This window comes from Medicago truncatula, chromosome 5, assembly GCF_003473485.1.
Source record: "Medicago truncatula cultivar Jemalong A17 chromosome 5, MtrunA17r5.0-ANR, whole genome shotgun sequence".
NCBI classification, from domain to species: Eukaryota; Viridiplantae; Streptophyta; class Magnoliopsida; order Fabales; family Fabaceae; genus Medicago; species Medicago truncatula.
Window position 1 is genome coordinate 4,063,651 of NC_053046.1, and position 143,040 is coordinate 4,206,690.

The window sequence follows — 143,040 nt, forward strand, 5'->3', positions numbered from 1 at the left end:
CTCCTAACACGTACACCAAACACGACACTAAAACATGTTGATGTTAAATAGGATTGTTCAATTTAAGTAACGATCTTATTTTACATGCAGATCGGGATTCGGAGACATGCAGAATCGAAGAACGTCCTTTAATTCTCCGAGGAATCGATGTGAATCGGTTACCTTCAGGTGCTGATTGTGAAGAAGAAGCAGGAGTTTCATCACCAAACAGCACCGTTTCAAGTGTGAGTGGTAAAAGAAGCGAAAGAGAAGTTACCGGTGAAGATCTTGACATGGAAAGAGATTGTTCAAGAGGAATCAGTGATGAAGAAGACGCTGAAACTTCAAGGAAAAAACTTAGACTCACCAAAGACCAATCAATCATTCTCGAAGAGAGTTTCAAAGAACACAACACTCTTAATCCCGTAAGTATTAATTAAGTGTAGTTAAGCTTTTTTAAATCTTGTTTTGTTTTTGTTTTTTAGGTGATTAACTCTTTTTGATTTGTTTTGTTTGTAGAAACAAAAATTGGCACTTGCAAAACAATTGGGACTTCGTGCTAGACAAGTTGAAGTTTGGTTTCAAAATCGTAGAGCAAGGTTAGTTCATTTGACTAGTCGACAATATTTAAAAAATCGAAACACATATTCAATGCATGTTTAGTATCACAGTTTCATTGTGATTTCGACAAATTCACCACACGTATACGAGATACATGCTTTCATGTTGGATTTGACTGAGATCCATTAACTTAATTTTATTTTTAAAACATGAGTCTCATTTATCAATATTTGATTATTTATGTTTGTTAAATTGTGATTTCAGGACTAAGTTGAAGCAAACAGAGGTAGATTGTGAATTTTTGAAAAGATGTTGTGAGAATCTAACGGATGAAAATAGACGGTTGCAAAAAGAAGTGCAAGAGTTAAGAGCATTGAAACTTTCCCCACAATTCTACATGCAAATGACACCACCAACAACACTTACCATGTGCCCCTCTTGTGAGCGTGTCGCTGTTCCATCATCTGCCGTTGATGCTGCCACGCGTCGTCATCCTATGGCTTCAAATCACCCTCGTACGTTTTCCGTGGGACCATGGGCCACAGCTGCTCCAATCCAACATAGGACCTTTGATACACTCCGTCCTAGATCTTAACGTGTATGGATGAGCAAAAACACAATTTTAATGAAACAAAAGAAACAAAATGGTTGTAACAGCGTTCCATGAATTATGTGTTCAATGCACTGTTTAAGATATGGTTGTTAGAAGAAATGATTTTGTGGGTCTCTAATGTTTTTTGTTTTAGTTTATTTGACCCCATTGTCTTCTTTTGGTTTGGGGCATGGCCTATTCTAGTCCTAGTTCTAGTTTAGTTAGAAATTTTAGTTTTTTTTTTTTTTTTAATACTTATTTCTTTCTTTCTTTCTAGTTCTCATGATTAATCAGAGACTTATGTAAAGTGATCTAATTAATTTAAGTATAGTTTCATATGTTAGCAGATTTTGTTTATGAACGTAAAAGTCAAATTTATATTTTGGCTTAATTGCTTTAGGATTGGAATTTGGAAATGTATGGTTACGTAAAAGATCCATCCTTTTATGACTTTGAAGATACGGGAATTGCTGGGACTAATTATGGGTTGGGTGAGAATTTTTAGGTGGAAGAAAATGGAAAATTGAACATTAATAAAGGAGTTTGTCCCAAATGTCCAAACATTAGTTCAAGAATTTAGGGGCCTTATGGGTCCCCATTGATTTAGCCTTCCAATTATAGAACTAGAAGAAGGGAAGAGAATCTTATTTCTCCATAAATTAGTATGTATATGTAATTCATTGACCATAACAACCATATGATCCCTTCAATAATTGTCAAAGGACAATTTAGTCCACATACCTACTTTGAATCATTCGATGTTAGTATCCACAAAGAACATAATTTTTCATTGAAGGACTTTTTTTGGTTAAATTCATTCAAGGACCCTATTCTCTATCATACTTATTTTTGTTGTCCTAATCAATAAAGAGGAAAGAAAAGTGGTTTGAGGTCACAAACTTCTCCATTACTCTCTAATCGTAATGTGCCTTATAATATGAGTGCTATAAGTTCTTCTACTCATGAAAAAAAGAGGTTATCCCTCCTTACAATTTTGTTGTCCCAATCAATAAAGTATATTTCTTTAAGGGTTAATAGAGCTTTACCCCCTCTAATATAGAGTACTCTTGGTTTTGCCCCTTGTAAATTTTTTTTTTTAGATTCCGTCCTTGTAATCTTTTATGTGGCGCTGATGTGGATATTTTTTATTTTTTTTTTCATTGGCCATATGTATAATTCATTTAACACATCATATTTAATTAAAAAAATTAAAAACCCAAAAAATAAAATATAATTAAAAAATCTGAAAAATAATTTTCAAAATAAAAAGTTCATATTTTTTTCCTCAAAAAAATAAAAAAATCTGGAACTCAATTTTCAAAATAAATAGTGAAGACATTAATGATTCATTGGTATTGTAAAACGACATACAATTTGGGACAAAAAAAATTTCCAAAGTGACATACAATTTGGGACGGAGGGAGTATTTTTTTAGAAAAAAATTATTTCAAAAAAAAATATTTATTTACCAGAATATATAATTTTTTTACAAAAATAAAAATAATTTTATTTTTGTAAATCAAATGATTCACTATAGAATTCTGGAAAAACCCTAAAATAATTTTATTTTTGTAAAAAAATTATATATTCCGGTAAATAAATATATTTTTTTATTTTTTCTAAAAAAATAAAAATCTGGAAAATAATATATATTTTTATGAAAATAAAAATTAAAAAAGAAAAAATCTGGAAAAAAAATTATTTTGAAAAACGTTGTTTAGACTTTTTATATTGAAAAGAAATCTGAACTTTTTTAATTTAAAATATATATATATTTTTTTTTATTTTGAAAATTAATTTCCAGATTTTTTTATTTTTTTGAGAAAAAAAATCTGAACTAATTTTTTTTAAAATTTTCAAAAATTAATTTTCAGATTTTTTTAATTATATTTTATTTTTTGGCTTTTTTATTTTTTTAATTAAATATGATATGTTAAATGAATTATACATGTGGCCAATGAAAAATAAAAAGAAATATCCACATCAGTGTCACGTAAGAGATTTTGCTGAGTCATAAGGGTCAGGGGACAATCCTGAAGAATCTTTATTTTACAAGGACGAAATCTAAATTTTTTTTTTACAGGAGGTAAAGCTCTATTAACCATTTTTTTAACAATGCAAACACGCACACACCAATTTTTAATAGACAATGTTTGTTTATGTATTGTGTTAATTGTCTAATCTTCTTTGATTTGCGATGCTGATTCCCTATTATGGGTTAAGTTTCATTTGGGGTGACTTTGATCAAATAGGATCTTACAATATCTGTCAAGTACTATTCGTGGTTTTTTCAAGTTTATCAAGAGCTAAATTTAGACTATATTTGTCTTAAATTCTTTTTTTTTTTTGGTACATGTCTTAAATTCTATTCTAATAATTTTTGTAATATATTCCGGCAACCAATGGACGTGAGGATTGGAAGACCGCGTAGGCCAACAATGTAGATTAATAATAGAATTAGGGTATGGTAATAGATAGTACTAGTATGCAAACCCGTGCTTCCCGTGCCAAGTACGGGCTAGAATTTCGTGATATTTAAAATATTAAGTAAAGATTTGATATCATTCTCATTTGTCTGGTTGTTCTCTGTGCAATGGGTCAATCCATGCCAGTGTTGGCTCCCTCGTAAGGCCCAACAATGGTATCATAGCTTAGATTGACTCTGTGGAGAAGCAGAATTGGTTTATGGTGGTAGATCTCATGTGCAGAGAGTCTCGTACTTGAGGGAGAAATGTTAATGTGTCAAGTGCGAGTTAAAGTCACATTGGATGTAAGAGTAGATGTTGAGTAACATATAAGTGTTATGATCCATATACCTAATTTCATAAGGTTTGGGGTGAAGATGTGTTGTCAAACTCACGTGTATTGTTCTCTTTGTTTAATGCGATTATCAAACTCGATGCAGAATCTCCCAAAAGTCACAAATAAATTGTCTTTTAATTTTTTGATGTCGTTTGTTTGTATTTTTTATCTTAAAATTTAGTTTTTAAATGTCATTGTTTTTCATCTGAATTTTTTCATTCAACCTCTATTAATTTAAATTCATCAACTTTTGGACTTTGGCGGCAAGTGGCAATAGAAAATTGCAGATGTGTTATGCTGAGTTCAGAAAATACATGTTTATTAGAGATTTAAAATTATGTGGCATTTCTTAATTGAATCAATTTTTTTAGTAAAGTAATTACCCAAAAATCTCCAACTCCTTTAACAAACTCATAAAATCACCGATAATTCACACTACTCTCTATACTTTCACGAACATAACGCACAATAATTATTTTTTCCCTTATCTTCTCTCATGTTCAAATTCCTTTTTCAAATCCGTTATTTTTCCTTCTAATTTCTTTTTTGTCTTCACATAAAGAAAAGAATATAAAACTCTCTTCATGAAACAATCACCAACCAACCTTCTGGAACATGGTGTTCCTCCGCTTGACCTTATTTTACTATGTAACGTGATTACGAACACGAATAGTTGGTCACTTGGTTAAAAAATATTAGTGTGTCTCGTGTGAGTCAAAGTTCTATGTTAGGATGGGATATATGGTCAATTTTAAACAACATATAAGTGAGATGATCCATATTAATGTCTCATATGTAATTAAAGCTTCACATTGGATAAAAAAAGTAGATGATGAGAAAAATATAAGTGAAATGACCCATATACCTAATGCCTTTAGATTTTGAATAAAAATATGGTGTGAATCTCACTTTTATGGTTGACTTTACCCTATTGTGATTATACAACCCTGTTTCAACTCCCCCGGGAGTCTAAACATTATGATGGGTGGTTTTGTTAGTTTTGGATATCTTTTATTTATTTATTTTTTGGATGTCATTTGTTTTGATGCTATTTTTTTATTCAACATCTATTATTTTAAATTACTTAACTTTTGATCTTTGGTGGGATCTGACAATGGAAAATTGTAGATTTGCTATGCTGAATTGACAAAATACATGTCCATTACACATTTTAAGTTAATATGTAGTGTCGCTCTCACTTGTGTGATTACTCTTAACCTAATATGATGATTCAACTTAGTGTAAACATCCTCTGTGGTCCCAACAATATAAAGAATAATTTTATTAATGTTTGAATGTCATTTTTTTTTTTATATTGAAATTTAGTTTTTGGATCTCATTCTCTTTCATGCTGTTTTTTTATTCAATCTTTATTATTTGAAAATGTGTTATGCTAAGTTGACAAAATACATGTTTATTATACATTTAAAGTGATGTGATATTTTTATAATTAAGTCTAAATTTTTGGTAATGTAGTTACCCAAAAATCTTCAAATCCTTCAACAAACTCATATAATTACCGACAACCCATCCTATTCCATTTACTCTCATGGTCAAAACACGCTACATATATTTCCCTTATCGTTTCTCTCATGTTCAAATTCCTTTTCATATTCATTCTTTTTCTTCTATTTTCATTTCTCTCTTCCCATCAAAGAAATGAACTTAAATCTCCATTCATGAAACCACTTAAACTAACCTATTTAACATGTTGTGATTCTATTTAACCTGATTTGACTATATCACATAATTACAGACACAAATAGTCACACACTTGATTAAGAGTTGTCAAGTGTGAGTTACCACTCTACATTGGATGGATGAGTATATTTTGAAAAAACATATAAGTGAGATGACTCATATGTCTAATGCCTTAAGGTTTTATCTAAAGATGCGGTGTCAATCTCACTTGTATAGTTGATATTGGCCTAATATATGATTATCCAGCTCAATCTAGGCCCACTCAGGAGTCCTAGAATTATCCCAACATTATGATAAACTATTGACTATTATTTTTCCCACCCTATGACCTTCTCCCGCGCCCTGTAATTTTTCCAAAAATGCCCTTGTGCATTCCGGATTTTAAAATCCGGATTCATGTTTACTATTTTGGATTTTATAATCCGGACAATTCTTATGTATAATCAGTCATCAGACTCTCTCACATTTTAACAGTTTTGAGTTTTGCTTTTTAAAAACAACAAAAAAACTAAGTAAAAAATGCTTAAAACCTGTCAAATAAAATCATAAAAATAGCACCAAAAAAATTCTAAAAATCAAATAAAACTAATGCAATTTTTTTTGGATTTTTCTAAGAATATGAAAAATGGGTCTAGACGATTGAATTTTGGATTTCTGATTTTCTGGGGAAGTTTCGGAGCAATCCAATCAAGTAGCCCGAAAATTCGATTTTTGACTAAGAACAGGTAACAATGACCCAAAAATAGAAGGATGATAGTTAGGAAGATTAACATTGTCCCTAAAATGACTATCCATGTTACAAACATGTTTAGAATTTGTGCTGATAAAGTTCGGATTATATAATTCGAACTGTTTTACCTTGAAAAAGGGTGTTTAGGGGGTTTCCGGATTATGTAATCCGGAAACATCATCTAACACGCCCTATTTTTTAAAGTTTCCGGATTACATAATCCGGAAAAACCCGTAACTCCATTTTTCACCCTATAACAAAGGAAAACACCATTCCGGATTATGAAATCCGGAAACTCAAGGGCATTTTTGGAAGAAAAAAAATAGGGCGCGCGAGGAAACCCACTGGGTGGGAAAAGTAATAGTCTAAACTATTTTGTTAGTTTGTGGATATCATTTGTTTAAATTTTTCATCTTAAATTTTAGTTATTGGATTTCATTTATCAACCAAGACCACGTCAAGTGAAAATGGGAGGACGTCACTTTTGAGATTATAAACATATCAGAGTATAACAATATGAACTACCAATCTCCATGATTATCGTACATGATTAATTAAATAGATCAAAATATTTTTAGGGATTTAAAGAGATCAAATTAGTTGTTGCAATAGCAAGCATGAAAAATGTAACAAATAGAGAAAATATAGGTTTAACGAAACTTTTGAAAATAAGAACGTTGAATTGAAAGTGGTGTGGAAATTTTGAGAGTATCAAATTAAGCTCCTTGATTATATCTTCATCATTCCTACGTTAAGCCATTAGATCTGAAGAGTATCAAAAAGTAAATTTGTGAATTTGGGCAACATATAATGGTGATAAAAAAAACAGTGAATTAGAAAATGGGAAAAAAAGTGAATAATAAAATTGTTTCAATAAAACAGAAGACAAATTTTAAGAAGAATTTCGAAGTTTTCATATAAATTCCAAAATGGCATGAAAATATTGAGACTAAAAACAATATTTATAACAAAAAGAAGCAAGTAGTCAAATCAATTACCCTTAATTTAATAGTGTAATTGCATTAGATTAAATGGTAAAAATGAAGATCTATTTTGGTCCTGACAAAAATGTGTAGGGATCAAATTAGTCATACCCAAATAAAAAGACTGATTTAATATGTCTTACAAAATCTAATAGAGATAATATAGTCATTGAATCAATTTTCATAGTTGAATCTTTCACGTATATTGTTAATTTAACTAAGTGGCGTTAAAAGTGTTAGTTAAGTGCTCCCTTTAAATTTTGCCTTGCAAAATTTGTTAAATGCATTTTTGTTGTTATTATTTTAAGTTCATCAGCGAAGTTTCTTCCAAAATCAATGTTCAGCAGGTAAATTATTACATCGATCATACATTTATATCGATGAGAAGTTTACTTATATCTATGGGTTTTGTGATATCGTTCGGTTATAAGGAAAACACTTATTTGATCTAAAATTTGAAATACTGACAGTTCGATTCGGTTAAGATGATTCATTTAAGGAAATCTGAAGAGATTCACTTTCATGCAGTTTAAATACGACCGTTTTTTGGTCGATCCCATTTATAATTGAAAAAATTATATTATACCAAATTAATAATTTATAACTCCATGGTTGACTAATACGAATTTGATGAAAAATTAAAAAGGCTCAACTCACAGCTAATGTGCAAGTCAATAACATTTGTAAAACAAATTCATGGTTACAATGTAGTTATATCTCGTGATTCTCTGTAACGTACTCATCAGACCGTAAAGCCAAAAGTTACACTATTTATAGTGGAAAATTACAAACCAATATTGCTAATGTACATTGCACCACTACATTTTAATAATTTGATTAACAAATTAGAGGAATAATTGATGGATGATAGTTAATGAGTTGCATATATATTAAAAAAATATTTGCACAAATTTTGTTATGCAGCATAGAAATATTTCAGAATGCAATAAAAGAAATAAATGTTGAGATTTTAAAATTGAAAGACTCATTAAAATTATTGATCATCATATTTGATTGTTTGTTAATTGAAGTTTTTTTTATCAATTACAATGATTGGAAATAAATGTCTTTGACCAACAAATTAACATGAGATGGGGGCAAAAATCATGGACCGTTAACACTTAAAACCTACTTTATCGAGCAAGTAATGATTCTTTTTTTTAAGGCTTATGTTTTTTTTTGAAGGCTCATTTCATTTTACTAATACAAATACTATCTCTGTTACATGTACCATTTAATGCATGTGAGTAAATTTTAAATAGATTAAATAGATAAATAAATATATTCAATATAAAATTCCAAGTAGCAATGAAATAGACAAATTAAATAATAAACTCTTCCTTACACCAAAAAAATAAATAAAAAATAAACTCTTCCGTTTTTTCCTCCAAGAATAAAATAGACCAATTTTTTTGACAGAAACGTTCCTAATAAAATGAAGGCCTATAATTATCGAATAATCTCGTTTAAAGAATACAACATGTTTTTTTAGATAGATGTGATGACAATGGTCATTAGAAACTCAAACATGTATTTGGAGGAGTCAGAGTTTAAACCATGTCACATTACCTAATAATTTTAACATTTTGTCAGTTGAGTTAAAACTTGTAGACTATACAGTGGGTTTTTTATTTGACAAAAGAAATATAACTTTTTGAAAGAAAAAAAAAAACATGTTTTCTTGATGTACAAAATAAAAACATATGCATACATGATACATACATCCTTGAGAAATTAATGATCATTAAAAAATGGTACCAATGCAAGAAATAATTAAAGGGCTAACATCATTTTTTTTTTCTTTAGTGAAAATGAAAATGGGAGAAGATTTGCATAGGATCTTTGGTGCACTCTTGTTGAGATTAAATTACTAACTAAAAGGATTTGAAAAATGTACATATTATTATTTGGATCTTTTTGTTAAGTCTTATTTGGACGGTTATTTTTCATATAAATTCATTTATGAATTTTTATTGTCATTTAATCCTTCCTTTAATTTAATTATACATTTTATTTGATGATATAAGATTTTCATTCCAAGCAAGAGAAGTCAAACACGTTGATTGATTAATTTTTTTACATTAATGGTTGATTCATACTTAGAAACGACAGAAATGGAACATGTGCATAAAAATAGAATTTGAATTGTTGATTTAATTTATATCTTTATTCCAAAATAACTTCATCAATAATATACTGCTATAAAAATCAAATCAAATCAATTAAGATCATTTTCCTAGAAATGTATAAAAAAAAAAACCAATCGAGTATTCATTATTATGTTTGGTTTGAGTCAGTCAATTCACCTACTAACTGAAGATTATAACAATGAGTCCCCGTGAGCTTAGCTCAGTTGGTAGGGACAATGCATATTTTATGCAGGGGGCGAGGTTCGAACCCCGGACACCCCACTTCTCCACATTTAATTGTGTGAGCTCCAACCACTACGCTACTTGACAAAAAAATAAAAAATAACAATGAAGTTTGGATGACAAATTTCTAAGTCCAAAGTTTTACCAAACTTCATCAACATGACCATGTCGAAAAAGAGTGTCAATCATTTTGGAATAACATTATTTTTATATTTGAATATTTTTGAAAAAAAATTAGAAAGCAATCTCCCAAAAAAAGAACAATGTCATTGTTTAATGATTGAATAGTAAAAACGAAATAGAATAATGTGATAAGGATTGATTAAATTGATATTCAACAAGAACATGAAAAGCGTGATCATAAAAATTGAAATGCCATCAAATATCATCAAAGTCTTAATCAATCATCATTAATGCCTAAAAAAAAAATCAATCTCTTATTGTACAAATTAAATTGTCATTTATTATTTAATATGTAACTTTTTATTTAAAGAAAAAACATCTATTTTTAAAATTTAAAATGTGTATAAAATATAAAAAATTATACCACTATTAAAACATTATTATTTTTTCATATTGAACACTTTTTTTATTTTTTAAAAATATTCTTGAAAAATATGATAGAGTAGGGATCTTTTTTCTAAAAAAATAGTCATTTAAAAAATAATGGGTTAAATGAAATGCTAATTATTGATTGTTTTATTGTAAATGAGTATGATTCAGAATAAAATCAATCTTCCTACACGATAAAAACACAATTTTTCACATTGATATGATATAATTATTTTTCTTCATAAAAAAATATCAAAAAAGAGCTTGAAATTAATTATAACTATATTTTTTTAGTATAAATGTGTTTTCTTATAATTGCATTTTGTTCATGTAAATATATAGTTCAAAATATTTGCAGTTAATTACTAAATTTTTCATCATGATTCATACACTCAGCATGGACTACTTTTTATTTATCATTTTTTTACCATTCCAACATATTTACTAATATCAGCAACACAATTTCGCGAAGAACTCAGCAACAAAATGATTATACATATTATAACTTGAATATTTACGATGGACTCCCAAATTCCTCTAAAAAAATAATTAAAAAGCATCATGTTAAACAAAAAAAAAGAAAAAAGAAAACATCTTCCATATTAAGATCGATGCTTTAGAAAAAAATGTGAACATAAAACCAAACTCAATAATCTTGAATCATCAGAAAATAAAAATTAGGTTAAAACGGAAACACAGACAACGAAATAAGACGATTTATAGAATACAACAAATTTAATACAAAAATAAAATTACAAAATATTCATTTCCTCGTAAAAAATATCGTGTGTGGTCATAGATTTTATCAAAAAATTTGGCCCCCATAATGGTTTGAGTACGGGAGGTTAATAAAATAAAAGTGAGAGAATGAGAGATTGAAGAGGAGAAAAAAATGAGAAAGTGAGAGAGTGAGTCAAAAAGGAGAAAATGAGTGGATTAGAGAGATGAGGGAGACACATATTTGGAATGAACAGAAAGCTCTTCTATTTTATTTTGATTTAAAAGAAAAATATTGAAAGAATTCAAAAGAGGAGGAGTAACCTAACCACGATTGTTGCTCAAATAAGAAGAATGAGTTGATTGTTCTTTATGTGAGAAATGATATGCATGATTTGTTTTTAACAACAATCAATGTGCTGATGTGGATTAATGTAAATGTGGTAGAAACCAATCATGATCAATTGTGAAAACAATTGTGTATTTGTGTAAGAGCAATTAATGAGGTTAAGCAAGATTGAGTGACAAGTATACTTTTAAAAAAAAATAGCGCAAATATATATAATAAAGATGAGAGAAAATGGAGAGCTAGAAAATCGAAGTTTTTGTTTTTTCAGAAAGCTTCACTTTTTTTACTTTTTTCAAAAAAATAGGTGAAGCTTTGTGAATGATATGTTTGCAAATTAAAGATTAAGGTGTGCGACATCAACATAATTTTTTTTTATTTTTTTTTTTATAAAATCAAAGTTTAAAGATTCATTTTTTTTCTTTCTAAATTAATATTGAGCCAAAAGAAGAAAAAAATTGTGAGTATGTAAAAAAATATTGAGCCCTTTTTATATCCTATGACAATACACAGTAGACTAGATAAATCCCAATCATATTCTAAATTAGAGCCTAAGAAAAAAGATTTTATCGTTCTCAAGTCTCTTACCTTTTGAAGCTTCGAGATTTTGTAACTATGATTATTTCGTGTAAGTTTTGGATTTGCAAATTCTTTGTCAGTGCTGAAATAATTTAAAGAATTTAAAATGAAATAGAGATTAATGTGTGTGTTCCCTCAAAAAAAGATTAATGTGTGTAATAAAAAAAAACGACAAATTTATAGAAAATAACACGATGATAAAAGAAAAAAAAAATTCTATATGCAAAGAACCAAATATTAAGTATGCTGATAAAACAGGTTAACCCTCTCTTTCCTTTCTCTCGTGTAAGCCGTCACAAAAAACTCTAGTTTCTTCTCTTCATCCACCAAAAAGGGGTGATTTAGGGTCATTTTTGACCCAAAATCACCCCTCTGACTCGTTTTTCTATTTCCTTTTTATTGAAATAAGTGATTTTCACATTTATTTCGTTTTATTTTGTGATTTCGTCGTATTCGTGCGACGTTGGTTGTTCGTCGTCTTTGTGCGACGTTGTTTGTTTTTCTTGTTTCTCTCAGGTATTTGATCGTTTCAGATTGTCAGATCAGCTTCGATCTAGTGCAGATCCAATCAATGACTTTGGCGTCATCCACGTTGCAGATCCGGAAACATGGTTATTCCGGAGATTTAAATATAGTCATATGTGTAGGTATTTGTACTTTGCGTTTTATGCTATTAACATGGATGCTGTGAGCCTCTTCATAGATTTATCCTTTTTATTTTTAGCGAATTTGCATTATATCGATGTACTCTTTCAATTTGAATGAATGAATATCTTTTATTTTATTTTATTTTAAAAAAAAAAAATGCTGATAAGTCTATTACGACCAAATATTTATAAAATATTATAATCAGTCAACCGTCTCACTTTATAATTTTTTTTTTGAGGGAACACTTTATAAAATATATGAAAGCACATACCAATGGGTTCAAATAAAATATTGAAAGACTTACGGAGGATTGCTCTTTAGATGCCCACCTAACAACTGTGTACATGTATTTAAAAAAATATTATGATAGTAAACTACCGTTTGTTGTTAAAAAGAAGTTAATTATCTTTAACACTTTATAAATCAGTTAAATCATTTTTTAAATTGGTTTAATTAATTTAAAAAGCGTTCGAACTGTAATTCCCTACTAATGGAGTATGGTGAACAATTGCTAGGTCTCTAGAGCAATCTCCAAAAATCATTGCTTTATCTCATAATGATTTTAAATACGTATAAAATATTGAAGTTCAATCTGAAGAATATAAAAAATCATTAGAGATGCTCTATAGATATTTTTCTTCTTCTTAAAGAACCTTAATTATTAACAAATATTAATGATTTTTCTGAAAAAAATGCAAAAAGAATAATATTCAAACAATTATTGGAACATCATTTTCTTAATTTAAATAAAATACTCAGAGTATTCAGGACGGTCTTTGATACATTCAGGACGGTCCTTGCATGGTATACACTACACAGGTGACAGTGATCAATCTATATGTATATTAATGTCGTGGCTGGAGCTACATATACGATTCTTCCTCCACTGTGTGACATTACTCCATCTTGTTGATATGAATAAATCTTTGATTAAATCCACGCATCCTCCGAAAGCCAGCCTTAGTGGTGCTATCATTTCTTGACGTTTTGCCGTTCAAATATGGCACTACATGTTTCTTCATATCCGCCTCGGATATCCCTAGATGCTTTCCAGGAACGCTAATGAAATGGACACGGCCAGCTTCGTCTAAAGTTTTTAAGCCAATCCAGTCTTCAGTGTAGAGTTTTGTCTGCAAAGCAGATTAAGGGGAGTTATGTACGTAAAAATACAATTGGCCTACTACAAGAAACTTGAAACTTAATGCTCTGTAGAACTATTAGTTGTTTTTTTCAGTTGAGCTGAATCTGTGGTTTGCTTGATCATTGCATCACAGTGCAGTGACATGAAGCTATCAAATAACAGCTAGCCTAATAATGCCAGGAATTTCAAATAAGTATTTCAGACATCTCTGTCTAAAATGGCTATTTCAAGAAAAAGAATTGAAACCTACAAACTTTTTATGTTGAAATGCCAATGGCATTTAAATAGGTAATAAGCTTAAGGAAGCAACTCTACTGATATATCATTTAATAGATGGGATACAAATTCCCAATTATAGTACCAAGCATCACAGAAAATATCAAGACAAGTCAAATAAAAAACGATACCTCTTGTGGTGGTAGAACTGGCTTGAAGAAGCCATCTGGATAATAACCAAACCAGGATGTTTCTCTCGGTATTAAAACTGTGTCTTGCTCAAACTGTTACAGTATAACATAAAACGACAAATAAACACATTTTATCATGAAGTCAGCTTGAAATATTCTTAACATATTAAAGAAAGATTTCTTTAGATCGAGGACTTACCATGATAAGTACCAAATTCTCTAAGCTACTGAATCTTTCCTTGTAAGTGGAATTCCTCTGACCGGGTTTTTCATTATTAAGCTTAGGGAGGTACCTACAGTTCTCCAAATATTTAGGTATGGCCTGAAATCAAAATTGGTTTTAATCAGAAGGTTCGGAACAAATTTTATGCAAACAAACTACTATGATAAATAGGTATGATTTATACTTGAGTAGAAAAAAAACAGGCTCAGCAGTGACATTTTATTACTAAATTTATACTTGTTAGAGAAATAAGTCATCAGTTATGATTTTCTAATCAATTACTAAATTGATACTCACATTTGGTAATTTTAGATATCCGCTAGGAGCCAAGTGTTCCTACAATTTTTTGAATTGAGGTATGTTAGAGACTGTAAGGTGCGAGCAGTAACTAATGAGCGACGAAGTAATGCGATAATTAATTCTGAACAAAGCAAATATCTTATACAAGAAAAGAAAACAAGAAAATTACAGATCAGACAGAAGAGAAAATAAACAAAAGAGAGATGAATACTTGAATATAGTTACTGTACACCTCTCCCTTGATGAGATTGTCTGCAAGGACACAAAAGATACCTGTCTGTAGAAACAAAAAATCATTTAACAACAGAAGAAGGCAGAATAAAATTTTGATGTAGATTCTTATTATCTGTCTATTTGTGGACATTAGTTACTTATGACAAATAATTTTCAGGGACGCCACATTACATTACATGCTGCAATATTTTGCAAATAACCATAACATGTGGCATTACCTAAATAGTGAATCAAAACACTCTTTATGAGGTAGGAGTGCACCAAAAAGGAGATAAAGAGAGGAATATATATGGGTAGGATAACAATAAAAATTTACAAAACGATTTCACTCTATTCCACAGTATATATAGAAATTTAAGGAAAGAAAATATGCTTGATTTTCGGTCCCCTCTATTTCAACTGAAAAATAAAAAGTCATGTTAGGTTAAAAAAAAAATCCCCTTCGACTACCTACCACTACTCTCTACCGTCAAGGCCAAAATTAATTGAGCTATGATGAATATTTCACTATTCCGTGCTATAAGATGAATAAGGATGACTGAGGTCTACTTTAAAGAAACGAAGGGGGTACAGTAGGGGATTGGGATATCACGCAAAGGTTGGACGTGTGACCTCGTTTAATGCTTAGTTGCAAACATGGCAGCAACAGAGTGCTGGAAGACAGAGGGAAACAAACCGCGAGAGGGGAAAGAACTAGGCCTCTCTAATTGCCAGGGTCTTATTGTCTTTAATTTCTTGAGAGTTCAAATTCATCCTTATATGAAGTTATCGCTGCTGTTATACTATCCCACTGCAGTAACTGAAGTTTAGCATCAGATTCCAGTGGGTATCATTAGCGTTAAGTCTATATATCTGTTCAGACCGTCTTATTAAATAATCAAAGTGGTCACTAAAACAATTAAAGAATACTGTATTTCCAAAATCAATACCATCATTCAGAAATAATAAAGGCATCATGCTGGAAAGTAACGATGATACTCACACCACAGAGGGGAACCGAAGCAGTACCAGCATGAGGGCCTGCTAAAGAGATGAAGTTCTTAACCTGCCCAACATTAATAAAGAATCATGAATAAGTTGACAAGGGTAAGGATCTAGAAATGCAAAAATGCACGGAATATTGAAAAGAGAAAAATGAATACATAGAAGAAAGAAGGATAAGCAGAACAAGAAGGATCTATATCAACATTTATTCAAAGCACATGAATAAAATTCCCATTTCTCACAGTATAATGAGAAACTATGGAAGACAACTAGATAGTTAAAAAACAAAATGCTATTCTACACCCTATTGTTGTAAAACATAATAAACTAGAAAGGTGAAACAAAGATAACAATTTAGAATTCGGCTGATTAGTGGAAAATGTATGCACATGAATATGAAACTATGGATTTATCATAATCAACCCCTATAATTATCCATTATAGACACAAGAGTTCTCATTAATATTTTATGGAAAACATTATTCTTCAGCATTGTTCGCCATGTAACGTAATATGTAGAAAAATAGACAACAGAATAAGTTGAACTATTATAGAAAAAATTGCACTTGTAAAACTATAGATTCTTACGGGAGGTCCTCCTTCACAAAACTCGACCACACCTCGACCAATTAAATTTCCCTGTAGGACAAAAAAATTCAAGAATGAACAACAAAAATAAGCATTTGTGAGATGAATTATGCAAGAAATTAGTTTAACATTCCTTGCAATGAATGAAAAAGGAAAGAAAAGAAAGAGTTATGCACAGACATGAACCACTTCAAAATTGGCGCCAAACCGTGCATATATCATGCACGGGCGTTCTTAACAAATACATGGTCGGGTGCACGGGCGTTAAAGTGTTGGTAGGTCAGCTGCCCCTTTTCAGTAAAATAAGTTACTACATGAAAGGTATGGAATTTACAATTAAGTGTCACAACTTGCTGGAAAACATGCTTAATTAAGGGAAAAGTGAAGATGTAAAATTATGAAGTGCAACGTGTCATAGAGGGGTGATAGATCACAGTCCAGTTTATATGGCCGAAGTTTGGCCATCCGCCATTGAGAACATTGATCAAGCATGTAATGTAACAACTACAAGGGCTTGAAGGATTGCAGCCTTTAAGAGGCAGAGAAGGAATACTAGTAGTAACTTAGTATTCACCACAAGGACGAGATCATTGATGACGCTGAAAGATGAGTCTGAAATTCGAAAAAACTTAAAACCCTTTAACCACGTATGGACATAATTTTACTTTTACCTACTCTGTTGTTGCTATCTAAGAATGATTTAAAACCTTTGTAAAATCAACTTCTTTCTAATAGAGAAATGATCAGCATCCATTGACACTCAACAGAAAGAAAGAAAAAACAGGAAAAAAAAAACATCTTAATTCTCATGTTTTACCTGGGAGAGGCCAACAATGTTGTATCCTCCCTTCAACTCTTTCATTTTCTTCACCTGTATATGGTGGAAAAAAGAGTAAAAAGATTAATTCAAAAGCACAATAAGAAAAGAAATGTTACCACAATAATGCAGGAATCTCTTTATCACCTTCTGGCAAACAACATCTGTCTGCAGACATATAAGACAACAAATTACTATTAGTCAATATTGTCATTAGGCAAATACCATAAAAACATCAAATCCTTCTGCCCTTATTACCTGTTCTTTCAAAGGCATAAACCATGAATCCCATGATCCATTGCCTACCTCTCTGTAGAAAATTAGAAAACTTCATTAGTAAAAAAAAAAAACTAAGGGTATGACTTACTTTCCTTTTTTCCCCTAAATTAAGGAAGCTATAAAAGAAATTAATTTTCATTCAATTTAGGTGTAAAAGTTTTTACATTGTTGACAAATCACAACCACTCATATGTGTGACTTTAAGAACTAGTTATGGCTAAAGTCAAATGCTTTCAATGATCTAACGATTATGATTGATTGATAGTGTAAAAAAAATTTACGTTGACCGTGTATATAATTAAATCATTTTAAAAAAAATCTAAAATATACATCAAAATATAGAATTAGACCTCGAAAATCTTGCATCCAACTAATACCATGAAAAACAATAGAAATATTAGAGAAATTAACACAAGAAAATTAGTTGATAAATGATGAGTAAAGTAAGCATACACGCAGAATCCCTTAACACCAGAGTATGTGATCAATTCTTGTGTGAATGATTTGACTCCACGGTTAGAACACTGATCTCCAATTCCTGCAATGCGTAGTTATGAATATGATGGTATGCTACTGAATTATTAGTATAAAGAAAAGAAAGAAGTAAAAATACCGTGAAGGACAATGAAGGGAATTGAGTGTGAAATGGGGAAGAAGAAGAAGAAGAAGAAGATGAAGAGAAAGGACAAGGGAGGAAGACGAAGTAGAAGCATCATCGTGAAACTGCTACAACTTGTTTGTTGCTGCCACGGAAGACAAGACAACAAACAAAGAAAGAAAGAGAGGTCGTTGGGAACTCTTAGCATTAAAATTAACTGCTTTTCAACTATTTATGGCTAGTATTTCATTCCTTTCATTCAAAAACATTTAATGCTAGTAGTTGGCTGAGTTTTTCTAGTAAATATCAATAAGGATACTTTAATAAATTTCATTTATGTTTTACATGAAATCTAAAAAATTAATTGCACTTAAATCACATTTCTTTAATTTTTGTCTAAAAGTAATATTTGTCTAATCACTTTTAATTAATTTTTTAATTGTATCATCTACTACTAATTAATATGTTATACATCACTTCCAACTTTTTATTTTACAATTTACATTTATGATGATAAAATATAAGCTTAAATGTTCTTTTGGTCCCTTAAGTATTTAATTGGTATTGTTTTGGTCTTTTAACTAAAAAAAGATTGTTTTAATAGTTTAAGTGTTTTTTTAGTCTCGTTTTGGTCCCTTCTGTTAGGTTTCCGTTAGGGTTAAAAAAAAGTTAACTTTTAGACACGTGTCACTTGTCATTGACTCTGAATTCTTTTTTACAAAAAAAAAATCCAAAGCCAATAACAAAGTGACACGTGACACCTTGTCATTGGTTCTGGGGTTTTTTTAAAATTTTTTTTTTTAAAAAAACAATATTAAAAATAATTTTTTTATAAAAAAAAAAAGAAAAATATTCTCAGAACTAATGACATGGTGACACGTGTCCACACTTAACGTTTTTTATTAAACCTAACGGAAACCTAACAGAAGGGATCAAAATGAGATTAAAAAAAACTTAAAGTACTCTAACAATCTTTTTTTTTAGTTAAGGGACCAAAGCGATACCAATTAAATATTTAGGGGACCAAAAGAGCATTTAAGCCTAAAATATATCAATAACTAATCTAATAAAATAATTAATTTTTATTATATTTTTTAATCTATATAAAATAGTCATGTCTATGGATATTGTAACAACGGTTATACATTTGTTTGATCATAAGTTTAAATAAAATTCATTTTTGACGCAGATAAATTAAAAATTAATATGAAAGATTTTTTTTTCAAAATAACTCTTTTTATAAGTGTGTACACTTGACTAATTTTGCTTTGGTTTTGGATAGCACTGCTAGATAGATAATTAATAATGGTAGATATGGTTCATAAATTAATAGATGAAGACCAAATGATACGTGGACAGCTGGACTGTTCGGAGTAAAGTGACACATCAAGATGGATGTTAATAGTATCCTTTATATCTAATCCTAGCAAACATGCTTATCCTAATTGCCAAACCCTAATCCTTATTTTTTGGCTCCAAATCGTTATGGCCGTTAGATGAATTATCCATCTGTTTCCAATAAACAATTTCTTTCAATTTTAAGTCACAAGTTCATTGGTAACTACACTTCACACCAATATTCTCCTCTACTTTCCAATATTCACCTACCACTACCGAACTCTCTCTCCATTGCCTCCCTCCGTCGTCTCATCTTCCACTACCGAAGGCACATCTCCTCCCTCCTCTTGGCCCACCACCGAAGACAACTCCCTGTCTTCAGCCTAATTTCTTATTTCCTTCCTGTTTACCACAATTTTCTCACTCACGTAAGCTCTCTCTGTACCGCTTTCTCTCTCCCCCATAACTCTATCCTCCATTGTTGTATCTTTCTCTTTGTTGCCCTCATCTCTCCAATCGTATTGATGGTGTTGTTTGATTTGCTCGGTAATGGTGGCTTTTAGAGGTTTTCTGCAACACAAAGCGGCGGAGGTCGGAGCTGGTTGTGATGGACGGTCTCGCAATTTAAAAGTTGTGTACCCATTTGATTAATTCATTCTCCAAGTTTCAATTTATCATTCTTATTTAATCTTAAACTAATTTTTTCTTTCTTCTTTTTGTTTTTGTTAGGTTATCCACCTTCCTCTAATCCCCCAATCATGAAAGTCATCTCCCCCCTTTATAGTTATCCTATTAATTTCAATTTTCATTTTTTTTTTCCATCTTCTGCTTATATTTTTTAGGATCTGAGGGTATCTGTCATTGGCATTTTATTTTAAGCATTGGGTTTTTATTTCATTCTAATTTCTTGCTCTTATACCCAACGCCTCTTTCTTTGTAGTGCTTTTATTTCATTCTAATTTCTTGCACTTATAGATTATTTTGTGAATATTTCCACCAAGTTTTTTCATGTGCTCAATGCTAATTGCCCAATCTTTCTATATGGCAGTTCCAAGGATGATTGCATAACCTTTCATCTTTACATCACACTCCATTTTTCACATGTTAGTTACATAATTTTTCTCAATTTTATCTAAATTTTTTCTCAATTTTATCTAAATGGGTGATTTGTTTCGACGTTTATGTTTCTTTTGTATCTAAATGAGTGATTTGTATCTGTATGATTGTATAGATACATTGTGTCGTCTATAAAAACTTTTAACAAGGTTTGCTCTAACTTTGGATAAAATAGTAGAGTTTGAGTTAGAAGCTAACATATTGTGTAGTATAATGTAAATTTGATATTTTCAAACTTGGCGGTGTTGTATTCATATTTTTTAAACTGATGGTGTTTTGGTCTGGAAGAAAGTAATTTTGGTATGTTTTGTGTTGCTTTTGTATCTGCTGCTATAGAGTTATAAATTGATGGTTTGTCGGTTTTGTGTCTTGGTGTTTTGTTAATGTCTATTATGTTATTTTCCCATTGAGTCCTGCTGTTTTTTCAGTATATGGCTGTTAAGGTTTGTCTTTTTGCCGGTTGTTGCTAATGTAATCTATTTTCAATTGTGTATCTTTTCCTGTTAGTGCAGAGGTGTTGTAATTTCTATCCCAAATCCGGTTATGCCTTCATGATTGCATTTTTTAACTACAATTTTAGTGTTATTTTAGATTAAATTGTTTCTGTTTGTTTTTTTATTCTTTTCAATCAACCAATTATATTGATAAACTACACATCTAGGCACAAGGTATAACCAGAATGCACAAGAAGATTACATTAAAACTACCAATGCACTGACGTAGGAAAACAGGAAAAAAAAATAGCAAAAGCTTGCTGAAAATATCAAATTAAAATTTGCACTAAAACTGAACATACCAACTGCAGGCAAAAATGCCTAAAAAACCATATGCAAGTACAAAAGAAAATTGCTTTGAACTGCATACCCGACAGTAAAAACAATGCAGAATTTGGACGTTCCTCTTCAAATAATTGTTGGAGATTGGTTTGTTTGTTTTTCAATTTAGGATTTGCATATTGGTGATTTCACAAATCAAGGTAATTGTTCACATAAATAATCGTCCGAAGGCATAACCGGATTGAATGCATGGAAGCTTTTTTTCTTCATATTTATGGTTTTAGGATAAATATGTTTAAATGTCTTTGTGTATATCTACTTTGCTTTCAACTGATTCTTTCTATCTGATTTCCATTCATGGCTTAGGTGATTTTTGCTTTTGGTTGCTTTTGCTTTAGGTGACTTATGATTCTTCTATTGTCTCTTATGTTGCTGCCTATTGAGCAAAATCAAACCCTCCTTTCAAGTGAGCCTTGAAATAATCCATATCCTCGAAATAATCCATATCCTCAACAAAAAATTGCTTCTTTATTATTTTTTTATTTTTGCTGATGTATAAGTTTTACTCTGTTTCCTTACATACACTAATATAACTTATTTCAGTACTAATGTAGGTAACATGTGCCTTAACATTGTTGAAAACGGAATAATGGATTAACAAATTAGGTTATAGCGATGAAGAAGTTTCTAAAATGATAAATATTCTTTGCATTAAGGTTGTCTAGAACCATTGTTATGTCATGCTGCCATATGTCATTCAATAGCAGCAAACTAAATGGAGAATCAACTGCAATCAAATTTACTTTTAAAAACAATCATTTAGGTAGTTAATCAAAGTGATTTTATATTATGCTACTGGAACTCTTCTTCTGAATTAATAGATTTAATTGAAGATATGAACTGTGGTCATGAATTTACTAATCATTTCGACAAATAGTTAATATGTAGCTATGTTCAATTTGCTAATAATGTTCTTTATCTTCTCATATTCATATTCCGCTTGAGTCTTTTTGCTCTTTTTTTTACAATTTCTACTACCATTCCTATTATTGTTTATCTTTTTTTGACATCTCAGTTATTTTTTTCCTTTCTCGAGGGGTTATTAAATTGGCAATTGTCAGTTTTTTTTCCTTTCAATGTGAAGACAAGGCTTTTTTTAGTTGACTCTTTTGTATCCCTTTGTTAGTTTATAGTTTTTTATGCAATACTTAGATGTACATGTGGTATGCCTTTTAATTATCTAGGTGAGAAGCATTCCTTGGCCTGATATGAGTTTATTAATATGCTTTTGTTGTCCTTAGGGAAGCCAATCTTCTGCATGTCCTTATAATTTGTTTTTTGCTTTTATATATTCGAGATTGGATATGGACAATGAAAGGTTGACTTGAGTCATGCCTTTTGGTGTGTTGATAAATCAAGTGGTGCGGCCTTCTTGAGCAGTGCAAGACATTTTTTCTGTCATTACAGAAATTTCATCTTGGTTTTCTACTTGATGATGCTTCAATAATACGGGTTTCTACTTAATTAGTAGAGTTGATTTGGTTTGTATTGTTCCAAGTTTGTTTTTTGTTTTTGATTTGTTTAGTGAGGAGTCTAGAACCGGCATGGTCTTGGTTGTTTTGTGTATTTACATAGTTGCTCTTTTGTATACAGGACTCTGTATCTGTTTTTCAAATATATCATGTATTAAGATGTGTTCTTCATAAACATATATTAAATAAGCAAGCTATAATACTACTTATGTGCGTCACACGGGTTAAAAGGATTCAGAGGTGAATGTGATAATGGATTCAGATCACATGGCCATGTTCTCTAAACTAAAAAAGCTCACCTCACATACTAAAGATTGGTCACAAATATTAGATACGCTTTCATTGGTTTTTTTTTTTTTTGAAGGATTCATTGGTTTTTTTTTTTATCAACGGTTAAGACATTCGTGGTTCATGCTTATTAGTTTGTGATTTTATAGACCCAGTGTATTATTTTTTAAAATAAATGGAGAATGGTGAAATTATTTTTAACGAAATTGACACTTGATCATTTTAATAAAAACCATTGAAGAGATTTGAATATTTAAGATTATAACGTTAAACTCTTGCTATTGAGCTGATATGATTTAGGTTCATTTATGTGTATACTAATTCACTTACGTTCCAAATAAAGAATGCTCATCACTTTTCATACTTAGAGAGAAAAAAAATGTAAAGTTATATGCAATTGATTTATTGAGTCTATGTTTTGGAGCATGAAACTACAGAATTCATACATGTGAGTTACGGTGTGTCTATATATATATATATATATATATATATATATATATCACGTTGGAGTGCCATCATAACAGTTTGCATAGATAATCAATTTTTTTTTGTCAGAACTTGCGTATATATGAAGAGTGTTCAACTCAAAAACTTACTTCATTATGTAAAAGAATTAATTAAGTTAAAATGCTAAAATATTGTTCAAATATAATTATATATATATATATATATATATATATATATATATATATATATATCTTATAAACCAATTTATATAGTTGAGTTAGAGACTAATAAAATACAAATATCATCTTTCTTTTGAGTTTCGAGTGGTGATCATTTTCAATTTTGTATCAATGATTTGGTAGGCTAAATATTTGAACGTTGGATATACGAAATATGGATGTAACCACAATCTTTGGATGTTCAAAGAATTCTTAGGCTCATGAGTTAACTTGCAAAGTGTGTAAGTCGATGTCAATTGGGCAACAATTAAGTTGTTGTCAACTGCAGTGGATTATCCAAGATCCTAAGTCAGGGGTGTAAAAATAATAACTTCATTAAAAAAAAATGATATCTTTTTTTTTTTTGAAGGAGGATATTTATCATTAGGAACTAGAAAGAATAATTGTATTATAATAAAATGCCAATAATGTTTTTAACTATATATGACCCGTGCGGCAGCACGGGTGGACGATCTAGTGATTCTTAAATGAAGACCAAATAATTGTTAAGATGGCCTTCTATGCTTTGCTGATTGTCATGATTTGAGAGGGAAAACCTTTCATATATACAGCTACAAATTAATACATCATTCGGTCACTATTATAAATAAAAATTCATATTTTAGACTCATTCAATCAATAATATATGTGATCTACATTATTAACCATATACATCATTTATTGAATAAATCTAAAATGTGAATTTTTGTTTATAATAGTGGTCAGAAGATGTACTTACTTAGATATCCACACAAGAAATGAAAATAATTCAGGTTATGAGATAAGGAAGGATTAAGGAATATGGGAGGACTTAATAGGATTATAATATATATATATATATATGGTGGATTCTAGGGTGAGGGAGCTATTAAGTCCCTCATCGGTGGACAACAACCATTAAGAGGCGTCAGATTAATCAAGTACACACATCATATTGTACATTATCTACATTGGATCACAAATATCTTTTTCTCTCACCGGTAAAACCCTGGCTCTATGGTGAGGTTATTTCCATATACTGTTGCATGGGTTAAAAACACAATCCTTGGTTTTGCAAGCAAACAAAGATTAAAATGAAATTCAGTCACCGTATCAATTTAAAAACTTTAATTCTTTTGCCTAAAAAAAAATCCCTCTGCAGTGTTCAATTTTTTAATTTATTTTACAAGTGAAATTAAGAACCATAAAAGGGTATAAGTTTCCCGTAAAATAAATAAAGGTATGACTTATAAATCAGATCTTTCTAGCATGATTGAGTTATAGAACAACACCCTTTATGGGACATTTGAGGGTGAACGATACATTTAATTTTTGAAAGATAATTCATAAATTTAAAGGAAATGTATTATTGAGGAATAATTGGAATAATTGTGCATGATGGATTGAACGGAAATGAGATTTGAGAAGGAAGGCAGCAATACAACAAATGAAAGAGGAGGGAGAAGAAATAAAAGTGATCAAGTGCAGAAAGGTGTATGATAAAATCTGGGGACTCATTTAATTTAAAGGTTGTTAGACATGGTCCACCGATGAGGGACTTAATTGCTCCCTCACCCTAGTTTTTATGTGGGAGTGTTTTAACAAGCTACACTTTAAGGTGTATTTAACTACTTTTTAGTTATAACTTGTTAAAACACACCTTCTAAAAAATAAGTGGGTGTATCCTAGCAAATGCCTATAGGAGTTGCTAACGTACACCCACTTATATTTTAGAAGGTGTGTTTTAGCGACATTCACCTTAAGGTGTATTTAACAACTTTTTAGTTATATCTTTGCTAAAACACACCTTAATAAAAACTAGTGGGTGTATCCTAGCAAACCCATATATATATATATATATATATATAGGCATATCAAGTGAGAGGAGTCTTTATGGTGAGAGATGAGAGGAACTAATATTGACCATTTGATTAAAATGAATGGACCAGATTAAGCTGTGCACACTTTCCTTTGTTTTAGACTGCCAATATCTTCATCCCTACCCCTTCGTTTTCTCTCTCTGGAACGCTTTCGATTTTCTCAATTATAGACTCATAATTCTTCAAATCCAGATCCAACTAAAAATAACTTAGCCACTAGAAAGCCATGGATTTTTAATAGAGAAGCAATAACAATGAATGAACATAGTAATTTTTATGGTCTTCTTTGTCAAATTTTCACGCTTCATTACCCAAGAGTCCAACACCAATTTGTTGTAGCCACGATTAATATTTAACCTTTCAATTCTTTCACTTTTTGTCAATCAAATTTACAAAAGTTTTCATTTCATTATCGATGATGATTCAGGTTGGACTGAATTTTATTGGTTAATAAATTTGTAAATTTATTATCGATGATGATTCAGATTCAGGTTGGACTGATTTAATTACATACAGATTATTTAAGAAATGGATCTTCAAACATCATGTATTGGGAAGTTGATTTAATTAATACAGATTATTTAAGAAAATAATGGAAGGAATGGAACACAGAAACAGTACATGGGATTGGGAGGAAGAGAAATCACTGGTGAGAGAGAGAGAACGATGAAGTTGAGAAGAGGAAAGGTGTAGGAAGAATGTGACCCTTTTTAAAGAACAATTTAATCTGAGGCGTTTATTTTGATCCGACGGTCCACATTATTTCCTCTCACCCTCTCATTATAAAATGTCCTCTCACTTGATACACCCTATATATATATATATATATATATATATATATATATATATATATATATATATATATAGAGTCAGGATCCGTTGACACCTGGTGTCAACGAATTCGTTGACACCAAATCTCAACCATTCATTTTATTCAATTAAAGGTCTATAATCGCTGGTTCACCGAATAAAATTAAATTGAAAACACAGTATTATTGTACTATTTCTTTTCTTCTGCAAAATTTGACGTTCTTCCTCACACCAACCCAACAGTATACTTGTTTCGATCGCAGCTCCTCACCAAGATATTTCTTATTTATGTCAAATTTATTAAATTGATCGCAATAGGAGTATGATAGTGAATTTGGAGATATTTTGGATGAGTTTGTTTTTTACGGTGGAATTTCATGAGTGCAAATGGAGTTTCTAAAATGTCGGTTTGATGCGTTATTGAAATTGCATGATTTGAAAATTTTGACGAAGGGTGCAAGGTATATATGGATAAGGATACATATAATCAATCTAATTGTTTTGATAGATTGAAAACCACCCCTCTTTTTTGTGAATAGAATGAAAACCCTTTAAAATTAATTGAATTGGTAGTTTATTCTATGTGAACAACAAATCCAGAATTGATGTAAAAAAAAAAACTTTCAAACTTTATATATATACATTGATTGATTGGTCAATAGATCTTACAAGAAAAGCTCCCAAATATTGAATTTTAATGGAGTAATTATCTTAGTGGTTGAATACACGTTGGGGAATTTTAGTCACAAATATATATGTGTTGATACCAATGGATTATTAAGATGAAACGGAGGTAGGCACATGTATTTAGAAAAGCAAAATCAGCCCTATCTTGATTGATTTATGAATGAGTCAGGATCCGTTGATACCAGATATAAGTCAAAAGATTTACACTAAATCTGAACCGTTATAATAAATCAATCCTAAGGCTCGTAATACCGCAACAAAACAAAGATTGGAAGAGCAAAGTAGAGGATCACACGATCAGATGGAGATACCCAAATATTCATTGTTTTTGTGCTTCCCCTCGAAACCTTGAATTTTCAAGGATAAATTAATACTATTTTAAAAAAGAATAAATTTTTGAAGGAAAAAAGAATAAATTAATACCAATTGTTTGGAGATTTACATATTAGGAATTCTTATCACACTTCATTATACGGGGATTTGACCACACAATAATCCCATACTTAGGTTAAGGATAATCCCTATAATTATTCTTGGCATTATTTGGATCTTACTCCTAATATGTTGACTGGGTGAAGAAAAAGGATGATAAATAGCTTTTTAATGGATTATAGAAAGAGGATCACATTGGCCTTCATCATCAAAGTGAGCAGATGCAAAAGGTAGGAAGCGAGAAAAGGGGTTACACTTTTCCTATTGAATAGAAAATTAAAATTGATAAATGATTCAATTGAATATGCCATGACATGATGTCAACTAAGTTATTATTATTCGTTGTTGTTGTTGAAGAAGCAGCAGCGGGTACTTTGCAAATATGTTTTGTGTGATCACTAACGTACATGGAAAAAGGGAACAAGAGAACTCATGTACGGAATATCGTAAGCCATTAGATTGATCAACTAGAATGGTCTAGATTTGGGAGTTTAATTGTGGTGCATTACACAGTCAACCAATAACATTTAGCCACATCATCTTCTTTTTTATAAAAAAAAAATTGATATAAAATTTAATAATAATGACCTAAACTTCTACCGCACCATTGCCCTCTCATCCCAATTTGTTTATCGATGTGTAAACACCAACATCCTTCAAATTTCATCTTACAACACCTCTTGGCAGGGCGATGCTATGGGTGTTAAAACTAAAAAATGGATACGAGGATGTTGTGGTGTACAACCAAGTATATAATTTATATGTAAACATGCTCACCAATATAAAATAATAAAATAAATTTGGGAAAACAATATTCTTACGTCACGTTGTAAAGAAAAAAACACAAGGAAAATATATAGGGTTGCTTACGAGGGCCCTAACTTGTTAAGAATTTTAAAATAGAAATAATTGATACTCTTAAATTTTATGTAAAAAAAAATTACTTTATTAAGTTTCAATGTGTTAAATGCATCAATTTAAAAACACTATTTTTTTTTAGACTTTTTTTAACAAATGTCCTTAGACCATTTGTTAACATTTTTCAAATATTTATGAAAATCCTTTTATAACCTATTCGATTGAAGGAAAGAAAAAAGAATCAACACCTTAGCTAATTGTTGTTGTTGATTGAGTTTGCACAAACCGTAATCCTCCTCTTCAATCTTGCTAGAATTTAATAAACTGCTTTAATTAATTGATATAGTATTATTGTTATATCGGTGTTAAATTTGGGATCCCTTTGGAATTAAGCTCTTGGCTAAAGAAACTGGGTAAGTGGTTAGTTTCATTTTTGACTTTGCACATCGCTGTCGCAGAGGTTTCTGATTCATGATTAAATATAAAATAGTCGTCGGATATGTACTTCCATTATCAGTTTGGCCCTGAAGTTAAAAACTTCTGTTATCTGATGACGTGACAAATGTTTTGGACTAATAAGGTAAATGATGTGACACATGGATTAAAGTGAAAATAGATAACCGAATTGAAGGACAAAAATAGCTTTGAATCTCAAATCTCAAAAAAAGTACTCTCTTTGTTCCTTTTTAGATGACTTAGTTGACTCTGACACACATATCAATACATTTTTTTTTATCTTTAATTATCTATTTTAAAAAAAATGAAAATTTAATATTTTGAAATTATTCGTCGAGACGAATTCAACAACATCTCGTATGATATTATTTGTCTTTGTATATTATTATAAAAATACAGTCAAAGCATGTCAGGTCAAAAGTTTATACTGTCAAACATGTCATCTAATAAGAGGGACGAAGGGAGTAATTAATTTTGATGTCCAATGAGAGATCTCTAGCTCTATATAAGACCATCCACAATGGAGCAATCCATTTAGGTGCTTAAACGGGTCCCGACTGTTCACATCATTCGTTTTATAATTAATATTGAATAAGCACTCAATCTCTCCAATCAGCACTTCAAAATAATTATGAATTGGGTCCCAACAATAAATCTATATCATTAAGTTTTAACAATATTTATATACTCATTCATAATTATATAATTTTAAAATATTGAAGTAATTTAATTATAAATTATAAAAAAAGAAACATTTTTTTTAATTTTTATTAATAATTCAAGAAACTACTATTTGCAATTATTATATAATTTAACTATTATTTGCAACTATTATATATTTTATTTTTTAATATTAAACTAATACAATATTGAAATATATAGAAAAAATAGAATTAATTATACATATGGGACCCATGAATAATAGGAGAGAGAGGGTGCCTATAAAAGCACTCATCTTCATAAGCACCATATTTATCAATGTTACAATGAGGGTGCCTATTTAACATGGTGCTAAATAGGGAAAGGACCCCCATTGTAGATGGTCTAATAAATCTCCGGTTTCCAAGTTAATAATCATTCTTCAACCAATGATTGATACATTGAAAATACACTTCCTAGTTTCTTTCAAAGTGTTTTCTTGGATTTACTTTTAAGAGAGTTAAAAGTGAATATGAAGATTTAAATTTAGAGAAATGATATTTGTACATCCATTTTATAACAACTTTTGTGACAACTTTCTCTTTCATACTCACATTATATTTTTACTTTCTTTCTCTATTGCTTTGGTTTTCGTGCTAATACATACATTTCTTTGTAAAAATATGATTGTCACATAGGTTGTCAAAAAAATAGATGTTCAAATAACACAACTCTTAAATTTAATCTTGGATTCATTTTTGGAATTGATTTTTTTTCTTCCTAAGATTGATTCGAACTTCCAACTTTTGGCCTCAAGATGTGAAATTCAACTTTGAAGTTTATTCAATTCTTTTTTAAGTAAACATGCCAAAACATAAATCATTTAACCTTAAAATCAATTTTAACTAAAATAAAAAATTGATATAATTAAAGATCAATTTTCAGCACTATATTAAGTTTAAAAAAGGTAACTTATTCAAAAAAGTCCTTGACTGAAATCACAGATGAAATATGCACTAAAAGCAGCCTGAAATAGCATTTGTATTTTAAAAGAAACACCTTTTTGGATTAATGTAGTCGTGACTTTTGATTTGATGCCACACTTTGATGAATGAAGTTCAATATCTTGTAAAAAAATTAATTGTCTTCGTATTTCTCTTCAATATATAGATTGTAAACTTGTTCAAAGAAAATAAATGGATTGTAATTGCTTATACTATCTCGTATATGCAAATATATGGAGTATCGTAAAAAAAACTAGTTCATTTGAAGTACATTCAACTATTCTTTGCTAATCATTCTTACATCCTCTAACATCGCTTCAAGCGTTGAGGGTCGTTACACATCATATCCTACAACATATACTATACAAAAATTGTAAAATACCAAATTTGATAATGAAGAAGATTTTGTATCTGAAAACACTTCTATATTTTGATGTCCTTTACTGTGTCCTAGACATCTGCCACGCTATGCAACAAAGGTCCTTCTTTCTTATGGAAATTCCTCCTTGATAAATGAACCTTTATGCCTACAAGTGTTGCCACCACGAAAATACAGATGCCGACACCAAGAACTGCACATGTGTTGAATTATTATTGTTAACAAAATTTGTAACAACTATAGTTTTTACAATTTTCTCTACCAAACTTTGTTAATATTTTTCTTATAAATAAAAGACATGACAATACTTAATGATCAATAAAGAATAGTTTCCGAACCAACCCTACACGAAAGATAATGTACTATTATGAAATTGTTAGGTCAATTGACTCAAAAATCCAAACTACCAACCTAGTATATACTTCGTAATGATCTATAAAGAATAGTTTTCAATTCAAAAGATTCCTTCCCAATATATATATATATATATATATATAACAAAACTATACACGAAAGATATATTATTATTATTAATTTAAAGAAATTGTAATGTCAAAAGACTATAAACTACCCAACCTAGTATAAGTAAATTATGCTCATTTTAAGGTAATTAAAGAAAGAAATGGAGTTAAATTTACCTGTATAGCGTGCTATGTGAGAATCTCTAGTCTTGTTCCATTCTTTGCTTTCTTCAGATTCACGCAAGTCCCATGTTAATCTAAGACCAAGACTGTTGTCTGAAATATAAGGGCTATATTTGAAAGGAATAGCAATGGTTTTGACTTTTTTACATGAACTAGGCATAGGAAGTTCAGGGTCAACTGTGTAAACATGATAACTTGAATCACTTAAACATGGAACTTCAATGAATTTTGTTTGTGAAAGTCTTGTGGAGCAATTGAGGTATGTGAAGTTTTTAAGAACGTAGTAGTATTGGAACGGTGTGAGGGTGAGGTTAAGGTTGAGAAAGACTCTGTGGACACAGTTTTTGGGATCAAGAAGATCAATCTTTTTGGTGTCATAGGAAATGGACTTGACTACCAAATCACCATATGATGGAAAATGAATGGTGGTGATGTTGTCTTTGTGAAGAAGCTCAAAACCAGAAAGGGTGGTATCATACTCTTGTTGTTGTTGCTGTTGACCCTTTATGTGAAATGGATAGTGAATGCTAGGACCAGGAATATCATTGCAGTTAACAGAGGTTTGGAAGATGAAAGCCAAGAAGAGGGTGAGAAAGAAGAGTGAATTCATGACTTGGGAATGGAGAAAGATGTTATGAGGTGCTATTTTTTCAAGATGTTATACCAAGAATGAATAAGAAGTTATAGAAAATTCAGCCGTCTAGAATATATGTACTTTGCATAAAGAAATAGAAAAAGACTTCTTGGTTTCTTGTAGACTTTGTGAGGTTTGGTGGCAAAATGACCAATTCTGTAAAGGAGCAAAAATAAAACTACTTATATTTGATTACATGTAATGACAAGTGTCTAAACTTCAATGTTGATGACTATTATATTTTTCTATTGTGTTAAACTTATCCTTGTAAAATCGACTTTTAAGATGAAGGATGTCACTCGTTACAAACTCAGTTAAGGTTTTATTTTTATTTTTTTCCATTGACTCATGCATACCTTTGGAGTAGGGAACTTGCTAAGAAGTAAGAAGTCGTCTTCCTTCCACTGTCGTCGTAATGTAATTAATATATCTGGCTTATTTGCTTGACTTGGAATAGTCCTCCCTGGCAACTTCCTCGGATTTTCAGTTGTATATTTTAGAATAACTTGGTTGAAATCTTGTTCCTCCAGTGGATAGGAATTTAAAGAAATATATAATTATCCAAAATTTGGCTACCGTACATCCTATCATAATAATAATTAATAATAATAATAATAATAAAGAAAACGTATAGAAATTAGAATGGATAGAAAATTATAGTAAGAATTTGATGAAGACTACTCATATGAACAAGGATTTTCATTTCCATCAAGAGTTTATCTTTGGAAAAGTTGCCAGTACTAAAGCAAACTAGAGAAGAGAATCCACCTTTGCTTGACACTTCAACTTGATGCTAAAGACCAAAGTGCAAATGGAAGAATAGTTAATAAATTTGTTGTCACATTGCACGTGACTTAAAAACATTGTTGGCACTAGGTACTTGGGAGCAATAGTTAATAAGATTTATTATATAACATTATACCTGAACATTTTAATTTGTACTTTTACATGTACAGGGCATATACATATTATACAGCAGATTGTCCTCTTTGTTCTACGAACTACAAAGCATACATTTTGAGTCTTAAATAAGCTATCTGAGAAACTTGTTACACTCCAATCTAAGATTATAAATATGGTAGAAGCAAAGAGAACAATGAAAGAACGAGAAACAAAAGATACACCGGTAAAATTATAGGTGCTCTCGCGCCAGCCGAACTGGTTTTTCCTTTAAAAAGGCAACATCACCATTTGATGTATTTAGCAGACGGTGATTGGGCTCCTCTTCTTCGCTCTCAATAGACAGAGAAAGGCCATCAGAATCTGATCCATCATCATCATCTGCAAAGACAGAAACTTAGATCTTTCCTCTACTGGTTTTGTTAATATCTAAATGAGTATGCTATGTATCACAAAAGAAACTCTCACAAATATCATGAATGGTATGTTATATTTCTTTTCTTTCTAAAATGTTAGTAATAACAAAAAATACTAGAGTGACCAACTGTTTGCCCGGACCTCCACTAACAAAAAATTTCCGTTTTGTGCCCATTAACCCTAAGCCAACATTCCCACTCCAAAGCTAGTAAGTAGTAAGCATCCAAAGCTCTGAGAGTGGTGATTCTACTATTACCACGCAAAAATGTAAACACCGCCTAAGTTGATGCAGCCGAATAGCAAGACTGCAAAATATGATTTCTAAAACTTTACCATTCGAAAGAAAAATAAACATGCAACCACTTTGAAATTTCTTCAAAATCACTAAACCGATTATTGTATCTCACTGTAAGAGAGGGAGAGTATTGATAAGGCAAGAGAAGATAAAAAAGAACAAGAAATGATTGGGGACGGATAGGAGAGTAACAGAGGTTTTTTTCTCTGTCACATCATTGGTGAGTTGTTCACAAAATTAGCTTTGCGACATTTATCATTTCCATATCCAAATAGCGAGAAAGAAAGGCATGATTTAATTTTACAATGAATTATGCAGATATTTCTGAGACATTGCAACAGTTCAAAACAGAAAGTTCAACAATTAACCAAGGATCTTTGAAATTGGTATCAGACGTGCCTGTCTATATTTTAACAAGGGATTAAACTGTTGTGGAAAAATTGCACACGCCAAGGAATAAATATGGGAAACACAATACACAGGAAAGAAAGTGATAGAGCACACAAGAATTTTCGAAATCTCTTGCCTACATCCATTGAAAATCTCTAGCAAAATCTCTTGCCTATATTTTAACTTGAAAATCCATCATGTTGTGCATCACCCTACATTATAAGGAACGATAAACACCCAATCACAAGACAGTTTCACTGCAAGTGATTACCCACACTTGATCAGTATTCAATTGGATTTGGGATGCTTCCACTATTCACAAGACCTCTTTTTATAGTGTGGAGTGTGGCTTTTTACAACAGTGACTAAGTGAACATTCATTACTTCTCACATTTTTAATACCTTAATGAAAATCTCCATCACCTTCTTTCAATGAACAAGAGCTTCTCAATAATCAAAATAATAATTCCAAGAACATAGCAATTTACTATGCTTGGAAATTCGAATTATCTTTGGAAATTTGAATTGCTTTACCCAATAGAGATAAAGCTGTTTGCAACGGAGTGCATTTTTTTCTTTTAACCTTTTTAGTTAGTAATAGTATGTATGGTATTTTTGTATATAAAAAACATAACAGGTTTATCATATTCTATGAGGCCATTCATATTGGATATTGTTTTTCTTCGATAGCCAATAAAAATAACCCAAAAGGAAACATACAAGATTGTGAACAAATTGGCAAATATTCTAGTGTTTGTATCTTACCCGCAAAGGAAAGACGTTCGGGAACATGTCTAACTGCAGCAACCTGGATGCTTTCTGGCAGTAGACAATTGCAAAAAGAACCTAAAAAATCACAAAACACATGATCAGATGATAACAAAACTAATATGTGCAACCACCCGATTCACAAAATGAAGATCAATTGTAAGCATTTTTGCATCACTAATCCCATCAAACTCTTGTTAAATCTAGTTGATGCAAGTAGGGCTGCCTCTTATTAAACCAAAAACTAGAGAAGAATGGTAAGCAGCATACTAATGTAGATGACATACGTTCATAAAAAATATCAAATTATGACTTATGCAACAAGAACTAGTTATCAGAACGATTCTCACCTACACGAGCAAGTCGGTTTACCCATCCAGGAATAGGATTTCCTGTTAGTTGTTGGCAAACTTCATTGGTAAAATGGTTGCAATTTTTGGCAATTAGATGGTAAGTGTCTCCATGATATTTTGCAGAGATACGCTCCATAAAAGAACGAAATTCTGTGAGAGACATATCAGTGCTGCCTAACAATACCGATCGTCTGAAGACAAAGCCAGGGCAATTTTTAGGTTCCACCTCAAACACACCACTAGTTGGGTATTCATGTGCTCCAAAGCCATATTCCATACCATGTACTGTGCATGAAAAGAAAAGGAAATAAGTTACTGCAAGATGTTTTTACTTTACAAGGCAAACATGAACGAAGATGGCACATGTAGAATGCACATTTCATTGTGAAAATATCATTTATTGTATTGTATTGTATCAGTAACCCCACGAATAATGAATTTGGCATTGAAGGACATTACAAACATAAATAAACAACTAGTTAGTATATGAATATGATAACAAGCAGAGAGAGAGAGAGAGAGAGAGAAAACCTTCAATACCGGAATGAAAGATTCCAAAGCCAAAGAGATAAAGATAATTATTGATTGGAGTAAGATCATATACATTGAGATACACCATAGCACGAGAAGTATTCTGAGTGTTCCGGTGGTCCCTTTCGGAGCTTGTACTCAATTGAAACCACCGCATTGTCCAATTATGAATCACAGTTTCATTAATTATGTTATGCAGTGAGAAAAGAAGAAAGAAAGAAAGAAACTTTCCTATCTGCAAAATTGATAAAATGGATCTGAGAAACGAAACTTACGAGACAGACATACAGAGTGGAGGATCTGATATGAATTAATTGTGTCAAGTTCGTAAGTTGAAATCACACTGACTTTAGATTTTAGATTTCGATTTGGGTTCTGTCCTTTCGCCGTCATCATTATCTACCATCCACATTTAATTGCACGGGTTTCGTTCACTAACACAATTTTTAGGCAAATTCTATCGTACATCCAATAAATTTGGATATGTCGGTACATCAAATCGTAAAATTAATAATAAATGAGTTGTTTTTTTGAAGAAAGATAATTATTTTCTATCATTGGCAACTAAGATAATTAAATTTTATATACCAAAAGCTTTGACAAAATAAAATTTTATTTTTAAGAATTTTTATTACTCATAACAATGAATATTGATTATTTTTTATGACAAAATGTAAATTTTGTAATATGATCCTTATAAACAATGAAATGATGGTTTTTATTATGAAATGATGTTTTCTAAAATATAAATATTGACAAATACATTTTTATTTCATTAAAGTGGTCTTTAATTTATATAATTTGTGAAACAAGAGTACTGGTACACTCAAAATTGTGAGTGTACCATAGAAGTTCCTTTTTTTTTTTTTTATCATTTTTAAACAACTTTTAATATTTTAAAAGGGTGGATTCTAGGGTGAGGATCAATTAAGTCTCTCACCGGTGGACCATGAAAAAATTAGAGTTGGATTTATTGAATGGACCAGATTTGTTAGAAATAAAAATGAAAACTTATGCACCTTTCCACACACAATCTTGTCTCGCCTCTTCTCCTCTCCCTCCTGCCAGGTCCGATCACCCCACCCTTCAGCTTTATCTGATTTGTTTTCCTCTCAATCCAATTTGTTCTTCTAACTCAGAATTATAGTATTGAAATTCATGGCAAGGTTGAACCAATCACCCAACATTGTTACACTTATTAAAAAAGGCAAAACAATAGAATATAATCATGTTTTATTCAATTAATATAATTTATGATGCTTGATAGAGATCGGAAAGGTTTTGGTCAAAGTGAGATTTGTCCCCTTGAATCATACCTCAGCCAATAAATGTGACTGTTATTTTCTTCAAAAAAAAATTGTGATTGTTATTTCTTAAAAAAAAAAATTGTGGGTTTTATTGCTGATTTTCTTAGTTACGAGACTAAGGGTGCTTCAAAGATTGTACTTCTACAATGATCAATGAGTATACCAAGTGTTGTATGATTTATGAAGTTGTTTAGTAAATCGAATTCTGAGAAAAAATGAAGGGTGTAGCGGTGATGAAATGTATCAGAGGAAGGAGAGAGGAAGAGGTGAGATAGATTGTGTGTGAAAAAGTACAAATGCTCTCATATTTATTTTGAATGAATCCGGTCCCTTGATTAAATTCAACTGCATTTCATTCGTGGTCCATCGGTGAGGGATTTAATTGGACCCTCACCCTAAAATCCATCTTTTAAAAGATCAAATACACTGATTAAAAAATTACAAAATTATTAATAGAACGATTAGAATTAAAAAATTGAGGACCAAAGTTTCTTTTTATCACAACTTTATGTTGAGTTAAGGTTTAACATAAACTATTTCATTCTCTGTAAAAAAAATCTGGATTCTTATGGAGCACTACTTTTTTTTTTTTTTTACAAACATGATGATACATGTGATAATTATTGAAGAATTAATTTTTTTAAATAAAAAATTGTATTATTATTATTATTATACTAAAGCTATGTTTTTTAACAACTTTTTTTTACTTCAAAAAACATATATTAAAGAATTAGAAAAATTTAATAAATAATATAATATTGATATACTAAAGCTATGTTTTTTTTTTCCCTCAAAAAAAAAAGCTATGTTTTTTTTTGTTAACCATCCATTTTTTAGGAGAAGGGGACTTTTAATAACGTGAAGTTCATTTGTGAAGTAAGTATAACCAGTAAAATATTGCTTCACATATCGATCAAAGTTATGTTTTTTTTTATTGGTTTAATTGCACTTTTGGACCCCTATCTTTCTAAAAGTTGCGTTTATGGACCCCTAACTAATTTAAATACAAAACAGCCCCCTATGTTTTGATTCTTTGGCAGTTTTGGACCCCAGTCCATTGTTGACTCGGTCAACGCTGACGTGACACCCTAAGTGAGGTGCCACGTGTCAAATTATTATTATTATTTTTGTCTTGGGGTCCAAAACTGTCAAAGAATCAAAACATAGGGGGCTGTTTTGTATTTAAATTAGTTAGAGGTCCATAACCGCAACTTTTGAAAAGATAAAGGTCCAAAAGTGCAATTAAGCCTTTTTTATTTCACTGATAATTTTTTTTATTAAAATAATCAATTTTTTTTTTTGAGAGAATATTAAAATAATCAATACTTAGCCATCATTTCTTTTACTCAAGAAATCGAATAAAATTTGAATGTTATTTTAAAATTAATAAATTTATTAACCATAACATGTGATATGATATGTACCATTATGTAGAGTCAAATATATATATTTTTCTTGAACCAAAAAACCTCTTATGGTGTCTATTTTTTTTTTTAAGGATTCATCATCGTCTAGCAATTAATTTTCAGGTTACAAAATTTGATGCTCATCATTACAGGGTCACTAAACTAGTGGCTGAGGTCTGCTGATCTACAAAGTCATTAGGGATCTAGCTCAGTTTTCATTTAGTTTTTTTTTTTTTTTTTTTTTTTTTTTTTTAAATTCTTGCTCTTATCCTTCTTTGATAAAAAAAAAGTGTGAAACCAATTGTAATTCAAGTTGCATATATTTGACCATGATTAGAGAATCCTGAGACACTATAACTTAATTTGAGTGAAAGACCACATGAAGTTTAACTAATTCTAAACCTTGTTCAATTTGTAAAAATAAATCGAGATTAAGCTTGACCAAAAAAAAAAAAAATTCGAGATTAAGTGGGTTAGAAAATAATTGACCTTAATAATGATCTCTTAGGTTTTATGGAGCTCTGGATTCTCACATGACATTGTCTTTCTTTTGTAGGAGGAAGAATCCAATCCACTCCAAAATATTCGCTATATTGACCCTCTAATTAAATTATTCATTGAAAATTTAATGGTGAATGCAATGCGACATTAGAACATGATGTTACTTGCTTTAGGGAGGCAGAGACATGAGGCATCAACTCATTTAATTCAGTTCGAAGAAGATAATGTAAAATTGAAGAATCTATCCATTTCCAAAAGACTTATGATTCTGAATGTTGATACGAAAATGAGGTCACACCAATACACTATTGATTGGGTCAGTCCAAAGAAATAATTGGCCACATAAACCACTGAAATCTGGTGGAATGAAAAACGATGGTATCAACCATATGCTTAGTCATGAAAACTATTGTTCACTTACATTCTTATGATTCTCATTCTGTTATACATTTACTTACAATCCGTTTCCTTAAGCCAAATCCATTTGTATAAATTGGAAACACTGATCAATGAAAGGCAGAAGAAAATTAATCAGTAATATTTTAATCTTTTTTCTCTCTTTCTTTTTAACATATATTGGAGTTTGATCCTTACTCAAAAGAGTTCGTATCAAAAATTAAATACAAACTATCATACTATACAAGTTAAGTACATTCTTCATAAAACAGTGAACAAATTTATGAGAACCTAGCAATTTCGAAAATAGATTAATGATGTGAAAAAAAATACAAATTCTATATTATAACCTCAAATATCAGATGACGTGCCATATATATAAAAGGGTCTTGCTAATATGTTGATGACGTGCCATTATGTTTTTTTAAGACACTTGTTGAAGAATTTAAAAGTAAAATATTATGTTGAAAACAATATTCCCTCCGTTTCTTTTTAAGTATCACTTTTGGAGAAAATTTTTGTTTCAATTTAACTGTCACTTTTAAAGTTCAGTACAACATTAAATGTTGTTTTGCCAATATTATCCTTTGTTATTTATTGCGGAGAGAGAAATATATGAAATGAGATATTAAATGAATAAGGTCATTATAGTAAAGGTATAACTTATTGTATCAAAAGTAATATCAATTTTTGATTGTCTTGGTTTGTGTAAAATGTCAAAATGTGACAATTAAAAAGAAACGGAGATAGTAATTTTTAAATTTTCCTCAAATTGAAATACAACTTCCAATATGATATTTTTATGATAAATGATATTTGTACAACTATTTTGTGACAACTTTATCTCTCATATTCACGTCATATTTTACTTTATCTCTCAATTGTTTTGATTTTCGTATCAATATCTACTTTTTCTTTGTAAATTTATTATTGTCTAATAAGTTGTCAACAAAATGGTTGTTAAAATAACACAGCTCTATTTTTATATCAGAAATTATTAGTAAACACAAAAAGCCAAACACAATATAGACACCATATGCACCGTAGCTTAATGCATTTTTTTTTTTCATTTTTTTAATTCCTTTCCTTCTCTCTCTGCCTTTCCTTCTATCTCTTTAGCCACCGTTCTCATTTATCACTGTCATCATCATTGACGTCATCACCGTAACCTCCACTTCTCTCTCAGTCATGCTCTCTCTCAATCATCGGCGACCACCGTCGTTATCTTCATTGATAAAACTGATCGGGTGTCCGATGTGTTGGTGGTGGTGAGGACGAATCTAGACTCTTCATCTCTATCTCACCGGAGTTGTCTCTCGTCTGATCTCTCTCAGTAGTGATACACTGATGGTGAAAACGGGTCTTCGACGAGAGGGAGAAGAGGACTTCGTCAGCCACGCGTACAAATATGAACAAATTTCGTCGGTGGCGAGGACGATGGTGGAGGATGCGATGGTGATGACTACGGTAGGTGATAGACTTTTAGCAAGTGTACTAAAAATGCATCGAAGTAATAAAATAAGTTCGTATCCACGAGGACTGTGTTAATATCAATTTAGCAATAAAGTAAATATTTAGGATATATAAATTATTTTGTTTAGATTTGATTTGATTGCATAAAATTAAATAACATAAAATAAAGATTCGGTTAGAAAATATGAAGAAAGATGAGACTAGGTCTTTCGAATCATCTATGTTCCCCTAATTGGTATACTGCACCTATTCTTATGAATGATTTTCTAGTTGCACGATAGTTAGCAAAATAGTCATAATCAATCCCTTGACTTAAGACCCTCTTCTCAAACTACAGCCCCTAATTCTTTAGGTGGTCTAATAATATTTGAAGATTTAAGCACGTTAACCTAATATCACTAACAAACGATTATCCATTCCTAGACTAACCCTGTTTATTAGAACAATTCAATTATGTATAAGTAGAAAGCTATGGTCAGTAGTCATTCATTCTCACTAAATCATGTTTATATTTGATCAGGATATAAAAAGCATTAAGAACAATTGAATTGAATTGAATAAAAACTAGATTGTCATTCACAATAAATAGAGTTTCACAGCAACATGGTTCAATTAGGGTTACAAAGAATCATCTCAGACCTAATCTCTAAGAGATTTATCTACTCATAATCGAGTTTACAAATAGCATAATCAATAATGAAATCAAAACATACATGAACTGATAGAAGGTTGAAGAATTCGCCCTCCTAGCCGTCTTTAGGTCTCAAAATCGCATTTTGCTCTCTCCAATTCGTAATCCTTATTTTCAGAATAGTCTTCAGCTTAAATAGGCAAAAACTGCTCCTAAAATTGTGGCACGATTTAAGTAAATCGTGACACGTTTCTTCCTTGTGTAACAAACCACCAAAATTAGGGTTTGCATAATCGTGTCACGTTTTTGCCATCGTGACACGTTTTCACCAATGCCGAATGCATATTTCTTGAAAGCTCCAAATCGTGTCACGTTTTTGAGTAATCGTGACACGATCCCTTTTTTTTTCTTCAGTTTCTTCAGTTTTCCTTGCTTTTCTTGCTGCTTAATCTTGCCTGTGAACTCAAAAATATCATAAAAAGACTCTAAAATAGCGAATAACTGACTGTAAAATGCATCTTATGGCCCAAGCAATCGCAAAATCAAAAGGTCCCATCTCATGATAAAGAGACCATTTTCCTAACTCAAAATCCAAAATGTAGATTTGAAATGTTCTATAAAATGCATCATTATTCACTATGCAAGAAAGATGATTTCCCATCCTTATTTTAATGATGGGAGGTTCCAACTTTATTTTAATGATGATGACCATAATCTAATGTTAAGTCCACTTGCATGGCCTGCTCAATTTCGTTACAATTTTTACTATAGAATTGATGTTAATAACACTCTGCATCTTCAAGTTTAGTTTTTGATGAATCAGGAGATATTTATGTGGAAACAAATAATAATCGTACTACTACAATCAAACCTCAAGGTACACAATGGAAAAATTTAGATCTTGATCCTAAGTTGTATTATTATAGAGGAACACTTGATTATTATGGAGTTTTGACACAATATTATCATCCAAGGGACACTAAAGCAAAACAAGGATGGACTATTATGAGGTATGTTCCTGATAACATCTGCACTGCTATATTCAATGAAATGGGTAGTGGAACTTGTGGCTATAATAGCTATTGTTCCATGGAAAATCAGAGACCTACTTGTGGTTATCAATAGAGCTATTGTGTTGAACACAAACTTTCGGTTACACATTCTCGGACCGGCCTTCATCTTTATTTACCTCACTGTTTCCCTTATTATGCAAATTCTTCTCACTACGAGATGCTCTTGACATATTCTCCCCTTTAAGGTTGGGAATAGGCCAGGTCAGGCCAGGCTTTGATAGGCCTGAGTCTGACCTACGAAAAATTTTGCAGGCCTGAGCCTGACCTATGGCCTTTCATAGGCCTATTTTTTTTTGGATTGGTCTAGCCTATTTAAAAGCCTGGCCTGGCCTGAAAGCCTATTTACAAGCCTACTTACTATTAAAGTTACTAAACATTCCATTTTATCTACTTTTAAATAGGCTTAATAGGCCTCAAAACCTATTTCAATGTACGACTTGTCTATCACTACTATAAGGCCTTAAAAGCCTATTTCACTATAAAGCTTTAAAGTCTATTTAAAAAGTCCAATATGAAGCCTAACATGCATAAACAGGCCGGCCTATTAGGCTTCATAGGCTTTTTTGATAGCCTAAGTCTGACCTATTTACTTAAATAGGCTTTTTAAAAAACCTAAGCCTAACCTTTTTAATAAACAGGCCAGGCCATAGGCCCCTGTAGGTCGGCCTGGCCTATTCCCAACCCTACTCCCCTTTGCTGGACAGGATATCCAGTATCCACTAATAACTTTAGAATTTCAGTCTATTTCACGAAGACTTTATTGGAGAATGAATAGAATAGACTTTATGCTGAGGGTTTCCGGATTTTATAATCCGGAATGCATGAAGCTATTCCGGATTATAAAGTCCAAACTGCATCAGACCCTTTATTTGGATCGTTTTTGTTGTGAATGCCTTGGAAAAAAATGGAACAAAGATACATAACATAAATAGAAACAACATAAAACAAATAAACAGTTAAAAAAACCATAATAACAGAAATGATGAATCTTTTGGGAAGTTGTTTTCAAGAGGATTTCTTCGAGTAGTATATATTTTTGAAAGCATGTTGAGGAGGTTAACCATGTTGGCACATAGAGAGCAATCTATTTTGCGGCAGTATGACAAAGATCCTTAACACAATGACAAAAATTTATTAATTAACAAAATTGGCACTCCACAATTTATTAACCCTTTCCTCAAATGTATAATTTCTTAGATGAAGAAACAGATGGAGAGTATTTCACTGGTAGAAAGTTTTTATCAATTGGTTGGAAGGTTAAAAAAATAAATAATTGAAGCACAACGAAAGTACCTATGGAGACTTGGACAAAGTAATAAGAATAGAGGAAAATCTTGCAAGCCACTTGACATGTTTTTTTGGGTTAATTAACTAAATAATTCTTATAAATATTTAGAATTTTATTTATAGATCACTTTACAAAATAAAATCGTATTTTTTAGTCTTTATAAAAAAATTTGTCAATATTTCTTAATTTCTGTAAAATTTTCCATCATCATTTTTAAGTTCTATAAAATAAAATTTGTCTATATTTTTGATCCCTAAAAACCTAAAAAAAATGTTTGAGGTACTAAAAAGTGTGTTATTAATGCTCATAACTAAATTTTGTATATGCACAATACGGTAAACAACACTGGATTGGGTGTATGTTTTACGCTAGGGATAAGCAAAAATACACATAAAATTGATTTTAATATGTTTGAGTGATGTTGATTGAAATTGATTTGTGTAACATCCGAGGCTGATGAGGATGGGGAGTGATCGTCGATGCACAAGGCATGATAATATGCGGCTCCTCGCAGCTTCTAGGCAATCGAATCACATCTGAATGAGAGGGATTCTGATACCGTGCAGGTATGAGACTGTTGAAAGAATGCTTATAAGAATTGTTTGGTACTACATACACCACTTTTTTTCGGTAGCCCAAACCATAAGAACTTCACAGTTAAACGTGCTTGACTTGGAGCAATTTTGAGATGAGTGACCTTCTGAGAAGTTTTCAGAAACCATACGACGTAATTTTTACACTCACATTTACTATTAGATTTACTTTTACATGAATATATCCAGATATAAACTACTTACATTTTACTCGTATTTATTTGAAATCAAATTTTCAAAATTAATTAATTCAAGATCAATTTTTATCACTACATAAACAAACACGCTAAAACACAAACATGAGATTGACACCAATTTTATAACTTTTATTCTACTTTTTTTTTCCCTTCACATTATTATGGTTAGAGAGTCACCTTTCTCAGCATTTTGGTTAAGATCAAGTGTAGTATCTGTTCTTATCAGTTTAATATCTGATATGTGGCCCAATAGTCCACACGATATTAAATTGCTTTTTTTAGGGAGAGAGTCCGCCTAGTAGTTTGCTACTTGGGTTCTCAAATGTCGCCTTTGCGTTGCACTATTGTATGGGCTGGCGCATCCCACAAAAAAAAAAAGAAGAAAAAATATTATGGTTAGAGAAACGTAGAATAATTTATTTTTTTCTCTTGAGAGGAAACGTAGAAGATTTTTATTTTTTTATTTTATTTTATTTTATTTTATGATAAATATGCATATATTCGGTCTAAGCAATTAGTCAACAATATATAAATAGTGAATGGGAATTGGTTTAACAATAAGTCACAATATAGATAGAGAGAATTGTGATTAAGTGAATTGTTGAATAATTCACCACAATAATTTTCTTTTGTTAAAGATTCACAACAATAATGATACATAGATATTTTAATTTTTTCCAACACTCATTTAACACTTTATTTTTTTTTCTCCATATCTCTTTTCTATTAACAATAATATATCATGTTTATTACATGACTATCTTTATTTCTTTATTTCTTACTCTCTCGTGATATACGAAGTATTTAGGTGTGCACCAGACATTTTAAATTCTACTCCCCTAAAAAACATAGAGTAAATAGGTAATTATCCCTTTGAAGTTGTAAGTTTCATCAATTATCCCCTTGAAATTAACAAAACTTCAATTACCCTCTGAAATTTCACAACGTTAATCAATTTACCCCATCCGTCAATTTTTTCTGTTAGCGAACATGACGTTTTGCAAATACCCCCCCTGAAGTTTTGCACTTATGTGCAAAATGCCCCCAAACTTAAAAATTTATATTATTTTTTTCTTAAAGACAAACAATTAACGATTAAATATTAAAACTAACTATTAATTTTGGAGTTTGGAAAAACTACATGCATATATACATCAAAATAGGGAAAAATGTGTATTTTTAAAGTGACAATAATGGTTATTTCTAATAGACAAATTATTATTTTTAGGGGTTTATAGACAAATTAATAATCAGTTTTAAATTTATATTTTCTCCTTCACCATTTAGTCTTTTAACTCCTCCAATTCCTTCAACAATTTGCTCAAACCATTTAAACTACACAACCCCCAATATTTTCATATGATTTTTTCTTGTTTACACACTTTATAGAAAACTTCATTCTAACTTCTTGTTTGTGCTTCAGGCAGGGACAATCATTCATCGTATACAATCTATCTCACACCACAATACTATCAGACCGACATATCATATATAGCATATTAAGTAATATTCATGTAAAAAAGACACAAGTCATCAGCAAATGAAATATGTGATCGGTATGTATAGAGGAACACTTATTGAGAAATGTCAAACACTTAGACATATATTTCTTTACCTTTGAAATTAATCCACAAATCATCTCATTATTGTCACTTTAAAAAAACATATTTTCCCCATTTTGAAGCCTATTTTGATGTATATATGCATGTAGTTTTCCCAAATTTCAAAATTAATAGTTAGTTTTAATATTTAACTATTAATTGTTTGTTTTTAAGAAAAAAATAATATAAATTTTTAAGTTTGGAGGGCATCTTGCAGATAAGTGCAAAACTTCAGGGGGTATTTGTAAAACGTCATGTTCACTAACAGAAAAATTTGACGGAGGGCGTAAATTGATTAACGTTGTGAAATTTCAGGGGGTAATTGAAATTTTGTTAATTTCAGAAGGATAATTGACGAAACTTACAATTTCGAAGGGTAATTACATATTTACTCAAAAAAAACATATTTCCAATTCTCAATTTGCTGCTTTATTATATTCACCATCAATCAAACTCTTTGAATTTTAGTCATGGGTAGGTCTATCTGGAAAGTTACGCTGACTTTCCTCACCTGCATAAATTAATAAATAATAAGACACTATGAAGCACGGATACCGGACATGACACGGATACTGACACGCCGACATAACTAATAATTTGAAAAAAGATCACATAATTCAGTGTAATTACAAGTGTAGGTATCAGACTCGATATGTGTCTGATACTGGGACACGCCTAATCCGAGGAGTGTCCGTGCTTCGTAGACAAGACATAACATGTATACCTAGTCAATTACTTGCACCATTAACATACATAAACAAACACATATATAAGTATTCAATTACTTACCTCATTAGCATACATAAACAAACACATTTCACAAATTTCTAAAACCATCTAGCTATCATTTCCAAAAAATGGCGTCTTCCTCTACCCTTTACATAATTGCCATTCTTTTTCTTCAACTTATATTAGCCTTTGGAAACGTTTCTCCAAGTTCAAGACTCTCCACCACTAACAACAACAACAATCCATGGCTATCACCTTCTGGTGAATTCGCTTTCGGATTTCGGAATACCACAACAAACTTTTTCATGCTTGCAATATGGTACAACAACATACATGATCAAACCATTGTTTGGAGCGCCAAAGACATGAACAACAGCAACAACCTCGTACTAGCACCAACAGGATCACAGGTTCAGCTAACATCAGGTGGACTCACGTTGACAAATCCACAAAATGAATCCATTTGGACAGCACAACCAAACGATATTGTTTCCTATGGAACCATGCTTGATAATGGAAACTTTGTTCTTGTAAACAACAAATCTGCTATTGTTTGGGAAAGTTTTAAGTTTCCTACTGATACCCTTTTGCCTAATCAATCACTTGAGTTAGGTGCCACCTTAACTTCAAGATTCTCAGAGACCAATTTCACAAGTGGAAGGTTCCAACTTTATTTTAATGATGATGATCATAATCTAATGTTAAGTCCACTTGCATGGCCTACTCAATTTCGTTACAATTTTTACTATAGAATTGAAGTTAATAATAACTCTGCATCTTCAAGTTTAGTTTTTGATGAATCAGGAGATATTTATGTGGAAACAAATAAAAATGGTACTACTAGAATCAAACCTCAGGGTACACAATGGAAAAATTTAGATCTTGATCCTAAGTTGTATTATTATAGAGCAATACTTGATTATTATGGAGTTTTGACACAATATTCTCATCCAAGGGACACTAAAGCAAAACAAGGATGGACGATTATGAGGTATGTTCCTGATAACATTTGCATTGCAATATTCAATGAAATGGGTAGTGGAACTTGTGGCTATAATAGCTATTGTTCCATGGAAAATCAGAGACCTACTTGTAAATGTCCTTATGGTTATTCGTTGATAGATCCAAGTAATCAATTTGGCGGGTGTCAACTCAATTTCACACTTGGTTGTGGAGCTGATAATGGTGAAGGATTGAATGTGAAGCCAGAAGATTTGTATGAGTTTACTGTTCTTACAAATGTGAATTGGCCATTATCAGATTATGAACGGATGCAGCCTTATTCTCAACATGACTGTCAACAATCTTGTTTGCATGATTGTATGTGTTCTGTTGTTGTCTTCAGTAACCAAAATTGCTGGAAGAAAAGATCGCCTCTAGCTAATGGAAGAGAAGAAAGTGGTGGTAATTTAGTACTTATAAAAACAAGAGTTTCTCCTCTTGGTAAAATAGGTGCTAGTCCTTCCACTAATTTGAAGAAAGACAACCAAGTTAACCCGATTCTTCGAGGTCTACTAATTGGTTCAGCTGTCTTCAATAGCATACTCTTGGCTGCAGTTGTTTTGGTGACTTTGTTGAAGCCGAAAAGGGTTGTCGTAGGCACAACTCTCTTGGAAACAAATTTATGTTCGTTTAGTTATGACGCGTTAAAAGAAGCTACATGGGGTTTTATTGAAGAACTAGGTAGAGGTTCCTTTGGAATTGTTTTCAAAGGTGAATTGAAAGCAGCAACGTCTTGTAATGTTGTTGCTGTTAAGAGATTGGATCGGTTAGCCCAAGATCGTGAGAAGGAATTTAAGACTGAGTTGAGAGCCATTGGTAAAACCTGCCACAAAAACTTGGTCAAGTTGATTGGATACTGTGATGAGGGAATGCATAGAATGTTGGTATATGAGTTCATGAACAATGGCAGCCTTGCAAACATCTTGTTTGGACAAACAAAACCCACTTGGAATCAAAGGATTGGATTTGCTTTGGGGATTGCAAGAGGGTTGGTGTATTTACATGAAGAGTGTGACACTCCCATCATTCATTGTGACATAAAGCCTCAAAATATACTCATAGATGAGTACTTCACAGCAAAGATTTCTGACTTCGGATTGGCTAAATTGTTGTTGGCCGATCAAAGTAGAACAAAAACCATGATCCGAGGAACGCGAGGATATGTAGCTCCTGAATGGTTCAAGAATGTTCCAGTGACGGCTAAAGTGGATGTTTACAGCTTTGGTGCCATGTTGTTGGAAATTGTTTGCTGCAGAAAAAGTGTGGTGCTGATGGAGTCAGGGGAGGAAGAAAAAGCAATTTTGACAGATTGGGCCTGTGATTGTTATATGGAAGGGAGAATAGATGCTTTGGTGGAGAATGATCAAGAGGCCTTGGATGACATTGACAGGTTAGAAAAGTGGATAAAGATAGCAATTTGGTGCATTCAAGAACATCCTGAAATGAGGCCAACAATGAGGATGGTCATGCAAATGCTAGAAGGTGTGGTTCAAGTCCCTAACCCACCATCGCCTTTTTCCTTCAGTTTGATTCCTTGACTTCCAGGCAAAACTATCGAGCGTGCGAGAAGGTTGATCTCATATTTGTTCTAAATACCAACATCGACACTTTTATACAATCATACAATGTTTATGATTATTATCTGCTATAATGAAATACAAATTTATATGTTCTTTCTTGATGTCTTCGAGACCATGCAGATTCAGCAATCTTTATGGATACTAATCAAATTAAGTAATTATCAGTAATAAAAATTATTCTACAAACAGCCATACCACAACCCTCTCAACCAAATTGCATGAGTAATACAAGATAATCTATGTAATACACCTCTAAAGTTTCAGTAATTTTGTATTTCCTATGCTATAGTACTATTACGTTCATGGACAACCAATATGCCACAGCATTTAGGAAATGAGCGAAGTTTGTCACTGAGGAGAGATCTTTCCAACCTTATGAACCCATCTCTCAAGCCTAAGTTGCTTCAAAGCAGGCCCACAGTCAGGTTTACGTTTATGTGGGAATTGCCATTTCCCTGTAATCTCCATGACATTTGACTGTTGAAAATTGGTTGCTTCTGTCAGTGCCTTTCTTTTTGCAACACCATTTTCTTTCGCATGCCAATGGAACTGTTCCTATACTTGTTGAAGACTACAATAATGTATTTTCTGGTTTCTTCCAAGAATTTTCTTCGTCGTTGTAACAAAACCATCATTTTATTTATTTCTTGTACAAGTTGAACTTATTTCCAACAAACTTTTAGCAAAACTTGTGCTAATATCAGAGGCCTCTCAGCTTGGATTTCAGTTTTTGATATTGATCCTCTAGTATCATGCTATTGTACCAGCTTTGTAGGTCTCCTTGCACTTGTATCAGTATCAGTGTCCAATGATGTTAAGCGTGCTTCTTCATTACACACAGGACTTCCATGATTGCAATTCACTATCTTCTTATACTTGGTTGAATCATGAGTATGACGAAGTGCCTTATCTTGCATGCATGGCTGCAAAATCTTTTCCGGATTTAAAATATTGTCAATAGTTAAAATTTTCTTCATTCCAGCACTACCATCACCCTGCCATTGTCCACCACAGAAAAACAGTGAGCTCAAATTACTTCGGAACACATTCATGTATTTTTGAGTCATATATTAATCAAACTTTCTTCCGTTGAACTTTGGCGAAGAAAACAGTATCCATTCATGTCATTACTTAACTGAATGATCTATTTTTAGGTGCAAATGAGAGCATAAATGTTCACCTTTGAAGTTTGCCAAAGTAAACAATATCCATTCATAACTAACTAATGACCTACTTCAAGGTGCAATTGAGCATAAATGTTAATTGCCATATTACTAAGATGCATAATCAAAATTTAGGAACATTGATCATTATCCAATTCGCATTACTAATCAATTAATTCCATAACAGAGATTTTACAAGGGAAATCAGGAATTTTCACTTTACCTCCATGTTTTTATCAAAAGTGCTATTGTGTTGAACACAAACTTTCGGTTGCACATTCTCGGACCGGCCTTCATCTTTATTTAAGACTTCAAAATCAAGCCTCTCATCCACACACTTGTTCCCTTCAGAAACTTCTTCACTACTTACAAGACTACATGTATCAAATGTTGAAGACTCATACATGTAGCTTGACAACCAGTTTCTGATATCTGGAGGCTCTTAATTTAATAGACCAAAAAACACAATACCATAACTACTAGCTAGTTGAGATAATTGATAATTTCACATTTTGCAAAGAACTGGAGAGAATCCTTCACGGCAGCCAAATTTTGGATATTTTTAGCAAAAAAAAATTCTAATAGAAGCATGAAAAGTAAAAACCATAGAATTGTGGGCATGAGCTGCAAGAATCCAGATTCTGTTAGGAAAATTCAGACTTGATCATTTCATTTTAAGTTCCTTTGACTCATCTATATCCCTTAAATGTCCACCTTCAAAATTTTAAATACCATCTTTGCATAACATATTACATCATGGTGCAGATTTTTAATTTCTATGAAAAAGACAGCCGGTAGCAATTCATTGAACATTGACACGACAAGAACTTAAACACAGAACATCTCAATGGCTAGCAATCCATTGTCTTCAAATGAATAGGATTCAATGCTCTCAAGACACACTAGTGTCATATTTGACAAGGTAGTATACTGTCACATAGTTTACTTGTTCCGTACTTCACACAGAACAAAATGATCAAGCATTCACGCAGCTTAAATAATCATACTAATCTGCATAGTTTATGGCATAAAACACAAATAAGTAACACCTAATACACAAAGTAACTGAAAATAACAAACCAAAACTAAGCCTTTATCACATCATATATATGTGTAGTAAGTCCATGAGGTGTGAAATGACCATTAGTTAGAACTGGTGGTAGACTGATTGAAAAAAAGTTACACAGGGTTTTATTGAAGAACTAGGTAGAGGTTCATTTGGAATTGTTTACAAAGGTGAATCGAAAGAGCAACATCTTGTAATGTCATTGCTGTTAAGAGAATGGATCGGTAAAACCGGCCACAATCACTATTAGCTAGTTGAAATTGAAATAATTCAATATTTTACATTTTATAAAGAATTGTAGAGAAGTCTTCTTGGCAGCCAAGTTATAGATACTGTCAGCAAAACAAATTATGAAAGAAGCCTGGAAAGTACAAACCAGAGAATTGTCAGCATGAGCTGCAAGAATCCAGATTCTGTAAGGAAAATTACAAGCAACAAAAAATCAGAAATAAAAATTATAAAATCTCTATTTTTCTCTATAACCGAAGTAATTATTTAGAAAAACAAATTAAATTTAAGAATTCTTCAACTTATAGCTGAAACATTTTTGTGCTTCCCTTAAAATTTACTAGTACAGTTTCATCTCCTGCATGCTCTGTAATTTGGATGTTAAGTTTTTCATTTTTTAATTTCACATTTAAAATCATTTTTGTTTTTTATATGAACTTACTCGGGTTCAATTCCCCTCAAAATCTTCTTCATGCACCTTGTGTTTCATGAGTGACAACATTTTGATCTATGAAGCACCGACGCATACACGAACATCGGACAATTTGAAAAAAAATGATATAAATCAAATGTAATCACATGTGTCGGACACCGGACACGCATCAATCAAAAGTTTCGATGCTAACTTGAGTAGGATAAGTTAAATACTTCTATTATATACAATCTCTGCAAGTAACAAACAATCTATTTATATAAAAATTACTATCAGAAGTATATTCCCTATATATTTTTACAAAATTTATAAAATATTTAAAGAAAAACCATGAGATTTTCATTTGCAATATCTTACAAGTTTCACATCCACTGCTAAAGTCTCAGAATTTTCAGAACTGAACTATCATATTTGATGAAGATAATGCGAAAATTTTCATATGGACTTTTGATGAAGATAATGGCTAACCATACACAGATGAATGGAAATATAAATGATTACTAGTGAGGATAGAAAAGTAATTGTATAAAAATAACCTCTATTCTTGCATTTTGTGTGCTGTTTGTTTTGTAGCAGTTAGTATTTTGTTTTGCTATACTATTTTTGAGAAGTTATGCAAGGGTGGGATATGTAGAAGAACATTGACATGATTGGTTTGTGATTCTTTGTTAATTGTTTGCAGGAATCATCTAGTACATACGAGCTTACAGAGGTAAGCTCGGGAGGCAAACTTGGAAGGCACAATCTTCATCTTCATATCAAACAACTAGGTTCGGACACAGTGACAGACAGTTTTTCTTTCTTTTGCACACCAATACAAGAGTGGATTTAGGCCAATTTTGGATTAGTTTCTAACGAATCATAAGAGCTTCTCAATTCAAATAAGTATCGAAGAACTAAAGAAGTCCTTACAATGTATATATCAATGAAAAGAGTTTATGAAACAATTCATATGCTGAAACTTAAATAATCAGTTATTCCATTTTTTTTTTTTTTAAATAGCCAATGTTAATATTGTTTGTAATTGTTAGCACCTATGAAGCACGGACTCCGACAGAGACACTGCTAATGTAAAAAAACAGAAACACATACACCGCTACTTATATATTAATTTATATATAAAAGATCTAAATTGAGAATCAAAATACATACATATGCATCTAACCGGAGCCATTTATTTCATTAAAAAAAGTTATAACAATATACATTAATATTATGTGTCAATAATGGAAAACTCAACTGCTAATTCAACTTCAAACTCAAGCTCAAACTCAAAACCACGTTCTAAAACAGCAAACTCGTACTCAAAACCTACACAAATAAAACCTTCATCCTTAGGGATTTAGGTTAGAATATATAAAATAAAACCTACACAAATATAAATTACCTTTACCATCCATCCGAGAACTTGTCAAGTTTGTTTCTTGATCTTCCTCACCCCATTTTCAATAAAATTGGAGATGATTAAGCTACCATACCACGAAGTCAATTGTTTTCCATTCATTGTAAAGTTAATTATATCCATGTAGAACCTATCTTCTTTACCTTCTTCCCAGCCACGGACGTGATCTTCACCTCACACTTGACCATCTCTGTATAAAACCCTACAGGTGCTGCCGGTATGAAGGTCTCAAACACCAAATCAATCCCTCTGAGCACGCCTGTGCTCCTCTCTTTCACCGAAACAGGTTTACAAGTAGAAGGATGAAACAAGCTCCCCACACACTTTCTTTTTATTTCGACAACCACAAAACTAAACCTCATATTTTGTTTCAAGTATTCCTCACAGCCTGCTCTCTTTAAATGAAAGAATTTCTTTCTATCTCCCAAGTGGGCCCAAGGATATTCTGTTGTGTCTACTTGTTCCATTGTAAGATCTCTATAAAAAGGTTCTCCTCCTTGTCCATGTAAAAATACATCAATGCGTACATGAAAGTTGTAACCAGACGAGGAGGAGGAGGAGGATGATGTTCATCAATGGGAGGGGGGAACGCTTGACAGAAGAAGGAACGGTAACTACCGGGGAATCTGGAGATGATTCGGCAAGGGTACCCATCTTTGTAAAGCAAGGAAGGCCAAGTGGAGATGCAAATCTTACGCATTAGATCTTCTTTGATTATGATCAAGTGGCGAAAGGATGTGGAATGGAACGATGTCTTCATCTAAATAATCCATGATGATGATTATGGCTGAATTCAACCACTGCTACTAGGTTTGTTGTGTTCAAGCTGCGGCTAGGTTTTGACGTAAAGACATAAGATTGGATCTAAGGTAGTACTCAACAACACATTACCTGCGAAATTGTTGTGTACTTTCCTGTTGTTGCAGATCTTGGTTGGTTTTAACATTTAACATTCAAGACAAGATACGAAATTTTGTTTTATATCCTTATAGATACGTACTTTCACCTTACAAATCATTATTAATTTCAATTTTGACCTTTTTGCTTTTTACTAATATTTTAAATAGTAAACTTATATGTAATATTTTTTTTTTTTGGTCAAGAACTTATATGTAATTTTATATGTCCATCCAAATCTTTTGCTTTATTAATAATAAATGTTTGTGGTTATCAAAGTATTTTTTCTTTTCTTTTCTAAAAAAAAAAAAGTATTTTTTCTTTCTTTAGGAATAGGAATCAAAGTATTTTTCTTTCTCTCCTTACAATTTTTTTTTTTCAATTAAGAAATATAAGTCATTTACTTGTAACATTGTATCATTTCTTGCAAAAAAAAATCAAAATTTAAATAAACCCTAAATCTAAAAAAATCTCTAAAACTCAAAACTACAACATAAACATACATACATTTAAGCAACACAAGTCATTTTCATGTAAACATTGTATGATTTCTTGCCATGTAAACATTGTATGATTTCTTTCAAAAAAAATCAAAATTTAAACAAACCCTAAATCTAAAAAAAAAAAAATCTAATTTAAGAGAAAAAAATCTAATATATAAACATAAAAGGTTAATGGTGTTTGATTATGAAAATTTACTTGTTATTGGAGTGTTGTTTGATTTGAACTTGAAGGAATTTTAGATTTGGGTGACTTGAGAGATATTTTTGAGATTTTAGATGAGAAATGAGGAAATGAGGTTCTGCCTATCTTTAAAACATCATGCAGCGTGAGTTAAGTAACGCAGCGCACCTTAACTCACACTGCATGACTTATGTTATGCAGATTTTAACACTTACATTACTTAACTAGCAGATGGTGTTTTCCGTATTTCAGTTGGGCGCAAGCAAAATGTGTTGGGAGAAGAGCATAATTCTAAGATATGTACTAGCTTAGAGGTGATTGGGATGGACCATAGCTCCATCTTTTTTTATACAATTATTTTGGACTTAAGTGTATATATATACTACTTAATAAAAATGAGAGGTTTATTATAAAAAATAAAAAAAATAAAAAACAACGAAACTTTTCTTTCTCTTATTGAAATAATTGTTGAATTGAATTGGTGAATTGCTGCATGTACTTGTTTCCATCATTGAGACTATTTGGAATCATTCTTTAGAGGCAATTTGTTCCTTTAAAAAAGATTTGAACAATGCAACAAATATGAGGAATTTCTAAGTTAAGTATTGAAAGGTTTTAGTCAAGTATTTAAAGGTTAAAATTATTATATCTTATAATGAAAGAAGTTAAAAAAATTATTTGGGCAGGGGAAATATGTGATTGTTCGCTATCATTGCATCTTATGAAGCACCGACTCTTCACTCTAGCACAAATATTGGACACCAAACAAACATTGACATGTCGAGAATGATAAATATATATTTATTTTATTATGATTAAAATAAAATACGAAAAATCATTTAAGAAATATATAAATTAAGAGTGATGAAATATCTATCCCATTATTCTATTTTCATCAAACTCACTTAAAAAATGTTTACGTGGACATTTAATGTAATTAAGTTGGTATGTCGAAACTCACCGCTCTCAAAAATATCAATAGTTGAGAGACCTTTAAACAAATCCTAATTGTTGGAAGACCTTTAAACATTAAACATGTCAATATCATCATTGTCAATTGAATTAGATTTTTAGGATAGGAGAAATCAATTATATTTCTATCATAACTTATGTTATATTGCGGTGAGAGTTGAGTAAGAATAACTTAACGTTATAAAAACCAATTATGTTTAAGAAAAATAAAAGTTTAAGGTTGATTGCTCTTTTTATAATTATAATTTTTTTGTTCTGTTTTATTATAACTCAGACATAACTCAACAGTACGAAACATAACTTAAAAGACAACCCTCTCCCCAATATTTTAATAGGTGGTCATATATTCTTCAATTGTGTACAATTTGTTATGAATATAAGAAAAGGAAGATTATATATATTATCGCGGCTATCCAATATTATACTGCAGTTGTTCATTGTCAATGCAACTTAGACTGAACAAATGGATCTTATGCACACTTGAGAAATGATGGCCAAAAAATCTTCCCACGACATAAGTTGCAAAGATTTGACCAATTAATTTAAACAAATTAACTATATGCAACAGTAGAATAATGTGAACAAATTTGCATGGTATTAGAAAAAAGTTTAATTGAATAAAGTTTGTTAAACAATATATAAACAAGCTTCAATAATTTACTTTACTTTTCCTAAATAATTAATGTTAATAAATGGTCTAATCAATTTAAGTTATTTCCACCGTCATCCAATACTCATATTAGTAAAAGGAAATCAAATTTCAACTGTCATATGGCTTGATTTCAATAAGTTAAGCATCGGATGCATTTAGTTAAACAAATTTTAACAAGTTGCAAGTGATAAAAGTCTAAAAGGTACCATAGTGAGAGTGATATTGAACTAGAATCTGATATTTAAAAACAAACTAAGATCAAACTACACATATTTCATTTACAACACACTGGCATTTAATACTCTATGTCGTTGCAAATAATGATATCCATTACTCCTTTCCAAAAGTACACAATAAAAATGTTCAATGTTTGTGTGCACATACACAAATGTCAACAACAACAAAACCTTACTATCATAACATTAGCATAACCATATAACTACATTACATATTTAATATCCTTAGTATTCGTGTACAACCTATGTACTTGTGTGAGAGAAACATTTCTCACTAGGAAAGGAAAGTTCACAAAAATTGGGACAACTATTTGATAATATGAAGCAAGCTTTCATTCATAATTAACCAATCATTACACACACTAATATCTTGATAGAAAATAAATAAACTTAATTATAGAAATAAACTTAACAAAAAAAATACTAAACTTAATCTAAACACTTGCTCCTTCATCATTCCTTCTTAATTACCACCAAGTTCATTCATGCGAGCCACCTTGGAGAGAGCAAGAGCCTCAATGCTAGAGGTGATATCAGCAATCTCATCACTCAATGTGATAATTTTCGTGATTTTTTCATCATTTGGTAGTGGATTTTGAATCTCTTGCTGCAAGAAACTTCTGAGCTCTTGCTTTCCAGTTCTCTTAGCATCCAAAACTTGAATTTTTGCTTCCAACTCCTTCACTGTTGGATCATTGTTTGCTGCCATGATTGATTAATTATTTATGCTTAAGTTTTGAAAGTATGTGTATATTACATTACATGTTAACAGTGTAGTATTTATATAACAAGAATTGAATCTATTGCCATCATAAATTTTCATTGATGGCAAAGATTTCAAGAAGAAGATAAAAAACAAATAAGGAAATTTGATAAACAAGTTTAACGGGGAAGAAAAGAGGAGAAAATGAAAGGCAAAAATGAAACTAATCTAAATTTCGTGTGACTATGCTTCATATCGTGTACACTCCTCATATGCTGCCTGATTTGAATAATTTTGGTTCCAACTTATCACAGACGCACGATATACTCGTGATATGTGCATCTTATCTCTTATGGTACACTTTACAACATTGAATTTCAAGTGTACTAAATATGACCTTTCAATAGAGTTGTTGAGCTCTTTGTTTCCATCAACTACGTCATTTAGCATGCGTATTATTATTAATTATTCAGTGACCAGTGTAGTTCAGTGATACTCATTGCCTTTTTTTGTTATTATTCGTGAAGCTTAGCAATTTGAACCTGAGAACCTTCCAAAAAGCTAAGCACTAGACCAATATACCATAGAAATATACTTTCACAATCTATAATTATAATCATAAGAGCACTTACAAAACAAGAAAATGGACAAACTTCATATGCATACCTATTACAACGCGGGCAATATTTTCTTGGTCACAAACTTCAAATAATTTTTATTTTAGCACAAACATAATTGACTAAAAAGATAAAAGAAGAAAGACATATATAATATGTTATTTTAAATAAATAATTAAATGATAAATACTTATATGAGTGTATCTTCAAATGAATTTTAGTTGTAGTTGTAAAAACAAAACAAAACAAAAAATTAAATGTAGTTGTGAAAATTAAATGTAGTTGTGATTTCTCATTGCATGACAATGACACTACAGTTTTATTTATACTTTTTTCTTCTTCACACTGTTACGGTTAAAGCAACATCGAAAATCGGATTATGATAAAGTTTGCAAATAATACTAAGTTGAAGCAATATATTTGAATGATTCTCAATTGACTAATTTAATATAATCATTAAATTAGTGTTGCAAGTTGAATTTTCATCACTCTCAATCATCAAAAGGATCCAAAAGCACCAAGCATGACAATTGCAAACATTTCATACATACACCCTCTAATAAGATCATCATATACTTTTTTTTTTGACCGAATTCAGTTAGAGAAGAATTAATATTTATATTGAAAGATATTAAGGTTACATTTTCTTTATTAAAGTTAAGGTTACATTTTGTGATTATAAGTTTGACATGTAATCACGCATAAAACCCTCTAATAAGATCATCATATCATAAGCTAAGAATTCATTAAAAGAAACAAGAAAAGCAAAAGTATTTATTGAGTACATAGAGATCATCTATATATGTAAGCTAATTTGAGAATATGCAGTATATATCAATCAATGCGATGTCATAGTCACAGCTACATACTACACAATTATCTTCCATAAGCTACTACCTTAAACATCATATCAAAGTAAATGTAAAAGGAATACAGTATTTATGTCTAAGTGGATATTGCCTCAAAACAACGTACTCTAGGTTGGATATATCGATTTAAGTCTATGCGAACAAACCATATTCAACAAACATTGGCCTCAATGAAATGAAAGTAAAAAAAACCCATCACAACATTTAATTAACTTCGCTTGTCAAAAAAAAATATTTAATTAACTTCTCATATGTGACACGTGCTTGACATTGCTAAAATGGTGTGGTGATCATATCCTTGGCAATTTTAGTGGAACAACAATTGGCGCACTTGTGATTAATAATGTTGCACAAAAGAGGAGTGTTATATAGCACGACACTTTTGTCGTGCAAAACACACGAACACTTACAAACTTCCTATTTACAGATTTGTTTAATTATTTTAATATGTTAAGGAAAAAACCAAATGAAAAATGTTCCAAATCTCATAACTAGTCCACCGCCAACCACACATTAACTCTATTTGGTGTCATCCTTTACACGCTTTACACGGAAATTGTCATTGCCTCCCACCGCCATTGATGTCATTATAAAGATTGAAATACCATAGTAAATCCATATAAAAATCGTTTCATCTAAAAAAGAGAGGGAGATAGATCAGAGCAATGAAACTCAAAAAAGGTGAGAGGGTGAGAGATAGTGGCAAGGAAGCAGAGCACTGTTACTGGAACAATTAAAAATACCATCAAACCATCTAAATAACCAATTGAAGAGGATTGTGCATTAGTAGCATTACGAGCAAGAAAGATGTTATAGCAGGTCAATTGAAAATTGAAACGGAGGATATGAAGCTGAAAACACAACACATAAATAGAGAGAAACATGTTTGATATGGCAAACCAAGTAGAAATAGTGCATTCGTGTGTAGCACGAAAAATCTTGTCGTGTTATTTAGCATTTTTCTGCACAAAAACATACAAGTTAGGACCATACATCAATGAAATTAAATAAATCTTCCTACGTCTGTTAATTATTGAAATTAATCTTCCTACATGATCATAGTCTACAAAGATACAAATATTAACAAATTTTTACACAAAAAAAATTAACAAAAATAATCAAGAAAACTAAGAACATAATATAGATCAACAAATTTTCACACAAATCAAAATCATCAAGTTAAATTAAACTTCATACACTTTGTTAATCATATTCCAAAAACTTGATACACAAAATATACAAAGCATGTGTGCGGGCGAGCACACACGTAAAGTAATGCAGAGAAAGAAGAACCAACACACATATTTGTATAAAGGCTAAGCCAGGTATAATGTTTTTGGGTAATGTATGTTCTTGTGGCAATGGAGCGGGGCGAGGTGGTGATGGTTCAAGAGAAGACGTTTGTGGTGACATTTTAGTAGAAGTCTCCGGTGATGAACTTTGTGGTGACGTTTCAGGAGATATGATGAATTGGGAACATGCTGATCATCATAGTCTAGAAAGATACAAATATTAAAAATAAAAAAATACAAAACAGATCAAATGAAATTCCCACATTTGCTATTGAAATTGATTCTCACCATATATTCATAACTTATGTTAACTTTTTTCTAACCGATTGAAACACAGTGAATTGTACAATGAAACTTCCTGCACGTTGTAAATCATCTAGTAACATTATATATATATATATATCAATAAATTTTCCCACAAAATAAAATCAACAAGTTAAATAAAACTTCATATACATTTTTTATTGAATTAGTTCTTATCAAGAGATATATGAAACATCACAGGCGAACGAGGAAAAGGCATTTGACGATTCATGACAACTCTGTCGTGACATTTTAGAAGATTCTGATACAGTGGTCAGGGAATTCAGTTTCCTTGAAGCCTGAGATATGTCAACTGAAAATAAAAATGGTATAAAATTAACAAATTAGTGAAATAAACCACTTACATTTAATGTCTATAGCACTCTTAAATGAAATATAAGAGAGGTAGAACAGTGAAATGAAAATAGGGTAAAAAGAAACTTTCTAAATGGTAGAAAGTAAATCATGAAATTTATACTAGTCGGTTGAATCGTTATTGTCGTGTATAAGAAAATTTTGTAATTAAAATATGCAACATTTTAATATTTTAATCTTTTAGTATATCATAATATTAGCCATGGAGCATGCAGGAGATAATAGGTGGTGGAATATATGGTTGGAAAGTGACTCAACTAGTGCATTGCTGATTTTTTCTAATCCTTCTTTAATTCCAATTTTGCTTCGGAACAGATAGTATAATGCTTGTAGCCTTGGTATTCAGATTATTTCTTCTCACATATTTCGTGAAGGTAACTGTTGTGCAGACAGGTTAGCAAACAGGGGCCATTCCATACATGGCTCTGTTTGGTTAGATTCGTTGCCTACGGAGATGCATCTAGATTTCTTTCGGGATAGAGTAGGTTTGCCTAATTACAGGTTTCCTCAAGTTCTTGTAATTTGCTGCATTTTCTTTCTCTGTTTTCTTTTTGTTGTTTCAGAGGGTATTGGCTTAATCCCCCCCCCCCCCCCCCCCCTCTTCTTGTACAGTTTTCCCCCCTTTTTTAATACAATTTTAGAGATTGGTGGCATAGAATGAAGGGTTCCCAGGGTGCCAACCTAGTTGGGATGTCGGTGTTCCCTCTTGATGTTTATCCTCTCTCCCTGTTTAGCAAAAAAAAAACAGAGAGAAACGGAGAGAAAAGTTATTAGAGAACTTGTTGGGTATCAATATAGTAGGGATGGTCTACCTTCTCCAGCACCTTTAGTTTTTTATTTTATTTTAAAAATGACACATTTGTAAAATCTCATCTTAATTAATGTATAGATAGAAAAAAAAAATTAGAACAATAGAAAAAAGAGTTTCATAGTTATGCAAAAGAGTATGATTAAGATTGTATCAAACATATTAAAATCAAATCAAAAGGAACATGGAAAAACGAAAATGAAATTCTCAAGAGGAAAAAGATTGACTAAGATTGTACCAAACGTTGCAAGGCCCCGTTTGGAATGGCTTATTTTGAGCTTATGTGGGTTTATCTACTCCCATAAGCCCTTTTAAAGGTGTTTGGGTAAATAAGTAAAAATAATTTATCATAGTTTCATAAGCTGCTTATGCCATATTTTAATAAGCCTAAATTTTCAGCTTACCCTCCGGCTTAACAAGGAGCTTATGAATTTATGTAACCTCCTTTGATTCTCTCTGGATCCACTTTTTCAAAACATATATTTTATTTTATTTTATTTTTTTAGAAAAAAAAACATATATTTTAATTATAATGTTAGTTATCTTTGGCGGTGCATGAGTAACAAAATTGCTATATACTTATCTTACTAAAGTAACACAAAGAATTTTTATTTTTTTTAAGGAAGATTTTTATAATTTTTTTGTTACGTAACAAAATGAAATTGAATAAAATAAACAAACTTAACTTGTCATTTTTTGGTAACAAACTGTACACTAATATCTATATATATTGTAAGTTTACGATCATAATTTCTCAGATTTATTTATGCAGAGTGTTTACGCAGCATACAATTAGGTAACTTTGATATTTTTTTTAAGGACGAATATTGATTATACTATATATATAATTATAATTAATATATTATAACATTGTTTTTTACATCTTGATTAATTTTATCAAAAAAAAATCTTGATAATTGTGGTTCGATTCTCTGATTTTTTTGTTAAATTAAAAATATTTAAAATTTCGATAATTGCTTATGTAATGTCACATCCGAACACTTCAATTTATGTAAGTACTTTTTAGTGTACATATCCAAACATAAATAGCTTATCAAGTATAAGAGAGCTTATGATATAAGCTCTAATATTATAAGCCCTAATACTATAATCATCTATATAAGTTGTTTATCCAAACGGAATCTAGACTATAATGTAAAAGATATCATCAATTCAAATATTTGCATGTTATTGTTTGTATTATTATAAGTAACAATTAATATAAAGAGATACATTTATACAACATCTTTTGTACCTCAATCTATTTCAAATATATTTAAATATCATTATACTTTTTGAATTATTACTCTAAAAACATAATTACCCTATACGTCATACGGTAAACATCTAGTTATATAATCATGCCTTAAAAAATGAGTCAACTCAACATTCTTTTAAGGAAATGTCGACTCAACATTTGTGAAGTTATTATAAGACAAAATGACTAAATTGATTGAACACCAACAATTGCAAAGACTCATTTGATATTTAGTTCCACTAAAAAAAGAAAATACTAATTTAATATTTAGTTGAATAAACCATCAATTTAATCCCTAAACTAATAATCTCTCACCAATTTAGTACCTAAACTATAAAAAAAATATATACTAAATAGTCCCTAAACTATATAAAATCAATCAATTTAGTTCATGATGTTGAGATTTTGGGGGCCAGATTGATGTATTTTTATATATTTTAGGGAATAAATTGACAAGTTTTATATAGTTTAGAAACTATTTAGTATTTTTTATATTTTAAGGACTAAATCGAATTAAAAGTGATAATTTAAGGACTAAATTAATTGTTTATTCATATTTACTTCATACGAGGACTAAAGTATATAGCTCCTATAATTGTGAATTGTTAATATCAAAATAATATTTTTTTATTGGCTTAAATATGAAAATAGTCCCTGCAAATATTTGACATTTTGATTTTAGTCCCTGTAAAAAAAAAATTGATTTTAGTCCCTGCAAATATAAAAAATTTGGTTTTGGTCCTTGGTATTTTGTTTTAGTCTTTGTAAAATTGATTCATATTGGATTTGGTCCTTGTAATATGTAGAATATTTGATTTTAGACCCTAAAAATGAGGACTAAAATGAATATTATAGGGGCCAATTTCAATATGAAATGATTTTACTAGGATTAAAACAAAATATCAAGGACCAAAACCAAATATTCTATATTTACAGGGACTAAAACCAAAAAAATATTTTTATAGGGACTAAAAGCAAAACGCCAGATATTTACGAGGAACATTTCCATATTTAAACCTTTATTTTTAAGGGTTAATTAAGTTTTTGGTCCCTATAAATATCTGCAGTTTTGTTTTTAGTCCCTATAAAAATAAACCACACTTTTTAGTCCCTACAAAATTTTCCGTTAGTGTTTTTAGTCCCTGTTAAATTAAAATTTGTTTAATTATCCTTAAAATTTTAAATTTTTTTATGATTTTTTATATACTTGTTTAAAACATTATAAAAGATTCCACCACAATAAATTAGCTCAAAATTTTATTTCTAGGTCTAAATTTTCGTTAGTTTTATCTTGAATTTTTGGCATTTTAAAAAAATTATATTTAATTGATTACATGTTAAAAAATTCTAATTTTTTATAAAAGAGATTATTATAATGCTTTTAACATGTCTGTTAAAAATCATTTGAAAATATAAAAGTTTAAGTATAATTAAACAATTTTCAATTTAACAGGGACCAACACATACTTTTAGTCCTTGTAAAATTAAAATTTGCTTAATTGTGCTTAAACTTTTAAAATTGTAACATATTTTTCACATACTTACTTAGAATATTATACAAAGTTCCTCCGCAAAAAAGTAACTTAAAATTTTATTATTAGGTTCAAATTTTCATTAATATAATCTTGAAAATTTGGCTTTTAGAAAAATTCATATTTAATTCATTACATATTATAAAACTAATTTTTTTTTAAAAAGAGTGTCTTACGATGTTATGAACATGTATGTAAAAAATCTTTTAAAAATTTAGAAGTTTAAGGATAATTAAACAAATTTTAATTTAACAGGGACTAAAAACAATAACAGAAAACTTTGTAGGGACTAAAAAGTGTGATTTATTTTTATAGGGACTAAAAATAAAACTGCAGATATTTATAAGGACCAAAAACTTAATTAACCCAATTTTTAAAGCCTTTTTCTTCCCTAAATATTAGTACTCCATTTGATGTCAGATATAAGAAAAAAAAAGTACTTATATTTTGATCTCAAATCATTTATTTATAATTATAATTGCACAAGTAATTTAGCCTAAAAATTTCCCTCCAAAACTCTAATTCTATTAATTAAACATTAAATTAAGAAAATAGAAATTTAAATTAAAAAAAAAACATATATATCCCCCACTAACTCACCATTCTCATGATCAAATTAACCACAAACAACATCACTAATAAATACACAGTATACATAAGTAAATTTATAACCAACAAACTCTTTGAACCACAAACAACACATACTACATGCTATTGTTGCAACAATTGCACTTTTACTCTCCCCCTTTATCAATACATTTATCTCTCTTTCTTTTTTTTTTTTTTATTTTCTTCCCTCTTCATGTATTATATCATCATTCTCACTTTTTTATATTAGAGTTGTTGTTTGTTGATTCTTATTTATTTATTTATTTTTAAAGGCAATACTTTTGATGCATGCACACAATATTTGATGGAAAAGTTTAACAACTTCTTTACTCATTTTTATCTCATGTTATTACTTTCTATAATAATCTACCCAAAATTTTTTTTTTAAAGAGAAGCAATATTTGGTTTTTATTTAAAATAAATCATTTTTACGATAGAAGTCTTTTAAGGCATGATTATATAATTTGTTCAGGGATTTCATTTATCTATTTTTGCAAGCTTATACTCCGTAGTTGATTGCACGTCCACCCAATTTTTACGCAAAAGCAAACATCCTTAATCTATTAGCTAAAAGCACATGATTGGTTTTATATCCTTTTTCTTAAGAAGTGATAGTTTTATATCCTATATTTTCTTACTATACAAAATGAAATCCAAGTTTAATTATGGCTTAATTGGACTTTTGGTCCTCTAAGTAAATTTCTTGTTTTCATTTTGGTTCCATAATTCATAAAATCAACGTTTTGGTCCCTTTTGTTTTGCTCCGTTAGTTAATTTGGTCCCCTTCATTAGTTGTTTAATGTTTAAAAATTTTGATTTAATTTTAACCATTTGATTGTATATCCATTGTATTTAATAGTGAACCGTCAGCACCTGATTAATTTTCATTTTTCATCATCTTCTCCCTTCATCTCCAATATCACATTCATACAAAACTCATAAAAAATGTCCATAAACAAAAACCATCACACAATAAAACAGCATGATTGTGATAAATCAAAAAATATCTTCTTGAATCTTGTTCTTCACTGCCCATCCTCTCTTTTGTTCCATTCTTCTCTCTTCTCTTCCTCCTTCATTTTCACGACAACAACCCAGTATCACTACTAGAAAAAGTAAAATTAGCGAGGGAAATTAGTGACGGAAAAAATGAAATTCCTCACAAATTTCATGGTCGCAAAATTTAGTGACGGAATTAGAGAGAGATTTCACATTTTCCCTCACTAATTTTTGTTTTTTTAGTAGTGTATCCATTTAACTACCCATTCTCTATATTGTTCCCTCCTTCTCTCTTCTCTTCCCACTTCATTTTCACGACAACTACACAGAATGCCAACAACAACAACCTTAAAAAAAAGGCTTAATTGCACTTTTGGACCCCTATCTTTCCAAAAGTTGCGGTTATGGACCCCTAACTAATTTAAATACAAAACAGCCCCCTATGTTTTGATTCTTTGACAGTTTTGGACCCCCAAGGCAAAAAAAATAAAAAAAATTGACACGTGGCACCTCACTTAGGGTGCCACGTCAGCGTTGACCGAGTCAACAATGGACTGGGGGTCCAAAACTGCCAAAGAATCAAAATATATGGGGCTGTTTTGTATTTAAATTAGTTAGGGGTCCATAACCGCAACTTTTGGAAAGATAAGGGTCCAAAAGTGCAATTAAGCCTAAAAAAAACCTCCAAAAACCTCAAAAATTAAAACTTACCCATTAATCTCCCTTTATTTCCTATGTTCTCCAATATCACTCCTAACTGCTCCTATATTCTCCAATCTGCACAATCACGAAAACAGCTCCGGTGAACAACACGATGAATGATTCTGATTCTGATTCAGATTCGTTTGAAGAATTTGTTGGATTCGTATTCGTTTTACTGGGTTGAATCTGGATTCATATTCGTTAGATTCAAATTTGTTAGATCAGGGTTGAATATGAATTCTTGAATGATGAATGAATAAGAATGAGTTGTTCTATGTTTCTGTGTTTCTTTTTCTCCTTCTTCTGTGCAATTCGAGTTGCTGTGAAGTTAGAATTTGATTTTTTCTATGGGTTTTTTATTGTTGTTGTTGTTATTGTTGACATCCGAGAGAGACAAGGGAGAGGTGTTTTCTTTATGCTCTTGCTGCTATTGTTACTGATTTGAATTAGAAGGAGGAAACAATTTTTTGGGTTTTAATTTAAGAGTTTTTCTAACTTGTGCAAGATTGCACAGGATAAACAGTAATTAAAGCACCCACTATTATAGATTTCTCCAAATCTTATTAATGAGCAAATCTTAAAATTGATTTTCTTATCCCTTCTCTCCTTGTTACTGTTTTTCACGTTTTATTCCTATTCCTGTCCCTTCTTTTATTTTATTATTGTTCAGTTTTTTTTTCTTCCTTTTTTCTTGATATGTTTTGGCAGTCTTGGAGTCTAGTTTTGATTCTATTATCAATTTGAACACCGTCATTTTGAACTTGGCTATATTGTTGTCAATTTGAACAGCGTAGTTTTGAATACCGTCGTTTTGAATTTGATTATATTGTTGTCAATTTGAATACCATCATTTTGAACACAGTCATTTTGAATTTGGTTATATTGCTCTCAATTTGAGGAATTTGGTTATATTATGTGAAAAAAATTTGCGTTTCACTGTAAAAAAGAAAACCACACCGCTTAATTGCAGCAACAACTAAAGAAAATAAAAAAAAATGGCAGCAAAAATATTGTTAGGAACTTACGTGCAGCAACAAGAGAAATTTAAATAAGCAGCAAGTTAAATGAATTGGAATGTAACAATGAAAAAAAGGAACAAGAATAAAAACAAAGGTGAAGAAGTAGTAACACATGACAGAGGAAAAAAAATCAATTTTTAAGATTTGGTCATTAATAAGATTTGAAAAAACCTATAATAGTGGGTGCATTAATTACTGCTTATCCTGTGCAATAGAAAACCCATTAAGGTATGAATATGAATATGATTGATGAAGATGAATAAGAGGAAGAGGAAAAAGTGCGTGTTGGTGGTACATCATAAGATAAAATAGACCTGTGCAATCTAATGGTTCTCTTTTACAAAAAAAATAAAAATCAAATGGTTTAAATTAAATTAATTAACAGGATCTATGGTGGACCACTTTTAAGATTGATCTATCATAGACATTTGGGGTTAAAGTTAACGGCAAGAGACTTTTTAGACTAACGGAGCAAACGTTGAAGGACCAAAACGTTAATTTTACGAGTTATGGGACCAAAATGAAAACAACAAATTACTTAGAGGACCAAGGGTCCAATTAAGCCTTTAATTATTTAATTTTTAGTTCTATATTTGCATGGTAATCGTGCCACCAACGTTTAGCAAGTTCAAGTTTAATTACTTATTTTTAGTTCTATGTTTGCATGGTAATTGGTAAGTATCACCAACATTCAACCTCCTGGAGCACTTAATCTCCTAAAAAAAAATAGAAGTATACCAACTAAATTTGGATAAATATTATCTAAATTAATGAATGCACTAGATTTTTTTAATGTGGCAAATAAGTCATTATATAAAGGGGAGGAAACATACAAAAGATTACAAGAAATACTCAGTTCCAAGTGAAACACAAAGCAAATACAAAAAAAAAAAAAAAAAAAAAAAAAGCAGAACAAAAAACTATAGGGGAAAAACAACAAGCCAAAAACGACCCTCCAAGAAAGCATCCAACTCCCCAACTCTTGCAAATACCAAACCCCTCCAATTGAAATAATAAAGATCCAAATGATTACAAATGGTAAAAAAATAATAATAATTTGTATTTTTGAAATAGTAAAATATAAGCAATTTTAATTGTATATCCAACTGTTTGCGATCATCAAAGTATTTTTTTTTTCTTCGTTGTTATATACACATCTATTTCACCGGATATATTTGTTTAGTCACATCCCCAAATAATTCTTATTTTGGCATGTATAAATGGCAAAAAGGTCAAAGAAGAAAGACTTAAATATGTTATTTTAAATAAATAATTAATAATAAATAAATATTTTATGAGTGTATCTTCAAATGAATTTTAGTTGTGGTTGTGATTTCTCACTAGTCACTACAATGAAATAGGCATGACAATGACACTCAGTTTTATTTAAACTTTTTTTTCTTCACACTATTAGGGTCAAATCAATGTGGAAGAAAGTTTATGATAAGTTTGCAAACACTTAGTTGAAGCAATATTGTTGAATGATTCTCAATTCACTGCTTTAATATAATCCCAAAATTAGCATCCCTTAAATGCTGCAAGTTGAATTTTCATCAGCATTAATATTAAATATTTACCGTCTCCTCAGAGGCATGTAAGTGAAACACTCTCAATCATCAAAAGGATCCAACATCACCAAGCACGACAATTGCAAACATTTCATACATACAGCAAAATTCAAACTACTTGAATTTTCTTCTAGGTGCGGTCAAATTAAGGTTCTTTACATTAAGCTCATTTTCTTCACCCACTCAAATTACACAAATAATAACTAGACATCACATATATAATAGTCAATTACTTGCACCATTAATACTCATTTTTTTGTCATGTCACTTGTGCTGGTAAAATTTACATGCATAAATAAGCACATTTCACAAAATTCTAGCACCATCTATCATATTCATATCTCAAAAATGGTTTCTTCTTCTTCTACCTTATACATAATTTTCATTCTATTTCTTCAACTTTTGTTAGTCTTTGGAAACGTTACTCGAAGTTCTACACTATCTACCACAAACAAAAATTCATGGCTATCACCTTCTGGTGAATTTGCTTTCGGGTTTCAACAACTTGGTACAGCAACAAATCTCTTCATGCTTGCAATATGGTACAACAAGATACCTGAAAAAACCATTGTTTGGAGTGCTAAAAACACGAACAACAACAACCTCGTACAAGCACCGACAGGATCACAAGTTCAGCTAACATCAGGAGGACTCACGTTGACAACTCAACAAGGTGAATCCATTTGGACAGCACAACCAAACACAGCTGTTTCCTATGGAATCATGCATGATACTGGAAACTTTGTTCTTGTTAATAAGAATTCTTCTATTGTTTGGGAAAGTTTCAAGTTTCCCACCGACACCCTTTTGCCTAATCAATCTCTTGAATTAGGTGGAAACATAACTTCTAGATTTTCAGAGACCAACTACACAAGTGGGAGGTTCCAACTTTATTTTCGTGATGATGATCATAATCTCATGTTAAGTCCACTTGCATGGCCTACTCAATTACGTTACAAATTTTACTATAGAATTGATGTTAATAACTCTGCATCTTCAAGTTTAGTTTTTGATGAATCAGGAGATATTTATGTGGAAACAAATAAAAATGGTACTACTAGAATCATACCTCAGGGTACACAATGGAAAAATTTAGATCTTGATCCTAAGTTGTATTATTATAGAGCAACACTTGATTATTATGGAGTTTTGACACAATATTCTCATCCAAGGGACACTAAAGCAAAACAAGGATGGACTATTATGAGGTATGTTCCTGATAACATTTGCATTGCAATATTCAATGAAATGGGTAGTGGAACTTGTGGCTATAATAGCTATTGTTCCATGGAAAATCAGAGACCTACTTGTAAATGTCCTTATGGTTATTCGTTGATAGATCCAAGTAATCAATTTGGCGGGTGTCAACTCAATTTCACACTTGGTTGTGGAGATAATAATGGTGAAGGGTTGAATGTGAAGCCAGAAGAGTTATATGAGTTTACTGTTCTTAGAGATGTGGATTGGCCTTTATCAGATTATGAAAAGATGCAACCTTATTCTCAACAGGATTGTCAACAATCTTGTTTGCATGATTGCATGTGTGCTGTTGCAGTTTTCAATAACAATACTTGTTGGAAGAAAAGATTGCCTATTGCTAATGGAAGAGCACAAAGTGGTGGACAATTGGTACTTGTGAAAACAAGAGTTTCTCCTTTTGGTCCTTCTTCAACTACACACGATTTGAAGAAAGACGACCGGGTTAAGCCGATTCTTCAAGGTTTACTTATTAGTTCCACTGTCTTCAATAGCATACTCTTAGCTGCGGTTGTTTTTATGACTTTGTTGAAGCCGAAAAGGGTTGTCCAAGCTGCAACTCTGGTGGAAACAAATTTATGTTCATTTAGTTACGACGCATTAAAAGAAGCTACATGGGGTTTTAGTGAAGAACTAGGTAGAGGGTCCTTTGGTATTGTTTACAAAGGTGAGTTAAAAGCAGGATCAACTTGCAATGTTGTTGCTGTTAAGAGATTGGATCGGTTAGTGGAGGATCGCGAGAAGGAATTTAAGACTGAATTGAGAGCCATTGGAAAAACCTGCCACAAAAACTTGGTAAGGTTGGTTGGATTTTGTGATGAAGGATTGCATAGAATGTTAGTATATGAGTTCATGAGCAATGGTAGTCTTGCAAATATCTTGTTCGGAGAAACCAAACCCATTTGGAATCAAAGGGTTGGATTTGCTTTGGGGATCGCAAGAGGGTTGGTGTATTTACATGAAGAGTGTGACACTCCTATCATTCATTGCGACATAAAGCCTCAAAATATACTCATAGATGAGTATTTTACGGCAAAGATCTCTGACTTTGGTTTGGCCAAGTTGTTGTTGGCTGATCAAAGTAGAACAAATACAATGGTCCGAGGAACGCGGGGATATGTGGCTCCTGAATGGTTCAAGAATGTCCCTGTGACGGCTAAAGTGGATGTTTACAGCTTTGGTGCCATGTTGTTAGAAATTGTTTGCTGCAGAAAAAGTGTGGTGCTGATGGAGTCGGGGGAGGAAGAGAAGGCAATTTTGACAGATTGGGCTTGTGATTGTTATATGGAAGGGAGAATAGATGCTTTGGTGGAGAATGATCAAGAGGCCTTGGATGACATTGACAGGTTAGAAAAGTGGATAAAGATAGCAATTTGGTGCATTCAAGAACATCCTGAAATGAGGCCAACAATGAGGATGGTCATGCAAATGCTAGAAGATGTGGTTAAAGTCCCTGACCCACCATCACCATTTTCCTTCGGTTCAATTCCTTGACTTCCATACCTTCCAGCCAAAAATATTGAGGGTGCGAGAAGGTGGACCTCACATTTATTCTAAATACCAACATCAACCCTTTTATACAATCATACAATGTTTGTGATTATTATCTGTTTGATTTCTTTCTTATTTGTATATTTCCTGCATAATGAAATACAACTTTATATGTTCTTTTTTTTGTCTTCGAAACCATGCAAATTTAACAATTCTATCTATGGATGCTAATCAAAATTGAGTAATGGTCATTAATAAAAAAAATTATTCTACAAACAACCATACCACACACTCTGAACCAAATTGCATGAGTAATACAAGATAGTCTATGTAATACACCTCGAATGTTTCAGCAATTTTGTATTTCCTAATGTTATAGTACTATTACGTTAATGGACAAATAATATGCTATAGAATTTAGGACATGAGCCAACTATGTCAATGAGGAGAGATATTTCCAACCTTTTGAACCCATCGCTCAAGCCTAAGTTGCTTCAAAGCAGGCCCACGATCAGGCTTACGTTTCTGTGGGCAATGCCATTTCCCTGTAATCTCGATGACATTGGACTGTTGAAGATTGGTTGCTTCTGTCAATGCCTTTCTCTTTGCAACACCCTTCTTTTCACATGACAATGGAACTGTTCCTGTACTTGTTGAACACTGCAATAATGTCTTTTCTGGTTTCTTCCAAGAATTTTCATTATTTTTTCTAGTGCAACTGTTCTTCCTCGTTGTAACAAAACCATCATTTTCGTTATGTCTTGTATAAGTTGAGTTTCTATCCGAGAAGCTTTTAGCTAAACATGCGCTGATGTCAGGCTCCTCAGCTTTGATTTCAATTTTTGATTTCGCTTCTTCGACAGTAGCATGCTTTTGTACTGGCTTTGGAGGCCTCATTGCACTTGTATCGGTGTCCAATGACATTAAATGTGCTTCTCCATTACAACCAGGAATTCCATGATTCCGGTTTACTGGCTCATTATGCGTGGTTGAATTAAGACTGTGTTGCAGGGCCTTATCTTGCATGCATGGCTGCAAAATCTTTTCCAAATGAGAAGTACCGGCAATAGTTAAATTTTTCTTCATTCCAGTACTTCCATCATCCTGTCCCAAAGAAGAACTTTTATTTTGAGTCATATATTAATCAAACTTTCTTCCTATGAACTTTCACAAAGTAAACAGTATGTATCCATTCATGTCATCATCAACTAACTGAATGATCTACTTCTAGGTGCAAGTGAACATAAATGTTTACCTTTGAGCCTTGGCAAAGTAAACAATATCCTATCAGAATGTTTATCACCATATTACAAATATGTCACCATATTACAAATATGCATGTTCAGAATTTAGGACCATTGATCATCAACCAAAGGTGTATTATTTACAATTAATTCTATAACAGAGATTTACTAGAGAAATCAGAATTTTTTACCTCCATGTTTTTATCAAAAGAGCCATTGTGTTCAACACAAACTTTCGGGGGCACATTCTCAGACCTGACTTCGTCTTTATTAACGACTTCAAAATCAAACCTCTCCTCTTCACACTTATTCCCTTCAGAAACTTCTTCATTGCTCAATAGACTATTTGTATCAAACGTTGAAGACTCATAAATGTAGCTAGAGAACCAGTTTCTGATATCCGGAGGCTCTGAATTACAAAAAAACACACACAAGTTAATCAGTTAGATAGTTGAAATAATTGAATATTGCACATTTTGTAAAGAATTGCATAGAAGTATTCTTGTCAGCCAAATTATAGAAACTTATAGCAAAAGAAATTCTAAAAGAAGCATGGAAAGTACAAACCAGAGAATTGTGTGCATGAGCTGCAAGAATCCAGATTCTGCAAGAAAAATAAAAGCACGACAACAACAAAATCAGACATTAAACTAGAAAATCTAAATATCTCTATCAGCAAAACTTTGATGGCTCTGATAGAAAATTTGACCAACCATAACCTGAATTATTTTTTCATCTTTTTTTAGCTTAGTGTAGATTAGCTTCTATAGTTTATGAAACATATTTAATCAAAATAAACTATGAACCCTTATAAGCCTACATGAAGAAATTAAAAATTTAAATTTTGATTATATAATTTTAAATATTGAGGTTGAATCTAGACAGTTCAATCAAATAGAACGACCACTGATGTCCCGAATGTGTCAATGCAGGGAAAATTGACCGCAAAGGAGCTGGGTCCTGAAATTTGATGACCCTGAAAGTAACTATGATCAATCAATTAACACTATAACTTGAAAAAAAAATCTACTTCCTTTAGTCTAGTTTAGATTTGCTTCTGTGATTTATGAAATATTTTTAATCAAAATAAGCTTATGAACCCTTACACAAAGCTTGTGTCTTTACTCTTTATAAGCCTGCAGTTCAACATGAAGAAATTAAATAAAAGAGCTTTTGAAAATTTTAGATGATGTAACTAGTCTCAACATATAGCTAAAGCCTAAAGCAGATCTTTTTTTAAAAAAAAAATCTATAATTATCATAAGATTCTTTTAATGTATCAGATTCAAAAAAAAAAAAAAAAAAAAATTGAGTAAAATAGTCACCTTAATCAAACATGGGTCCTCTTTCTGATTATCATCTTTAACACAAGTTTCACTACACTGCACTAGCTTCTCTATAACAACCTCTTCATCATGAACCCTAACCTTATCAAAATCCCCTTCCTTCTTTTCATCTTGCTGAGATTCTTGTTTTCTAAAAGCCGATTCTTCGAGAGTGAAATTTGAATCCAGATTGGGAGACTGATATTCATAGCTTGAGAACCAATTCCCAACATCAGGAAGCTCTGAGAAGAAAGAAAAAAAACACAAAACAGAAAAATCAAAAGGAAATAACTTTTTAGGTTTTATTGTTTAAAAATTAGAACCCTCAAAATTATTGATTTTTAATTGCAATTTCCATGTTTTATTATTGTAAGGTATGGATACAAACCAGAAGGGCATGAGGGCGACGACATCGAACTCGGAACCTAAAAGATAGAACGAAAGAAAATGAGAAGATGAATAATGAAAAGAGGTTAGATTAGAGGAATATGAAGAAGGGTACCTGAGAATTGATGCTTTGAAGGTTTGGGTTTGAATTCATCAAAATCCAACAAAAGAGTTATACAAGATAATGTTAAAAGATATATCAAATTTTGAAATTTCGCGGTTTGGAATTGGCGCTTGTTTTTTTTTGAGGCGCGATTATCTTTTTTATTGAACGCGCGGTTGTTTTAAAAGTAAAGTAATGCTATTTTTTTATTTTTTTTGAAGGATGTGTGTCACAAACTTAGAAGTTAGAACAATTGGTATTGGTAAAAAATATACTTCATAGTCACGATAAAATAGATACAGTAAGATTTAAACTATTAAACCATTTTTTCATTAGTTGTTTGGGTTACAAGGATAATAGAAATTAATTTTTTGTTGTAAGTAGATGAAGTGGTAAACGAACTGAAATTTACATATATAATTGTGAGGTTTTAAGTTCGAATCAAGGTGAAAACATTAAACATATCAATATAGTTATTGTCAATTGAGTTAGGTTTTACGGATAGGAGAAATCAATTATGTTTCTATCATAACTTATCTTATAATATGGTGAGAGTTGTTAGAATAAGTTAATGTTGTAAAAACTAATTATATTTAATTAAAATTAAAAGTTTTAAGTTGATTGCTCTTTTTTTTTTTTTTTGAGTAAGGATGATTATTCTTCCTGTCTCTCTCTAGTTTGAGCAATATGTGATTTTTGGTTCTTTAGTTAGTCTCAATTTCAAAAATTATGCAAATATATGGTTCTACCGTCAGTTTTATTTTACTTAATCGCATACACCATAGGATATATAGTATTTTTATCGGTGAGTGTAAAGTGAATTAGTGTTAATTTTGCAGTCATGTTATTAGACTACTAGAGTGTATCAAATTCAGAAAAGTATAAAAGTTTACCATATGATGATGATGATATCTATATCATAATTTATTTATCTCTCTCTTATTCTCGTCCTGAAAATAAACCCAAAATAATACTATAATTTCTACATTTCCATTTGTAAATCAGAATATAATGGATTACCCGCGCATCTAATACAAAAGTAAATCACCCAATAGTGTGAAGATGACACCATTATAATAAAAATTCCACCGTCATATTAAAATCAAGACAAAACTTGTCACAAAACCTTTTTCCAAGCAGATATTGTTAACCTTCTGTACTGTATACATTTTTATAGTTATAATTTTTTTGTTCAGTTTTATAACTTAGACATAACTCACTCAGCAGTTCGAAACATAACTTAAAAGACAGCCCCCACCCCCAATATTTTAATAGCATACATTGTTCAATATTGTACAATTTGTTACAAATACAAGGCAAGGAAGATTGTATATATATTGTTGTGGATGAGACAGATGGTCTTCAATTTGTGCCACTGTCTGATCCCCCGTTTTGGTTGCTTTCCAATATTATACTGCAGTTGTTCATTGTTGATGCATCAAGAAGCCCATGATTCCAAAGTTTGACCATGAATAATCTCCAACACCTGAGTATGAGGGAGGATATACAAAAATTTCAATAAGATGAGATATGCAGCAAATAAAAACTAAAGGAAAAAAATGTAAATAAGATCCTTCAAAAAAAAAAAAAAAAGGCAAATAATATGTAAACTTTCACGTGGTTGGCAATTGACATATTGTTAATTCATATAAGAGACAAGAGTTGTCTAAGTATGAGATTGGATTTTTGTTCTCTTAAATGATAAAAATGTCATTTTTTAGGATCAATATCTATGCTTGTTTTTTATTATCTTCGGAACAAATCCTTTTAGCAGGCAAACTACAGAAATTAGAGAACTATTAGTGGGAGAAAGGAGCAGAATGAGTACCAAAATAAAGTTCGGGATGAATTCAGCTCTTTTGCATAATGCTTGGAAAATGCCTCACAAGCCCACGGAACATGACCATCAGCCAGTACCCTACCACAGTTAAAAAAATACAAGATATCAACAATAATCATGCACATGGTACAGAACTCTGTTTAACTCATCCTGCAGAAACCGTTGGGAAAAAAAACAAAAATAAAATATTAATATGGTCGCCATCAGTGGACACCTTTGTTTTCTCATAAAAGAGTTCCAGAGATGCATGAGCTGCTTTTCATCTTTGGAAACATCCACAAAATCATCAAGCATCTGCAACATTAAACAACAATGGTTAATGTTAAATCGGTTGCACTTTAAACATCCGATAGCAAACTGCACAAGATCTTAATGAATTACTAGAACAGAAACGGATCAAAATGAACAGGGAATTTTAAGAAGTTAAAAGAAACAGCATATTTTCAACGAATTGTAATTGAGAGCCGGAGAGCTATACTATATGTGATCATGTTATGTTAGTTAGATCAGCAGCCCTGATTCAAAAGTAAAAAAGGTATTGAAAACGCAAACAGAGAACACGCGTTATTTGATTACAAAATTCGACCAATTTGTGCCTACCACTCAAACTAAAGAGCGGCTACAATACCTATCTATTATTCAAGGTTGTTTACAAAGTATAACATGTGTTTAAACACTATGGTCCAGTTTGAGCAACCTGCCCACTTATCGGTAAACTGTGAGTCATACCCACATGTCCATGTTCATTCTACAAAACATGCCCGGAAGTAACAATCTAAAATCTAAAGCATCATTTTGAAATATGCAAAAGAAGAAAAACAGAATTTGAAATATATTTTAAGATTACCCTTCTATCTTCCAGGTTAGCAACTCCATCATCAACTTCATCTTCACTATCACGGTCTGACAACACTTGTTCCAGTGCCATGGGCTTCATTAACACAGAACAAAATGAGCAATGGACTTGGAAACAAATCAAATACATTATCTTACTAATCCATATAAAGTGCTAAAGCTAGACAATATGCAAATTGTATGGATTTAATCCATATATTATCTAATTAATTCTAAAGACATGAAAACCAGTAGCACTTCAGTTAATATTGACCCCATGCACTCTTGTTTGTTAGAGATAAAATAAAATAAAATTTCTAAAAGCTAATGGTAATTACAAAATGAGGATTAATAGTCTAGTATTAAAAATATAATGGTAATTGCAAGATGAGGATTAGCAGTCTAGTATTAAATCCATAATGGTAATTACAAAATGAGGATTAACAGTTTAGTATTAAATCCATTTATGGAGATGCCAGATAACTGTTGAACAAAAAAGGCAAGGGGTCTCTACAGTTATCAAATCAAAAGAACCTGTAATTCACTTATAGAAATTAACTTGTACATAAAATAGTCCATACACCAAGCATGTTAGGAAACAAATTAGGTGAATAAAAAATCAGAAACATCTAAGACAATTAATTACCTGAACTCTGTGTGAGTGAAAGAACTGCCTCTTCTGCAGGAGCATACGACTGGAGAAACAATTTCGACATAAATGAGCATATCAGGACTTCATAAGATTGAAAAAAAGAAAAACAAAAGGATGGATGTGACTCAACTGTCTCAATCTAATAATATTTCACTGTGATTACAGAATTTAAAAGGTAATTTTTAAAAAAATGTACATCTGATGATGCAACGGTAAGAAACTTCAATCACAACATGGCTGACAGAAATACAATACAAGAATTGTGCAAGTCAAACAGGTATTCAGCTTTGTATTATTTTATATGATTTACACATGTCAAACATGTGTTTAGTATTTAAATCAATACTACACATGCATGTGACATAGAAAGAAACCAAGGTTTTAAAAGTCATACAGAACCGTCTGATTCGACTGGTTGAACAGGGAACCAACCAATTTGTCGGTTGGTTCAATTCCATTCAAACATAATATAAATGAAACGGATGGAACCACTGTTGGGTCAACGGTTTTTTTTTCCTTTTTAATTTACTTGTTATCCAGGGTTAAACGATGACCTAGAGGTATCGTCGGCTCGAACTCCGGTCTGGTTATTAAAACACTGATAGAGACTAGTTACTTTATATTTCAAATTCAATAAGCGAACAGCTAAGCAGAAACAGAAATAAAATAAATAAAAGAGAATCTAAAATATAGTCAAGTATGATAAACTCATTTAGAAGTTATAACTGAAGTTTATAGCTTAAAAAATATAAGATAAGAAAAAACAAGGCTTTGCGAACATAGTCAACATACCTTTTTGAGTCTGAACGGTCTGCATTTAACTTCTTTGCTTTAGTAGGCAGAGCAGGATCACTTTTATATATTGATTTGCTACATTCAGGGTCCTCAGAAGATTGGGGCATGGCAATTGAAGCACCTGGAATGTTAAAACTAGATTCAACATGTTCCGCGTAATCCATGGCACTAGGATGATCAGGACCAAATTTTACCCCACCATTTCCCTCATTCTGCAAATTCTTCTCACTACGAGATGCTCTTGACATATTCTCCCCTTTGCTGGACAGGATATCTACAAATAACTTTAGAATTTCAGTCTATTTCACAAAGACTTTATGGGGAATGAATTGTATAGACATTACTCTCAATTAACAAACTTGGAAGAAAAAAAGAGTAAGTATTTGTCCCTCTCCTATATACAACAGCAAATGAATTACATCAACTTGCACCTTTTTAGTTCGAAAGGGAGATAAGAGGGATGTTTCAACTTTGAATACTGTATACCACTTTGCATCTTAATAGATAGATTATATGAAGGTATTAAGTTAATCTAGCCAAGCTCACACGTACCCCCCAGCCCCAACACAACCACAACCACATTGCATCCCAAACTTTTTTCTCTGCCAAAAATCCAGCAATAGAGAAAAGAACAGCCTTTCCCGCTTTGCTTTCTTGCTGGTTAGAGCCAAAAAAAATTGCATCCAGTACTCTTCTTCCTTCTATAAACTATCATTGACCAAACAGTTTTTTCTAAAAGTATGCTTTAAAAGACAAATATCAATGTGTTGCATCTTGGCAAATTTTATGTGCTTTAGGCCACCTAAAAATGTCATTAAATTGTCTCTAAAACTGTTTCTAATCATACTTATGGAAGGCATCAAAATACAATGTATACCGTTGTCTTTCTGTAGAACCCCATTCTGTATGCCTTCTGGTGAATCCAACTTCAGGAAATTTACATTGGCATGCTTCCCATTTTGAACGGAGCCTCTTGGTCTACGCTTTCGAGATCTTGAACTGTATAGTTTGTTAAATAGCTTATAGTCAATCATCTTAAAATTATATAAATTGATCAATGACTGCTTTAACTAGATATAGACAACCAACCAGAAGAAGAAGGTTTGTGATTGTGGAATTACTCCATCAGCAACATTCTGCATAGATATAGATATGCCACACGTGTTAACAAATAAACAAAATAAAAAAAAAAGCAAAAACAAATCATACACATCAAATGAAATCCCAATCAAGTAGTCACTCAAAAAGGAAATTCCATCATTAAATCTCAGTAACATAAGCAACACATTTGAGACAAATATTCTGTTGAAAATTTCAAGGCATGACAGACTAATGCTAGGTCATCTTTAAACCTGAACGTTCTGTTCAACCTTTGCCCAACACCTATAAGAATACATTGGGCAAGGGATAAGATAAACATGATATGCATCTGATCCTGGCATGAGAAATAGATCCCATAGTAAGGTCAGAGTCACAGCCCTATGGCAGTGCAAAAGATGCCATATAAAAATCATATTCTATGGGATATACATTCCATGAATTCATCAGGAACAGGAAGAGAATGCCGCTGCTCACATCAAACATGGGAAATATAATGTATTATTAGGCTAGATCCTAGTTTTTTCAATAATACCAATGAGTTACTCCTATCAACATTCAGGACTAACTTCATATGATATACAATCCCTAAGCAAATTATTTCACCACAAGTCCAGTCTGAGAAGGTTCTGACCTCTGATCTCAATATGTCAGTTTTTACAGAGACGTTCACTGCTTGGTAATCATTGGTGACCTAAAAATGGAACTAGTTAAATAACCATTCATTCAGAAATAATAGAATATTAAAAAGTTGACTTAATAGGTACAGCTGCATACCCAGAACTCAAAGTTGAATAGATCATGTGATGCACAAAGATGAAATCGCAAACCCTGCACAAACAAACTGAGGTTGATTAACTGCCAAAGAAAACGGAGAACGAAACTATCTATTGATTAGGAGAAAAGATGAAACTTCACATATAAGTTCATATAGCTCTAGTAAAAAAACTGAACAGAACAAAGAGCCAAAACAAAGTGTGTTAAGCAAGTCATAATCAATTTGTTTTGTTCAATTATAGCACAAATGAGGAAAATATTTTTTTAACATAAGATGAGCAGGTTGAGATGTACAAAATGTATTGAAGTTATGTATCCAATCAACATTACCACAACAAAATAATACTACATGCATGTAAGAATTCATTTTTGTAAACGGTAAAAGTGGTTTTAGAAAAATAAATTTGATTTCGATCATTACTTAACATGTTTGGGTGTTCTCAAGTAGAACTTCTTAGCCTCCAAAATAGATTCTAAAACTTGAGGTTGGAATTCAGAGCTTCCATGAAGAGCAATCAATTTTAGCCACAAATGTGTTGTTCTACTTCTACTCACATCCAAACATAAAACACTTTTAGTTCAACGAACGAGAATATTACAAAACCAGTTTATTCAAAATTAATTATCTTTGCAGTAGAATCCAACACAAACTACAGACTCTTTTTTTCTTTTTTTGATTAAAAAAAAAAAAAAAAACTACATAGACACTACCATTCAAACAAGAGAATGAGTATATAAAATACTGAAATTCAATAGATTTCCATGAAAAACAGTTTTTGAAGTTTTCTCTTAGCTTCTAACAAAGAAAAAAGAGACAAGACAACAACCTCCCAAATTATCAAATTATGAATGAAAAAAGCAATTACTGAAGTTCAAATCACAGCATATACCTTAAAGCTCGCACACTGCATCAAGCAAAATGGACAAGAAAAGTCTTCAGTCACTACATTTGGAAAGAAACAGAAATGTATCAGTACGGTCAAAATTGTTTTTTTTTTTTTTTTAATAAGAAACCATCACAAAAAAAGAGAATAACATGACAGACCACCCAAAAAAAAAGCATTAAAAAATGCCAGCTCAAAAGAGTAACGTTTACAAAATCATATCTGTCCAAATTAAAGGCAGATGAAGTTCTGCACTTGAAAACTATCAGCCATAAGCATCTATGGAAGGAAGTCGGAATCGAAAATAAAAACATTACCAAATTGTTTACTAGTTTGATTGCTCTTAAAAATTGTACTTATTATAGGAAGGTAGTGGTAAGATGTAATGTTGAACATAGCTGGTGACAATATGATAATATGCTGTACCTTCAGTCTTTCGAAGCGCATTGTAACAGTCCCTATAGTTGAAAACCACAATTCCTGCTCGCAACCTTCAAAACAGAAAGCCATCAAACAATTGCCACCCAATAAGGCAAACAATAAATACAATCAACAAGAAACGCAAGGATAAAGCATAGCAAAACAATTTCTTTCTTAATTGTTATTCAGGCAAGAATGCAAAAATCATCAGCTGATGAAGAATAGACATCATGGTATGCTAAAGAATTACTTGGACAGTATTTGAGACTAGGGACAAAATGCAACTTTTAGTCTAGAGTTTCGTAATTAAAATAAAATAGCCAAATAATTTACTGTTTACTTCTTGTCCTACTGTTAACATCTTTCTTCAATGAGACATTTACTTCTTTTCGGCATCTAGACTCAAAACTTCACCTTACCAGTTACAACCCCTAATGAAGCATTGCATATTACATAAGATAGATATCTGAAAATGGGTAAATCTTTATTCGATATGCAAAGAGGCTAGTTTCTCTTTTCAACTAATAAATTGTGAACTATTTAATGAACAAATCTTAAGTACGGCGCCTAAGGTCCTATTACTGTTGTTCGCCAATAAATTACGGACACGTGTACTGTGATTTCCCTCTAACAAGGGGAACCTACACCTCCCGTGAATGGTGAATCGAAATTTCACATTTCGTGCCGGAATCGAAAAACAGAAACGGTGTCATTTTCTCGCAGAGTCCCAAATTACCACCACCCTCCCCCTCCCCCTCCCCCCCCCCCCCCCCAAATCAACTTCCCAGACTGCCACTCAGATCGAAGTCTTCACTTCAGCAAGTCGTCCTCTATCGTACGTTTGCTGGTCTATAGTCAAAGAAATGGTGGGGAACAGAGAGAGTTTTCACACACTTCCTAGTTCTGCAGCATCACATTTACTTTTTCTTTTCCATCAAGGGTTGGTATTCATTGCAAGTCAGCCAAGTCTAAATTAAAATTTTCATACAATGGTACAAGGAAACGAAGCAGTGATGATTCTGCAAATACAACTTGCGGGGGTTTTTTTTTTTTTTTAAAAGATAATACATGACACGTATACTTAGTTTATTGGCGAGAACATAAGGAACTGTAATTAAGTTTTGTCGGTATTTAAATAGTTTTCGTTTGTAGCATTTATTTCTCTTACTGTCGGATTCTCAATCCTCACAAATCAAATTCCTTTTTTTCTGTATCGATTCTCCTATTACCAAAAAAAGTAGATAGATGATTACTATTCATGTATCCCCAAATAATTAATTTCTATTAGTATAACTCTTAAAAATCATGTTGAATCAACAATTTAAGAGTAAGGAAATGGTATAAAGAGTAGTGTACTTCAACAAATTGAATGATGAAACTAAAAACTAGATGAAATAACTATAATACATGTATATAACAATTCAAAGGAATATTTACCTCCTTTTTTGCTTTGCTTTTATTTTATAGCGCAAACATCTCTTAAGAAAAGTAGGCTGCAAGAGAAATGAATTCCAAATGGTATCAATCAACATATCTTTTATATTAAAAAAAACATAAAATTTTGACATGTATGCTAATTTCAATTTTTAAGAGCAACTTTCAAATGTAGAATCGCATAAAAACCACTTCACATGTTTAATATCAACCAACACCGCTCGGCTCAGTGGAGTAACCTGCCCTAGACTCGGGGAAACGACCTAGTACTCCCAGGTTCGATTCCCGCAGAGTTCAAAAATGTGTTGGCCAGACTTTACTTGGCCCCCCGGGCAGGCAGATATTAATCTTACGTTTTCTGCATGGGGACACGCCCCAACGATATAAAAAAAAAAAAAAAAAAAAAAAAAGTTTAAATATCAAAAAAATCAGTCAACATCTCATCTCGGCATTAAGTTCAAATCATAGCACAATTTCTAATCCCTTAATCATAAAATTATAAATTACCAATATTTAAACAACCAAAACACAGAAAAAATAGCAAAAAAACAATAAATGAATATTATGGAGCTTAATTAAAAGTTGAAACAATCATATACTGATTAGGAAGTAATAGTAATATTATACATTGTGAAGAGAACGACGATAGAGAATATTGTAGAATTCAACAGGTTTGCAATAAATCAAAAGACTTTCATCAGCTGTAATTTCTTCTTCACCGGAATTATGCACCGGTGAATTTTGCCGGCACATGTTGAATTCTTCAACCTACAAACAAACACAAAATCAACTTCAATTAAACATACATTGTTACACGCAATTGAAGTAATGAGCTGAAACACAATTAGGTTAAACGAATATTGCAGCTGAAAACAAAGAAATTCATGAGAGAGGAAGACTTACAGAGAAGAGAGAAAATGCGAAGAAGTTCTTGGTCGATCTGGCGGAGAAGGGAAGAGCATGGCACCGTCAACGTAGTTCATTACACACTGTATTGGGCCCGATAATAATGGGCCCATCTTAATATAAGAGGAAAAGATGAGGATTGTTATTTGCACCCCTCTAATTTACTTCTAACGCACCTGTATAAGAAGGGGAAAAAAGCTCATGGGCTTTGAGCCCAAGCCCACCCGCAAAAAACATACCTATTTATAGGTATGTTAAGTTTTCCTTTCCTTTAACTCTCGATTTTTTTCACTAAACGGTTTTTTTATTTTATCGATGCTGGCTTCTTCTTCTTCTAGTTGTTGTATGCGAATTGCAAATTTATACTCTGTTAAATAACAAGTTTCAATTTAAATTTTGAAATATTTTAGGGGTTAAGTAAGTGTTATTTTCTTTTTTGAAGGAGGGTTAAATAAGTTTGTGATTTTAAAAAATATAAAGAATTTTGATTTTAGTTGCAAAAACTAAAAACTTTCTTTTTTGTTGTCCCTAATAGTTGGTTTATGTTCATGTCAGTTTTTGTCCAAGTTATATCCATGCATTATGTTTAATCTCTTCTCTTCTCATTGTTTAACTATACACTGCTAAATAGTAGTAACATATAGTAAAAGATTAATTTACAATATATAAAACTCTGCTATAATTAATTAAAAATATATCAGTTTAAAATATGCATCATGCATGTGCTTGCATATACTTGAGCAACACATTCACTCAAATGTTTTGCATAGATCCCATTGAGTTATTTTCATCGTACAAGAGAGTTAATGATTTTATTATGTAAGTTTCTATTTTAGTTTTTGTCTTACACTTTCGAAAAATGTGGCATGTTTCATATGAATTCATCTTTTGGTTGAGCAAGATTCTAAAACTCTTGCAGCATATAGAAAATCCAAACTATGCAAGTGTATATTATTATTCTTTAAAATTCCAATCCCTCTGAAAAAGTATAAGTGATTATCGTTAGAGCATTGTAGTTTCAGATTCTATACATAGTATACTTTTCATATTATTGATGATTTAACTAATGTGATGTTTGTTTGGGCCGATATGTTATGCAGTGATTGAAGCAGGACAAGTTTAATTTGATTAATTGATAATGGGAAGATATAAATCCATAAAGAAGTACAGTTTCTCTGAGTCAAACTCTAAGTCACATGAGGATCATTCCATTAAGAATATGAAGCAAAATTCCTATAGTGGTAAGAGTTGTAAAGTGATTTCAAAGTTGTTAATCCCTGAAGACTTGGTGTTTGATATCCTTAGTTTTCTCCCTGTTAAATGTCTGCTTAACTCTGCAAGGTATGTTTGCAAATCTTGGGCTACTACTATTCGCAGCTCCCTGTTTGCCGAAGCGTGCCTACATCGTGCACATTCAAAACCTGGTCTATATGTTGAAAATTGCAAGCATCAAAATAATTATTATTTCTTGGATATTAAAGATGATGTGAATAGTCTATTTGAATTTGAAAGGTCTAACATGGGAACACCTCAAAAAATGGGAAACATTGTCGATACTTGTGATGGAATATTGCTACTTTGTCATGGTCCTAGATTTTCATCGTGAACCCCATCCTCAAGTGTTGGCTCAAAATTCCTTCTTTACCGATTTCACTGAAACGATCGGAACTTAAGTGTCAAGTAACTATAGCACGTGTTCCTCACTCTATTGAATTCAAGCTGTTTTTTTGTAGATATCCTAGTGGTTTCGGGTGCTTATTGGTATGTATTCTATGTGCTTAGAATTGGAGTAGATAGCTCATGGAAAGAGATAGCTTGAAAAGAAGCTCCTCGTGAATGGTTTTTTTGTTGGAAACTACTTTATAAATTACTCGCTCCATTCCTTTTCTTTTGATGTTTTAGAACTTTAACTATATTCCAAAACTTTTGATGTTTTAGTGAATTTGTTATTGTTTTCTTAAGTTTACCCTTGTTGGAAAACACAATAAACTATTAAAGTAGTTGTGACCTTTGGTTTATCACATGTGAATTTAATGATAAATAAGGACATTTAAGTAAAAAATACACAAATATTTATATACTTTAATTACTCCTTAAAACTTGTGTCAAGAACTAAAACATCAAAAGAAAAGGAATGGAGTATAATGGAGACAATTATCTTTACTGGATAACTATAGAGGGAATAACAATGATGGATGTTGAGAAGGAAAATATTGTAGGACAGTATTTACTTCCACTTCCCCCTGTGTTGATGGGTCTTAATTCAGATGCAATATTTTTAAGTTTAATTGCATTTTTGGCCCCCTATCTTTTCAAAAGTTGCGATTTTGGACCCCTAACTAATTAAAATACAAAACAGCCCCCTATGTATTGGATCTTTGACAGTTTTGGCCCCCAAGGCCACTTTTGACTTAGTCTTCGCTGACGTGGCACACACATCCCTTAAGTGAGGTGTCACATGTCGACCATTGTGGGTGCCACGTCAGCGAAGACTAAGTCAAAAGTGGCCTTGGGGGCCAAAACTGACAAAGATCCAATACATATGAGGTTGTTTTGTATTTTAACTAGTTAGGGGACCAAAATCACAACTTTTGGAAAGATAGGGGGCCAAAAGTGCAATTAAGCCATATTTTTAGGGATGGGAAATCACCTTTCTTGCATTGTGAATAATGATGCATTTTGTAGAACATTTCAAATCTATGTTTTGGATTTTGAGTTAGGAAAATGGTCTCTTTATCATGAGATGGGACCTTTTGATTTTCCGACTGCTTGCGGCCATGAGATTCATATTCTGTGTGTGGTGTTTTGTTTCTGGATCAACCATCAAATTATCCTTCGAGTATCTCTATTGAAAAGAAGAAATACATCTGTAACAAGTAGGGAAACCATGCATTTTAGTTACAATGTCAAGATCAAACGACTAACAAAGATTGACAACATTGTTGTGGGTGATATTAAGGTATGGCTTCACACTAACAGTCTCGTCTCATTGCCAAGTACTCCACTATAGTTGTGGTTGGTTATAGCCAGCCAAACATAAGTATCAAACTTGGAGTTGGAAACACATGATGCGTTTTTCCTTAGTTAGTCTAATTATTATTATTGTTTAGCTTTGCTTATTTTGTTGAATGATGACTTACTTAGTCTTCGACAAATCTTGTACTCTCTTTTGCTTTTCTTATCAACGAAAGAGAAACATATAATTTATAAGGTGCCAGATTGTTATTTGCATCAGGTTATTTTGGTAGTCTTGATCTGAGTTTGGAATTTCTTTTTGATATTTTTATTTATTTATCTGAAGTACACAAGTGTTATATTCACCATCACTCTTGCTTGTAAGTTGCAATGGTAGACATCTTTAAAATTTAGAATAAGGAACTATCTATGAACGTGATTTTACTAACAGCTTTCCAACTTATCACCCAAACCCAATTGCATCCAAATATCCTTTCTTAACTCCTTTACCTTAATCTTATCCCACATACTGTCAAAAATGCTATTAAGAAAGTTGTGAATCACACATGCATGTCACTGAAGCACAGGTCAAAAATTACTTAATGCAGATGTTGTTCTATTAACAATCTTATCCAAGAGCTATTCTACTTAATGTCTGAATTCATGTAGTATAGTATCCAATAAAACATGAAGGAATTCTCTAGATTATTTGTTTGCATCTCTTATTTTTTTGAATTATTTTTTCAACAAAAAAAAAATGGAAAATGAAACAGAGATTCGAGCACATTTGGTTTCAGCCAGAATCATTAATTTCATGAGAAGTAGAGAATACATTATTGGAAGTCATATTCTGATATATATACATGACATACATCAAGTCATCCATATATGTGTTTGGATGAGTGGTGAATTTAACAACATCACGATTGCACCATGAGTTTGTTAAAGATACGATGTATAGAAGTATAGTTTTTGCTAGAATCACAATGAGTGCTGTGATTATGTTAGTCTCATGTGTAGAGATTCAAACAATCCACATGGTTTTAGCATTATATATTTGATCAAACACAATTTTGAAGAACCCAATCAAGTTTTGCTTAAGTATCTTGATTCAAGAAATTACAACATACTCAAGGACGACACACTCAATAATACGAGAAAACACAAAGGCAACAAAAGTTAAAATAATTAGAAGAAAGTTACACATAAAAGACACTCTAGTGTACTAAAGTTCACTTTTTACACAAGATGTTGTTTCAAGTACTCACGTGGCAACAACTTAATTACCTTGCACCAAGACTCCTAAAATCACGACTTATAGAAAGAAAAAAAAAAATTAAAATCATGATTTGAATATGTCCTTGTTTTTCTCCTTAATTATAAGTAATGTGGTTCAGTTGGCCACAAAAGCTAAGTTTGTGGGAAAACTCGTGGATTCAATCCACACAAAACACACATATAATATATTTTGATGTGAATAATTATGTGCATTTTTCCCTCAAAAAAAAAAATTATGTGCATTTTCGGTAACAATGAAAATATATAAAAAAAATGTTTTGATTATTTCTAGAAATGCATCATTATCTTTAACTAGCATTACATCTTCTCTCCATCACAAGAATTCACTTCAAAAGTTCCCATCAAGGTAAAATGGACACACATTTTTAAAATAAAATCACAATATTTTCATCAGCAATGATAAGTGAACACACTTTTCTTAACACAAAATAGACACCATGGACATTTTAGACTTTTCAGCCTTAAAAAAGGGGCATTGTTGTAAATCCACCACACCTCCCTTCTTCCTTTCTTCCCGCTTGCAGAACTCATTCTCCCTCCAACCACCATTTCTTTCTCATCTCAGACCACCACCACCACTGTTTTCAACTCAATAATTCCCCATCTCCACTGTCCAAGACTCTCCCCTCCGTCAGCTGCCATTGTCCTCTACTCCCTCACGACGACCGCACACCGACCACGACCATCTTCTTCTCTTTCTCGCCGACCGTCGTCCCTCTCTTTCTTGCTGGCCGCTGAGTTGTTGCGCTATCGTGGTTCAAGATTTGCGATTTTTGGATTCGTCGGCTGTTGCACCTTTTGGGTTCAAGATCCAGGGAGTTGAAAGTTGGTGGTCGCCGTTGCCGGAATGGAAAATGGTGGTGGTGTGAGATGAGAGAGAAACAACAGTGAATGGAGGGAGACGAAGGAAACAAGAGAGAGTAAAAATTAAAGGAAAGAAAAAATAAGGAAAAAAAAAAAATTAAAGGAACAGGAAGATGAGAGAATAACAGAGAGAGGAAGAGAGTGAGTGTGAAAGAAAGAAGAGAAAAAAAAAAAAAAAAAAGGTATTAGTGAATAGTGGAATACGGTATAGATGTCGTATTTGTGTTTGATTTTTTGTGTTTGTTTATCATTTCTGTATTTTCATAAAGTAAAGATCCATGTGGTAAAATGGATCAGAACGATGGAAAAAGGAAAGATTTGTATAGATTATATTTGTCCCCACCACTTTGTGGAAAATCTTCAGAAATCAGTATGTTAGTTAATTAGATACATGTGACTCAAATGGTGAAAGAAAATTGCTCTTCTCTTATCCAAAATCGTTCACTCTCCTGACAAAAATATCTCTCACATAACTTAAGCCATGCATGGCATGATACAACCTGCGTGCGTTAAGTCACTTTGGCCTATGAGTTACAACCTGAGTGAATTAACTCACTCTAAAAGTGTCGAGCGTGACTTAAGTTACATATGTGTATTTTTAACTTTTTAGTTGGGAGTGAGCAAAATTCAATTGGGAGGAGCAATTTTCTTGGTGAAATAGTCTTTTGGTCCCAAAAACATGTTTTTTCCCACTGCACAAAGAAAATGGTTTGTTTCAAATTAACAATAAAGTGAGAAATTGTCCATAAGTAAAAGGTTTTTTCTATATTACCTTTGAAGAATGGTGGGTAATTTACCCACCAACCAATAAAAATGAGCAATTTGTTGGTGGGGTTATGGATACCACTTAAAAATGTGCTTATGTGGCTAATGTGTATTGGTTGGGGTAAATTACTCACCATTCTTCCATAAGTAAAATCATAATTATCGGACATTTTCACATAAAAAGGGAATCGTTTGTTACAATAAATAAAAAAGTTATATTGAATATTAAATAATCGAAGTCGATTTACTTTGTAAATAGAGAAAAATAGTTGTTTTCATTATTTTTAAAATGCACCATTTCTATGATTTACTTTAAGAGCCTCACGTCTTATTAAAAAGTTAAAATTAATACATATTTTTAAAAATGAAAATAGAAAAATGTTTCCACAAAGTAACCACCACTACATCCACAACCTTAAACAAACTCGCTTAGAACCACAAAAGATGATTATTAGTATGTGTTTAATTTGAATTTTGAAGAATTAAAAGTGATTTTAGAAATTATAAAATTGATTTTATCGTATTTAAATGATATAAAAGATAATTGATTTTGCTTATAAAATTCATTCTACTTGAACTCATTTTCACTCAAAATCTATTTTCGTTACACTTAATGATGTTAAGGGTTCATGTTCCCCATTTAATTTCCTTTTCTTAATTTGTTTATGTTTTGTTCTTTCTTTTAGTCTTTAGGCTCTCTAGTTCTCTAATGTATCAAAAAATAAATAACTCGTGATCCTTATGCTTAATATTTTTCTCAGTGGTTGGTCCCAATCAAACTCACTCGTGAACACGTGGGTAGAACATAAAGTTAAAAAAAGAGCCATAAAAGTGTCACTGTGAAGCATCTTTTTCTTGAGAAACTCTTGCTTAGTCACAAAATCAACATTTTACATTTAGGCACACACCCATCAAACTAAAAAAATTAAAAAGAAAATGATTAAAGTAATATTGATTGATGTGACTATTTTACTTATCTTTTAATTTTTTCAATTTATGTGTGTGCGCCTAAATTTTGTGCCTATACAAGACTTTCTCCTCGTTCTTATTAGAAGAGAGAGAGTGTGTGTGTGAACTATGAAGTGTGAAGGCATATTCATGTGTCCACCAATTGGCCAACATCATAAAAGGAGCCCACCTTTAACAATAGTACTCGTTTAAAATGGTTATGTTTTAAATTAGGTTAACAACTTTTTTTTATAGTGATTTTCTAGAATATATTCACTAGTTTTTTTATGTGGGAATATATTAACAAGATACATCTAAGAATTTTTTTAATCACTTTTTAGTTATTCACTTGTTAAAATACTCTTTTTAAAAAAATAAGTTGGAGTATTCTAGCATATGCATATAATAAGAGTTGCGCTAACATACACCCACTTTTTTTTAAAAGGTGTGTTATAGCAACATACACCTCAAGATGTATTTATTAATTTTTTAGTTATACTCCATCCGTTTTTAAATATAAGCAAAATTGACTTTTTAAGTTCATTCAATTAATAATGTATGTGGTTCATATTATGGACCGACTATATATATCATTAATTGAATGAACCTAAAAAGTCAATTTTACTTGTATTTAGAAACGGAGGGATAACAAAATACGCCACATAAAAACTATTTTAAAGGCATGTTCATGTCCTAACAAATCATTTTTTATAAGTATAATATTAATAGGTTAACACAATGGTACCTTTTTTTGAGGGAAGGTTAACATAATGGTACCTATTGAGTTTGATTGGTATGTACTTCATCCAATCAACATGTCATATCTTTATTTTAATCCGTTTTAAAATAAACATAAATGTTAAACAAATTTTGTATATGAAATATCCATATCCAATAAAACTCTACGATACTTAACAATTTACATTTAAATTATATAAACACGGGTGACATCAAAGGAACCCGAATAGGGACGAGGGAGTAATTTATGAGAAATGTGTTATTTTAATCTTTCATTTTTCTTTTGACAAATTATTTTAATCTTTCATGAAAAACGTGTTATTTAAAAATAAAAATAAAAACAAATTAGTCATAGAAGTGTGTTTATGTTCAAAAGAGTGTTACTCTTTCACTTCTTTTGATTTATTTTGGTCAGATATTATCCTTGATTTCATTAAGGGAGAGCACATGAGAAATAGGTTGGATATGTCCAATTTCAGGTTTAACACCTATTGAAAAGGTTTTGGTTTGGTCCCCCTTTTCTTTCTTGTACTCTTTTTTGGTTTTATATATTGAAGTGATGTTCTTTGCATCTGTTTATAAAAATAAAAATAAAATAAAAAAATGTTACTAACTTTTTTTTAAGGGGATCATTGATTGTATTCTCTATAGTAATTTTAAAGTTAGAAAAAGCTGCTGAGGACTAATATGACTTAATACCTGACTAATGTGACTTAATACCTTGTATTCCCTCCGTCCCATAATATATGACATAGTTGACCTTGTTACGAATGTCAATGCATATTTTTGAGCTTAAATATATTGAATAATATGTTAGAAAAAATTATGAAAATCTGATATTTTGAAAATACTCATCGAGACGAATTTAACGACATCTTATATAATATTATTTATATTTGTATATTAGTAGAAAAATATGGTCTAAGTTAAGTAAAAATTGTAAATTTTCAAATGAGTCATGTATTGCGGGATGGATGGAGTATCTTATAACATTCACACAAATTTATGAGGTGTTGACCAGTTGTAATTAATATCGAGTAAATAATCAATTCCCCCCTGAAATTATAAGTTTCATCAATTACCCCCCTGAAATAAACAAAACTTCAATTACCCCCCTGAAATTTCACAACGTTAGTCAATTTACCCCCTCCGTCAAATTTTTCTGTTAGTGAACATGACGTTTTGCAAATACCCCCTTGAAGTTTTGCACTTATGTGCAAAATGCCCCCCAAACTTAAAAATTTATATTATTTTTTTCTTAAAAACAAACAATTAATAGTTAAATATTAAAACTAACTATTAATTTTGGAATTTGGGAAAACTACATGCATATATACATCAAAATAGGCTCCAAAATGGGGAAAAATATGTATTTTTTAAAGTGACAATAATGGGATGATTTGTGGATTAATATTGGAGGTTGTGTAGTTTAAATGGTTTGAGCAAATTGTTGAAGGAGTTTGAGGAGTTAAAAGACTAAGATGGTGAAGGAGAAAATATAAATTTAAATCTGATTATTAATTTGTTTATAAACCTCTAAAAATAATAATTTGTCTATTAGAAATAACCATTATTGTCACTTTAAAAATACACATCTTTCCCTATTTTGATGTATATATGTATGTAGTTTTTCCAAACTCCAAAATTAATAGTTAGCTTTAATATTTAACTATTAATTGTTTGTTTTTAAGAAAAAAATAATATAAATTTTTAAGTTTGGGGGCATTTTGCACATAAGTGCAAAACTTCAGGGGATATTTGCAAAACGTCATGTTCACTAACAGAAAAATTTGACGGAGGGGGTAAATTGACTAACGTTGTGAAATTTCAGGGGGTAATTGAAGTTTTGTTAATTTCAGGAGGATAATTGATAAAACTTATAATTTCAGAGGGAAAATTGACTATTTACTCAATTAATATCGCTTTAGTTAACTAATTCCCCTTTCTCCATTGTTTAAACAATACTGACATCACATGTGATAAACATCACATGTGATAAAGAGAAGAGGACATGTATTTGTCGTACTCTAGTATTGGTGACTACTTATATTAGTGTTATTCTTCAAAATTCTAATGATGCTCCGCTATGTATTACAACATTTATTTATCATGAAAGAATTTTCTTAGTTATGCTTTTGTTAAAAAACAACACATTATTCATGTGAACTTAACTCAGTTGGTAGGGATATTGCATTTTATATGTATGGGTTGGGGTTCGAACTTCGGACACTCTACTTCTCCACAATTAAATTGTGTGAGCTCTAGCCACTAGACTACTTAACAAAAAAAAAAAACACATTTTTTCTTGTTTGTTTTGTACTTTATCCACATATTTTATGGTCGAAAGTTTGACTCTTAATCGAAATTCAACGAGATAATTTAGTTCGAAGAAGAGTGCTCTCTCTTAATGACCAAATTTATACCGGAGGTTGTGGATTCAATGAGGACATAGATCATCTTTTCGTTACATGTCATTTTTACGATAAAATTTTGATGGCGGTTTCCCATTGGCTAGGCTTTTCAACAGCGGCGCAAGGGAATTTATCGGATCGTCTTCTTCAATTTGCAAGTCTATGTGGATTTTCATAAAAGAAAATCGGATGACATTTAACATAATATGGCTCTCAGCCTCTCAGGACCGTGAGTAATTTGGAAAGAAATAAATAGAAGCATATTTGAGAAAAAGGAGGAACATATTCAATCTTTCGGAAATGATAAACAAACACAAACCTTTAAACACAATTTCGACACCACCGTATACTTGTACGGTATTTTTCATTTTCCATTTTTTTTAATTTCTTTTATTTTTCTTTCCCTCTTCTCCTCTACTGCAACCCTCACTCACTCTCTCTCCTCTTCAACCTCCTTCGATCTCTCTCCACACAAACATGCTCAGCCTCCGCTCCCTCTTCGATAAGCTTCCGACCGCCGCAACATCCACCATTTCTCTCCGGCAGCGTGTGACGGCCGGCGTAATATCCAGATCTAGACATCATTTGAAGGTCCGCGATGGTGTTGACGACGACGGGAGGTGATGATTGATGATGGTGGTTGTGAGGAAGAGGTGTGGTGCTGACAGTGGGAGATCTGGAGGACAGTGAGAGTTCTGAGAGATGGAGAGAGAAAGAGAATGGACGGGGGTCACTGCGTCGGAGGATGGTGACGGTGGTGGTGGGAGGACGGAGGTGTTGCGAGGACAGTGGTTATGGACTTGTGGTTCAGTTATGAGAGAAACTAAACAGAAGAGAGAATGAATATGGCACGAGGTAGAGAAACAGAAGAGGGTGCGTAGTGGTTTTACAAAGCTGCCCTTAACTTAAGGTTGAAATAACAAAATTGCCTATGGTGTTGGTATTGTGTCTAAAATTTTGTGTCTAGTTATCATTCCTCCAATCTTTAGGCATAAATGTTAAGCTTCATGTTTTCTGGTGGTTTAAATCGACATATGCTATGTTTGATTTTGACTACAATTATTGGAGGTTTAATCCTCCTTCTTGACCAATGGTTGTTACTTAATTTTTCCTTTTGTCAAGTTTGTTCATTCATCGAATAGCTTTGTATCTTTATAACTTTATGGTGTCTTCTGAAACACATCTTGTAGCGAAGACCTTTTGGTTTGCTAATATAATTCATTTGAGCTTGATAAAAAAAAAAACTTGTTCTCTGAATCAACATTTCATTATCCTGATAGCAATTAAAAATAAAAACAATTTTTTTAAAAACGGAAAATATTTTCAACAACTATATGATTTGTTTTTTATATTATAAAAATACTATCTTCGTTTATTTTTTTAGTGTCGTTCTAAGATTGTTTGCACATGTCAATATAATAAAAAAAGTTGTTGTTTTAATTTTACTCGTTTTTTTATAATAGTTTCAACTATTTATTATTTCATTCTAGTTTATTTTTATTTACGATAAATAGTTGAATATATTATTGACAATAATAATTAGTGTTACATTAAATTTAAGAACAGTCGATAAATAGGAACAAGGTTTTTCAACAAAAACAACAATTATAAGAGTTTTTCTATTTACACCCCATGTTTTTCTGATTACATCCAAATTTTCTTAAATTTTTTTATAATACCAAAATTGTCCTTTTATATAAATTTTCTTAAAACCCTAATTTTATTCATTGTCAGTGAGTTTCACCCTCTTTCACCCCACAAAGCGATCGATCAAACAATTTGATGTTCAATATCAATCTCCATGAAAATTTAAGAGTGAATCAAAATATTTTTCATCCATACTCAATTGGATATAAGTAAGTGAATTTCTTCTTCTATTTGCTAGTTTCAATTTTTTTCCTTCAACTGCAATGATGCACTGTACGATTACGGTTTTAATTTACATTGGCAAGGTTAACTTAAATTCAGTTTAAGTAGGTTCATGTAAACTAAGTTTACATGAACCTACTTAAACTGAGTTTACATGAACCTACTTAAATTGAGTTAACATGAACCTACTTAAACTGAGTTTACATGAACCTACTTAAATTGAGTTTACATGAACCTACTTAAACTGAGTTTACAAAATCGTAGAACTGTGAATCGTAGAACAATGAAAACACAAAATCAGAACTGAGAACCCGTAACAAGAAAAACACAATCGATTGAAGAACAACACTTGCTAACCTGATTTGCTTCGAATTTTCTTTGAAATCATGAATGGACGTGAGAAAGTATGATTTTGAAAATCTTCGCAGAACACAATCGATCGATTGGAGAATTATGATTTTGGAAGAAGGGTTTTGGGGTGTAACCAAAAAAGAAGGAATAGGCTTTTTGAAAATCAAATTTTATGAAAGGGTAATCTTGTCATTTTGGGGTGCAACCATGATTAACTAGGGTGCAAGTAGAAAAACTCCAATTATAAAGGAATGGATGGAGTAACACACTACGCTAAATAGACACACATGTTTCTTTTTATTTATTTATCAAATAACGGGTGGTTATGGTTCACATATTTTAAGTGTAGAGAAGCGGTAGAGTCTAAAGTTCGAACTCATTAATAATGCCATTATACCTCGCAATTGAGTTGTGCTTAAGTTACATAGATTGACATACCTTTTTAACTCATGTAGATTCACGCATTAGAGCAGTCATTTCACATAGTTATGAACTTATGATAAATATTGTTATGTGCTTAAGAAAAAATCGTGATTAATCACAATTCTTAGATTAAGATCTAGAAAAGAGTATGGTTGTGATATACATTCTGTTGCGGTGGACGTTAATCCTTCGTGGTGATCTTCACGGCAGAGGAGAATTGTGTCTGCAAACATGTTAACACTCTGACACTTAAGTCAATATGAAAATGAGGTGAATATGTGTGAAATATGGTAAAAGTGAACCGTACATTAGGAGTGACGCTATGTCACCTTTATATAGACGTATAGGAGAATAATTACCTGCATGAAATGTGGCGCCCTCTGTAAGAGACGGTTAGAGATCCCTTCAACGATTCAAATGGATTCAGACGTGCTCCAAGGCGATGTTTTACATGGAGCTTAACATGTGCCCTCGTCGTGTTTGAGCTTTATCTTTTTAGCTCTTAATTGATCCAAAACAATATTTATTTTTAAAATAATTATATATTATATAGATTTTTTCGTGCATTCAAATCATTTTTATTTTATGTTGCGACCCAACAAATATTTCTTAATTATATTTAATGCCCCACCCACCCAATCAATCTTCTTTTGAAAGTGGAAGGGTCACTAAGCCAACCACATCACATGGATGGATCTATGATTGCACTGCATAAAGCACATAAGTAGTGGAAACTGGAAAAGTTGTTTTTTCTATTTTTATCTTTTTTTAATAATTTTTTCTTTTAAATTTTTTAAAAGGATGCAAACTTTTTATATTTATTTTTATTAAAATGTATTAATCAAAATTACATTGTTTTTTCTTCTTCAAGTAGCATAGTGTCTAAAAGTTCACATTTTTTAAGGTGAATAATATGATGTTCGAATCGCCCTGTGTATATATAATACAATTTCTTTATCAATTGAGTTAAACTTACGGAGACCAAAATCACATTGATTTATTGTTTGTATTTGATGACATTGGAACCAAAATCAAGACCGGTTGTGTTGGTGGTCTGTGCTTGATTCTTTGATATTCCAGGTCTGTTGTGATCTGCAGGTCTCAAGGCGTCAAGACTACTTCCTCTCCGGTATCGTTATGCTGGAAAGAGCTATTTTGCCTACTATTTTGTTCAGGAGGCTGCTGGTGCGTGGATCTTGATACCGTGTTGACGGTCAATCCATTCGCCAACTCTTAACCCTTTTGATCTGAACAGATGTTCACTCTTCATCTTTTTTGTAATCTGTTTTCGCGCCCGTACGCGGGTTCGCTAGCTTGTGCCCATGATGAGTGTTTACTTTGTTAATATTGATTAGGGCTGGTAAACCCGATTTGTATTTTCACGATGTATTTCCGCTTTGGTTGTAACTAGGGTCAGGTTTAATGTTCCCCTTGGTCTTTGTATCTTTTATTTTCTTTAATATATTTATCCTTTTTGCCTAAAAAAAAAAAAAGGAACCAGAATCACATTGCTATATTGTATTTGATGACATTGCTTTTATTCGATATTCACGAAAATATTCCTTGTTCTCTACAAATAAACTCTTTGGTCTTTCAATTTTGCATTTCTTGCGTAGAGGAATGCTAAGAACACACATTTTAACACACAATTTTCAATATATTTTCTTTGATCGGTTGAAATTCACATGGATCATACCAAATTTATATGAGTCCCACATAATTTGATGGGATTCGTGTGAATTTTAACCAATCAAAGAGAGTATATTAAAAAATGTGTGTTGCTATCATTTTTCTTGTTGCATATTTGATCCCAAATCACATTTTTACCCAAAAAAAAAATGTTTTTCAGCGCTGAAAAAGGTGAACTTTACTCTCAAAAGTGATATTTTATCTTGAGATTCAATTTAACATATGGGAAATAAATCACAACTTTCGAAGATCAAATATCACTCATTTTTAGTGCAAAAAATCTAGGTTGAGACTAAAAATCGTAACAACCATGAAAATTGAAAGGTTAAAAAGTTTAATTTTAAATAGATGAACTATTTTCGTGAATCTAATAAAATATAATGATAAAAAATGCAATCAAACCTATAAAACATGTGAAGTATGAAAATCACACCGAAAAATTCTCTTTCAGTTAACCCTGTGTTAACACTCAAAAAAGTTTGTGAAACTCACAGAAATATTTAGCCACATGCTGTTTTGCAAGAACAAAGAATCAAATAGTAAATCATTAAATATCAAGCTACTTTAAAAAAATACACATTCACATTATCCAGGTTCCCTCTGCCTTGTTTTGTCCCTTGTTGCATAAATTAATTCAACTAATAGTTCTCGAATCCCTCTCTCTTGTCTTCACTCAAATATTATACACATAGAACAAGCCATTAATCTGACAAATGCATGTTATATAGAGTTTTCAACCCTCGGGTTTTATATGGCTTATAAAAAATAACATGTACGCGCCTGACTTGTCTTCTAGCTATGTCTAGTGTCCTCTGTCCAGGATTACAGGAATAAATTAAGGGATTGAATTTGTCATTTGTCAAATAATCAGAAAAATTAAATCTAAATTTTTACAAGCTGTAAAACATTATTATACTTAAGGGAATAGTAAATTGTATTGTTTTTTTTTTAACCATTCAGTTTTTTGGAGAAAGGGTTTCGATCAAAAGATAAGTAAAATCAAGTGAGAATCAAACTCGGATTCTAGTTTAAAAATGTATTAGCATATTTAAATTTCAATATTGATTGTAAAATTATTCATAAAGTTTTTTTTTGAGAGAAAAAATTATTCATAAAGTTTGATGGGTTAAAAATTATGCAAATATTACATTGAGAATCTAGCATGAAAGAACCATGTTTCGTCACTAAGTTAAAGCACTTGTTCCATTATGTAATTATTCGTTGTTCTGCACTTGCGTGAAATTTGTCATTAGCCACTCCGTTATGAATCAAACATCTTCTGTGTGTAACTGTTAAGACTAACTCTTCAAATCGGACGTCGAATTCAAACACAAAATCTATGGTTAAACTGAAAGAAACTTTGTACCATCTCATCCAAGTATTATTGAGTTGTGATTAAAGAAAAGGAAAACATGATGTTTTTATATATTTTTATTTGAATGATCAACACCGTGTATTGGAGTTATGTTTTGAACGTATGAATTAAAAATTGGTTTAATATTAAACAACAAATTACACGTTAAACAAGACACACTATAATTTGTGTGCTACCAACCTCTGATAAAACAAAAAAGAATAATTAAAGTTTATTTGGTGCAATGATCGATGAATGTGAATGTAGATTGAAGAAAAAGACAATATCATAAGTCAAAAAATGTGATAATTTGGGAGTGAATAAGTGGAAGAAGTGATACTTTAAGATGTGATCATGTGATATATATTCTGGGCTTTGACAGGCGCGTAATGCGTAGCTAGGAATTAGAATATTTTATTCATCATCCGCGGATATTTAGTCTACACTTTACACTATCCGATCAACAAAAAATGTAGTTTACACTACACACCCACCACGACGTTACTATTTTTTAAAGGAAAAAGAAACTAATGTATGTGTCTAGTTTTGACTTAAAACTATTGTTGAAGTTTCGAAAAAATCGTGGTACATGAGCATAGGACCGTGCCATGATTTTGAGTGTTCATGGGAGTTTGACATTGAAAAAGGTGGCACGATACAGAGGCAACTTGACACAATGTAGAGGATAAGTTCTAGTATTGTACTATTATCAACTTCAATGAGGCATGATGGGTTGCAACGTGGCACAATTTTTCGGGGTTTGAAGTATTATTTAAGCACTCTTTAACCTATTTTTTGAGTGAGCTCGGTGAATCTCATGGAAACCAAATGAGAGAACATTTAGGGTATTTAGATACTAAAGTTTGAGGGTTTTGGGTGATGTTCAAAGTTTAAAGAAGTGAATCCTGGAGAACTAAAAGAGGGGGCTCTTGGGAGAGGGTAAGTGTCTTTTGGGGAGAGATTCATAGGGTTGGGAACACGTAAGTGGAGAGTCATTTGTGAGCAACTAGGGTGAATCTTGGGAAACCAAAAGAGAAGATCCTTAGGTAATTAAAGGCTAAGGGTTGGTTCTCTTTTGGGGGTTAGATTCAGAGTTGAGAAACAATTGTAAACACATTGGTTGAGTGAAATCAATGAATGTTTTGCTCATGAGAGGAGATTTGGAAAATGGTAGAAATTAGGTTTGTTCTTGGAGAACTTGTTGAAGCTTTTTTTTTTTGTATAGTGGATTGGAGAGATCAATCTCTCCTCCAGAGTAGGTCATTGTTGGACCAAACTGGGTAAATATTTATTAGTGTTGTTATCTTTTCTATGTTCTCATTATCTTGTTTATTCTTTGGTTCGATTATGGTTTTGCTTTACACTTGGTTGTAGATTAGATCTAAACATGTTTTTGTTATTTTGTGGTTATTGGTTGTCATTGATACTTGCCCCATAAATCTAAATTATATTGATGTGAGATTTGGAGTTACCAAATTTACAATAGTATGATGATTACAACATTAAAATACTTTGAAATTTAAAAATTATTATTTACATATATTAGTAAAATTGGAAAGAGAATACAAAAAAATAAAATCCTTTTTTAGGACCAATGCACATTGTTTAGTCATCAGGGAGCATGGAAATGACATATACTGGGTTTAGAGCAACCATTTGAGTCACGAGGGGGATCATGGGATCACACGCATGAGTAAGGATCATCTCATTTTAAAAAGATATACATAAAAATAGATCGTGGGTTCTACCAACAAGTGAGTTTCACCGTTGTTAATTATTTTTAAATTTTATTGTGTCTTTATCTCTTTAAATAGAAGAAATGGAGAAGATTCATAATGAAAAGGATCCTAACTCTATGTATGTGGGTTAAGAGCAACTTACAAGTGATTTAGACACTACACAATATACATGTTATGTCGGTTAGGCCTGCCAAAAGCAATGAGTATCACAAGCTCATTCATGGAATCATGGTGTTTGTGACGTTGTTTGGATCAATTTTGAAGCAAAAAATTAATCTAATCCAAAAATAAAAAATCACATGTGATTCAGATTGGATGACTATTTAGAAAAAAAAAACTACATGATCTGATCCAATGGTTTAACTTGAATATCCAAAATGCAGCTTATAATTTAATTTATTAATATTGCAATACAAAAAATAATATGTTTGATTTAAAATATAACATAAAATATATTAACAAATTAACATTACAAAATAAAATTTATTGATTACGTTTGAAACAAATAGTAAAAATTAAAATTAAAATAAACTAATAAGTGCTATTTAAAAAAAAATAGAGTAAAGCAATATATAATACTAAAAAGACTATTATAATAACTTTTATTGTTTAGTTCAATTTGATTTGGTTTTGAAAAAATGATTCAAAATTCGATCTAAACTGAGCGGTTTTGAAAAAACAACATCCAAACACATACACACCTTTTTTTTTTTTTTTTTTTTTTTTTCAGTTTTTTTAAATCGATTTGTGATTTTATTTTAGATCGTTAACATCCCTAGCTGAAATTGTCAAGACTTGGTAGCTTGAGACCAATTCTCACTATCTCTGACCTCGTTCCAAGTACAAACCAAGCTTTGTTTTCTCTTTCATGTGAAGTTTTAGTTAATGCTTACAAAGTTTGAAGAAATCTATGTTCTTTTGGGATCAATGTATTGTTTGTGGTTGATCGAATTCGTCCAAGGGGTGGTTTGGTGTCCTTGTGGAAACACTCTTTTGATTGTCACTTGATTAAGCATTCCTCAAATTTCATTAATATGGAAGTCATGACTTAACATTAGTGGAGCTCATTTTTAAAATGATTGCATACATCCACATTTTGCTAATGTTGAGTTGATAAGTAGTTGATTCATCTATAAAAACGTGAATTCAACTCTCTCTATGACACAAAAACTTTAATAATAAGTGATCTTTAAATACTTCTATTAGTGTTTGTTGGATATTGTCTATTATAAAATTGGTGAGTCCTCAAAACCAAAATCAACTTTTGTATTAAAAAATACTGTTAAAAGTAAATTTGACATAATTTCTAATTAAATTTTGCGTACTTGCATGATATCAATTTGTCTTTAAACAGAAATAATAGAAAGGAATTATTAATTAATTGAAATAAAATTTTGTTAAAAAAAAGAAAAAAATGAAGAAAAAATCATTCAAGCATAAATCAGTCAAAGGAAAAAAGTATTCAGTATAAAGACTAAAAGACCAAAATTTAGCCGCGCATCCGGCGGCTGTTACATTCAGGAGGTCCAAACCTATGGCAACAACATAAATGCTAAAGTAGATTTTGTCAAAAAAAAATGCTAAACTATACTCCTTCCGTTTCAAAATATAAGCAAAATTCACTTTTTAGGTTCATTCATTTAATGATGTATATGGTTCATAATATAGACCACATACATCATTAAATGAATGAACCTAAAAAATAAATTTTGCTTATATTTTAAAACGGAAGGAGTATAGTTTAATTCTTCAAATGAATAGACCATATAATACAAATAATTAATTCTACAAAAAAAAAAACTTGTAATAATTAATTCTTATTTGACAAAAAAAGTTTAATTACAGTTTTTAATAGAAAGTTTAATCACAATTTTGATCCTCTTATTTTTATCATTTAGTGGATTTGATACTTCTATTTTAAAATCCGACGGTTTTAGTCATTTTAAAAATATTTGGTCTAACATTTGATGATATAAAATGTTTAAATGAAATTTTTAGAATTTTCTTAAATTTCCGTTGATTATGATCTTCTCCCATCATTATATCATATACCAAATCATAGATACATCTTGCGAGATCAAGGAATTGTTACACATATGATTTGGAGCTTGCTATTGAAATATGTAAAAAGAACCTATTAATTTGATATTTAATTTAAAATACTTTTTTATATATGAAAACAATATCAAATAAAGAAAGTATAGAGTATTTTATGGATTTGAATTGAGAAGGTCATGCGGAGCAGACAAACGTATAAATGTTCGTTCAATTCTCTGATGTTTTCGTTTGTTATCTGTGTTTTGGCCTCTGACGGCAATTGACTTGAACCAATCTATTTATTGTTCTTTCAATGTTCAAACACTTTTTTACTCCTATGTTATGGGACCAGACCTAATCAGAAGCAGAAATGTCTAACATGTTGTGTAGTAGTTGAATGCTTTTCTTTTGAAGAGGTTGAATGCTTGAGCTCTTTGAAGATGAACTTGGGTTGAACGTCAAAGCACAATGACATGATCACAATGCTGGATAAAGTAACAGGATTTGACATCAATGTATTTCCAATAATTTACGTTAATATTATTGTTATTTTTAAATTGAACACTCTTATACGTATACGGGTTTTTGTTAGGTGTGTATCCACCTTTTAATTAATTATTTAATGTTATGTTATATTTTATATTTAATTATTTTAAAATAAGATTAAATTTTAAATTATTTTGCTTATAATGGAGTGTCCGTGTCCAATAAAACTTCTTTAGTATCAATTTTTTTTAGCTAAATGGTTCATTGAGTCGTTTAAATTTAATGTGCGAACAAGCTAGTCGTTTAAAAACTTATATGATTTTTTTAAAGAAAAATATTTCATCGACATTATAAATCAAGTAATTGATAAATTTTGTTTCAAACTAAGACAAAACAATACACTTATAAACCCTAATTTAAAAAACGAGGAATTTGAATTTACCAACTTAACAATAAACATCCACATAAGTATTTTTAATTGAGTTTGGTGGAAAGATGATAATGATGTATATAATTTATGATTTAAAGGAATAAATGCATAATTTTATTTATAAACATAAAAAATCAATTTAAAATTTATTAAAAAATTAAAAGACCAGAGTGCATTCGGCCCGATTTTTTAAAGGTTTTGCTAACTTGTGTCATGAAGGCACAAGTTAAACAATCCAAAAAGAGCAACTTTACATTGGAAAATATAATATGTTAACTTTTAAGAAGTTGAATGCACAAGTTAGCATTTGCATTTTTTTAACTATTTTTAGTTTTGTAACTGTTAATATCAAATAAATACCATACTTTATCAAATATTATCTTGTTTTTTATTTGAAAAAAAATTTGTGGGTAAGCTGGCAACATTTACATTGTCAAAAATAAAAAAGTTGACATTTACAATTGAGAACAATTTTATTAGTGACATAATAAAGTTTCAAAGTCAAACAATATATAATTCCCACCAAATACGAGCAAACTGATCGAGGACAAATAAGTAATTTCAATTTAAAAGCGAGTGAAAACGTCACAATTAGCTGAAGAATTTTGATGGAATAAGACTTTTTTCCTTCGCACTTCCGAGTTCCCAACATAACTTGGCAAAATGGCAAACGCAATAGCAATCAACAATTCACACTCAACCTATACAGAGACGCGGTCCATATTGAAGAGTATTTTACTACTTTTAGAAAATAAATAAATATATTTTCTTTCATTAATAAATTTCTTTTGACTTATCCAGAAGTCCTAGCTCAACTGGCAAAATGCCGAAATTGTTAGGCCGGATGTCATGACCGGGGTTCGAACCCCGGTACCTCCACTTGTGTGTGTGAGTTTATAATGGCTTTGCCATTTCGTCTATCTACCAAAAAAAAAAAAAAAAAAAAATTTCTTTTGACTTCTTATTAATTTTCATATAATACTCTTATTTTGAATATACTAGTATTAATTCATTAACAAGTCGCATTTAATGCAATTCTTAAAATAAGAAGACAGCAAAAAAAATTCTCACCTGCTATGACTAACACCCTCGGTGTATTCATACTTATGGGAGCGACATGGAATAATTCAGTTATTCACACTAGCTGTAAAATGAACGCAGTTTATTTTTTTATTTTTTATTGCACTTGGATTTTACCCCGCTTTGTTAGTTTTTTTTAAAGCCAAAAGAAAATATATATAAACACCACTAGACAATTTAGCACAAAATGTGTCAAAAATATTTAGACAAGATTAAAGTTTAATACAAGTTGTACAAAACCACAATGCAAAGAGACACAAAAAGGAAGAACAAGCTAAAAGATTATATCTAAACAAACTAAAGGATTCAGCCTCCACATTTGATAGTCGAAATCGAAACTAAAGTTTAATACCCCGCTTTGTTATAACTTACTTTTCTATGACGCAACTAAATTATTTTGGCAAATAAAGTTAAAATGGTATCCTTTCAAATTGTTTTATATTGTTTAGGTTTCAATGAGATTTAACTTATTTTTCAACTACCACCAAAAAAACTTATTTTTCAACTAAAGATTTAAATAATATTATTGCAAATAAAATAGTTTAAATAAAGATATAAATTTAAGAAAAAATACTAAAATATTACATCAAAACTAAATACTTCTTTTTAGTATATGATTTGGATTTGATGACATTTTATATGAAATAGTAGGTTTAAACTAAATCATCTTATTATTTTTATTGTTTATTTGAGTATGTGTCGATCAATATGCAGAAATGACCCGTCTTTTAACAACTTTTAAACTTTTTTTTATTTTGACAAAAATGAGTTTTGAACTTAAAATTGACAAATCTTAAACAAACCGCGGATTCCTCAGTAAGAGGTAAACTAGGAAATGTGGACCCCACGTGACAAGCACCTCTTTAAATACCCTTCAAGAGGACTTGATCCATTCAAGAACAGCACAACTTGAAGAAAAAAAAATTAATACTACAACAACTACTTCAACCTCTCTTACAAGGACGCTGTCTTCACCTCCTCACAAAGTTTCTTCAATTATTTTCTATCAAACAATTCATCATGATGCAATTCAGTTCAAGTACCTTACCTGCTCATAATCTCCACAAATTTCAAGCACTAAGATGTCCTAGTTTTAGATGCCACTCTTCTTCCATCAAACAACAACCTTCATCTTTTGCTTCTCTTCAAACCAATAACTCATCTAGGTCATCACATCTCTCAAATTTAGATAAGTTTCTTGATATCCAAAAAAAGCCTTTGGAATCATCATCAACCAACCAGTTTCAACAACCAATACAACCTATACAAAAAAGTGACAAAAAAGGTAAAAACTTTCTTGAAGGACTTAACCTAGCAAAACTATGGCCAGATATCAAAGCAGCTGAAGAAATCTCCCCTCGCCACCTGAAACGCTTACAGCGTCTTCTTTCCAAGACGGCTGAGTATTCTCCAAGAAATATCATAGGGAGAAAGTGGAGGGAATATCATGGCAGCAATGACTGGAAGGGGATGTTGGATCCCTTGGATGACAACCTCCGGCGAGAGGTTGTTAGATATGGCGATTTGGTTCAAGCTGCTTATCAAGCTTTTCATGCTGATCCTGCCATGTCAACAACTGAAGCACCCCATCACCAACAGGTGTCGTTGCCGGAGAGATCTTATAAAGTAACCAAGAGTCTGTATGCCACATCATCAATTGGATTACCTAAATGGGTTGATGAGGTGGCTCCAGATCTTGGTTGGATGACCCAGCGTTCTAGCTGGGTCGGATATGTTGCAGTTTGCGACGATAAAAGAGAGATTGCAAGAATGGGACGAAGAGATATTGTGATATCTCTTCGTGGAACTTCCACTTGTCTAGAATGGGCTGAAAATATGAGGGCCCAATTAGTCGATTTACCCGAGGATGCTCAGACACAGACTCAAACACAGACCCAATCAAAGCCCAAAGTTGAGTGTGGGTTCATGAGCTTGTACAAAACAAAAGGGGCTCATGTGCAAAGCCTATCCGAGTCCGTTGTTGAAGAAGTGCGACGCCTTATTGAACTTTACAAAGGCGAAGAATTAAGCATAACCGTTACGGGACATAGCCTTGGTGCGACACTAGCACTATTGGTGGCCGAGGAAATTAGCACGTGTGCACCAAACGTGCCACCCGTGGCTGTTTTTTCATTTGGCGGACCTCGTGTTGGTAACAGAGCCTTTGGAGAACATCTTGAAAAGAAAAACGTGAAAGTTCTTAGAATAGTGAACACACAAGATGTGATTACAAGGGTGCCAGGAATATTTTTAAGCGAGGAGCTTGAAGAAAAAATTAAGAACTCTAAGGTTGTTAGTGGAGTTGTTGATATGTTGGAAGAGAACACTCCTTTGGGATATTCACATGTTGGAACTGAATTACGTGTTAATACTAAGATGTCACCATACTTGAAGCCCGATGCTGACATAGCTTGTTGTCATGATCTAGAGGCTTATTTACATTTAGTGGATGGGTATATGGCATCTAATTGTCCATTTAGAGCTAATGCTAAGAGAAGTTTAGCTAGATTAATGCAAGATCAAAGTGCTAATGTAAAAAAGTTGTATACTAGTAAGGCTAAAGGCTTGTCTGTTAATCTTAATAGACAAGGATCTAACTTGTCTAATCTTAGTAGACAGGGATCCATGTCTATGGCTGCTTGTTGTCCTAGTCCATCATCTTCATGAATGAAAATCAAATTGAACATAAACATTTTTGCCTATATATCGTTTTTGTGTTTGTCTTTTATTTTTGATCAATTGATGCAAAAGGCAAAGTAACCAAAGACTAAAACAGTTTTCTTTATATGATCATAGTTGCTAATTAGATCCGAAAGGAAAACTTATTATGATCATACTTATGGACTTGGTTAAATGAATTTAGGAATGAACAAATTTAGATGTAGGAATCAAATTTAAATTTAAGTTGAAAATGTATCCACTCAAAAGGCTTGTGTAGCACATCAAAAGCTTCAGCTTTGATGGAGAAATTACACAAATCTATATCCTATTATGTGACAAATAAAAAAAATATCTATAAGACAGAGCAAATTGGTGCTCTGCACTGCTGTGGAAGGTGAATCTGCAAGCTATTACTTCTTGGATGGCATCATTGGGAACAAAGAGTATCTTTTGAGATGGATTCTAACAAGTGGTGGACAAATACAATATTTCGAGTATATGATTTGATTTTCAATAAATGTAGAACCTTACTCTATACACCCATACAAGGTTGCTTTGGGTAGGCGACAAGCAAATAACGATGCTCATTTTATTTCACGAGCATTTCCATCGGATGCTCTTTCCATTGTTTTTTATTATGTTTCAATGTTTTCACTAATTGTATCCTTAAAAATTGGATTTTCAAGTTTTTTGTATTGTTTATTTTAGTCTTTGTAAAATTGTTACTCTTTTTTCATTAATTTTGAATAATGTTTTTTCATTGCTATGTATCTGTATAAGTAATTATAGTACTTTTTTGGTAGATGTGTATCTAACTATTTTAATCCATAAAAAAATTAAATATTGTACATAAAGATGAATAGTATTTTATAGACTAAAAAAATAGCAATGATCAAAACGAGAACAATAATATAACATTATTGCTTTATTTAAAAAACATTATTACTATGACAAAGTACAAAAACAAAATGACATAGACTAAAAACAAAATCTGTCAAAAAATTATTATTAAAAAACAAAAAATAGCATTTTTTTTTTATGCTCCCAAAAACTAGCATATTTATTTTTGGGAATAAAATCTTTTAATGATATTGTACCCAAAAAAAAAATCCCATGCTTGCATCAACACAACAGATAATGTCGGCGGAACATAGAAAAAGTCCAAAGAAAAACACGAAATATCGAGAAAAGAAATATAATCACACAATTCACACATGACAAGAAAATAGAGAAACAAACAAACAAACAACATGGAGACAGAACAACAACACCTACTACCAGCATACGATCCTCTCTCCCACGTTGCAAAGAAGGAACTCTCTCATATCAGATCAGCCCAGAAAGCAGTTCATCTTATCCCTCTTCTTGTTCTTCTTTGTGCTATCATCCTCTGGTTCTTCTCTTCCCCTACTAAGGTTCTCTTCTGTTTTTTCAATTTTCAGGTTTTGATTTGTTTGAAACTGCCATATTTGCTAACTGCTTTAATTTTTGCATATGTTATTTGCAGATTACATAATTTGATAACGGATGCATAGTTTCAGCATAAGAGAAGAGGATTAGACAAGCTTCAAGTGTTATTTTGTGATTTGTTTTTCATTATATTAGATTGTTTGGATTGATCTAATTAATTATAAACAAATATAGAAAGAAACAAAATTATATAGTGTTGTATTTGTATAAGACTGGATGGAATCTAGATAGATATTTGTGCATCAATAGATTGGTTTCTATGTTTCTTGTTTCAGAATCACTCTTCCATTTTTATTGTATTGTAACTTCATTGATTTTTGCTATATCATAATGAAGACTCATATTGCTAATGCATCTGTAAGACTGTAACTATCCTACAACTGTTCCGATGGGATTTGAACAAATTTATCATCACTGCTTCATAGCAACTAGGTTAAATCTCCCATGATAGGTAAAATCATAGTCATTTTCGGCAAGCCAGTCAATAGGTTAAATAATGAGTAAAATGCCATATAATTATATAAGTACTAGCTGTACTTATCTACGTTCGGAAAATTTCAAGACTAGTTTATGTTTATATCGTATATTGAACACAGTATTTTTCTTTACATTCATTGAATAGAGTGTATATATTCAGGTATACATAGGGTGGGGAGAATAGTGAAATGGATTGAGAAGAAATGAAATTCCCTAACTCTTGACATCACAACAATGTCTTTCATTGTGTCAGCCTTGATTTTCATCTTTGTAGACTCTCGCTAGTAAAATTTGTGTGCTCCAGCAATGGACCAAGCCTTATTAGCTTAGGTATGACAATATTGTTCCTAACAGAACACACCAGCGGGTTATCCCACTGCAAAGCCGAACCCACAAGATTTGCCCGTATGGTTAGTGGAAATATGCGCGGCCATCTTTCATTGCCATATGATCTAAAAGCGTCTTCGATAGAAGAGTCATCAGAATCAATTGCTGCAGCAAGCTTTTTAGCAAGAACCACTGCATCCTCAAGAGCACAACAAGCTCCTTGCCCAAGATTTGGAGTCATTGGGTGCCAAGCATCACCAACGAGTACAACTCTACCTGCAGAAACAGGTGGACTTGTTGATGGCCAAAGCCATCGATCCACCAACGGAGTCCTGATTATAGTGTCATCCGGTGTAGAATCCATTATGTTTAGTAGCTCTGGAGGCCAGTTTTCCACTAGATCCTTAGCTTGCTTCTTTAGCACCGATGGCTCAGTTGTTTTAGGACCTGCCATTGAACTCAACTATTTTTCATTTGAACAATAAACTCAGTAATTTAATCATACATGGACTTATTAGTAACAAGTAACAACCTGGAGATGAACTGTTGAAGCAGATAAACCAATAGACTTTGGTTGGAGAAACAGGAACATATCCTGCGCGTAACCCTTTTCCATAGATGTAATTCACCCGTGGTTGAAAAGGTTGTCCGTCTGAATAGGAGGCAAGTCCACGGAAAGCACAATGACCAACGAACTTTGGCTCAGAAAATCCCATCCACTTAGCTATCGGTGATCGAATTCCGTCGCACCCTATTACAATCTGTTTATACATGGAATCAATTTGTTAAGACTTTTTAGGACTAAAGCTTCAGAATTGGCTATTAATGTTTATGTCTGTAAGATCCTTTTGTGCAGTATGTTTTCATGGTCACAACCAATCATGTGGTTAGCTTAATAGTATGTTTTTTTTTTCATCAGAATCATGTTTAAACACAGTTGGAACAGAAACCAAATGTTTTGTCAACTGAGTTTGTAAATACTAATAAAATCATGGTTGAATAAGTAACTTTCAACACCAAACACACCATAAATTACAATGACTAACCTTTGCAACTAGTTTAGACCCATCCAAGAATTCCAATAAGGTATCCCCATTTGGACTTGGTTCAATCTTGACCAACCGTGAAGAATATTGAATGCTATCAGGAGGTAACTGAGCAGCCAAAGTTTCCAAAAGTACTCTCCTCTCCACTGCACGCACCTCTTGGCTGCACAATACCCCTTATGCATTTCATAAATATTCAACCAACAATAGTGTAACAATGACAAAACCAATAACGTCCCACAAGTACAACTTGGATGATAAAATGATGCATAGACTTCGGGGCCGTGAGTTCAAACGCACAATTTCTCACTTCTTAACACTTAATGTATTCGAGTTTTGCCGCTAGACTCTTTGAAAGGAGAAAAAAACCAACAATGACAAAACCAATAGTGAAAATATCTAAGATGAGAGACTATTATATCAGGCACCAATATCTAATAATACACTAACACATCATATAGTCGGTGTCGTGTACCCTTGTTGGTATTTGACAACATGTGTCAAATACCAACGCATCTTTAATCAGAAGTGTCGGTGCTTCATAGCTATTATCAAAGTTAATATGGACCGTATATAATTACCTTTCATCCTCTTCTTTGAAATTGAAGGCACGTAGTTCTCTTCCATCCTCAGACTTCACCACCATCCTGTACAGCTGATATTATGAACCAGCTCAAGCTCAGCTAATATATGCATTGTGCAACCAGGCAAGTGATAAAAATTAAAACTAACAAATTAAGTTACCCTTGAATTTCTAAATATTGAGTTCTGAGGTAATTTGCTACTCCAATGGAATCAAGTACACTCCACCCATTCTTGAAAAGGGTGAGTGAAGTTCCACCGGTTCGAAGTGACTCTGACTGCTCCAGCACAAGAGACCGAACACCAAGCCTGAGAATTCAACAGAAGCGGGTACAAATAAAATGTTAGAAAAAACATGAAAGTGATGGTAGAAAATGAAGAGATTGAGAGCTAGAGTTGAAACCTGTGAAGGGATAGAGCAGTTGCAAGGCCTGCAATGCCACCACCCACAATGACAACATGTTCCTTTTGGACTGAAGATTGAACCTTGATTAATTTGGAACTTCTGAGAGATCCAATTCTGGTATGACAAGTTGGAGATTTAAGAATCATAAAAGACGAGGTTGTTGTAGCCATGGACATGTTCAATTCAGATTGTGTTTGATCGTAGCTACTAGCTACAGGTAGGTATTACCGTTGAGTGGTGGCGAGATTGTGTGCTGTGTGTTCAGCTTTGGGCCACATAAACTAGTGGTAGTGAGTACGTTTTGTTTTGGAAAATTACTGGCTTCTATTTTTTTTTCCTAGCCACCTCAGAAAGAAGCCGTTGGGATAAAAACTGATTTAAAAAGTAATTGAATCAAAAAGTGTCAAACCACACTAAGAAAGAAAAAAAAGTCAAGCTAATGAAACTTTTAAAAATACAAATCAAATGTTTGTCAATGTAATAAACATATTTTTGATATTTGTGTAACGTGTGTTGGAGTCTAACACAATTTATAATTTTCTTTTTTTGTTTATAGACGAAGTGATAAATACTTTCTAAAACTCGTATATAGAATTAGATTATGAGTTCAATATCAAATCAATATATCCGTCCTACAATATTGACATTTTCGATTGAGCTTGACCTTACAAATAGAATTTATAATTTGATTATTAAAAGGTTATTTGTCGCGAATGAATTGCACACAAATCTATGACAAGCACATCTAGCATGTTTTCATTGCATCATTATTTATTGACTTGTGTGTATTTTGCCAAGAGTAGAGTTATTTGAACAACTCTTTTAGTACAACCTTTGTGACAACCTTGTTATTCTTTCTTCTCATTGGTCAATAACAATGGAGAGAGAAAAAGGAATAGAGAGAATAAAAAAATAATGTAAGTATGAGAGAGAAAGTTGTACATAAGTTATATAAAAATGATTGTACAAATATTTTTTCTCTTCTGCCAAACCTTCATGTTTCATTCCAAAGACCTAACAATGTATTTTAATTTGTTAGTTTTTTATTTTGTTATGAGTTCGTGATTATCCCGCATGCTCTTTGACTATTTGACAATGATGGGTGTAATGGAAGAAATTAAGGTGCGGTAGTGGAATCGATACACCACCAAATTAAGTGGACGGTTTTGCTTTTGCATAAAGTCCTAAAGATGATTATGTTCCGTAAGAGGGATCCTTTCCTCAAGTTAGCAAGTTTCATGGGGTTTCCCTTATTCATGCTCTCTAACTAGTCATTCTCATTTGGACTTGGAAAGTTTAATGTTTTTAAACTTAACGAGTTATTCTTTAAGAAAGATGTACATAACCGCCAAATAATCTTTTCTTATGTAAACTATGGTATTTTATTTGTTTGTACGTAATGCAAATTATTTTTTCCTTGTAAATACTTCCCCTGCAGATTGAGTAATTTAATGGATCATGTGCATTGCAATGTTGGCTCCCAAAGCCATTCACAAATTTAACTTATTTGATGAAAATAGTTTATATATTCAAGTGTACATACGGTAGGGAAAATAGTGAAATTCCTTAACTCTTGACATCACAACAATGTCTTTCATTGTGTCAACCTTGATTTTCATCTTTGTAGACTCTCGGTAGTAAAATTAGTGTGCTCCAGCAATGGACCAAGCCTTGCTAAGATTAACATGAGTGATATATTAGTGTGCTCTCCGGAGGGGGACGGATATATAAGTTTCAATATCATATACTCGGAATTTTTTTATCATTGAAATTAACATGAGTGATTATTTTCGCAAGAACCATACGCATCTCAAATAAAATATTTATAATGAAATTGAGACTATTACAAATAATGCTGATGCATTTAATAAAAAAATTAACTCAAATGAATTATTTCAAACATAAAAACAACTATGTATATGTGTAAAATTTTCGCCACCCTTAACTATTTTTCCTGACTCTGTCCCTGACAATATTGTTTCTAACATAACACACCAGTGGGTTGTCCGACTGCGAAATCGAACCCACAAGGTTTGCCAGTATGGTTAGTGGAAATATGCGCAACCATCTTTCATTGCCATATGATCTAAAAGCGTCTTCGATAGAAGTGTCGTCATCAGAGTTAATGGCTGCAGCAAGCTTTTTAGCAAGAACGACTGCATCCTCTAGAGCACAACATGCTCCTTGCCCAATATTTGGAGTCATTGGGTGCCAAGCGTCTCCAACGAGTACAACTCTACCTCTAGAAACAGGTGGACTTATCCATGGCCAAAGCCATCGATCCATCAACGGAGTCAAGACTATAGTGTCATCCGGCGTAGAATCCATTATGTTTAGTAGCTCTGGAAGCCAGTTTTCTACAAGATCCTTAGCTTGCTTCTTTAGCACCGATGGCTCGGTTGTTTTAGGACCTACCATTGAACTCAACTATTTTTCATTTGAACAATAAACTAAGTAATTTAACTGTATATGCATGTAGTTAGAAGTAAGAACCTGGAGATGAACTATTGAAGGTGACAAACCAATACACTTTGGTAGGAGAAACAGGAACATATCCTGCACGTAACCCTTTTCCATAGATGTAATTCACCCGTAGCTCAAAAGGTTGTCCATCTGAATAGGAGGCAAGTCCACGGAAAGCACAATAACCAACGTAATTTGGCTCAGAAAATCCCATCCACTTAGCTATCGGGGATCGAATGCCGTCGCACCCTATTACAATCTGTTGAGACATGAAATCAATTTGTTAATAGTTTTTAGGACCAGAGCTTCATGATTGGCCATTATGTTTGTAAGATCCTTTTCTGCACTATGTTTTTAGAGTCATAACCAATCATATATGTGCTTAGCTTCATATATATATTTTTATTAGAATCGTGTTTAAACACATTTGACACAAGCCAAATGTTTTTTCAACTAAGTTCGGTAAAAATAAAATCACGGTTGAATGAGTAAATTTCAACACCAAACACACCATAAATCACAATGAGTCAATGACTAACCTTTGCAAGTATTTTAGACCCATCCAAAAATTCCAAGAAGGTATCCCCATTTGGACTTGGTTCAATCTTGACCAACCGTGAAGAATATTGAATGGTATCCGTAGGCAGTTGTCCAGCCAAGGTTTCCAAAAGTACCCTCCTCTCCACTGCACGCAACTCTTGGCTGCACAATAGCCCATACATTTCATAAATATTTGTTGTAACAATGACAAAAACCAATAATGATAAATATCTAAAATAAGATACTACCTCCGTTCCTTTTTAATTGTCACATTTTGACATTTTACACAAAGCAAGACAATAAACAATTGATACTACTTTTGATACAATAAGCTATACTTTTACTATAATAACCTTATTCATTTAATATCTCATTTCATATATTTCTCTCTCCGCAATAAATAACTAAGGACAATATTGATAAAACAACATTTAATGTTGCATTGAACTTTGAAAGTGACAGTTAAATAGGAACAAAAATTTTCTCCAAAAGTGACACTTAAAAAGGAACGGAGGGAGTACTATTCTATCCTCTTCTTTGAAATTCATAAGCAATGTATGTTGTTAGGGACTATTCTATTGTTAGAAAGAGAGTGTCGATAACACTCTTCTTAGTCTCAATTCCTAAGCAATGTAGAGTTTTTTGGTGTACCGTAGCAAAAACCAATAATGATAAATGATAAATATCTAAGATAAGAGACCATCCTATGCAATGCACACAACATATATTATTGACCATATATAATTATATACCTTCCGTCCTTTTCTTTGAAATTTAAAGCACGTAGTTCTTTTCCATCCTCAGATTTCAGCACTATCCTGTACAGCCGAATTTATGAACTGATATAAGAATTGTGCAACAAGGCAAGGGATAAAAATAAAAAGGTAACGAATTAAATTACCCTTGAATTTCTAAATATTGAGTTCTGAGATAATTTGCTACTCCAATTGAATCAAGAGCACTCCACCCATTTTTGGAAAGGGTGAGTGAAGTTCCACCAGTTCTAAGTGACTCCGACTGTTCCAGTACCAAAGACCGAACACCAAGCCTGGAAATTAAACAATGAATAAAGTGTTATCATTAGAGTGATGATGGTGGATAAATAATAGATTGAGGAACTAGAGTTGAAACCTGTGAAGGGATAGTGCAGTTGCAAGGCCTGCTATCCCACCACCCACGATTACAACATGTTCCTTTCTGACATCAGAAGATTGAGCCTTGATTGTTAATTTGGAATATCTGAGGGATCCAATTCTGGCACGACAAGGCGATGATGTAAGAATTCGTTTAAGAAACATAAAAGACGAAGTTGTTGTAGCCATGATGTTCAATTCTGTTTGTGTTTGATAGGAGTATAACGTTGAGTTGTAGAGTGATCGTGTGTTGCGTGTTCAGCTTTGGACAATGTACATATTTTCCAAATGGGACCGGACATATTTCAAGAACGCCTTGGTTATTGGTGAAACAGTGCCATGGCTGCTATAGGAACATATAAAAGTCAGAGTGTGTGGTCAATGGCTGCTATAGGAACACAAACAAGTCAGAGACCAGTCAATGTAAAGAAAAAGAAAAAAAAGTTAAACACTTTACATATAAATGATATTTCTACTGCCATTTTTGTGATAATTTTATTTTCTCATACTCACGTTATGTTTTTATCTTTTCTTTTTTATTTTGGTGTCCATGTTAACATCTACATTTCTTTGTAAATTTAGGTTGTTCCAAAAACAGTCTTATATATTGTTGTTCAAATAACACATCTCCACTTTATATATGTAAGATGTCTCTTGGTAAAATTTGCACCAGACACGGTAAATGTGTCACGTAGTACGGAATTTTGATCGTTTGATCTAAATCTACTGTTGGTATCAATTATGTATAAAATTGACTGTAATATGAACGGTTTGATCTCAAGCCAACGGTCGAAATCACTTACAATGTAAAACTTTGTGATATAGTCAGGCTCGATTTTGGGGGAGTGCAAACAACTCAACCAAGTCGGGTCTCCAAAATGCATGAGCCTAAAAAAAATATAAATTATAGCCTAATACCTACCCCTACTCAAATAAAAAAACACATGATCCTTCTTTTTCTTTCTTCAGTACGCGTTTGTGTTTCTTCCTCTCACTCAACACCTATTTTTCGCTTAATTTTTTTTATTTTGTTTCATGTTTAGAAGTTCTTCTGATTATGATTTTTTAATGAAGCTTAACTACACGAATTTTGTTATACATTGCTTAATGATTATTAGTAATTACTTTTTAAAATTTCAGTGTATAATTTTTAATTTTGTTGAATGTTGCAAATATATGTTTCTAATATATGTTAAATGTCAAAAATTTTGTTATATGTTGAATGTTGACAAATTTTGGTATATGTTACTAATATATGCCTCCTAAATTTCAAGTTTTACATTTTTTTTTTCCAGTCTTCCTTTATGCCTCCTAAATTGCCTCATAGGATTTTAAAGTTTTTAAAAAATTGTATTTTTATTTTAATGGGGTCTATTTTACTATGAGAGTCGAGCCTCCTATTTCACAGGAATGACCCCAAATATAGTAATGGTTGCCGATTCTTGTTTTTCTTGGTGTCTAAAAGACATGCAGACACACTCAAGATCAAAATATAGGTGTAATTCATTGTATGTGGATGATCAAGCATTAGGGTCGGCCCAACGACTAAGGAGTCCAATCAAAGGATATATACGACTTAAGGTTAAGATGAGTGTTATGAACATTCTCTTTGTTACACTATATTTTAACTTAGCAACACTTGATTATTTTTTATAATGCTTGTGTTATTTATTTTATTTATTTGATTTTTCAAAATAATATTTATTTGAAAATGTCTCGTTATAAAGTTTATGTTTAAATATGTTTTTGGTTCTTATAAATATTTCAACTTTTCGTTTTAGTCCCCCAAAAAATTTCTTCAACTTTTACTCATGCAAAAGTTTTATATCACCATTTTTTGTCCTTGCTTTTAAGTAAACTTATGTGTATGATGTATGATTCGAAATTTTAAATTTTTTTTTTTGCAATAATGTTTAGTACATTATAGAATTCTCCCTTGCAAAAGTTTATTTTTTTTAATATGGAATGAATTAAATATGTTTTTTTTTTTATTTTTTGTGGTTAAAAATTCATTTTTAATTGATGTTTTCTTAAAAAAAAATCTATTTTTTTTAAGAGATTCTTATAACATTTTAAATTTTACTGCAAAAACTCATTCAAAAATAGGAAAGATAGACATGATCTAACTTAAAAGCAAAGACCAAAAGTATGACAAAAAAACTTTAAAACTAAAAGTCGAAGAATTTTTTTATAAGAATTAAAATGAAAAGTTTGAATATTTTATAGAGGGAAAAAACATATTAAACCATAAACTTTATTTGAATCTAAACATGTTGGTCTAGTCAAGTAAAGGAATCCAACTTAGTGAAAAAGAAGGATTTGAGTCCAAACACAAATTAATATTACAAGTTTATAATTTGATTATTATTATTTACAATGATGGGTCTGAAACTTTAATTGCTTCCACTTTCATGTTGACAGTTTTGCATAATGGTCTGAAGATGATCATGTTCCGTAAAGAGAGATCTTATCCTCAATCAAGCAAATTTGTTTTGAAACGGTTCAATTAAGCAAATTTCATCACGTGGTTTACCATATTCATGCCTAGTAACAAGTTATTCTCATTTGAACTAGGAAAGTTGGCTGTTGCAAAACTTAATAAAATTATTCTCATGAAAATGTGCATAACCGCCAAATAGTTTTTTTCTTACGTAAACTGTAGTATTTTATTTGTTTATTTAGAAGTATGTAAAATATGTAATGTAATTTTTTCTTCTTATAAATACTTCCCCTGCAGATTGATTAACTTAATGGATCATGTGCATTGCAATGTTGGCTCCCAAATTGTAGCTGTGACAAGTGTGTCACCAGCTAAAATAACCGAACCACGACAAGTTTGTCAAATTCTATTCAATGATGAAACAAAGAGGACAATTGAGGGATGCTACCAAATGGTATTGTACTATGAGAAGGTTGAAGAGGAGGATCATGATTGGTCCTTAACTGGTTGGATTGTGGAATCACTTGCTAGGGCCTTATTGGATCATCCTCTACTGGCTGGTCGAGTCCAAAAAAGGGACATAACAGGATTGGAAATTGTGTCTAATGATTCTGGAATTCGACTCTTAGAGGCTCATTACCCTACAAGCTTATCTGAGTTCCTTGAGTCGAATAAAAATGAACACGATGATGATCATGAGGCTCGCCTTGTTTTCTGGAATGAAATTGATGGCCAATTTCCTCTGTTCTCTCCCCTCTTTTATGTTCAGGCAAATATATTCACATATTTATTTTATTTAATTTTTGGTAAATGATGTTCATGTTGAGGTAGCATATATCAAACCTAGATCATCTATAGTTGTTTTAGGTTGCAGTCGATTGTTGTTCATTAGATTAAGAGAGATAATATCTATCTCTCTTAATCTAATGGTCTACAACCGACCCGCACCATAAAGTTGATTATACTGGGTCCAATGTATCGTACCTGTTAATGAATTTGAGTTTGATCAGATATACAATTTAATTTGTAGATGTGGTTTTTTTCTTCAGGTGACAAACTTCAAATGTGGAGGATACTCAATCGGCATTTGTTGTAGCCTCCTCTTGGCAGAGGTTTTGGTAAACCAAAAATTCCTTAATAAATGGGTACAAATACACAACATGTTACCTACAACCTCAAAAGAAGAAATTAACACATCCATATTTAACTACCCTCGTCTAAAAAATCACAATTTTCTCTCTTCAGAGGACTTAATCAACCATACTCAAAACAAAAACAGAGTTCAAAGTATTGTATTCAAAATCACTACTAAAAATGTAAAATTTAGCAAAGAATTGTGGAGGGAATTGGCCATGTTTTGCATTGAAGAAGTGGAACAAAAGCTAGACACAAAAATAGGTTCTAGTTTCACTTTGGTTGTTAAAGAATCCTTGGAGGTCATTGAGGTAGAAAGTGTCACAAAGAGTGGATACACTTTGAATGAATTGGGCATTAAGAATCAAATTAATTGCATTGCATCATGGAATGATTTTGGAGTGTATGAGGTAGTTTTTCATGAAGAAAATAAGCCTGTTCATGTTTCTTGTTGGATTGGGTCGGTTGCTGATGCACGTGTTATGATAGTTCCATGCCTAGAGGAGGAGAATGCTTGTTTTGTGACCGTAGCTTCCCCACGTTAGAATGTAATCAATCAATATAAACCATAAACCCTGAACTGTTATAAAAAATTAAAATCAAATGCATGCAGTGCAGTCACAGATAACATTCATTTGATACACATGATATTTGTAAGTGTAATAATACCAAAGTCCAGGGTGTTATTACTTAAAAAATCAAATCATTTATTTGGTACCAAAGTGGTCATATTTGTAAGAACAGTAATGTGGAGGGTCCACTCCTCAAAAAAATGTGGAGGGTCCAGGGTCCAATAATTAGAATTGTAATCATAAATTATTTACGAATTCTAGAATTAAATTTCAATATTTTTTTAGTTCATATACCTATTTTTTATTTGGGTAATGATTTGACTCATATCTTGTGTTTTATAAATTGAGTGATGCTATTTATAGAAATTTTTTATCCCGAGAGCACCACGAAAATGTTTTAGCCAATCAAAGGCCTGTTTGTCCACAAATTATGGGGTGATAGGTGAAATATAGGAAATATGTTCAACAACTATACGGTCGTGAAACTCTCGCTATCCCATTCCTCGCTATACATATCATTTCCCTTACAAATTATGTTGTTGCTTTGAGGATCTTGTTATTGATAATATATAAGATCCTTGTCAACTCTATTTAAATTTTTAGGGTCTATTAGAAGTAATGGAAGAGGGGAGGTGAGTGCTTTAGAGAAAGTAAAGGTGAAGTGAAAGGAATAAGGAGTTTTTGAGGATTTATTTATCTTTATAATTCATTATCCAAAATTCTTCTAATTTAGAGAAACTAAAAAAAAATATATTGGAAAATAATTTTAGAGGACTTAAATAAGTTATAATTTTTTCTTCATATTGTTAAAATACTTTTTTTTTAAAAGATATTTAATCATAAACATTCTCTTATCATTCAATGAGAAATCACTTTCTTAAATAAGGTGGATTTTTTTTTTGATGTCTTTCCCCAACCAATGAATCTTAAATATTTTCCTACTAACGAGTCTCGACATTTAATTCATCTAAACTTTTTATCGTTCAAAAATAAAAGGGTTATTATTTTTATCATCCTATGAGTTTCTCGTGCACCATATTAAAATTTTATAATCTTAAATGCTTATTATGTTTTGGAGAGTTTTATAGAATATCTATGTAGTCCAGATTCTATAATCTCAATTGCATAGGGCGCACGAGAAATAAATCGGGTGGGAAAAGAAGGTGAAAAAAAAAGGTTATGGGCTAAAGATGTATGAATAGGCCTGTTCCACTAATTCATCCTGAGAAATTTGATTCTGGTGTATGAACCAACGATTCCTTCCATTGATTGAAGCTTGACTGTAACCTGCCACGTTCTACGAATACGATGCTCCTCAACTCAACTCACTGCAACAATTAGCTTAAAGAAGAAAATGGAAAGCAAAAATGAAGAAAATGAAATTCGATTTTCGAATCCATTTACTTTGAAAGTTGGTCAAGTATTTACTGGTTTTGGAATCGGTTGTGGAGTTGGTATCGGTGTTGGACGCCCTTTAAATTTAGGTACTACTTTCCCTTCTTCTCTTCCAATTTCACATTACCATGGATTTCGGAAAAAACTTGTTCAAACCCAAACCTCCCCAAAATTCCCTTGCTCAAAAACCATGTATCTCTTTTTACCTTTTCCCACTTTTTTTTTTTTTTTTTTTTTTAAAAATTATATTATATTGTTGAAATTGTTATCTTATCATGAAATTCTTTTGTAGGTGCAATACCTATGTTGAATCAAGTTATGAGTGCGACTAGAGGTGCAACTGATGCATTTTCTGGTGTTAGCAGGCATGTTAATACTTCTGTAAGTAACGCATTTATCAATTGTTATTGTTTTGTTATATGATTTTTTTTTATTAAATACTTGTTTTTCATGTTACTATTTTTTTATTGTATAGTTGAGGAAGATTGGAGCTAAGAATATTGAAGTGGGTGTTGGATGTGGAGTTGGTTTCGGTCATGGTTTTGGAGCTGGTAAATTTTCCAATTCTATGCCAATGTTACAACATTTTGTGACTTTTATATTATGAACATTTTTGTTTGTTTATTCTTGTAACTGTAAGTGGAAGTACGGATATTTTGAATTATTAATCTATCTGTCGTGGCACTATTAACAATGTTCTTTGATTCGTACGATTTTTTTTAGATCATTTAGGAAAATATCTTGGATGATATTGAAAACTTCCCAGTAGGCAGGTTTTTGTGGAATGATTTTTTAGCTAGCTTTCCTGTGTATTCTAGATCATTGATACATATTAGTTATGCACTCCATGCAAATGGTTTTCGTTTTTCAAACCACCTCCGCGTGGGAGGCTACAATTAAATTATGACAGTTCATAAAGCATAAGAGCTATGCCTCACACTGTATGTTTCTATTCTGCTGTGAATATTATGCAACACAAGGGGCTATCACATCCTCACCATATTATCTTTATCACTTCATATGGGTGGATTATGTTTAATTATTTCCATTGACAAAGACTCTCCATGTCTTGTGAACATTCTTTGGTTCGTAGCTGAGTTTTTTCTTTATTATTATTATTATGACAGGACTTGCTGTGAAGCCAGGAGTGTTGAATCAAATTCAATCCTGTCTCGTAGTATGTGAAATTTCCCTCATTTGAAAAGCATTGTCTTTTATTCTCTGCCTTTTATGTATCTCATGTTTAAATACTTTAATTTCCTAGATGACAATGACTAAGATGATGATTAAGTTTGGAATTACTCCCAGTTTACCGTTTAATCTGGGTGTATTGCCAGCATCCTTACAAAGTGCCACAGGCGCAGTCAGTTCTGGAAGCGTGACACAGTTAGCAGCTAAATCAGCTGATCAGTTATCTCAAGGTCTAGCAGGGACTCAACCAATGAACATTGGTTTGGCTTTTGATAAAACTGCCGTAAAAGACACTTCAGTTGACTCTACATATGGCAGTCGAACTGAGAAGGTTCTTAACAATTTTCTGCAAAATCCACTGTTGAAAGGAGAAGGAGGAGGACCTACTGAATCAGTATGCTCTCATTTACTTTTTTTCATTCATGACAACGAATTATTGCTACCTTTCCTTTTTATCATTAAAGCAGAGTTAACTTTTATTTTACATATAGAATTTTGAAAATGATTTCTAACTTAGAACTTTCGCACACTTTATGCTTCACATAAATGGATGAATTCAAAGATTTTGCATTCTGTATTGATAAATATTTTTGAAAGAAGATATAGACTGCAGAAACCATTTTCCATATGGACTGAGGATTTTTTAGGGTTATAAGGGAGGTCCAAGTTCCAACTCGTACTGGGAAGGTAGGCTAAAATTCAGGCAAAGTAGCCTCCAAAGGGCTTCATGCCATTTGACTTGTATCAAGGCTCCTAGGAAAAACTTGATTCTTGCATACTTTTCCAGAAGTGTTTGGTTTTCCAAAGTAGTATTTTGTAAAATTCCCAAAAAAACTCATGAATAGATATGTTGGGGTTTCGGCGATAATGGAATCTGGGAACAGCAATCGCAAGCCGCAATGGCTGCTATTGTGGTGGAGCTGCTGGTATGGTGGGTAGAAAGGATGGAGGAGTTGGTTATGTTGGCTGGGTAGTATTGTTATTTTTTTCAAAACAGTTTCCTGGGTTCTAAAGAAAACCTCATCTCTCCCTATGAGCTTGGTTTTTGGCCAAAATAGGGGAATGTTGCATCATTCACTAGAATATATATTTTTTAAATAGATTTAAACACTCTGCAATCCTGAAAACAATACACGAACATTTTGTGTTGATAACACATCTCTTTTTGTCTATTTCTCTCGTGTTTCAAATATCACATTTGTTTGGTATTTGTTTTTACACCCCTCAGTCTCAAAAATAAATTAAGTACAAGGTTATATTTGAGTTACTGAAGCTGTTTAAATTGTTGAGACTGGAAGCACACATCCTCTTCCTGTATGCATTGTCTGTTGTTAAACTGTGTGACAATTTTAAACGAGGATTAAATACTGTTTGTTTCTTTATATACTTTTTGGTGATTAACTGTGGTATTTGGGTACACAACTCTCGTGCATTTGTTCTTAGAAGTCTTGTTATTCTTTATGAATTACGAAATGATTTTCATAATTATAAAGTGTACTGCATGACAAAATTACACACTTTAACCAATGTATATGCATATTTAGTTTCATTTGTCTATATTATCCCCCCCTCTTTTGTGAGTTTTTTCTGAATTACTCAAATTTTATATGAATTTCTGATATTTAAGATACATTGCAGGCTGGACGCTTGATCGCAGAGAACAAAATACTTCAGATGGTAATTTTTCATTTTGTCCTCAACACCGATAGACTTGGAATCTTAAAACTAGAGTACATACTTCTTGTAGATTTTTTTTTGCGCTGGTTCATTAGTTTCTGTTATTTTTTTTTTTTTTTTCCTGTGGTTATAGGTTTTGAAACACCAGCAAATGATTGAAGAACTTGTGGAGGAAAATGAGAAGCTTCGGCAGATACTAGTGAAGGAGCTGAAAGTTCCACCCAGCAAACTTGAAGCTAGTTCTTCAGGTAGAATTAGAAATATGTTGCCATGTACTGATTGTTTTGAGTGCCGAAGAAAACAAAGAAAAAAGTAGGCTCAGAATTAATACTACTATACTTATTGAATTGCTTGCACGTTAAAGCTTAAAGGGGATCCCCTAAACCGTGAGATACCCCTTAATTTTTTTGGGTCTTGTTCCTACAAGTGCCCCTGCTAATGGGTTACCTACGAATTACTGGAGATGGTATAGGCACATGTTCATCTGATTCGACACATTAAATAGAATTACTAATTAGCATTAGATGACAGGTATTTTGGAATTGCTATTGTAGCATTTTATTATCTAGTCCCAAGAAAAATTTAGAAATAATACAGCAAAAGATACTTGGGCAAGGTTCTGTTTGGTTGGAGGGAGTGAAATGGAGGGGAGGAAAGGAGAAGAGAGGAGTTATTTCAAATTTTGGTTGCCTGGTTCTATATTTTGGAGGGAAGCGAAGGGAGGGGATGGGAGTAAAATCTCTCATGAGTCAACTTTAGCTTTCCCCCAAAAGTGGAGGATTTTGAGGGGAGAGAATATTTATTTAAAGTTTGGACTTAATAATCCCATTCAAATCTCTTCCCTTGTCAAACCAAACAATATTTTTAAATCTCTTCCTTCTCTACGTTGAACCAAATGGGTCTTAAGCTTAAGGTCCATGGGGATTTAAGTTGGCGGGTCTACTAGCCTAAATTTTGTGGGTGAATTACTATTACACCACCCTTCCTCTCTCTTTTTTGTTGCAAACATTCTTCTATAATGTTACAACTTACAAGGATATCAACTGTTTTGGAATTATAATTCTGAAATACAAGAAAACATTACTGGAATCTCATTTTTGAAATATAAATTAAAGTATTTAATTTTACTGAATTTTATTTCATCACATTCTGGAATATAAATACGGAGTACAATAATGTTGAGTTCCTGAATCATGTTAACTGTATTGGAAAATAGTTAACACAAGTAGGAAAAAACTATTTCGAAAAATATTTCCTTCCAATAGTTTTTTCGAAATAATTTTTAACATCTCTCAGCTAACTCTTTTTTCCCTTCCAATATAAATACTGTGTTTGATTGAATTTTCTAGACAATTTCTTTTTTGCATTCCTTAAACAATGCCATTGGGACACCTATTAGCATGACTCTTATATTCCATTTTGGCTTCTTAAAAAAACTTTTAAATCAATCAATGAAAGGGAGAACATAAAGTATTTTGAAGTTTTCTTTTAAACAAATAATTGTAAGTGCAAATGCATCATTGTGAATTACTAACATCCTAATTGTGTTGCCGTCCAACAACTCAAAAGGTGTTCTGAAGTTGGAATATGAACTTGCTCAAAACACAACTTTTGTATTTGTGTTTGCAGATCTTTACACCCGGTCTTCAAAAAGAGAGAATAATAATAGTCAGAAAGCAAAAAGCTAAAAGAAAAATCTTACAACATGAGGTGGAATTTCCATGCCTAATTATTAATTTGACAAGTACGTTTTTTTTAATGTGTGAGTATATCGAATATTCTATCAATAATTTCAGTTAAATCGATTTGTTTAGTGTTAATCATGAACTCATGATCCCTTTGTGAAGTAGTAACAAATATGTATTAAATCGATTTGTTTAGTGTTGATCATGAACTCATGATCCCTTTGTGAAGTAGTAACAAATATGGAAAAATGTATATACATGGAGAAAGTATAATTTATACAAGTCATTGTGAATTGTGATAGAATCTAGGGTTAAATATGTTATTGATCCCTACATTTAGCACGACTTTGAAGAATAGTACCTACATTTCAATAAATGTTTTTAATATCCCTACATTTTTGCTCCGTTACTAAAATTAGGCCCTTCCGTCAATTTTTACACAGTCAGCAAACAGATTGGTGATGTGGTATTTTTTTTTTTTACTTCTTAAATGGGTTGGACCAGCAAACATGGTTAAAACAACCCGACCCATTTATCAAACCCATTACAAAGACTTTCTTTGAAAACCCTAATAAGCAAAGCGGTGAGGCAGAGGTAGCAAAAGCTTATGGAGGATGGTGCAACCTATTGCCGGCGTCACAGCTACGCAACCAAATCCAACCAACACGGTTGTCAAAACTCCTGTCGATAAGCTTTTTATCAGAAACTATAAGAAGAGAGCTAGTGGATCATTAAGACTGTGAACCATGCTTATGGTTGAGATTTGTTTGGAGGTGTTGTTTTCTGGGCTACTGGTTTCCTTACGTTACCAAAGTACCTTTAATTTCAGCCTCTTGGTAGTTAAAAAAAATAAAAAAATTACAAAGAGAGAGGATTGAAATCTCTAATCCCCAAATGAAACTCATTCTTCCTCATGATCTCTCCATCCATCTCTCTGCAAAAGGAATTCTCCGTTTAAGTTGAAAAAATCCCAGCAAAATCAAAAGGAAAAAAATGTCAAAGGAGCAAAAAATCAATTTTGAATTACTGATTTGACTTTGGAAGTAGAAAACCGAAATTAAAAAACAGAGGAGGAAGTAGAAGGAGGAAAGGTGAGACAAGGCTATGATGGAAATGGTGGCTGAAGATAAAGGCAGATGAGGTGATGTGGTGGTGGCACCTGATGTTGAAGGAAGGAAGATTATTATTTTTTTTTGAAGGAGATTATTTTTAATTGTTTTATTTAATAAATCAAATAAATATTAAAATTTTAAATTTAATATATATAATTTGTTTGACACGTGGCATCCCATATTATTAGCCCACGTGGGATCCTAGTCTTGTTGATGTGGCAACTTCTGTTTGTCCAGACAACAAAATTTGACGGCAGGGACCAATTGTAGTAACGGAAAGAAAATGTGAGGATTTTAAAAATATTTATTGAAATGTAAGGACTATTATTTAAAGTTGCGCAAAATGTAGGGACTAAAAACATATTTAACCCTAGAATCTAATGCTTTATTTGGTGTGGTACTGTTACTGCAGTCTCTTTGTATATTATGATCATAAATGAATATATTCTTTTAACTTTTGGCATAATCGAATGTCTATTGTTATAATGTAGAAAAATTTAAATGCTTGTTTGTTACTTATGCATAAAGATTATTTTTTTTAACAAATTGTGCATAAAGATTATATTCTGTAAAAATTGAACAATGTGGCCAAAGATGTGTGTCCACAAACCTCTTCTATTCTCCACTATCGGTATTATGCCTTTTTAGAGAACTGGAATCAACAAAATACAGTCCACACGTTACATTCCATACTCACTCAATCCATTTTATTTGATCAATATTTTTTGGACATTTGTGAGAAATTTTACGTTTTTTCCACTTCTTCTAAATCAACCATAGTGATGTGTCGGAAATGGGATATTTGCATTCAAATGTGTTCATTAAGCTTATAATATCTGAGTTAACATAACATTGTAAGACATAGAGAGACCATGTGCATGTCACTTTCTATTTGGTTGATTTGGTGCAATAAAAGACCCACCGATGTCATCTTTGTATTCTTCCACCACAAGTCGTTCGGTTTCTCCTTTAACCTTTTCTTCTACACTAATAAAAGTCCAAAATGACACCTCTCTCTTCTCCAAAAGCAAAGTCACCATCAACATATTTCTCCACATGTTGCGGTCTTAACAGCTAGCACTTTTAAGGATTCATACCACACGCAAAAGTTCATCTTATGCTTACCAACCCCCCCCCCCCCCCCCCCCCCCCATATTAAGCATTTTGCTATCTTTTCCAATTACATAGCAAGACAGGCTTTAAGTTAGCAAACATTTTCAACTTTCAAGCTTGAGAGAGAATTCCTTAAAATCTTCCACCTATAAAATCATTTACATGTTATATTTTATTCGATCTGTGACTCTTAATAAAGTGCACTGTTTTGGCTTAAATAAAGGCCTAAATAGTGATTAAAATGAATCTCCTCTTATTTCTAAGTGTGGAATTGAAATAAATTTCCACTAGCAGCAGATCCATGGCTATTTGACTCTTGTGTATTTCATATCATTAATAGATAAAAAGTTATTCATAATCTTTTGTGATACACCAATAAAAGTCGATCCAATGATTGAGTTTATTTTTGTTGATAAACTTAATTGACACGTTAGAATAGAAGAAGTAGAAGTCACCAAATCTCTCTTATTTAGTATACTACAAAATGCTACAAGGTATAACAAATGAAACCAACATATACATATACATATATATGCAATGTTTGGTCACCACTGTCCCTAACAGTTCAATAACAAAATACAGAACAATATATCATCCACTAAAATATTATTTAAACGACATAACAAAGGGAAAAAAAATAGAAGCTAGAAAGGAAAACAAAATAAGATACACGATTGCATATCTTTGTGACTTGGTCTACATGAAGTTGAATCAAGAACTCTCAACTTTGTTTATGCAAGAAGCAGTGCAGCACCAGCAAAGAATGGTAGCATGAAAAAGCTGCTTCTGCGAACAACCGCGTTGCTTGGACTTGAAGCAACTGGATTATCAGACATTGATTCTCCGGTGGAAGGTGACGGTGAAGAAGCTGGAGATGGTGAAGCATCAGTAGGGAAAGGTGGGCTCATACTTGGACTCATGTTCATGCTTGGGCTCATGCTCGGGCTCTGGCTTGGGCTTTCTGGTGGCAATGATTCAGGGGAGGAGGCAGGTGAAGGAGTGTGCAGCATGATGGGTCCAGGAGAGGGTGCTTGGGCTATGGACATTACTACCAGAGAAAGGGACATGGCTAGCATGAGCGTGGCACGTGTGAATGCCATTGTTACACGAGGGAGAAGAAAGAGAAACAGAACAGAACAGAGCAATGGAAGTTTTGTTCTGTGATGGATATATAGATAGTAGAAAAGATAAGAAAAAGTTATTATTCACTATTTCTTTTTAATTTGGGTGACACACAAACCTTACAAGAGAATATTTCTTGCAACTAAAATGTTGAATTGACACGTATGTGTGATGAAGATAAAGCTCAATGTTTATAGGCATATATATCCTGTGAGGTCCAAGAGCACCTATGGGCTATGGAATTAGAATAAGCCATTTAAAATTGAGGAATGCTAGCAACACACTCTCTTTGATTGGTTAAAATTCACATGGATCCCAACAAATTACGTGGGTCCTATGTGAATTTGGTGGGTCCCATGTGAATTTTAACCTATCAAAGAGACCGTGTGTTGAAAAGTGTGTGTTAGAATGTATGTTGCTAGCATTTCTCTTTAAAATTATCCAAGGAATCTTGTATGTTCTCTTGTGTTTTGGTTTGGTTTCATGTGTTTGGAAAGTTATAAAATGAATACTATTTTAGTGATTCTAATATACATGTAGTTATGTCTTTTTTATTTTCAAGAGTCTAGATGGGAACAAACATTAAGCATAAAGAAATAGAAAATCATGGGTTCAAATTCACGCACCAGAATATCAAATGTATTATAGACTTTTACTATCAGAGTTGTATTTAGGTCATTTTATTGTGTATTGTGTAAAAACTATATCATATCATAATAGTAATTTTTTTTACTGAAGTTCATATCATAGATTCATAGCACTATTTTGTTTAGGCATGCATTTTCTTGTTTTCTTGGTAATTTATGAGTTACCTAAACCTAACTTATTCTCTCCTTTTGTGAGAGTTTGAATCTTCTCTTCTCTTGTGAGGGCTTTGTCGTGAGGCACATGAGAAAGGTTTATAGCTAAAAAAACGAAAAGGATAAGGACTTTTTATTTGACTCGGACAAAAGTTAAAAAAAATAAAATTAATTAATTTGTTTTTTGGTGGCATGTTTCTAAAGAAAAAAGTACTCTTTATTATTATGTAAAAAAAAAATAGATAAATTTGTAACGACCAGACTGTTTGACCTTAAATAAAAATTTACAATTTTGTTAGACTTCATAATGTTTCTTTCATATCGGATTGCATCTTATTCACATTTTCTCTCCTTCCTTGCCCCGTCCCCAACCATCAACAACCTCAAAGCCCGCTATCAGAAAGACAACTTCATCACCCCCACATTTTCCACCTCAACCGCAATGCACGCCAAAACAAGTAGTTTAAAGCACACAAACAAATTCGCTACCTGTCAATAATCAATGGGCACACCAATGGTTCTAGTATTATGAACATATATAATGCAAGAAAGCAATGAGAATTTGAGCAAAAGGACAGGTTTCACATTCTTCATTCGAAAGAAGAATACTATCTAGTAGCATTGGACAAACAACATTACAAAGTTTGGCCATTAGGGCTTGGCAATGAGTTGACTCGCAAGTGAAGGGAGTCGGTGTCAAAGGATAGAAGCTTGAAGCAAGAAAAAAGTGACCATTACAAGATTACCCTTAAAAAATAGCTTATCGTAGAAAGAATAAGCGAGTTAAATGGATCTCCTCAGTCCTCTGATTTCTAACTATATACTAAAACCTATACCACTTATTTGTTGGGAAAGGAAAGTTATTACATGAATACTGTTTTAGTTAAGTCTATCATACATGTAAGAGAGAAATGAATTTGCACACAATTTTTTTGACAAATACGGGACACTAAAGATAGTTTTGTCATTTTGCTAATAAAAGAGAGGTGATTAGTGTGGAAAATGAAAAACATATCATATAATGCATTTTTTATTTTATTTTTTAATTTAGCAGTTTGGTTCTTCTCTCCTCTCGGATGAGTTTTGTCACCAAGCACATTAGAGAGGTTTATCACTAGAGAGAGAAAACAGTCACTCATTAACATTTACAAAGCAATTAAAAAGACCATCTTATTCTTTAGAATAACAATGCTAACTGAATATCCGAATTAAACATTGTTATCAAGATGTCATCAAAATCGTAGAAATGACATCTACTACGATCTCTCTTGCTATCAGTTAACTTATTCAATATCCCTCTTTTTATGTTCATCCGTTATCATTAACTTATTTATTATCCACTGGTTATTATTTCAAAATAACACCTTTGAAGAAGAGAGTTGTTGTTCTCACCTCCATTGTTTCTTTTTTGGTCATTTTCATGTGTTTGTAGGAAACAATGGATGTGTAAACAGCAATTTTCTGAATGTTACGCCCAATGAGTTCAGGCCCAGCATTTTTAGTATTTCAGGCCCAAGCCCAACAAGTGTTGAACGGATAGAATCAGATAAGAGCTGTTTATGTAAGTGCTTCATCTTCTTCCCCACGTTTTCGCTGTGTTGAATTTCCATGACTCGTATCCACTGAAGTAACCGTCTTCTCAAAACCCTAATTTTCCTCTTCTTCTATGGCTTCTCAAGTTTTACTTCAGGTTTTTCTTCTCTCACTTCTTTATTATTACGCAATTCAATGTCAAAACCGTACATTTTCAATTACGCTACTTAATTCACAATTTTAATTTACCAGGCTCTGTTTTCCCCAATTCAATGTCCTCCTTCGAAGCTATGTTTCACTTCTTCTTGCACCGCTTCCACATTCGGTTCTCGTAACTTGCCGTTGATTTCTACCTCAATTTCACGGCGTTGCAGTCCTCTCATTGCTAAACCTAGTTTTGTTGTCAGAGCTGATTCCAATTCCGACGCTGTTTCCGCTTCGGATAATGTTGATGAAAATCCTGAAGCTTCGGATAATGTTGATGAAGTTCCGGAAACTGAAGGAGAACAGATTTTGGATTCTGCATCTGAGGTGGAGGAATCCAAGCCTCCTAGACAAACTCGTGTTAAGCTTGGTGATGTTATGGGGGTAAGTTATTTCTTCCATGACTCTACTGTTAATGATTTAGTTGAAATTTGAGGAATAAGTTTCTGAATCATATTCTCTGTAGTACTAACACTTCTGATCAAAGGTGTGTCCAACACACTTATGAAATTACATTCAATTATGCCATTTTCTCAAATTATTACCAGAGCTGACGCGTCTGGTGTTCGTGTTTGTGTTGGCGCTTCTTAGATGATATTCAATTCAATGATACAAAGTATAAGCTCTAATGTTAATATATAGATTAATACTAGTAAATGTTGATTAGGTATAGAAATACAATATATGCTTATAATTAAAGATATCATTCTATCCTTATCCTTAATAAGATATATTTAACAGTCCTCCTTACCGGGATGAATTGATACCTATTATTGAAGTTGTTTAGATCGCTTTCAAGAAGTCCTTTGTAAAATGAGAGCTCATACCATTTTAGAATTTGGACTTTTGGCCAAATTCATCCATACATTATAAGCAATAGAAAGGCCATATTGATGAATAAACCCAACACATTAAATGTATTGTAGCACCGAAATGATGGCAAATGAAATGGCCTAAAGGTGGCCGCAATTAAGGCAGATCTTCCAACATATTTCCCTTGTATCAAAATTCTATTTGAAGGTTACATGGCAAGTGTGAATGTGTTTATTATTGAGTTAGGTTTTCACATTCTGTATCTTCAACTAGACTAAGAAAATAAGTAGAAACTCAAAAGGAAAAGAAAAAATGAGGGAGAAAGTAAAGATCAATGAACTCTGAAATGCATGGTATTGTTTGTGCAGATATTGCATAAGAGGGCAATTGCAGCTTCAGATGAAGTGAGGACCACTCCTGACCTAAGGACTGGAGATATTGTGGAAATCAGATTGGTATTGACATTGTTCTTTTTTTCTTTCTTTCAAATTAAAATGTTTAAGAAGGGTCATAAGCTAATATGATTTTTGTGGTCATTTATTTTTGTCCTACTTGCAGGAAGTTCCGGAGAACAAACGTAGGTTATCCATTTATAAAGGTATTGTCATCTCAAGACAAAATGCTGGTATTCACACGACTATTCGCGTCCGAAGAATTATTGCCGGCACAGGGGTCGAGATAGTCTTCCCAATGTAAGTATCCTTACTCTTGCCTTTCTCTCGCAATAATTTAATAGAGATTAGTACTGTCATTTGCACCGGTGAATGTTTCTTTTGGATGCCTTGTTGTGCATCACCATGTATCCAATTGTTGTTGTGACTAGGATAGAAGAGGTTCAAACTGGAAGATGGGAATTTGGGACGGGTTCTTCATTTAACAATTTTACTTGTGTTTAAGTGAATTGAAGTCCCTTTAGAGACATTGGATGACCAAAAATATGAAAATGAAATAGAATAGTCGGATTATCATTTTCAATAATTGTAGATTACTTTCAAGCTGCTGCATTTCGTGTTCTTGTCATGCCTATGCTAGTACTGGTAGTACCATGATTGCCTGTTAAAATCTGCAACTTTGCACCTTTCATTGTTAAGAAATTGGTTTAGGAGCACTGACCATAGACCAATACAGCTGAAAATATCCTTGATCTTGCAAATTGGACTCACTCACTCCATTGGAGAGTTGTAATCGTGCAACCCATTCTGTTTGACTTTCCAACACTTTGGAAATGCCTTTTCAGTCCTAGTTGAAGTTTAATGATATCTCTTTCCTCTAAAAGAATGAGGTTGAGATTAATCTTGTTTCAATGTGTTGCTACAATGTCTGTTAATTGCCAATAATCGTATGCAGTTCGTTGCATAATTTTTGTCTAAGGTCTATGTTGCTTATATAGTACTCCCTCGTCCCATAATAACTGAGCCATTTACAAAAAAATATTGTCCCAGAAAAATTAACCCATTTCACTTTTCAATACAATATTAATTACTTTTTTTCAATTATAACACTAATTAATACTACTTTCACCACTCCCAATTCAATATACTACTCCGTCCCTAATTATAAGACCTTTTTGAGAAAAAATTTTGTCCCTTTTTGTAAGACTCATTTGCTATTTCCAACTACATTAATTATTTCTTTACATACATGCCCCTATTTATTATACATCTTTTTCTTCAATTAGCAATAAATAAAATGTTGAAAACATAAACCAACTCTCTCTTAAAGGATAAAATTGTAAAAATAATAGTAATTACAAACATTTAATACAAATATCCACTATCTTAATTCTCGTTATTTTTTCAAAAGGGTCCTATAATTAGGGACGGAGGTAGTATTCTACTTTTCATTTATGATAAAGAAGAATGCATCAATAGTTCATAAGGGCACTCAAAACCATTTTTCTCTCTCTTTTACTTATACACTTTTTTCTTAATAAGTGTGAAATGCGTCAAGGGCTCAGTTAAAATGGGGCGAGGGAGTAATAGTTTATGAAATGTGATATTAAGGTTCTGAATTTTTTTTATTCAAGCAAATTAGCCAAATGGATCACATTATTAAGTTGCCAATTGACACTAACGTAATTTTCATTACCTTGGCTTATAAAATGAAGCGTTCACCGGATTTTTCTTCTGAAATAACGTATGCTAATGCTTATGTTTCATGTCACAGTTACTCACCAAACATCAAAGAAATCAAAGTGGTAAAGCACCGAAAGGTCAGGCAGGCAAGACTGTACTATCTAAAAGACAAGCTTCCCAGATTCTCCACTTTCAAATGATAAGGTCACACACTTTTCATCATGTTCTTATTCTCAAAGTAATCTGCTGATCCTGGATATGTGATTTCAGGCTCACAATTTGTTTATTTTGATTTGCTGTATTGTAGAATGTATCATTTTTCTTCCCTTTAATATATTCTCTAGAAATGGAAACAACTGTATGATGCCCTTGATAATTTTGAGAAATTTGAAGTGTTTATTCTGGATGCTTATTTTCGGTAGAAAGCCAAGCACTAATGAGAACATTATTACTAAATATCGCTGTCACATTATGCAGTGGTATTTTTATTTTTATGACAAAAAAAAAAAGTATGAAAACAAGAAATCGCCGTCTGTGGGGATCGAACCCACGACCACGTGGTTAAAAGCCACGCGCTCTACCACTGAGCTAAGACGGCTTGTTGTAGTATTTTGTTCCTATTATTTTATTTTTCATGTGTTGTGCCTGATCAAAATATGCATGCATGGACCTGAATGTTCCAAATAAAATACTGGGCAGCCACCGTCTTCAATATTTTGGAGGACCTGATCTGTAGTAGTATTATTTAGAAGTCAGTGATGAATCTGCCCTTGTTACCATCATGCTACCTTTTTTAAAAACTTTGTTTGGCTCTCATGCGGCCTTTATTAAAAGCATCAAAGAATTACTTCTTTTTTGTTTCAATCATTGAATTACTTTTATTTTGATCATTATGATAAAAGTCAGGACTCTTCCCTTGCTTTTAGGATCCTGATTTTATGAACACATTTTTGTTGGTGATTGAATATTTTCATATTTGGACACAATCTTCAATAGCTGTACTTTTGTTTTAATGAAAAATGTTAATAGTAGTTAGATTAATTTTTACTCTTTCATCTCAGTTTGAACTCAAACCCTCTAACTCATTTTATTATTCAACCCTCTTTATACTTTGCTTTGATTGGGAATGGATCTTCTTATGTGTGTGATCTCTAAAGATTCATCAAGAGAGAGAAACATGCACAAATGATTTAGATAAATTAAATTCAAGTTACAGATGTGAGAATCCATGCTCTTTATGTTTTGTTTGTTTTAATTAATAAATAATATTTTTATGAACATGTTGCAAAAAATATTGAGAATTGATGTTGACACATTGCATAAGCTGTGTCACACGAGTCAAATAAGTTTTTGCTCATTCGGTAGTTAAGTGCCGAGGAATTTAAAATCGGCTGCAATTAACTGCCGAGGAAAACAATTATGCAGACAGTGGGTTCTGCATAATTCTAAAGCATTTCCAAGCTATTTTTCGGTCAATTTTTACCTGTAATTAAACCAGAGCATTTCCAAAGGCAATATAAATCATACAACATTGAAACTCGGTCATAAACAAGAAAAAATACAATATCTTGAAATTACACAAACGTTTGGTATTCATCAAAACGTTACAAAGTGTCCATAATTAAACAACTCATTACATATGATTATATTAAATCCCTACTTACATTCATCACAATTGCATATGGAACGAATACATATATAATATATTATTTTCGACCATATTCCGAAACATAAATCTGACGTCGCTATCGTCTTTAATAAGCCAAGGCATGTAGCTTGTCGTTTTCCATGCATATTCATCTCTATCTTCTCCTAGGTCTATGCATGGCATTTGACCAAACAAGTGACGTGTATTTTGATTTTCACCAAGATGCTCAAAATAAGTGTTAAGTTGTGCCTTCAAGTTCAAATCATCAAGAGAGTCCGTCGGCGTTTTCATAACTTTAATTGTCTTTTTAAAAGCGGAGTACCTAACACGGCTTTCAATTTTTACAACCTCGGACATGTTTCACTTGACAAAAGCTTTAAGAAAAGAATCATAGATTAGAACAAAATTAAAAGAAATGTAATAACGAATAAATCAAATGCGTAAACATTAATAACGAATAAATAAGTATTGCACTAGTTTCACCACATAAAAGTCATATTATCATATATATCAATATAAATTACATAATGTTAATTATATATTAGCCACAAAAAATTGGGGTTACAATTTCGACCCCAAAATATACGTCAGTGTAATTTCTACCAAAAAAAAGGACTAACACCGACAAAAAAATCACTCATTAAAGACCAAGTGATTGGGGAAGATCAAGTGAATTAGAATCTTCCTCATCTTCCGCAATAACTTCAAATTGTTGCTTTGGTTTTTCGGGAGTGTCCAACAAAATAGGCGCCGCTTTGTTTGACTCTTTTTGTGGTTTCGCCGGTTTGTTTCCACTTTCAATAGCCATGAGCTTTCGGAACAACTCATGTTGATCCAAATACTCATCTTCCCAAGTCCCCGCATCTTCTTTCTTGTGATTGTGCCACTCCGTAGATGATGGAGGTAGCGGACAACCATTTGTCAAATAAATAAGCACAAAATGATTCGGAATTGCCCCAAGGCACAAGATGGGAGTTTCCAACTTCAAGATTTGTCAACACGACCACACACCTTTTGTAATAATTAGCAACAATGTGTCTCATGTCCGGAAAAGTCAACCACTTATCAACAAGATGTGCACAACTTTTTGTATTTGCGGGAGGATGTAAGCCATTTAAAATGTAGTTATAACGATCCTCACCCGCAAATACTTCAACATAATCATCTTTATGATCTTTCAACTCTTGAATAAGATGTGTACGAGTCATGATATGATTTTTTTCGGTCAAGCCCATGAACTCGGCTATAGCCCGGAATCGACAATGTCCATCGCCAATAACATCCACAACTTTTTCAATAAATGGAAGTATGAAGCGTGACATATAATCAATAGGCCTCATAACCGGGATAGCCTTAGACTTTGGATACCGAGTAGGTCGTGGAAGTGGGTTAAGTGATGTTTTACCAAGACAAGCACCTTTTTTCCTTTTATATGATGATGTTGTTGGTGATGGTGACGGTTGACTATCCGGATTTTGGGAATCAACACCCTCCCACGAAGAAGGGATCCGACTAGTCGATGTAATTTTTCCTTTAGACCTCGCAATGTCCACTTTTTTCTTGGCTCCCTTGGTTGGTACTTTTCGTGGTGGTGGAGACATGATGGTGATTTCAGGAAATGCCAACTGCCGCAAACCCTCTTTGACTTCAAGCTTCATTTGGAAAGGGAGTTTCTTTAGACGTTCTACAATAGCCTTCAACTCAACCTCGACACAAAAACCAACTTCGTTACTTTCTTCGCCCATACGTAACCTATGTCAATGGTGGTGTATCTCATCCAATAAAATTGGCTTCTCTTCAAGGAGCTTAGTAGCAATTTCGCATGCACATGGTAGCCATAAGATGTCCTTTGAACACAACCACAAATGTCATTGTCCATGCACAATGTTTCCCTACAGCGTGTCTCTTCCAAAGCAATGTTGTCCAAAGCATATCTAGACACATGACCACCTAAGCCGGTGTACAAAGTGACATCTTTGAATCTATGTTCCAACATGCTAACGCTCTGACCAAAGGTTGTTTGTATCGCAGTGAACTGAAGCAACAACATGTCATGTATTTTCTCTCAACAAGTACCCAAATCACCCACACTATTGTCCAAATATTTCTTCAATAAAGCATGAGCCGATTCGACCCTGTTGGTGGTCCTGCAACCAAGATGCAACACATGGTCTGTCCATGCCCTCACTATTTTCTCCTTCACTTCATTCAAGGTGGTCATGGCATAATTTTTTAAAAGTGAGAAATCACTACATGAATCTTGGAACTCCACTAATGTATTTGCATATAACTCTTGAATGGACAATTCAACCATAGCTTTCCATGCTCTCATTATCATCTTCACAACATCGCGAGATTTCACCTCTTTCCCATCATTTTTTCCCAAAGGATATTTATAATCTAAGACGCACCTTTGTTTAACATTTGCTTGCACATGAAAGTAACAATTCATTGCATAACTTTCGGGGAAAACATTTGCAACCGCTTTTGTAACAGCCCGATTTTTAGCTAGATTTATTTTAATTACCTTTATTGTGTGTTTGTGTGTGATTAATTGTAATTGTATGTATTTTATTGTCATCGGGTGCATTTACGTGGTTTACCGTATTAGGAGGGTATTTTGGTCATTTGGCGGGTAAGGGTAAAATGGTAATTTTGGTGAGAATTATTTTAATAATTAGTGAGAACCCTTATTTTACTAAGTTACTAGTGTAGTGATTAGTTTTTACCATCAGTGACCATCGGTTATATTTTACCGTTGTTAGTAATTACCGTGGAGTGTATAGAAACTTTTGAATTGTGTTAGGATGGGTTAGACCCATTAGAATTTTGAGTTAAGCCCATTAAGGGGGATAACACTAGGGTTGTCTTAGAATAGTTATTCATTTCACAAAACAATTTTCATGGAGAGAAGGAGAGGTAGAGAGAGAAGAGGTGAAGAGAAGAGCAAGAGGGTTGAAGGGAAGCTTTAGGAATCAAGTGGGTGACCTAGGAGCTGAATTGAAGCAAGGGTTAGAGATAATCAACTTCAAAGGTAAGGGGGTTAGGGATTATCATAATCATGTGTAATTTTGCATATTCTCATGTTGTATGAAAATGAGTTGATGAATAATTCATGCTAAATTCGTGCTCTTGTTGTGATGTTATGTTTGTATGCATGAATTGATGTTAGTTGTATGATTGTTGGTGAAATTACATGTTCATATATGCAAAAATGATAAGTTATGAATATTATGCTAAATTGGTGAATTTCTCTTATGTTGTTGTTGATTTGAGATGTGATTCATGTTCAATTGATGTTATGAATGTTATTTGATATTATGATTGATGAATGATTGCTTGGGTTTGCATATTCATGGGTTGATGATGAGAATTTGAATTGTGTTGAATTGGAAGAAATGAATTGTTGTTGTTGTTGAAGACTTATTGTTTTGAGAAAATCATTTTAATAATTTCATAACTTGTACAAATGCCACGAAACGAGCGAGTTCGATGTGTTAGAGCCTTGGGTTATGCCTCGGATCACTTTTGATGATTGAGGACTTTAAATATTCGATTTTTGGTCAAAATTGGCGAAAACCCGCGGCCGAAACACGCGAAAACATGCGTTTACGGAGCGCTGCGCCTGAGCAAGGGCGCTAGGCGCCCACAAGTCAGGAAGCCAGCGTTGGGCGCCCCACTGCTAGCGCCAGGCGCCCCAGACAGGGTAACATGCTTGTTGCTCCGTGTCCGGGTGCTTGGGGGTGGTCGTGTGAGGGTCCTAGGCGATCGTTTTGAAGTGTTCTTTTGTTGTTTTCACATACTTTTCTACTGGAACACATTTGGCTTTGTCTGAACTTTAATTTTCTAAATGGTTTGAAACTTGAGTTTGCGTCGTTTCGGTTTTTCGGAAATTATTGGAACTTGGTCTTTGTGAACAAAAGGAGTTGCAAGCTTAGTCTACAGTTCTTATGGGCTTAGGCAATGCTTGTAAGGTTGGTGCAATGTCTTAATCATGTCAAACTTGATTTTCGGGTGGGAATGTGGAATGAATAAACTTGAGATTTTCTCATACGAACTTAGGCTAACCTTTGAACTAATGATTGATAGTTCGTAAGTGGCCTATGCTCATACTTATATGATTGATTAAGATTGAATTGTAGGATTTCAAACTTGAATAAGTTGCCTAACTTTGAAAATTATCAATGTTGACCGTTTGCCACATGATTTGGATTTTTGTCGGAAATGTTTCTTTAGCAAATTGTTTTGTGAGTTATTGTGATTATTCTTGTATGACTAAGTGAAGTTGTATGAATGAGTGATTATATTTTGGATATGATGTTTATCATGAGATATGTATGCTATCTTACTTAGAATGTAAGGAATGCTTGAATAGTGAAACTATATGTGATAGTTGATGTTTAATGGTTATATGTTGAATATGATATTTATCATGAGATGTTGTTTTTCCCTATTACTTGGAATATGA

The 143,040-nt window shown here is 32.1% G+C and overlaps 16 protein-coding genes, 1 long non-coding RNA gene and 2 other non-coding genes across 23 annotated transcripts in view; 9 read left to right on the plus strand and 10 right to left on the minus strand.

The window, feature by feature from the left end:
- The window catches only part of LOC11438435 (homeobox-leucine zipper protein HAT4), a 2,043-nt gene extending 565 nt beyond the window's left edge, over positions 1-1,478 (plus strand). Inside the window, exons 2-4 of the mRNA XM_003611299.4 lie at positions 91-404; positions 499-578; positions 805-1,478. Coding sequence (XP_003611347.1) covers positions 91-404; positions 499-578; positions 805-1,135 — 725 coding nt within the window. The 3' untranslated portion in view covers positions 1,136-1,478. The remainder of the gene's footprint in view (positions 1-90; positions 405-498; positions 579-804) is intronic.
- An 11,742-nt stretch (positions 1,479-13,220) lies between these two features.
- LOC11430135 (palmitoyl-protein thioesterase 1) lies at positions 13,221-18,353 on the minus strand. The gene is made up of 12 exons (XM_003611300.4): positions 18,149-18,353; positions 17,989-18,073; positions 17,515-17,566; positions 17,404-17,424; positions 17,257-17,310; positions 16,440-16,490; positions 15,850-15,912; positions 14,845-14,910; positions 14,631-14,669; positions 14,310-14,432; positions 14,111-14,203; positions 13,221-13,692 (listed from the first exon to the last, which is right to left on the minus strand). Exons 1-12 carry the CDS (start codon positions 18,339-18,341, stop codon positions 13,459-13,461), a joined length of 1,074 nt encoding a protein of 357 aa, XP_003611348.2. The 5' UTR covers positions 18,342-18,353; the 3' UTR covers positions 13,221-13,458.
- Positions 18,354-19,579: 1,226 nt separating this feature from the next.
- On the plus strand, positions 19,580-23,070 carry LOC112422211 (uncharacterized). Its single transcript, XR_003012518.2, has 2 exons — positions 19,580-19,899; positions 20,035-23,070. It is a non-coding gene; the product is annotated as an uncharacterized lncRNA (long non-coding RNA).
- A 7,698-nt stretch (positions 23,071-30,768) lies between these two features.
- On the minus strand, positions 30,769-32,385 carry LOC11426939 (uncharacterized). The gene is made up of 2 exons (XM_024784471.2): positions 31,611-32,385; positions 30,769-31,165 (listed from the first exon to the last, which is right to left on the minus strand). Exons 1-2 carry the CDS (start codon positions 32,224-32,226, stop codon positions 31,044-31,046), a joined length of 738 nt encoding a protein of 245 aa, XP_024640239.1. The 5' UTR covers positions 32,227-32,385; the 3' UTR covers positions 30,769-31,043.
- A 745-nt stretch (positions 32,386-33,130) lies between these two features.
- On the minus strand, positions 33,131-36,328 carry LOC11430136 (deSI-like protein At4g17486). 2 transcript variants are annotated; one of them, XM_013597985.3, is made up of 4 exons: positions 35,914-36,328; positions 35,371-35,658; positions 35,018-35,098; positions 33,131-33,531 (listed from the first exon to the last, which is right to left on the minus strand). In XM_013597985.3, exons 1-4 carry the CDS (start codon positions 36,059-36,061, stop codon positions 33,383-33,385), a joined length of 666 nt encoding a protein of 221 aa, XP_013453439.1. In that variant the 5' UTR covers positions 36,062-36,328; the 3' UTR covers positions 33,131-33,382. The 2 variants fall into 2 exon arrangements, with proteins under 2 accessions (XP_013453439.1, XP_003611350.2); XM_003611302.4 differs by having other exon boundaries at positions 35,905-36,324.
- An 8,614-nt stretch (positions 36,329-44,942) lies between these two features.
- Positions 44,943-45,136, plus strand: LOC112422323 (U2 spliceosomal RNA). The gene has a single exon (XR_003012689.1). It is a non-coding gene; the product is annotated as a U2 spliceosomal RNA (small nuclear RNA).
- A 2,044-nt stretch (positions 45,137-47,180) lies between these two features.
- On the plus strand, positions 47,181-49,782 carry LOC11436488 (G-type lectin S-receptor-like serine/threonine-protein kinase LECRK3). Its single transcript, XM_003611305.4, has one exon. It carries the CDS (start codon positions 47,228-47,230, stop codon positions 49,637-49,639), a length of 2,412 nt encoding a protein of 803 aa, XP_003611353.1. The 5' UTR covers positions 47,181-47,227; the 3' UTR covers positions 49,640-49,782.
- A 3,944-nt stretch (positions 49,783-53,726) lies between these two features.
- On the minus strand, positions 53,727-54,931 carry LOC112421738 (uncharacterized). The gene is made up of 2 exons (XM_039834590.1): positions 54,583-54,931; positions 53,727-54,514 (listed from the first exon to the last, which is right to left on the minus strand). The coding sequence occupies exons 1-2, from the start codon at positions 54,731-54,733 to the stop codon at positions 54,087-54,089; spliced, it is 579 nt and encodes a 192-aa protein (XP_039690524.1). The 5' UTR covers positions 54,734-54,931; the 3' UTR covers positions 53,727-54,086.
- A 15,199-nt stretch (positions 54,932-70,130) lies between these two features.
- LOC11431681 (G-type lectin S-receptor-like serine/threonine-protein kinase LECRK1) lies at positions 70,131-72,993 on the plus strand. Its single transcript, XM_003611311.4, has one exon. The coding sequence runs from the start codon at positions 70,330-70,332 to the stop codon at positions 72,817-72,819; it is 2,490 nt and encodes an 829-aa protein (XP_003611359.2). The 5' UTR covers positions 70,131-70,329; the 3' UTR covers positions 72,820-72,993.
- Positions 72,994-73,053: 60 nt separating this feature from the next.
- LOC11439408 (uncharacterized) lies at positions 73,054-76,016 on the minus strand. Its single transcript, XM_003611312.4, has 6 exons — positions 75,888-76,016; positions 75,774-75,810; positions 75,386-75,627; positions 74,628-74,664; positions 74,252-74,469; positions 73,054-73,920 (listed from the first exon to the last, which is right to left on the minus strand). The coding sequence occupies exons 1-6, from the start codon at positions 75,924-75,926 to the stop codon at positions 73,255-73,257; spliced, it is 1,239 nt and encodes a 412-aa protein (XP_003611360.2). The 5' UTR covers positions 75,927-76,016; the 3' UTR covers positions 73,054-73,254.
- A 930-nt stretch (positions 76,017-76,946) lies between these two features.
- On the minus strand, positions 76,947-85,623 carry LOC11438436 (polycomb group protein EMF2B). 2 transcript variants are annotated; one of them, XM_039834428.1, is made up of 16 exons: positions 85,513-85,613; positions 85,237-85,377; positions 84,613-84,668; positions 83,182-83,246; positions 82,762-82,814; positions 81,872-81,925; positions 81,729-81,788; positions 81,086-81,132; positions 80,874-80,995; positions 80,196-80,270; positions 79,994-80,117; positions 79,196-79,244; positions 78,563-78,646; positions 77,930-78,009; positions 77,704-77,793; positions 76,947-77,361 (listed from the first exon to the last, which is right to left on the minus strand). In XM_039834428.1, the coding sequence occupies exons 2-16, from the start codon at positions 85,360-85,362 to the stop codon at positions 77,238-77,240; spliced, it is 1,209 nt and encodes a 402-aa protein (XP_039690362.1). In that variant the 5' UTR covers positions 85,363-85,377; positions 85,513-85,613; the 3' UTR covers positions 76,947-77,237. The 2 variants fall into 2 exon arrangements, with proteins under 2 accessions (XP_039690362.1, XP_024640393.1); XM_024784625.2 differs by having other exon boundaries at positions 79,994-80,270; positions 85,513-85,623.
- Positions 85,624-107,830: 22,207 nt separating this feature from the next.
- Positions 107,831-109,657, plus strand: LOC11436490 (phospholipase A1-Ibeta2, chloroplastic). The gene has a single exon (XM_003611321.4). It carries the CDS (start codon positions 107,974-107,976, stop codon positions 109,618-109,620), a length of 1,647 nt encoding a protein of 548 aa, XP_003611369.1. The 5' UTR covers positions 107,831-107,973; the 3' UTR covers positions 109,621-109,657.
- Positions 109,658-111,578: 1,921 nt separating this feature from the next.
- LOC11436491 (monooxygenase 3) lies at positions 111,579-114,223 on the minus strand. 2 transcript variants are annotated; one of them, XM_024784660.2, is made up of 6 exons: positions 113,920-114,223; positions 113,679-113,825; positions 113,516-113,589; positions 112,935-113,097; positions 112,421-112,649; positions 111,579-112,335 (listed from the first exon to the last, which is right to left on the minus strand). In XM_024784660.2, exons 3-6 carry the CDS (start codon positions 113,578-113,580, stop codon positions 111,824-111,826), a joined length of 969 nt encoding a protein of 322 aa, XP_024640428.1. In that variant the 5' UTR covers positions 113,581-113,589; positions 113,679-113,825; positions 113,920-114,223; the 3' UTR covers positions 111,579-111,823. The 2 variants fall into 2 exon arrangements, with proteins under 2 accessions (XP_024640428.1, XP_003611371.1); XM_003611323.3 differs by having other exon boundaries at positions 113,516-113,581; positions 113,920-114,222.
- Positions 114,224-115,778: 1,555 nt separating this feature from the next.
- On the minus strand, positions 115,779-118,386 carry LOC11428970 (monooxygenase 3). Its single transcript, XM_024784661.2, has 6 exons — positions 118,057-118,386; positions 117,827-117,973; positions 117,678-117,743; positions 116,925-117,087; positions 116,416-116,644; positions 115,779-116,333 (listed from the first exon to the last, which is right to left on the minus strand). Exons 1-6 carry the CDS (start codon positions 118,245-118,247, stop codon positions 115,864-115,866), a joined length of 1,266 nt encoding a protein of 421 aa, XP_024640429.1. The 5' UTR covers positions 118,248-118,386; the 3' UTR covers positions 115,779-115,863.
- Positions 118,387-120,808: 2,422 nt separating this feature from the next.
- On the plus strand, positions 120,809-122,202 carry LOC11431682 (omega-hydroxypalmitate O-feruloyl transferase). Its single transcript, XM_003611325.2, has 2 exons — positions 120,809-121,267; positions 121,548-122,202. The coding sequence occupies exons 1-2, from the start codon at positions 120,809-120,811 to the stop codon at positions 122,175-122,177; spliced, it is 1,089 nt and encodes a 362-aa protein (XP_003611373.1). The 3' UTR covers positions 122,178-122,202.
- Positions 122,203-123,401: 1,199 nt separating this feature from the next.
- On the plus strand, positions 123,402-128,438 carry LOC11442973 (uncharacterized). 2 transcript variants are annotated; one of them, XM_003611326.4, is made up of 8 exons: positions 123,402-123,688; positions 123,892-123,980; positions 124,075-124,150; positions 124,727-124,776; positions 124,864-125,184; positions 126,429-126,467; positions 126,601-126,715; positions 128,097-128,438. In XM_003611326.4, exons 1-8 carry the CDS (start codon positions 123,559-123,561, stop codon positions 128,153-128,155), a joined length of 879 nt encoding a protein of 292 aa, XP_003611374.1. In that variant the 5' UTR covers positions 123,402-123,558; the 3' UTR covers positions 128,156-128,438. The 2 variants fall into 2 exon arrangements, with proteins under 2 accessions (XP_003611374.1, XP_013453441.1); XM_013597987.3 differs by lacking the exon at positions 128,097-128,438 and having other exon boundaries at positions 123,406-123,688; positions 126,601-126,997.
- A 2,375-nt stretch (positions 128,439-130,813) lies between these two features.
- On the minus strand, positions 130,814-131,662 carry LOC25494527 (early nodulin-20-like). The gene has a single exon (XM_013597988.3). It carries the CDS (start codon positions 131,475-131,477, stop codon positions 131,109-131,111), a length of 369 nt encoding a protein of 122 aa, XP_013453442.1. The 5' UTR covers positions 131,478-131,662; the 3' UTR covers positions 130,814-131,108.
- Positions 131,663-133,829: 2,167 nt separating this feature from the next.
- Positions 133,830-137,380, plus strand: LOC11435628 (50S ribosomal protein L19, chloroplastic). The gene is made up of 5 exons (XM_003611328.3): positions 133,830-133,989; positions 134,085-134,420; positions 135,218-135,304; positions 135,408-135,541; positions 137,016-137,380. The coding sequence occupies exons 1-5, from the start codon at positions 133,966-133,968 to the stop codon at positions 137,122-137,124; spliced, it is 690 nt and encodes a 229-aa protein (XP_003611376.1). The 5' UTR covers positions 133,830-133,965; the 3' UTR covers positions 137,125-137,380.
- Positions 137,381-137,450: 70 nt separating this feature from the next.
- TRNAK-UUU (transfer RNA lysine (anticodon UUU)) lies at positions 137,451-137,522 on the minus strand. Its single transcript has one exon. It is a non-coding gene; the product is annotated as a tRNA-Lys (tRNA).
- Between the last annotated feature and the right edge of the window lie 5,518 nt (positions 137,523-143,040).

What these genes read in the sequence shown, in the direction of transcription:
- LOC112421738 (XM_039834590.1), bottom strand. Translation starts at nt 54,733, where the DNA reads ATGAAGACATCGTTCCATTCCACATCCTTTCGCCACTTGATCATAATC. An exon ending in CAGATTCCCCGGTAGTTACC is followed by an intron (nt 54,515 to 54,582) that starts GTTCCTTCTTCT and finishes CCTCCTCGTCTG; the next exon opens with GTTACAACTTTCATGTACGC.
- LOC11431681 (XM_003611311.4), top strand. Translation starts at nt 70,330, where the DNA reads ATGTCACTTGTGCTGGTAAAATTTACATGCATAAATAAGCACATTTCA.
- LOC11439408 (XM_003611312.4), bottom strand. Translation starts at nt 75,926, where the DNA reads ATGAATTCAAACCCAAACCTTCAAAGCATCAATTCTCAG. An exon ending in TTCAAAGCATCAATTCTCAG is followed by an intron (nt 75,811 to 75,887) that starts GTACCCTTCTTC and finishes TCTATCTTTTAG; the next exon opens with GTTCCGAGTTCGATGTCGTC. An exon ending in CTTTTGATAAAAACATGGAG is followed by an intron (nt 73,921 to 74,251) that starts GTAAAAAATTCT and finishes TCTTTGGGACAG; the next exon opens with GATGATGGAAGTACTGGAAT.
- LOC11442973 (XM_013597987.3), top strand. Translation starts at nt 123,559, where the DNA reads ATGGAAAGCAAAAATGAAGAAAATGAAATTCGATTTTCGAATCCATTT. An exon ending in CGGTCATGGTTTTGGAGCTG is followed by an intron (nt 124,151 to 124,726) that starts GTAAATTTTCCA and finishes TTATTATGACAG; the next exon opens with GACTTGCTGTGAAGCCAGGA. An exon ending in GAGGAGGACCTACTGAATCA is followed by an intron (nt 125,185 to 126,428) that starts GTATGCTCTCAT and finishes GATACATTGCAG; the next exon opens with GCTGGACGCTTGATCGCAGA.
- LOC11430135 (XM_003611300.4), bottom strand. Translation starts at nt 18,341, where the DNA reads ATGCTAAGAGTTCCCAACGACCTCTCTTTCTTTCTTTGTTTGTTGTCT. An exon ending in TCCCTTCATTGTCCTTCACG is followed by an intron (nt 18,074 to 18,148) that starts GTATTTTTACTT and finishes TACGCATTGCAG; the next exon opens with GAATTGGAGATCAGTGTTCT. An exon ending in ACATTGTTGGCCTCTCCCAG is followed by an intron (nt 16,491 to 17,256) that starts GTAAAACATGAG and finishes TTTGTCCTACAG; the next exon opens with GGAAATTTAATTGGTCGAGG.
- LOC11436488 (XM_003611305.4), top strand. Translation starts at nt 47,228, where the DNA reads ATGGCGTCTTCCTCTACCCTTTACATAATTGCCATTCTTTTTCTTCAA.
- LOC11430136 (XM_003611302.4), bottom strand. Translation starts at nt 36,061, where the DNA reads ATGCGGTGGTTTCAATTGAGTACAAGCTCCGAAAGGGACCACCGGAAC. An exon ending in CTTTCATTCCGGTATTGAAG is followed by an intron (nt 35,659 to 35,904) that starts GTTTTCTCTCTC and finishes TTTCATGCACAG; the next exon opens with TACATGGTATGGAATATGGC. An exon ending in AAACCGACTTGCTCGTGTAG is followed by an intron (nt 35,099 to 35,370) that starts GTGAGAATCGTT and finishes GTGATTTTTTAG; the next exon opens with GTTCTTTTTGCAATTGTCTA.
- LOC11426939 (XM_024784471.2), bottom strand. Translation starts at nt 32,226, where the DNA reads ATGAATTCACTCTTCTTTCTCACCCTCTTCTTGGCTTTCATCTTCCAA. An exon ending in TCACATAGCACGCTATACAG is followed by an intron (nt 31,166 to 31,610) that starts GTAAATTTAACT and finishes ACACATGTGCAG; the next exon opens with TTCTTGGTGTCGGCATCTGT.
- LOC11431682 (XM_003611325.2), top strand. Translation starts at nt 120,809, where the DNA reads ATGGATCATGTGCATTGCAATGTTGGCTCCCAAATTGTAGCTGTGACA. An exon ending in CTCCCCTCTTTTATGTTCAG is followed by an intron (nt 121,268 to 121,547) that starts GCAAATATATTC and finishes TTTTTTCTTCAG; the next exon opens with GTGACAAACTTCAAATGTGG.
- LOC25494527 (XM_013597988.3), bottom strand. Translation starts at nt 131,477, where the DNA reads ATGGCATTCACACGTGCCACGCTCATGCTAGCCATGTCCCTTTCTCTG.
- LOC11436491 (XM_003611323.3), bottom strand. Translation starts at nt 114,098, where the DNA reads ATGTCCATGGCTACAACAACCTCGTCTTTTATGATTCTTAAATCTCCA. An exon ending in ACTGCTCTATCCCTTCACAG is followed by an intron (nt 113,826 to 113,919) that starts GTTTCAACTCTA and finishes TTGAATTCTCAG; the next exon opens with GCTTGGTGTTCGGTCTCTTG. An exon ending in GGTCTAAACTAGTTGCAAAG is followed by an intron (nt 112,650 to 112,934) that starts GTTAGTCATTGT and finishes ATGTATAAACAG; the next exon opens with ATTGTAATAGGGTGCGACGG.
- LOC11436490 (XM_003611321.4), top strand. Translation starts at nt 107,974, where the DNA reads ATGATGCAATTCAGTTCAAGTACCTTACCTGCTCATAATCTCCACAAA.
- LOC11428970 (XM_024784661.2), bottom strand. Translation starts at nt 118,247, where the DNA reads ATGGCTACAACAACTTCGTCTTTTATGTTTCTTAAACGAATTCTTACA. An exon ending in TTCAAAGAAAAGGACGGAAG is followed by an intron (nt 117,088 to 117,677) that starts GTATATAATTAT and finishes GCTATTGTGCAG; the next exon opens with CCAAGAGTTGCGTGCAGTGG. An exon ending in GGTCTAAAATACTTGCAAAG is followed by an intron (nt 116,645 to 116,924) that starts GTTAGTCATTGA and finishes ATGTCTCAACAG; the next exon opens with ATTGTAATAGGGTGCGACGG.
- LOC11438436 (XM_024784625.2), bottom strand. Translation starts at nt 85,362, where the DNA reads ATGTGCCGGCAAAATTCACCGGTGCATAATTCCGGTGAAGAAGAAATT. An exon ending in TGCAGTGTGCGAGCTTTAAG is followed by an intron (nt 81,926 to 82,761) that starts GTATATGCTGTG and finishes TTGTTTGTGCAG; the next exon opens with GGTTTGCGATTTCATCTTTG. An exon ending in TATTCAACTTTGAGTTCTGG is followed by an intron (nt 81,789 to 81,871) that starts GTATGCAGCTGT and finishes TTCCATTTTTAG; the next exon opens with GTCACCAATGATTACCAAGC.
- LOC11435628 (XM_003611328.3), top strand. Translation starts at nt 133,966, where the DNA reads ATGGCTTCTCAAGTTTTACTTCAG. An exon ending in CTTCTCAAGTTTTACTTCAG is followed by an intron (nt 133,990 to 134,084) that starts GTTTTTCTTCTC and finishes TTAATTTACCAG; the next exon opens with GCTCTGTTTTCCCCAATTCA. An exon ending in ATATTGTGGAAATCAGATTG is followed by an intron (nt 135,305 to 135,407) that starts GTATTGACATTG and finishes TCCTACTTGCAG; the next exon opens with GAAGTTCCGGAGAACAAACG.